Consider the following 144,179-nt stretch of genomic DNA (forward strand, 5'->3'; position numbering starts at 1 on the left):
ATATCACAATATTCTAAAGTTTCTTTCTTATTACCAGTGCATACTCATAATGTCAGGAAAGAGAGGGGGAGAGAGAGGGGAAGAGAGAGAGAGGGAGGTGGACTTCAAGTGTCATGTATTTAAGGCAAAGTGGAGTACAGATTATTTTGTTATCTAATTAGATGGCAAAGCATTGTGTTTAACATGCAGTAATACTGTAGCTGTTCTGAAAAAATACTACATATACATTGGAATTACTAAACGAAGTACTCATCACAATATTCTCAATTCATAGAATGCAATGGCCAGAGAAATCAGAAAATTTAAAGCAAGGAATCTCATCACAGCAGAATTTCTCTACAAAACTAAAGAATGAAAATAAAGCTACAGCAAGTAAGTTTCTGAGTGGCTCATTTGTTAGCCAAGCAAAGAAAGCCTTTTTACCAATGGTGAGTTAATTAAATTGTTTTTGATTCATCAGTTGAAGAAACATGTCCAAAGTAAATTTGCTTAAGACTATTAAATTAGCCTTCTGGCAATAACAGTTGCTGGAAAGAATTGAGAACACTGGCAACATAGTCAATAATAAAAAAGAGGCAAATGATTCTCAGTGGTTTTCCTTGGCTCTTGATGAATCAACAGATGTCACTGATACTGCCTAGTTATTGTTGTTTATTTGATAAGTCAATGCCAAGGTTGAAGTATCTGAAAAGTTAGTTTCTATGAATAGTCTGTGTGGAACAATTAGGGCAAGAATATTTCCTAAGAAGTTAAGAAAACATGAATTCAGTACAACCTGAAGTAGAATCTGCTAAGATGTGTTACAACTGGTGGTGGTAAAAGTATGTGTGGAGCAAAACAAAAAGATTTAGTTGGTCAAATATACAAAGCTTGTAAAAATGTACTTTTTAAAACCTGTGGTTGTTTACTGTATTATTCATCAGCAAGTTATCTGTGGAATATATTTGACTCAATGTAGCAGTGTCAATGGTGAACTTTATTTTACCATCGTCCGTTGTTATGTTTTGTCAAATATAGAAGTGGAATATTCACATTTGTCTTACCACACAGCAGTTTATTGTACATTTGTTGTACGTTTTTGAGCTCAGAACTGATACTGAATTTTTTCTGAATGAGAAGAAATACCCTCAACTACTATTATGAAACACTGAGAGGCTTTGGAATTTAGCTTTTGTTGACAAACTTGGTAATACTCTGTAATAAATTCAACCAAAAATTGAAACAGTGCAAAACAGTGAGAACAGTTATTCATCCTGTGGGGTTCACCAGGATTTAGGAAAAGGTTTCAGACTCAAGGAGAGTTCTAGAGCAGTGCTTTTCAAAGGGTAGCCTTCAAACCAGCAGCATCAGCATCACCTGACCACTTACTAGAAATGCAAATTCTACTGAATCACAAACTCTGGAGGTGGAGCGATACAGTGTTTATGTACGAAACATACTAACATAATTTTGATCATAATTAACATTATTTGAATCACAAATATTAAGTTGCTTTATATACTTCCTGTGCTATCAAAAGGTAAGACAATAAGTAAAATCTCTATTCTCATACGAATTTGCAACAGATATATTTTTCAAGCTCTAAGCTCAGACTATAGGTCCAACACAATTTTTGGACCCTGATGCAAGTATAAAGGAAATTTCCATTTTCCAAAATCCATTCAGTTGTGCGATTGAGGAGCCTCCACATAATCTTCAGTTGGAAGTGATTAATCTGCAATGTAATACGTGCTAAAAGTAAATCATCAAGAAAGAATCTATAGAATTCTATCAATGCCTTCCAAGTGATAAATATGCTCAATGAAAACCATATTCTTCTCATTGATTAATATATGTATTTGGCAATACCTGTCTGCATGAAAAGATTTTCAAAAACAAAATATAAGATCATACTAGAGATCAACATTAAAGATGAATATTTGCAATCAATTTTGATGGCAGGAAATAGTAATTTTGAACCCCAATTGTGAAATATTATCCTCCTCAAGAGTATTTCATTCTTCTCATTAGTAGAACCATATTACAAAAAATTGTTCTCAATTATTGCTATTTTTTGAATTCTATCAACAAAAACATGGTGGAAAGTTTTTCTCTCTATTTATATAAAAGTTCCTACATACCACGTTTCCCCAAAAATAAGACCTAGCTGGACCATCAGCTCCAATGTGTCTTTTGGAGCAAAAATTAATATAAGACCTGGTCTTATTTTACTATAAGACCGGGTATAATATCATATAGTAACATAATATAATTAATATAATATATACTGGGTCTTATATAAAACCAGACCTTATATAAGACCCGGTCTTATATTAATTTTTATTTCAAAAGATGCATTAGAGCTGATGGTCCGGCTAGTTCTTATTTTCTGGGGAACACGGTAATAATCTCAGTTTTGCCTCTAAGCTCCAAATCCTCAAATATTTACTATCTGGCCCTTCACAGATAACATTTGCTGACCTCTGCTCTAGGACCAGAAGCAACCCCAGACACTTAAAGCATAGGTTGAAAGCACTGCCTGTAAAGCTGGATGTCCTGGATGTGTATGTTGGCTCTGCCACTAGCAGCTATGTGATCATAAGTTCTTTGATCTTTCTTTGCCTCAGTTTCCTTGTCTGTAGTAAATGGGAGTAAGTAATGGTATCTATATTACAGTGCTGTTTCTGAGGATTAAGTGAGTTAGTAAACGCAAAGCACATGAGAAAGAGTAAGCATTAGTACTACTTCATCCAGTTGGTAGTCAAAGTATAAATCTCATCATCCTAAAAGGTCCACCAAATACAATTTATAAAATGTTTACATATATTCGTGAGTAAAAAGAACATTTAAGTACATGAAGATAACAACGGAGGATAACCAAGCTCTTTTCCAACTGCTCCTTGCTTCTACCATATACTGCCAGGACAGGAATTCTCATAGAGATGGTTTCTTATATGTAGGAGATTGTATTAATATTTTAATACTTTAAATGTCATAATATTACATTCTTTATAGTCTATAAAATAAGCATAGTACTAGTAATTTATAACATTTAGATTTTAAAAATTTGACATTATATGGCTTAACTCGATATAGAATTATCCATTCAATAAATATTTACTGAATGCCTGTTGACTGCCATATGTGTAAATTTGCTAACTTAAGAACTTTGGGGGAACAATGCTTTCACATATGTAATGAGGAGTACCCTCAAAAATTGCCTAGAGATATATATTAATTATGCTAATTTTTTAACCAAATGTGCTTTTTCTTAAATGACTACATTTATAACACAAATTCTAGAGTAATGCTGTCCAATAGAACGCCCAGCCTCAGGTGACTACTGCACACTTGAGATGTGGCTAGTACATTGAGAAATGGAATTTTTAATTACATTTAAGTGAATGAAAATTAAATAAAATAGCCACATATGGATGTGGCTGCCGTACTGGACAGCAGCAGTTCTACAGGATCACTCTAGGATGTGCAGGTGTTGGAATTTAACATTTTGCCCTATGTAGGAAAATAAATTTTGTTACACTATACACTTAATATTAGTTTGCTATTCACAACAGCCCTTGTTTGTCATGCCACAAAGTATTTTTTGTTTACTTTCTTAGCAGCAGAAGTAATTCAATTCACTATTTAACCAAACAATGTTGGTTTGTTTTTTCCTCCACTATAGGTGATTTGTAATAACTTAAGGTGCTGGGGCACAGAAAAAAATAAATACAAATAAAAGCCACATAAAATTCAGAAGTTTCAAACCTTTCCCTCTGGCAAATTTTTAAGGTATCTGCTTAATAGTCGGAAAGCTGTTTTGTTTAGTAGTTTACCTCTTGCTCTTGGTTATGCCCATAATTTTATATTGATACTATCCAGTAGTAAAGTAGATAAATATATCAAAAGACAAGTATAAAAACAAAAAACTTGCAAGTTGATGAGTTAATGTATCAGCTTAAAAAAATAATTTTAACAAATGAAAAAAATAAGACTCTCCAACTAACTATTTTGTATATACCAAACAAAATACAATCCAGGTCATAAGGCTTATTAATAAGGCATCCTTACATGGAAATGTGAAAAATTAATTATATTTTTTCACAGATATCATGATAATTTATTGCTCAAAATGTTCCTTTAAAAATAAGTTAAAATGGTTCCATGTTATTCTTTTATTAAACATGTAATTATTGACAAAGGAAAATATCACCACTTAACATAAGGTAAAAATAATATCAGCCACTCACATATTCTTGAAGAAAAGTGCTTACAATATTTTGTGAAAAGGTTTGTTTACATTTATACTTGATTTAGTGGACAATTTCATATTTGTCTTTAAAAATCTACATTAAGATATTTCCACCAACATGAAAACTACACAAAACAAAAACACAAAACCTGCCCTAAAATAAAACTCTACAAAAGCACATTAATTTTATTATAGAACATATATGAAGTCACTGAGTAAAGCTCTTTTTTATGAACACTTTTGGAAAGCTTACATTGAGTTCTAGCACAGCTCTATTATCAATCTGGGAACAGAAGGACACATCAAGCAAGGAAAGATCTTTACAAGATTCCAGGAGTTTTCTTAAGGATGCTGGACTTACCATTCTTGTTCCTGTTTAAAAAAACAAAGCCACATAAAACACCTTAAATATAACATTTATATACTATTCCGATAAAGGGTCCCTTTATTATGTATTGTTTAAAATAACAAAGTAAATTGTATTTTAAAAATTAAAAACATTTCTTAAAACAAAAGACTTCATATTGAAATAGTCCGGTAAAAAAATACGAACTGAATTTTCCCAGCCAATTTGGCATCTTGTCACTATTCTACCCACTATTTTCATTCCTACCTCCTACCTCTTCCAGTCAGCTCCTCCAGGCTTTCCTATTTCTGTCACCCAGTTCAAAACGGTTTGCACATCTCATTTTCTGTAACCCAGGCGTCAGATCAGGCACCAATGATTCCATGCAATAAATTACTGAGCAACTAACTACCCTATAGAAACGTCTGTTTCAGGCATTAGAAATACAAAGATACATAAGACAGATTTGTCATAAGGAACTCACTGACCAGAGTTGAAAGCAAATAACTACAACACAATTTGATCAGTTTTACAGTAACTGGTTGGTATAAAATGACATTACTGGAAGACAGATGATGGATGATGAGTACTAGTTAGCTCATGTTAAAATTGAAGAGATTACGGGACATTCAGACGGAGGCTAAATTATCACTAGCTCTAAGATGTCACCTGTTGTAAAACATACCTTGCTTTAACTACAGCTTTTCTAGGGAGGAAAACAAAAAGTCACAGTTGTATTACACATACACATCTACTGGGACGGGGATTCAAGTTTCTGAAATGTTAGCCTATACCTTTTTCTCTGAGAGCTTCTTTCTACTCCCCTCCCTGCCATGGGTTCCGGAAGCTGTAACTATAGTGCTATTCAGGTGGCGACTGGCCCTGCACCTAACACAGATTTCACTGAAAATTTAGAATTGGCATTCAGTAAAGCCATCCCTTGAACAAAAGACATGGAAAACTGGGTTGGGTCTGCTGTATTTGGCTATGTGTACCCAATAAGGCAGAGATGTCCAGTATGACAAGAAAAGAACAAGGCAAAACCAAAGGGAGCAGCAAACATCAAAGTCTTTGTGAGTGTATAGCTGCAGAGGGTAGGCGTAGGGGACAGGTGCCTGATCATGTGAGACAGAAAAAGAGAAAATAGCTTCCTTGCCTCCTGATGGTTTTCCAATCCCTCTTGATTATCTGACAATAGCTAGCTCCTAACCATGGGATCTGAGACACCTGTATCTTCAGAATAATTTTCTTTTTCTTATGTTTAAGTTATCTTGAGTGGGTTTCTGTTATATAAGATCAGAGACCCTCAGCTAAGACCCTGACTATTTTTTTTTGTTTATACCTAGGATTGTGATTATTTTCTATTTGCCAGTCTTGGTCATTAGAATCTGAGTTTCCTGATAAATCAGGAGTTCCTAAGAAAATGTCAGGGAAGGAAGTCGGAGGCTGAAAATTTTCCTAGGCTAGGGTGTCTCGTCCTCGGTTTCCAGAGCACTTTGTGCTTATGCTTTGTTACTCACTTAAGACGTAATTATGTTTTCAGTCGGCTTGCACCTTCAGGGCAGCAGCCATGTATCTACCTTGTTCACTGACATATTTCCAGGGTTTAAACGGTACCTGACATGGTATTTGCCAGTAAGTGTGTAATAACGGAAGCGATGAAGGGATGGTAGTTCTTTCCCAACACCATCACCGGGTTCGGATCCTCATCAGATCTATGACTTAGATCTCTTCCTTCTCCGATTCACCTACACTTGTTTCCAGAGTAATATTCCCGAAATGTGTCTCTCACACCCCTAATTAAAACCCAATGATAGTTCTTCCTTGTTTAATTTCGTGTAGATTCCTCATTCTGGTGTGTTCAAAATTCTCCATTTATTTATAATTTATTTATACTAACACTGTCAGTCAAATTAGATTGCCTGTTCTCTGAAGATACTCTGTATTTTTAACTCTTTTACGTTTGTTTCACGCTAGTCAATCTTCCTAAAACGACCCCCCATTCCTATTTCCTATTTATTTTTCAAGGATATTTTTCAAATACCTATTAACTTTTTTAATTAAGCCTTTTCTCATTTCTAAAATCATATATACTCTCTTTTCTTTGAGCCCCATGAAAATGGACTTGCTTCAAGCTTGCCTTATAGTTATGTATATACTTGTTTTACTCCTCCTTGCTAGATTATAAACTCTCTGAAAGTCAGGACTGTATCTTACTCAGCTTTGTACTGATCAGTAAGTATTTTCAGTATGAAGAAAGTATGCCACTTAACATTCACATGTGCTGACCACAAAATGACAAAATAATAATTATTAGCTTGGTTCAATTAAGAATCCTTTTAAAAATATCGATTCTAACACTTAAGGATGAAAGGAGACAAACACGAAACCAATAAAAATAAAGAAAATATCGCATAGTATCAGGTTGGTGCAAAAGTAATTGCGGTTTAAAAGGTTAAAAACAATTGCAAAATCCGCAATTACTTTTGCACCAACCTAATAGTAAGGCAGACTCTGGTTCAACACCAGATTCCTTACTAGGCATGAGACCCGGGCAGACAGATCACTAACCTGTTTCATTCTGTTTCCTCATTTGTGGCTAATATTAATACCTGCCTCACAAAATTGTTGTGAGGATTAAATCAGTTAATGTATGCTCAGAACAGTATAAAGTAGGTAATAACATTGCTGTTAACATTATTAACTATTATTGATATTATTTTTACTGTGCTCTTCGTATTTGAAATAAGATGTTCCAATATATTTGCATGATGGCTGTCTTCCATCTATAATTAGTTTGGGCATAATAGATAATTATACTTCCTTGCTCTTATGCTCATAAAAGTTATAAATGCTTTCACGAAGAAGTCATTATGCTTCTTACCCATTTTTCTTTTATGTCTCTGTCAAGTAATTAATACATTTATAAGCCAAAGTTAAGTCACCTGACACTCAACCCCACTGTTTGTCACAACTGTGCTTTTGTTTTAGGATCAGTGTTACCAACTTCTCTGTGCTTCTGTAGCATCTCTTTCAGATACTGGCTACTCTTTATCTGTAGTGCATGAGATTTTTTTGGTTTTTATTTTTTGTTTTGTTTTCTTTGTTCTTTGTTTTGAGGGGGAGGATTGTAAACAGATTTTAACCAACAATAGCACCACCCTCTGAAGTGAAGTGTGACTCCATCAGCAAATTCCTTTTAAAAGGCTCTGGCCACTTTTTCTCATTCTCCCTGTGAATTCATGACTTTTTCTTGAACTTTTCAAAATATTTCTCTTATAAAAGGTCTGGACTAATTCAAGGGAGAAAGTGGGTAGTAAGGAAAAGAAGCAAGCAAGGTAAGTGGGTGTGGTGTTATGAAAAAATGATACTATGTGGCCACAGACCTTGGATTTGAACCCTGCTCTGCCACATGTTAACTGCCCTCACCAATGAAAAAACAATGACATCCAACTCGCTCAGCTATGAAGGAAACTATAACAGATGAAATATGTATCTAGCTCAAAGTGTACATATAATAGGCAAAAATTTCTCTCTAGTTTTTAGGCAAGAATTTCTGCCTAAAAGAAGCTTGATTAAGTAACATGCAACTATATAAGCAACATCTACCAATGTTATCATAAACCTGGACTGTGGAAAGATTTTAACTAAAACCACCAATACAGATTTTCCTTTTGTTGAATGTTTAATAAAAAGAAAAGGATATAATTAGCACTTCGTGTACTAATCTGCTGGTACTAATAAATTACCAGAGAACAAAGAACAAGTGCTATGTGGGCTCACAAAGTACCAACCATGTGGGCATTTATAACTGTGACACTGCTAGCACTCTGGCTAAAGTAAGAAGTAACAAAATCTCACAGGGTTCCTTGCTGAGAAACTGTAGTAAGGACATAAAGAGTCCCAGAACTGGAAAGGATTTTCATTGGCTCAGCCTTGAAAACTGGAATTATCAAGGATGGAGATCTTATAAAATTCTTTAATCAATAGTTCAACATAAAGAATATATACACATATATACACACACATATATATGTACATATATATATATAAATACATATATATTTATACATGTATAAGTATAAATATACATATATATGTATATTTATATTTGAACTCCTTATACAAATGGATTAATTTTTTACCTGTCCTTAATAAAAACGGGTAACACAGATCATATAAATTCTCACTCTTCTTACTCGACCAAGAATTAATGATTATTTGGAGCTTTCTGATGGGTTCAACTATAAAATTTTGTTATTGTCCTCACTCTTTTACTTAAGCACAGATATAATTACTCTTCATATTAATTGACTTATCTTGTACTTCCTTTCAAGCCAAGCAGTGTTATCAAGACAAAATTTTTATTTCATCCAAGAAGTTCTGTTTTTTCTTGCAAAAAGTCTGAGATTAGCTTTAATGTCAAGGCTTTAAAATAAATTTATATATTGTATCCTTACCTAGTATGTCCAGTTGCCGTAATCTGGTACAATTACATGCCAGTTCTTCAATGTCTGTGTCACACACAGACCTGTTAGCTGTAAGAAAGAGTTTTTGCAAGTTTGGGAGCTGGCGTGCCAGTCTGGCGAAGCACCCAGTACTGCTCTGCAGAGTGGGGCACCAGCCGAGATCAAGTTCCTCCAGAAGCGGACATCCAGAAGCCAGTTCTGCTATCCCATTCTCCGTAATATTCTTACATCTCCACAAATCCAGAGTGCGCAGTTTTTTACACTTGGCTCCTATCATGCTAGCGATCACATCATAGTCTTCAATCTGGAAATCAAATAATTCCAATCTTTTACATATGATGCTCAGAAAAACAAACTGTTTAGAGCAAGTAAAACATTCGTACTCATTCATGTTGTTTGCTTCCATGTAAACATACGCACATTCTCATTAATATAGACCTGCCCACCCATCTCAATCTGCCACTGTTTCATAAAACAGCAAGAGGAATCACTTACTTAAAAATCCATTTATCAGAACTCCAGATAGAGGACGTTAATGAATTAAATCCTGAAGCAGGCTGAAATCCTCCGTCCCTCATGAAGAATTTGAGGGTTACGTGTTGGTCCTGCCTGCCTCTCATTTTGACCTCGATGCTGCTACTTGCTGAGAAGGCATGGCTTCTTCTATTTTATATATAATTAATCAACTTTGGTAGATAAATGAGATCTCCCTGATAAAGGTGTGCACTTTGTTAGGCTCTAAAATAGCACGTGAATATTCTGATAGGACTAATAAGGATACTAGTTTGGGGTTAAGTGAGGCATTTGGGGACTGAAGATACAACACGAAGATAATTTCGATTGTGTTGTTAATCATTGTCAGTTACAGGAGGTGTCCAGTGATTTACCTCAAGACCACAGGATAAGCCTCTACCAACCAAGGATTAAACATTTTAAGTTCACGGGCTTTATATGCTTTAGTAATGGTTCTTTAAACAGGTTCTTTTAAGAGATTCATTTGATTTGGTTGTAATCAGGTGTCAAAATTATCACCAGTAGTCAAAAGGGAACAAAATAGCAAACAATTTCCAATGATTATTTCCTTTTATTTATTGTTTATTCATAATTTCAACTACTATGTGCCAGCACCACTCTAGATGCTAAGAATAACAGTGAACCAAAAGACAGGACTTTGTTCACATTTTTGGGAAAGACATACAGACAAATAAAAGAGCAAAATAAATTTCGAGAGCGATCAGTGTGGAAATAACAAAACAGGGTGATGCGAGCACGATCAGAGGGAGGCAGTGGTGGCTGCTGGGACCTCCGGGAATGAGCTTGGTGCCTCAGATCGGTATGGCCTTGGGTAGTGATGGAGAGGACAGGCCATGAGAGGACAGAGCGAATGCTGGGGTCAGGCCATCAGGCCACAAAGGAATTTGATTTTTATTTTAAGTAGTAAGGAAATCAATGGAGGGTCTGATACAAACGATTTACATTAAACCAAAAACAAAAATCCCTCTTGCGTCTATCAGATGGTCTATGGTAGGTAAGAATGGAGGCGGCGGCCCAGTGAAGAGGCCTGTATTAGCTTAGAAGAGACGACAAGGGCTTGGAGTAAGACAGCAGCAGTGGAAGTGGAGAAATGGACAGATGCAGGGCTATACGTTCAGTAGAAACAAAGGTTTATGGACTAGACATAGAGATGATGATTTCTAAGGTTCTGGTCTTCAGGAATTGTGAATGGTAAAATCATGCAGAAAACCACGAGAAGCAGATTGTGGGGAATATAACTATTTAACTTAAGTGACTGTACTTGAACAACACAAAAGCGTAGCTTTAATCATTAGTGCAGCCAATTTGCTTCTTTAGAAAGAAACAATTTAAAAATGTTCTGAAACCCATGATTCTGATTGGTATTATTTTAATAGTCAAATATAAAATAGGAAATGAATCATCCTGCTTTTGGTCAATTGACAGAAAAAAACTGAGATGAACATGGTGTGAAAGTACCGCTCTACAGTTGTCTATGTCAGTGTCCTCGTAAACTCTGGACCTGCTGCGCTGTTCCTGCTGTGAAGAATGGTGTTTCCACAACAAGCATGAAATGTTTCAATCATGACAGTAGTAGCAAAATCAGAAATATTAGTATTCCTGAATTTAAAGTCAAATTTTTAAAATTTCATTTCCTGGCAAACAATATCAATGATAATATATTTTACTGGTAACTACATACTTTAATTTAAAAAGTTTATGTATCTAAAGAAGCATTTTCCATAGTACCTTACATATTAATAGTTGTAACATGGGAAATTGTGTTCAAGGCAGGTAAAGTTGAAAAATACTGATTTAAGCAAAGGCAAACACTTGTCACAGAAACTGCCAATCAAATGTCACTGGGCCCATCTAGAAGAGCCACTAGAGGGACCAACAGAAGCTTATGTATGAAATGACTTAGGTAAGAATTTGGCCAAAAGTAAGGAAAACCTACTGCTAAATTAGTGGGCTCCCAAGATTGTTTCCACACACCAGGATGGGCCTGAGTTCATACTTGGGGTTTAATCAGGCCTAACCACCAGGATTAAAAACTACGGGGACATGGAGATAAATATGTCCTTATAATTGGCCTCTCCAGCCTACAATGCCAAACTTTGGGGCATCTCTGAAGCCTTTGCTGAGCTCCAAAAGATGTTCAAATGGGATCTGTTTCAGGTCAGTGACTGTGCCTGTTGATTCCAAGCCTAGGACACCAGGAGAACTTCTCTGGACTCTTACAACTATCCTGCTCATTCTGGTATTCCTCATACGTGGATGCAAAATTGAAATGGCTGTGGATCTTCTAAATCTGCTTGGGATGGGTAAGGAAGTGAAGAGAAATGGATTGCTCATAGTCAGTTATATTGGGAGATGCATTTCCTGTGAATGTGCATACGGGCACGCACACGCATACACATGTGCACACAAACACCAAGAGCTGTACAGTCCCTTGAGTGTCCGTATTATTTATAAACCATACAATTTAGATGAAAAAGACTTAACTCATCCCATGAGCTCTTTCAATGGCACATAAAATCATAACTTTAAATCTGGAAGGACTTTAAAGACTATCTAATCCAACAGTCCCTAGGCTTTTGATTTCATGAACCAGTAAAATTCAAAAATGAGTTCCAATACAGAATATCCACCTTTTTAATTTTTTAAAATTTTTTTATTAGTTTCAGGTGCACAAGACAAAGTAATACTTAGACGTTTATCATTTATATCCCTCCCACTGTGTGAACCCCCTCCCCCCATCCACCATCCCCGACATTGCACACAGCCATTACGTTTCCACTGTCTCTATTCCTAATGCTGTACTCCGCTTCTTGTAAGTATATACATACATATATATGTGTGTGTGTGTGTGTGTGTGTATATATATATATATATATAAAATTATAGTTGACATTCATTATTGTTCAGCTTCAGCTTCAGGTGTACAGTGCAGTGATCAGGCATCTACACCGTCCCTGAGGTGGTCTCCCTAATGGGACAAGTATCCATCAGACACCCTACAAAATCTTTACAACATTATTGATTATGTTCCCCAAATTAATTTTCAAAACCCCGCGGCCATCTTGTGGTTACCGACTGTTTTCTAATCCCCTCACCTTCCCCCTTATCCCCAACCCCTGCCCATCTAGCAACCCTGAGTTTTTCCTCTACGTCTCCAAATATCCACCTTTTTATCTCACCCAGTAAGGCCAGAAAAACAAACATAAAAACAAACAAAGTAAATCTTTCTACTATCATCAACATTTGCAGGAAATATTCTCCAACTTAAAATCTAAAATTAGCTTTGTGAAAAACTTACTGAACTACTGGCATTTAGGTATGATGGATAACTTATTTTATAAAGAAATCCAGAGGTAAATAACTTGTCAGAGATAACATCTGACGTGAGGCAGAACCAAACTCTTTCCACTACACTATACTTCTCTTCTTGCTCTTACGGATAATGTCAGTGTTTCAAAGACATACTCTCCAATTTAAGAAAAATGTTTGAAAGTGGGATACAATAGTTAACCGTAAATCAGAAAAACTGTGGGTGGGTGTGGGGAGGGGTGAGTCAGAATAAAATTCACCTGTGGGAAGAAAAAGAGAATAAGCAATTGAGTGTAAAGAATTTTCAAATACTTACCATTACACAACTACCCAAACTGAGGTGCTGAAGCTCTGAACAGAAGTTCAAAATGCTGAGCAGCGCTGTTTGCTGCCATCAGGGACCACATCAGAGGCAAATATGGAAAGTGAAAGAAAGTGAAACAAAGAGAAGAGGTCAATTAGACATTAAAGGCTGTCACTGCTTTTCCTGAAATAGAGCTCAAAACCAGGGTGACAGACACCACAAATGCAATTTAATGAGTCCCCAGATGCTCCCACCATTGATTGGCTTGGAGTCAAGGTAATCATTACTAGTCTCTATGTCAGTCGTTATTCTGTATATGGTTTGCATGCCCTAAAGATACCTATATTCCTTATGACCCCTGAGTTCATTTCCCAAAGGTAAGCAATTTGAAAGTCTGGTTAAGACTGAACAAGACAAGCTAAACAACCCCTCCCTCAAAAAAAAAAAAAAAAAACCCACAGAGGACTGGTGACACTCTGAAGCAAAGCGGCAGCTCTGACATTCACTGATCAGCTGCAGCCTGATGGAACTGCCAATAGAGTCACCTGAAATCAGGATCGAGCTGGTGACTTTAATGTCAAAGGATTCTCTTTGCTGACAAGGATCCCTACAACCATTGAGCACTTGTCACTAGCAGCATGCTGACTGAAACATATATAATGTGTACTTTCTAATCATGTTCTGGCCACTTAAGCCCATCTATCCTGTGCAATGAAAACAGTCTCACCACTAAAGAAACCCAGAGGTATGCCTGTGACATAATCATGGTACCTAAAAATATCTCCAAATACCTATAATTTCATTTGAGGGCATGCTTGAAATAAAAATTTGTGAAAAACAACACAAAACATTCAAATTTCTAAATTTTACTTCATAAATTACAAAAAAAGACTCCAATTTATGTGGCAAAATTTGTTTCTAAATAGTTGAACTACATCATATTTAACAAAATTAAGAGAATATCACACAACCTTTGTTTATAAATGTTCAGAAACTGAAAAATATCAGCTGAGGAGGAGATGACAAATATGTCAATGACAATACAAAACATTTGTTCCTTTGTTGAGCCCTTCCCAAAACTGGGCCTGCAGGCACAGGAGGCTGCCACATCTGAGTCTCCATCAACCCAGCTAACACCATTTTCCCTGCCCTGATGATTCCCTGAAACCCTGCCGCACCCAACTTATGGGCCTACCCAAGCTACTTTGAGTGGCTTTTCCATACAAACAGCCTGTTTTGACTCATACTGTGTTCTTTCCTAATATTGCTAAAGATTTCACAAACCCCAAACAAGCAGCATCTAGCTTCAGCATGCCCCATACCTCTTGCCAAGCAGCCTCAAGCCCGGCACTAGTGCAGTTGGCCTCAGTTCGCAGCTTAGCCTCTCCCAGGCACATCCAAATAGCCCCACTGCAGCACAAGTGGCAACCATATGCAGATCACTTTGTAGTTTCATACCAAGTAGCCCCAGGCATGTCACAGGCAGTGGCTGACCTGGGTGTGCCCTGGAGCCCCTCCCAAGAGGCCCTAAAAACAACACATCCAGAAGCCAGCTTCAGACCACAACACAGCACTACCCAACCACTTCCACACTGATACACTCAAACGGCAGACTTGGCAGGCACCAGAGTCCCACTAAAGCAAATCCTCCTCCATAGGGTCAGCCCCTTCATAACAGCTCTTCCACTGGAGTCACCGCCAGTCCTCATAACCAATCAGTCTGAGGGTCAATCCCTCCCAATGATGTGCCAACAGCAACCAAGGCTCAAGTATAACAGGAGGGAATATGCAACATGGGGCTCAGGAGACCAGCAAGACTGCGTCACTTGGCACCACAAGACACCTATTATATAAGGCCACTCTACCAAGATCAGGAGACATGGCAGCTCTACTTAATACATAGAAACAAACACAGGGAGGCAGCCTAAATGAGGAGATAAAAAACATGTCCCAAATGAAAGAACAGAACGATGATCCAGAAAAATAACTAAACAAAATGGACACAAGTAATCTATCAGATGTAGAGTTCCACACACTGGTTATAGAATGCTCAATGATCTGAGGGAGAATATCAACAAAGAGACAGACAGGAAACCTAAAATTGGAGCTGGAAAACACAAAAAAGAACCAGTCCGAAATAAGAATATAACAACTGAAAAGAAGAATACATTAGAAGGAATCAACAATAGATTAGATGAAGCAGAGGACTGAATCAGCAATTGGAAGACAAGGATTGTATCAGAGGAAGCAGAGGATTGTATCAGCAAGCAGAACACACCCAATCAGAACAGCAAAAAGAATCCAAAAAAATGAGGCTAGTTTAAGGAGCGTCTGGAACAACGTCAAGGGTACCAACATTCATATCATAGGGGTACCAGAAGGAAAAGACAGAGAGCGAGGAATTGAGAACTTATTTGAATAATGACAGAAAACTTCCCTAACCTGTGAAGGAAATATATATGCGGTCTGACAATTAAGTTTGTGAACTTGCTAACCTTTTTTGATATCAGAGGGATTATTCACTATGAATTTGTACCAACTGAACAGTTAACCAAGTTTACTGTTGAGAAGTGCTGAAAAGCCTGAATGAAAAAGTTAGAAGACCTGAAAGTTTTGCCAACAATTCATTGCTCTTGCATCACGACAATATACCAGCTCACACGGCACTGTCTGTGAGGGAGTTTTCCGCCAGTAAACAAATAACTGTATTGGAACACTCTCCCTACTCACCTGATCTGGCCCCCAAGGACTTCTTTCTTTACCCAAAGATAAAGAAAATATTGAAAGGAAGACATTTTGATGACATTCAGGACTTCAAGGGTAATACGACGACAGCTCTGATGGCCTTCCCAGAAAACTGCTTTGAAGGGTGGATTAGGTGCTTGCATTGATGCATAGCTTCCCAAGGGGAGTACTTTGAAGGTGACCATAGTGATATTCATCAATGAGGTATGTAGCAGTTTTTCTCGGATGAGTTCGCAAACTTAGTTGTCCAACCTTGTACAGCCCAGGAAGCAGAGTACCAAACAAGATGCACCCAAAGAGGTCCCCACCAAGACTCATCATAATTAAAATGCTAAAACTTCAAGACAAGGAGAGAATCTTACAAGCAGCAAAAAAAAAAAAAAAAGCAGTCAGTTACCCACAAGGGAGCTCCCATAACACAGTCAGCTGATTTCTCAACAGAAACTTTGCAGGCCAGAAGGGATTGGCAGGGAACATTCAACGTGATGAAAAGCAAAGACCTACAACCAAGATTACTCCACCCAGCAAAGTATCATTTAGAATTGAGGGACAGATAAAGAGCTTCCCAGACAAGCATATGCTAAAGGAGTTCATCACCACCAAACCAATATTACAAGAAATGTTAAAGGGACTTCTTTAAGAAGAAAAAAAAAATACGAATGATAAAATTGCAATAACTACGTACCTATCAACAATTACTTTAAATGTAAATGGATCAAATGCTCCAATCAAAAGACATAGGGTGGCTGAACATATAAGAAAACATATAAGAAAACAAAACCCTTACATATGTTGTCCACAAGAGACTCACTTCAGATTGAAAGACACACACACAGACTGAAAGTAAAGGGACAGAAAAAGATATTTCATGAAAATGGAAACGAACAAACAACAAAGAAGCTGGGGTAGCAATATTTATATCAGACAAAACAGACTTTAAAACAAAGGCTATAACAAGACACAAGAACCTAGTAATCCCACTTCTGGGTATTTATCTGAAGAAATCCAATGGATAAAGAGGAGGTGGTGCATATACACAACGGAATACGGCCCTGGGGCCATGGAAGGCAATGGGTTCTTGCCAGCTGTAACAACATGGGTGGACCTAGCGGGTATTATGCTAAATAAAATAAATCAGAGAATGGCGAATACAATATGATTTCACTTAAATGTGGAGTTTAATAAACAAAATCAACAAACAAACAAACTTAAAGGTACAGAGAACATTTTAATGGTTATCAGACGGGAGGGGGCTTGGTGGGCAGGGTGAAAAAGGTGAAGGGATTAAGAAGTATAAATTGGCAGTTACAAAATAGTCACTGGGATGTAAAGTGTAGTATAGTCAATAATATTGTAATAACTATGGTGTCAGATGGGTACTAGATTTACCGGGGTGATCACCCCTTAAGCTATATAAATGTCTAATCACTATGTTGTACACCTAAAACTAATTTAATATTGTATGTCAACTGTAATTGACAAATAAAAAGTCATTTAAAAAATAGCCACATATCAAAGTTGGAACTTCTCAAGAAAAAAAATTTTGTTCAAACTCCAGATAAGATTTCATTGAGAAAATAAAGTATTTCAGATAAAATAAACTTAGTTAATTCAGAAATAAAATAATATTTGTAACAGGCCCTAGAGTAATAACAGACTTTAGAGTAATTGTCTCACTGTTGGGCATTTCTTTACATTTAAGCAAAAAAAAAAAAAAAAAGTTTATACGAATCTTATGCTTAAGTTTCAACACAACTTATAAGATATCCAAGGCAATCTCATGTAGCTCTCAGAATGTTGACATTAGAAGAGATACATGAAGATAAGTTAATTTTCAGATTCTCCATAATACTTAGCTATTTTAACTTATACTAACAGATATCAAAATGATATGAGGTTTGTTTTTATTAAAGTACCAGATCTTTATAAGAAGGTTGTTTTATACGATTTTCCCATGAGCAAGATCCAGAACATATTAGAGAATTTTTAGAGGATCCCACATATTCTTGTGGCTAAGAAATTTTAAATTCACACACACACACAGACACACACACACACACAGACACACACACACACACACACACACTTCACTCATGTAACTTGTTTGGTGCTTTATTTTTAAATTATTTACAATGAAGGACCACAAATATACAGACAAGTATAGTCCAGTATAACAAACTTCCATATAAGCCACCACTCAGATCGATCAAACCTTACCATTCTGCCCTCTTTGTTTATACTTGGCTATTTGCGTAACCCCTCCATCCATTCGCATACTTCCTCAGAGGTAACCTTTATCATGCTTCATTGTTTGAAAACATGTCTCATGATTATATAATTTTACTCCATATTTAGCACATACTGTTCCACATGGTTTTTATATAAATTGTGTTAGAATATGCATATACAAGTGCACCTTCCTCAACAGTGTTTGTGAGGGGTTTGTCCATGTTGATACTCACAGCTTTGGTTTGCTGACTTTTTAACGGTTTTATACTATTACCAAATGCAACACATTCTCATTTGATGAATAGTTTGTTTACAAGTTTCAGCATAACAAAGAATGTCAGAATAAACTTTCTTATAGTGCTTCCTTGTGCATTTATAGAAGAGTATTTCTCTAGAGCACAAACCAGAAGAAGAATTTCCAGGTGTTTATGTATGCTCTGACCTTATAGATTTTGCAAAACACCTCTCCTGGGTAATGTATCAATTGGTGCTCCCACCAGCAGTGTAAGAGTGTGGGGGTCTCCACATCTTTGCCAACATATAGTCTTTTCATCCTTTTTAACATCCGCTTATCTCATGAGTATGGAATGGTACAATTTGCATTTAGTATAACTCCTGGTGAGATTGAAGATCTTCTCCTATATTTATGGGTCACTCTTATTTCCTGCTCTGTAAATTGCTAATCATATCCTTTGCTGATTTTTCCATTAGATTGTTTTCTTCCTTCTTGATGTATAAGAATTCTTTTTTTATGCTGAATACCAATCTTTGTCAGTTATATCCATTACAAATCTCTTCTTTAATCTGGGACTTGCCTTTTTGTTTTGTTTATAAAATATTCTGAGACACGAAATTTTGTATTTTAATATAGTCACATCAATCTTTACGTGTGTATTCTGTTCTTTCCTAAAAAGTCTTTCTCTGCCCAAGGAAGAATATTCTTTTATTATTTTTTTTTTTGGTGACAGTTTTAAAGATTTTTCTTTTTTGCACTTAGGTTTTCAACCCAACTTTAATTGATTCTTATACATAGTAGGATATCAAATTTCATTTTTTCCCCTTAAGAATAACCACTTGTCCCAGTTCAATTTATTGAAGATTCTACCTTATCTACTAATTTGTGATGCTTTCTGTCATATATCAAGTTCTCTTATATGTGTGAGTCTGTTTCTGGGTCATTTTGTTTCACTGGTCTATTTGCCTTTCCCGGCACTAACACTTCAGTCTTAATTTTTATAGTTTTTATAAGTTTATCAATCTAGTAAGGAAAATACCCTTTCCTTGGTCTTCAGAACTCTTTTAGCTGTTTTTATTTAGCCTTTGGCTCTTTCATATGAATTTTAGAATCACCTTAAAGATTTTAATTCACCTTTTCAAAAATAATACAGAAAGATTAGTTTCTCTTTCTTTCTTCCCCCATGATAATTATTTAATTTATTGCCACTTTATTAATTTCTCTGTCCTAACTGTTTATTATATGACACCTTCTACCTGAAGTTTTCTTCTTGTTGAAAAATATTTTTAATAGTTCTTTTAATAAGCCTCCATGAGTGGTAAAATCTTAACAGCAAACATTTATTGAGTAGTATTAACATGTCAGACAGTGCTGTAAATTCTTTCCATATATATTAATTATTAAAACAACCCTATTGTTTGTATGTTTAATCCTCACAACACCCTATTCACTTATTTACTCATCTAATAAATACATTTTTATTGAATGTCTACCATGTGTTAGACACTGTTTAAGCACTTGGGATATATCAGTAAACAGAGCAGATAAATAAACTAAGGTAGATATCATTATTCTCATTTACAGGTAAGAAATCTGAGTCACAGAAAGTTAAATAATATATTTAGTCTGCATTCATCTCCTCAATATTGAATCAAAGTTTAGCCTTGCTTAAAATTTTAGGATGACCGTTATCTTCTTTCATCATTTTGAAAGCATTACCCTATTACCTATCAGCCTTTGTTATTTTAATAAGAAGTCTATTGTGAGAATAATTGTCTTCCTCTGTAAATCATATGTCTTTTCCTTCTGATAGCTCTTGTCCCATTATCTTTTATATTCTGCAATTCCATCACAATCAATCTAAATAAAGATTTATTTTCATTTATTCTGTTTGCCATCCTGAGTGAACATTTGGATTTGCAGACTTACATCTTTTTTCATGAAAGATGAAGATTCTTAACAATTCTATCTTCAAATATTGCTTCCCCGTCATTGCTTCCACTCTTTTTGTCTGGAACTCCTATTAAATGAACATTGGAGTATCCCAGTACCAGTGCCTACAGTAGTTTAAAAAGTTAAGTCCACAAATTATTCTATACTCGTCCCAGAGGTGGAATTTAACTCCTCTCCTTTTGAGTGTGAGCTGGACTTAGTGACTTACTTCTAAGAAACAGAACATAGCAGAAGTGATGGTATGTAAGGTTATTGTGATGGTTAATATTATGTCACAGACTGCCTAGATATTTGGTCCAATATTATGCTGAGTGTTTCTGTAAGGGTGTTTGGGATGAGGTTAATATTTAAATCAGTACACTGAGTAAAGCAGATTATTCTCTAATGTGGATGGACCTCATCCAATCAGTCGAAGACCTGAATACAGCAAAAGGCTGACTCTCTCCCAAGTAAGAGAGGATTCTTCCTGCCCGATGGCCTTCGAAATAGGACATCAACTTTAGACTCACACGGAAACCTAAGTTCTTCCTGGGTCTCCAGTCTGCTGGTCTTTGGACTGGAACTACACCATTGGCTCTCCTGGGTCTCCAGCTTCCAGACTCACGGTGTAGGACTTGGGAATGTCAGCCTCCCTTATCATGAGCCAATTCCTCATAATAAAGTTATACACACACCCACACGTTACCGTTTTATTTCTGTGTCTGTGAAGAATCCTGATGATGCAATTATAAAAGGGCTGTGGCTCCTCTTGGGTTCCTCCCTCCCCCACTGCTCACTAGGGAAAAGCCACCTGTCATCTCATGAGGACACTCAGGCAGGAGAGGCCTATGTAGAGAGAAACAGTGGCCTCTGGCCAACAGCTACAGGGGAATCCTGCCAGTAGCCACATGTGTGAACTTGGAAGCTGATCCTCCAGCTGCAGTCCAGCCCTGAGATGACTGCAGCCTCAGCAATAATTTGGCTGCAACCGTGTTAGAAAATTTGAGCCAAAACTACGCAGCCAAACTGCTCCCAGATTCCTGACCTACAGAAACTGTGTGAGATCATAAATGGTTTTTTTTTAAGCCACTAAGTTTTGGGGTAATTGATATACAACAATAGATAAATAATACAGTGACTGGCACACAGTAGGCACAATATATATTTACTAAATGAATAAATAGGGTTGCTATCAGAGTTAAGTGAGTTTGTATTATATATAATAAACTACGTACAGCAGTACCTGACACGCAAAGATTTTACAAATTTAAGTACATTCCTCAGACTTCGCTTCTAATTTAGCAATTCTGTTTAATTTAGAATTCATCGATTTTTAAAAATTACAATGACTGTCATTTATTACCTAGATTTTTAATCAGTTCTTTTCCAGAACGGATTGGTGTTTTAGTCTCTTTATGGTCCATAATTTCTTGTTCTATTTAAAAATATGCTTTCATTTATGTCTTTGAACTCCAATCCCCTGCCCTCACTCTGTTTATTCTTCCCTGTGTAGGGTCTTGCAGACTGCCCCCATCCAGAACCGGACTTCCACTGCTCTGCAATGCGACAGGGGGGATGCAGAGCCAGAAGGAGGCGTGCCTCAGTTCTGACCTTGAGGCGCAGCCAATGCCAGGTCACTATATACTTTTTGGTATGGCTGTCCTGGCCCAAATTCCCTCCTCTTGCTAACATTTACATCCAACCGCTGGGGTGGCTTGGACAGCCACCTAACACAGTTACCTAGCTCTAACTGACTACCAGGCTGGGACAGCAAGAGTCTCTCTTCAAATAAGTTTGTGATTTTTGAAACAAAGGCCAACCTTATTTAAATCACTGTGTAAAGAAATATAGTTTGGGATGAATTCCCTACTGAATTGGTTCGTCTAATGAAAAATAAGAGTAAGATAAAATAAGAGTAAGATCTATCTGGACTGTTTCTTAGAGGAGCCTTATCTACTGCTTATTGTCTACCTTAACGGTTGTAACTTTAAAGCACCAACAACTCATTGTTAAGATTCAAATAATCACATGTTTAGAAAATATCTTGTGTAAGAGTAGATGCACTCTGGAGGAATTTCAAGTCGTAGAAGAGGAATTCATGGCATACTATACTTACTCAGGCAAATATTTTACAATAACTTAAACAGTCTGCACATTAAATTGGAAATTTTAAAAAATCATTTAATAGAGAGAACAATCATTTTTCTTCCCCCCCCCTTAAAAAAGAACTAACAGAACAAACGAGATTCATGTTGAATAATATCATACATCTTTGCTAAATTAAGAGATGTGAGATCAAATGCTGAGACTAAGATATTAGGGGGGTGCAGGTATCAGCTAAAGAAGAAAACAAGGATCCCCTTGGAAGAGATGCCGTGAGGTATGTAACAAGGAGTCAAACAGAGATGAACCAAAGGCTGGACAGGTAGCACTGAGGTGAGCCAGCACACGTCAACACTTTCAGGACTTCCTATGGCAGAGCTCACGAGAAGCCAGAGACTGCGGGGGTACCCCCAGGTGCAAAAAACACATCCATAGATCAGTCTGAAATTTCTCTAAATCCAGTTAACCAGTTCCCTTCTAAAATATCTTTAGCATATTCTTTCTCTATGCTGTTAGTATTCAGAATTAAAGTACTGCTACTGATGCTACAGCAAAGAGGACAAACGAATTCTTCATTTCCAGATATAAAAGAACCTGATTTTGGAGGGACCACAGACTCAAAGGTTTGAAGCAGGAGATAGCAAACTACTGCCCAGGGACCAAACCCAGCCACTAACTGTTTTGTAAATAACATTTGATTGGAACACAGGCACACCCATTCATTTATTTATTGCCTATGGCTGTTTTCACACTGCAACAGCAGGGTTGAGTAGTTGTGACAGAGACCATATGTCCTACAAAGCCTAAAATATTTGCTGTTTGGCCTTTCACAGAAAAAGTTAGCCAACCCCTGCTTAGAGAACAATTCTACTGTAATGAGTACTTCCCGCACTTTTCTACATATCGAGAACCCACAAATGGATGGATTAAAGCCCCATTAAGTGTACTATGAAAAGGCATTCAGAAATAAAAAGGGAAAAAAATTTATGAACCTCTTATTTAAGACTTCAGATATCTTTTAGGTACCCAAGTCCACAGATTCTGCTGTGGCTAGTTCTCTAAAATTCATTCAACAGAAGCATAAGACTAACTCTATAAAACTAAAATATAATTAAAGAGTTAGTAGCTTTTATAATGCAAGGCAGCAGATTCATTTTCACATGAGTTTGTAATTTTGAAACAAAGGCCCACCTTATTTAAGTCACCGTGGAAAGAAATTCACTAAGGAATGACTGGTCATGTTAAATTCTTCTACAGAATTATCAAAGCATACCCTAGGTGAATGCTGACACCTGGTAGTAGAATATATGTTCATAAAGAAAGAATCCTTTGGCATTCCACCTAAAATCAACCTAGTAACCCAATTCAGCAGCTTCAAAATCCAATGGATAACAATGAATTATAGAGAATTATTATTAATGCCTCTACTTGTTTCAAGGCAATTTATTAACAGGTAAAACAAGGCAGAAATTCAAATTTTCATTGACAGCCTTTTAAGAGATGCTACCTACAAACTGCATAACCTCCCATCCTCCAGACTTCTAAGTGCTAAGCAAAAATAGTTAATAAAATGATAGCTAATGTTTATTATACTCACATATAACTTTTACATATTCCAGATTTATGGCTTAGTAGAGTTATATTTATGCATACCATATATATTTTATAATGTAGTGAGATCATGTAAAATCAATGTATGCAGTACTATGTTAACTATTTTACAATATAGGCTTATAGTTATGACTAGTTCACAATGTTTTTTGCTTAGTTAAAAATTGTTGCTTATCTTAAATAAAGAATGAAACTCTTAATTATAACATTCTTAATATAGGAGGGTAGAATTCTGCAATCTAATACCGTGTTTTCCCAAAAATAAGATCTAGCCAGACCATCAGCTCTAATGCATCTTTTGGAGTAAAAATTAACTTAAGACCCGGTCTTATTTTACTACAATATAAGACCAGGTCTTATCTAACATAATGTAAGACCGGCTCATATTAATTTTTGCTCCAAAGGACACATTAGAGCTGATGGTCCAGCTAGGTCTTCTTTTTGGGGAAACACGGTATGATTCCTAGAAAGTATATTAAAGAAACATATAACAAGTTTTATGTATTACAGACATACACAAGCTAAAATATAGATTAGTGACATCACCTGATCACAAACAAATGTACTTTCAACTGATCATGATGCATTTCAAACACATCAGCAATATTTATAAGTAATGAGATTTTATAAAAGTATATACATTAAATGAAAATTCATAAATTTGTGTAACAAATACCACCAAGGAATCCCAATAACATAATCACACAGTTGTTGGAATTTAAAATACACATATATGTGTGAATCTCTTTCTCTAATTTTTTTGCCTCTGTGATCCAATCTCAATAAATTTGAGAAGGAAAATACAGAATAAAAGTTCAAGCATTTTCAGAACTACTTAAAGTACTTGAAACTGGGCTGGCATGGTGGCTCAGGCGGTTGGAGCTCCGTGCTCCTAACTCCGAAGGCTGCCGGTTTGAGTCCCACATGGGCCAGTGGGCTCTCAACCGCAAGGTTGCCGGTTCGACTCCCGCAAGGGATGGTGGGCTGCGCCCCCTGCAACTAGCAACGGCAACTGGACCTGGAGCTGAGCTGCGCCCTCCTCAACTAAGATTGAAAAGACAACAACTTGACTTGGAAAAAAGTCCTGGAAGTACACACTGTTTCCCCAATAAAGTCCTGTCCCCCTTACACACTGTTCCCCAATAAAGTCCTTTAAAAAAAAAAATTACTTGAAACTAACTATAGGTAGAAATAAACATCATCATTTCAGAATAATTAAATTCAATTACGTTATATAGATTTGCTTTGAACCATCTACTACAAATTATCTTTTATACAGTTTAGATATACAATATGGTATAGTTATGTACTTATACATGATTACAACTTGAAAATAATACGGTCTTTTACAGGTTAAACTTTAAGATCAACATTGTGGTTGAAAAGTTAGGCTTCTGACTGATCTCTAAAAAGAAGAAGGTTAAAGACCATAAACGGCATAAATTAATAAAGCTCTTAACATATAACTTTGAGAAAAAAAGGGAAAGTTCTTTAAACTTAACTTAGATGGTTAAAGCTACGCTAGATCACACACTCAGAAATTTGACTCTATAGTACGAGTTTTAGTTAAGGTTCAAATTATTTGCTAAATTCTAAAAATGCATGTGTGTGACAGAATAAAATCTAAGATTAAATCACACACATCTGCCTTGCTCTGTACTCTCATTTCAGAACCTGTTTTTACCATTGTAGTGGATCTCTCCCATAATAATACAGTGGAATACATCTTTGGTCACAGATAGCTAAACTGAATTTCCCTATCTACCCAGAAGGGATGATGGCAGATATGCAGTCAGAAAGTCATGGCAATTTGCACACCCGCTGGACTTGACAATAACCTTATTGAATATATAAAGAAAGAATATTTCTTTCTGGACCATGAGCTCAGAGTAAGGGTTGGACTGTCAAGGAAGCACATAAGAGGTGCCTGAGGCATATGTTTGTTGACACTGTCCATCTAAATGATGCCCAGCTGAGAAAAGGCACTGGTCCAAAGACTTTATCTATCTTCCTCCAAAAGTACTTCTTTCTTCCTATTAAGATGAAGGTGTCAACCTGTTAAGCATTTAAGTCACATAATTCTCAGCGTTCTCTTTCTAAACTCACCAAATAAGTCTTATAAGTACAATTTGGTTTTCCTTCTGACATACCAGCAGTGAAAGAATGTGGCAATCAGCTACCTCTAATGAATGGTGTCCTCTCTTGGTAGATTTATCATAGCTGGTTTACAGATCACTGTCATGAATGCAGACGCTAATGAGTCTGACCCCCAACAAATGAACCTCCCAATTCACTACACTGACAAGTGAGGCTTTTTGACCCTGACGGAACCACAGCCCTCTTGCTCAGGTCACACAAACCCAACCTCCCCAAAAGTCTCATATTCTCATTAGAACTTCTACAAGGATAAAGAGAACTATAGATAAATTCTTGCTTGGAGACGTATGTCAAAGACTTAAAAAGTTTGTTAGTTTTAGTATGTGATAGTTAATAAGTTAAATATGAGTTATTAAAACCTTAACTCTTGATTCTGTTTAAGAATCAAGTAACATCCTTATGTATACATTATCTAGCTAAATGTATCTGTTAGAAACATACTGCATTTTCGGTGACAATGAGCTAACGACAGCCCGTATTAGTCAATTTAGGTGACCAAAGTAGGTTCTTCCTATTTCAGTTTCTCCTCCCCTTCTTGATGAGTTATCAGCACTGGCTCTGTTAAGTGAACACCCCTTTCATTTGCCATCCAGTCTGCTCTTGTAGTCTGAGTTTGTTAGCTGCATAGACTCTATTAAGAGAAAGGCCATCCCTGCTTCTACTTACCAATATATAATAACGTGTCCTTTAAATCAAATAATGCAGTTAAGAAGACCACCATTGTGTATGTATCAGAGAGCAAATTCATGGCACTAGCTCAAATCATACTCTCCTCAAAAGACAGTTTATGTATCTTTTGCAGGAAAGCCCAGGTGCTTTTCATCAACAGACAGGGTGGTAAGAATTTTTACTTACATATCCACTCTGCCAAATAAACTGGCACAGAAAAAAAAGAAAATAGAAAGAGAGTGTTGATATCCAACAGAAGTAAAGATCAACTAGTTTCGTTGTCTTCTGCTTCATGAAGATGAAGACAGCGGGGGTCCTTGAAACGGTGGTCCCAGCCTAGTAAACAGTTGCTGAACCATGCTTAGGGATTACGGTCATATACTAGTCTCCCACAATACCTATAATCAGTTTTTTCACTTCTTCAGATTCTTTCAATTTATGCTCTATCATTCTTGAAGTGAGGCAATCAAAATTGAATGCAGGTGTTCCATTTATAACTCCAACTTAAGAAAAACAACATTCTTGGCTTTCTTGTCTGCTGCTAGGCAACAGAATGACATTCTTACTGGGCTACCTGTCATGTCCCACTCCATATATATATATATACACACACACACACACACACACACACACACACACATATTTTTCCCCAAAGAAAAGGTAAACAAGACCAAACTTCTAATACTAACCCAGATTGTTTTAGTAAATGTACAGGACTTCCCTTAAAGACACTTTTTGTGCAATATGTTAAAAAGTTTCTCTTATGCCACTGTTTACAAGTACATTGTAGATATATATATGCCCCTTTGGGGGTAAAGGAGAATTATATCTTCTACTTATTTTCAAATGGTTCAGGAAAAACAATTATGCATACAGTAGGAGAATCGACTTTTTATGCAATTTTTTTGCATAGAACATTTTTAATGAAATTATTTCAAAATAAAAGGTTTTTTCCTTTTTAGGGTTTAAAAGTCTATTTCATGAGTTAAATTTTTACAGCTTTCCTCTCATACAAATGCATTGACATATAGGCTAAATTATACTTGCAATCAATGCTCATCATACATATTAAGAATCTGTGAACAGAGAAGAACCAAAGGTATTGAAACAAAAGTCCTTCCAATCATGAAATATCTAACTCTACTATACTTACTTCTTTGTCACAGATACTAGAAGAATCTAAGTGCAACTAAAGTTTCTTTCCTATCCTAAGTTCCCATCTTTACCTAAAGTGTTGTCTATGTAACCTTAAAAGATCCACTAAATTCAGTAAAAAGGAAATTACTCTATTTACCAACCCATTTCACTAGTTATTTTGGGATCCCAGAGTAAATAGGGCCTAAATCTCAGCTTGAGGATCCTGTCTTCTAAAAAGATCTCCCAACACAGACCATTCTCCAACCAAGCACAGACGTGACATTGTTAGCATGCACCGGGCCTCTTCTATAGCAGGCCACTCTGTCTCTCTCTAATGTAGTAGTATCTTGTTCTTTATTAGGCAAATAATTACTGCTCTGTTTCTACTGAAATTCTGTAAATGTATACCACTAACTCTGCAAATAGCTTATTTAGTGATTTTTTGGTTTTGTTTTGGTTGATGTTATAAAAAGACACTTATCATTTCTCTGATACAGCGATCTTTTGTTTCAATCCTAAACACATCTAAAGAAAAGAAAAAAGAAAGAAAAACATCTGATGAAGTAAATTAACAAAACAAATTGGACTATATTTCACTATCTTTTAGGGCTAAAGATTCTGAACAAATATTTTCTTACAAGTTTTTCCAGTTGCAGATCCTCCCATCCATCTGCTTAGCAGATGTGATTATTCTGTAGAAAGACAAACTTAGCTTATGCTTGCTAACTTATCTAATAATGAAAAAATGAATTAATAAGACAGAGATACTGCTCATTCACTCACTACAAGTTTACTGAATATCTCCTACGTATACTCACTATTCTGAAGACCAGACACTGTTCTATGCAACAGTTCTCAAGAAATAAATAGTCAAACATGGTCCCTCCCATTATGGCGCTTACAATTTAGGAATGAACATTCCCTTTACCAAAAACAAGTCCTAACGGTGACAGAGATAATTCAGCTAAATCTCTCTTAGCACACAACAGAAAAAAATACTCTAGGATGACCTATAAGAATATTTTGCAAAGGTGGAAATAATTGTGTAGGACTATACTAAGTAAATCTATACTATTATTTTCAGAAGTCCATCTAATTTATAAAGTGTGGTTTTGTTTTGTTTTCCACATGTATGACCTAATTTGGTCTTTTTAATAGCCTACACGATAGGGTAAGTTTTCTTTTTATAATAAATAAACTTTTAGCTTAGCATAAGTAACTTACCCAAGCACACAAATATTTTAAGTGGGAAAGCCAAGGTAAGGACTGAGTTTTATGACTTGGGTCTATGATACAGAGTAAATAACAAATATCCTCCCAGTTTTTAAATTATCAAATAGATTAGGAAAAAAAGCTATGTCTAGAAAAAGGTATCTACACTGATCTACCAATAAAAAAAGCTATACGCCGAGATGGTTTTATAAGTAAATTCTATTTAACAGACAATTCCCATTTATTCAAGTTATTCCAGATCAAAGAAAAACATGGGAGTTTCCCCAATAATTTTGCTATGCTGTCATAATCCTAGACCCATACCTAATAAAATACCATGAAACAGAGAACCACAGCTCAACCTCACTTAGGAAAGCAGATGTAAAAAGTATTTACCCTTAAAGAATATTTACTATGAACCATGCACTGTTGTAGTCACTTTATGTATATTAAATCATTTAATCCTCACAACAACTCTTTGAGATGCATACTATTATTATCTCCACATTATAGAAAGGAAAGCTGAAGGACACGGTATCAAAAAACTTCTGCAATGAAACACAATTAGTAAGTGATAAAACCAGATCCCAAACCCAAGCAATTTGGCTCCAAAGTATCAGGAAATTAGCCTAGCTAAGTATTACATTAAAAACATATAGGGATTACTCTAAAATGCAAGGACTGTTTAAAGTAAGGCATTATATTAATAAATAAAAGAAGAAAAAAGACAAGTGTGTTAACGAAGACTTAAAAAACTTAAAATATACATTTTTGATAAAATATTCTCAAACAAGAATGACAAAGACTACTTATCAAAAGCAACATCAAACAACATAGAAAATTAATAAGCTGCATGAGGAATTGTCTGTTTAGTTCATTAGTTAAGTTCCAGTGCCTAAATAGTGTCTGGCACATAATATGTACTAAAATATTTTTTGTAGAAATATGACAAACATAAAACATTAAAGACAGTTCCACTATTTTAGAAATAACACTGGTATACCTGTTGTGACGCTATTTTTCCTTATTATTTATGAAGTTCTACCTATTGTAGCAATACTTTAACTATTGGAAAAGAAAGGAAAAGTATATTTACTTCCAGATTACATAACTGTATCATTAGAAAATTCAAAGGACATAAGTAAAAAGTTAACAGAATATTTTAAGCATTCAGTACCGTGAGCAGCTGCAGGATAAATATACAAAAACCAAGTTTTTGTTTATATTAACAATAATCAATTAAAATTAAACATAAGGGAAAATAATATCTGAGACTATAAAATGCCAGAGATAAATTTAACCAGGAAGATATAAAAGCTAAGTGAAAAAAACTATAACATGCTCTTGGATGTAAAATAAAACCTATATGAACAGATGAAAAGCTTACTAAAGAATAAAATGAAATAAAATGAATGCACTCCTAATAAAATCCTTGCTGGGAGACACATCTTGAAGAATAATACAAGGATTTACAAAAAAAAAAAAAAAAAAATCAAAAGAATAGAGATGAGGACCCCCCCACACCACCACCACCCAGCAAAACATACAGCAAAACTGCCATGATGATATTACTACTACTACTGTTATTAGCTAATATTGAGATTTTTCTGTGCTCTAGGTACCCTCTAAGCACTTTACATGTTACTTACTTCTCACCATGACCATATGAGATCTGTTATTTTTATTATCTCCATTTCAGAATACCTTGACTAAGGTAACATTCAAGAGAGGCAAAGGTCCACTGCAGTGGGAAAGCAACTGGTGTATTATTTTGGAAAAGTCATTTGGCTATCTTATTCATTCATTTATTAAATATTTGGCGAATGGGCAATCTTTACCAAGTCTATTCTAGATGCTAGAAACATGGCAATGAAAAAAACAGGCAAGGATCCTACCTTCATGAAACTTATCTCCTGGGGTAAGGAGACAGATAATAGCAAGAAAACAAGTAATTTCAGAGTGATAAAGATGCTAAAAAAGGAAATAAAACTAGCGGACATGAAAGAAACACACTAGAAGGGGGGCTACCTTTTATCAATGTCCAAGAAGCCATCTCTGAAAAGAAATTGAAATTGAACATCAAGTTGACGAGACGGCAGTCATGTAATAAGCCAGAAGAATATTCCAGACAGGCAGACGAGAAAGAGACATGAACTGGGACCAGTTCAGAATGTTCAAGGAATAGAAAGAAGGCCAACATAACTGGATTAGAGGGAACAAGCACAGGAAAAGTCAAGTGGTACATGTAATGATCTGGAAAGATGCCCAAGAGATATTACGTGAAAAAAGCCAGTAGATCAATATATATATTACATGATTCCATTTTACTTCAATGAAGACTCGTAAGTTACTGCATCTGGAATTCTAACTCCGAAGTCTGATCTTGGATAAATTCCACTTTGCTTCCTCCTGCTCCAAGCAAAAGTCCTATCCTGAATCCTATCCTGTTACTCCTTTCTTTAATTTGTTCCCTGTCAGCATTTCAGCTCACCTCAGCCCATTATTTTTTTCTTTACCTAGAAACAGTATTACAAAAATTTTTAGAGTGCAGAGAACATTTGCTTATTATTATATTTAAAAAAACCCACAATAGACTCTAAATAATTTTTAAATGATTGAAAAAGTACTAAAGATTGTGTAATAGTCAGGTAGCATAAACTTATTTAAAAATCAGGAGGTTATGGTCTTTTCTAGCCTGACCTCACGCAGCTCAAACATGCCAAATAAATTCTAACAGACCAATTTTGGTCTCCTGCAACTCGTTCCTTCCGCAATGCCTAAGAATTTGGTGGTCCAGACGGGGAGCCGCCTTCATCTACCCTTCGGCAGATGATTTAGGTTAAGTCTTCCCTATTTCACCCTCTGACTCAGTCAGATTTGACCCCGTAGGACCTGAAGAAACTGACAGTGGGACACCCTGCCATTTTCCCTTGTCCTCCGGGTGATTAAGAGGGTCCAGACTTCACCTTCTTTTGCCCCCCTACTATTACTATGGGCTCTGGCTACTCCTCTTACCCCAGGGACTCCCCTTTGGAGATCTTTTTGGACCTCATTAAGAGAAGGCTTTACCCCGTTTTAGAAGCTAAGCACCTCATTTCCTTTTCAACTGCAGCCTGGCCACAATATAAACGCTTGACAATGGCGAACGCTGGCCGCCTACTGGAACTCTTGACCTTGATATTCTCCGAGATTTAGACAACTGCCTCCGCCGGCAGGGTAAATGGAGTGAGGTCCTCTACCTCCTGGTTTTCTTTGAGCTGCGATGGGACTTGTCCCATTTCCCACCTAAGGGCGAATCACGCCTCTTAGGTTTAGCTTCAACCTCTTCTTCTCCCTCTGCTCCGACCCCCAATTTCCCTCTCCTCCCCGACCTCCGCTAGTTCAAATCCCCCCACCATATCAACCCGCTGCGCCGTGTCGCCACCCGATACTTCCTCCACCACTGCCCCGCCTGCTCCCCTTTCTTCCGCTTCTCATACCGGATCCTGCACCGCTGCCACCCAGATGCCTCTCAGGGAAGTGGCAGGCGCTGAAGGCCCTGTTAGGGTCCATGTCCCTTTCTCGATGACGGACGTGAGTCAGACTGAATCTACTCCTTTTCTCCTGGTCACTTCCGCTTTACTACAGAGTTCGAATACCTCATCCTTGGCTATGAACTTATTTGGCGGTGGATCTATATTATTCTCTCCACGTGTACTAACTCTGATGAAAGGGATCAAATCAGTCGGAAAGCTAGGGAAATAGCAGACTACATGCAGCACCAAAATAATAGCACCTATTCCCCTGGGGAGACAACCGTTCCTACCCAGGATCTTAACCGGAATTATCAGATTCACCCCCAGCCCAATCCCGACTGCCTAAAGAGACCATATGGTTAATTGTCTCCTTCAGGGCATGAAGGCAGCCATTCAGGTAGCTATCAATTACGAAAAAGTTAGGGGAAGTCTACCAGGACCGCCATGAGAACCCAGCTGTTTTTCTCTCCCGCCTTTCAGAGGCCCTACAAACCTACACTAACATTAATCCCTACTATCAGGACGGCAGAGCTGTCTTAGCCACGCATTTCATCTCCCAGTCGGCTCCTGATATTTGCAAGGAGCTTCAGAAACTAGAGAAGGGTCCTCACACTCCCCAAAACAGATCTTTTACAACTGGCCTTTAAGGTCTTCAATAATAAAAAAACAAAAACAAAAACAAAAAACAAAACAAAAAACCAGAAATCACATTATTATGAGCAATTGTAAGGAACTAAATATTCAGTTGGCTATTACACTAGCAAAGATGTCCATGAGGAGTTAGTCTTACCTCTACTTTTGTTCGATAGAGAACAAGTCGTTTAAGGCCACATAACTTGGCAATGTGGTTGAAAGCTTGAGGTGGTAGTTTATCACAGGATGAGAGATTTAAACCCTGCAGATTTGGACACATCTCAGAAATAATCTCCAAGCAAGTTTCATTAAGGAAGTGGCTGCAAGATAATTCAAGGCGCACTAATTCGGATCCACAGACCTTCAGAAACCTGTAAAAATAACGTTCCGTGTGAATTTTGTAAAACTAAAAAATATTTTTGCAAGTACTTTGGAATTATATTAACTCTAAGCAAACACCTTCAGAAGAATGGATTTTCCATTATGGAAATTGTAAAACTTGTTTCACTTAAATCCTCACTTCCTGCATACTGAAATAGGTGTGGTTAGGCTAAAATAAATCAACCTGAGAAGATAAAATGGACTCACATCATATAAAAAGTCAGCTAATGCTAAGTGGAAAATTAAGAAAGTGGAAGGTGTGTACATGTAATTGACATCTAAGTTAATAGAGCTAAAAACCAAAACGTAAGAAAACTCTAAATTCTTGGAATATTTCCCCCTAAACAGTAGTACCCCTCCACTACTAGATAATTTATTCTGTACGCGGCACACAGAGTGACAACTTTAAATGACTTCAAAACAAATCAGACTTAGCCTACTCTCAACACAGAAAATTTCTGGGTTGGTTTAACTGTACTGTTCTGATATATTCCTTGTAACTGTTACTATTTAGCAGTTAGACTGATGTTGAAATTATTACAAGATGCTCGATTGCAGCTTCACATAAAATATACAGAAATAATTCAATGCGGAAGAAACAAAATTCCTTAGTAGAGTAGGAATAACAATATTATCTTAATTACATTACAAATGAGGGAGAAACTGTCCTGTCCATAATCATCATCTGAAAATGGTCTAAAAGTAAATATGAGTTTCAGAGTATTTGAATCCATGAAACTATCACCTGAGCAAACTGACCCCTTAAACAAATGAGCCAATCATCCCTGACGTTTTCTTGCCTATCTCAGTGTCACATCAGTAATATACTCTTAGTTTATTTATGCCACGTTTCCTAAATGATTTAATTAGCTTACAAATACACATACAAAATTAAATTGACTAAATCAATCACTTAATTAAATAAAGGAAGTAACACTAGACTTCTAAGTCAAAAGATGGATTTTTTACCCCCTGTTCCACTACTTTCTAGAGTGTGACCTTGGAAAAGGTGATTACCCAAGACTCAGCATTTCCTCAGTCGTCAAAGGCAGACTAGAATTATGTAACAGCACTCACCACACTGCCTCCTGGTTTTGGACATCAAACAATATGAGAAAACAGTTTGTAAAGGTCAAAGCATCTCACAAATATTAAAATAAAGTTAAAGCATAGCCAATTCACATTCAAACAATAATAAAAAAATTCAATTGCTATAAATTTTAAATATTGCAAATTACTCTGTAGCCCACACATCTTATTTATACCTGAATAACTATTTAGTCTTAATCTGTTGCAATGTGTTCTGCTCTCCCTAAATTCACCCTTTCCTTTTAAATAGCAAATTTAACGGCCTTTCTCTTCAGTCCTGTATTACTTACTGTAATATAAGGCATTTCACAAAACTGCCCACCCCTTCCTTAAAATTCTCTAACACTCTTCAATCTACTCTCTCCTGGATTTCCTTCCACCTTCCGACTAGTTACCTTTATTAGTTATATTAGCAAAACTGCAGTTTGCATCAAACACATTCATTCATTCATGCATTCATTCATTCAAAAAATATTTACTGAGATCCTACTATGACCCGGGCATTACTCTAGGCACTGGAGAGTTCGCAGTGGACAAAACAAAGTCTCTACTCTCATGTAGCTTACGTACTTTTTGGTAAGAGAGACAGACTATAAACAAATAAATGAGTAAAATAAATAGTGTATTAGAGAGTGAAAAATGCCAAGGAGGAAATGAAAGCAAGGAAGGGCAATAGGAAATATCAAGGGTAATTGATATTTCAGGTAAGGGGCAGTTCATAGAGTGTGTGTCCTATTAAGACTGGCTTTTCTTTTGAGGGAGATGGGATTCCCCATCATCAAAGCGTTTTGAGCAGAGGAGTGATACAACCTGCTTGCCTTTTAATATGATCACTGGTTTCTGTGAGGAGGCCAGACTGAAAGAAATAGGGGTAAAACAAGGGGACCATCAGGACAGCGCTGCAGTAAACAGGGAACAGAGGACGGCGCGCGGGATCCAGGTGGCAGCACCGATTAGGGAGCTCAGCACTCAGGGTCTGGACCTATCTCAAAGGCAGGCGATGTGTGTGCATACTGCGTCAGGACACGCCTCCTCCACACTAAGCTGAACGCACGCTCCTCTACTTCTCAACCACTATTTGTTTTTCTCTTACCCACAGTTTCCTTACTAATTTGTTTCTATAGAGTTTTATAAGCAGCCTCAAATCCTTTGGCAATTGGAACAGATTCTTGATATACCCAGTACTTAGCAAAATGTCAGGTAGGTTAAAAAAAAAAATTTGATGAATTTTTTTTTTTTAATGAATCTTCCAATTATGAAAATTCACTTGAAGAATTTAAGTTACCTCTATTCTGGAGCAAAGTTCTATGGATTCAGGGTATTTTTCCCTTTATGGGTCAAACTATTCCTGAGACATATGACAAAAGTAACATTTTTACATTACTTTGGGTGCAATAGTAGTTATGCGTACTTCTTCATTATTTATAAGCTAGCAATCTAGAAATGGATATAAAACTTCAAAGAACTAAAGAGTATCCTATTTTGATTTGATACTTCTAAAATTATTTTCAGATCATAGAAATTAAATGAGCATATTAACTCTCTTAAACTTAAAATGTTTAGGCCTCTTATCTCTTGAAAGTCTTCATTACTTGGCAAAGTCGTTTGTTCTACAATTCTTTTTCATATTGGAGTTGCGATACTTTGACATCCCTTTTCTTCTTACTCTCATTCTTGACCTTATCCCCCTAAAGAATTTATCCAGTGATATCAAGCCAATCACCAGAAAGCCAACTGTTAACAGACTAGAAAAATCCCCAAAGAGATTTAATGAATGATAGAATTTGAAAGCACAATAAAAGTATTGATCATGCCTATAGCACATTTCTGACTCTCTATTTCTATATTGCATATTTGTATTTTGAGCAGATTATTTGGTCGATATCCCCATATTCCCTCTTCTTAAATTTATAAGACCTATACTACATAATTTTTCATAAAATCTCCATTCCAAGAAAGCAGAAGTAGCAGCAAACTCAGTCTATTCGCTGAAAACAACTTGTTTCTTTCCTTAATGCTCCTCATGTAAGTTTTATTTTAATGCATAATCACATATATGTTTTTGTCTTGATCATCTATTTTTTTCATCTCAATTGTGATATGAGTCACCTGAAAGCAGAACTGTAGCTTCTTTGTTTCCCTACAGCCTATTCATTTGATGCTAATAGATTCTCACAAAGTACTTCTTAATATTGAGGGTATTATGAGAAGACCTAAGCTCAGATAAACAATCCGAAACTAGGTCTCCTGCTATGAGAAAAGGAGTCTCTGGAGAGAGAAATAAATTGCTTATCCTTATGAGGTGAATTAATTTGTCCAGAGTAATGTAAGTACATAAGAAGTAATTTACTAAGTGGTAACTTGCACCCTAAAATAATTAAGATCACATGAATAAATGATTTAATCGGAATTTACTCATCACAGAATAAAAGGCACTAATCCTCAGAAGCCGCCTGATGTATAAAGGTAAGGGGAGAATTACACTTAAATATCCATTGCTTCTGATTCCTAATCTTTGTTTTGTTAGCTGACCCTCACTGAGTTTTATAAAACAGCATATTTAAGATAATTTTTAATTCTAAATAACTTGGAACATTATTTGTTATATCTGATTCAAAATAATGCCAAACGTCCTGCTTAACTGTGTATGATACTATCCAGCAATACTAGAAGGAAGGGGAAAGAAAGCCTTAAAATTGTCTCTAATCTCTAGGTACTGACGATCTAAAAGAAACAACTGTACAAAATACAGGCAAGCAATTGAATAAACTAATATGTGAATAGGCAATAAGCTCTTTATCCCATAAAACTGTAGCTCTGTGTCTAAACATCTAGTTATGAAGTTCTTGAATCTAGAGTTTTCAAGAATGTTTTCTGAAGAAAACAAGTAAGAGGGTTTAGGGGTAAAAATCTCTACGTAACTGAGGTGGAGGTCATGGTGTTTAGTTTGGGCAACTATCTGAAGAAAAAATGGTAGAGGAAAAATAAACCTAAGGGTTTTTGAACATCAGACTAAGCCTCAAAGCACAAACAGGAAGGGAGGTAAAAGAATATCTGAGACTTTAGGGAACTGTATTATACAAGAAAAGTAGAATTATAATAGATGTGATTTTTAATAAGTGATGTTATACATGAGCAGTAAAGTTGCAACACAAACCTGTAGATAGAATAGGATTTTAATAACTCATTAAAACTCTTCAATTTTCGTTATTCCAATCTAACCTATTTCCCTGCTATTTTGAATAACATAAATTCCTAAAAACTTCTTTAAAATTCAGTTATACAGTTCTAACTCATGAGGATAAGGTTTTTTAGGCAACAAAAATAAAGTGTATCAAACTCTTCCCAAAGAGTTGCTCAAACAGCAGCTCATCACCATTGGTCTCTAAAAATGTACTTTTTTTCTTTAAAGTATTATAAATAAGTCTTCGCGGTAATGAGCACAAATAGACCATATTTATTCATAGATTATTCATTAATAATCACAGCATGAATATTTATTGTTTATTCTGGGAATGCTGCCTACAAGCCATAATGATTATCAATTCAGCAGTCAGGTCAGGGGGCCAACAGTAGTCAGGAGGTGACATTCCAGTATTTCCCATCCCAAAAAGGTTCTCTCCCTGTTATTTAAACTTCCCCTTTTTCTAATGGGAACAATGACTACGCTTAAAGGAATGCTATCAAGATTTAAGATTTTACTGGCTGAAAACTAGAGTAAAATATGGAAAACTTAAATTTATGTATGTACTTTTGTGATTATTCAAACAGCCCCACAGCAACTAACATGGCTGAATTGAAAATGAAAGAGAAATTGCTAGTGAGAAAGTGGATTAGCGCTTTAACCTTGCAAAAGATCTTTATTCCTGATGAGTCTAAAATTTAAAAAATAGTAGCATTGCTAAGTTTTCTTCTCAGAGCTTATGTTTCTGCTCATGCACAAGAATGAACTATATACAGTTTTTAAAAACTGACTTAATAGTTCCTTTACATTTTACTCATTTTATCATTATTATAGGCCACTTTTCACCAAAGAAGCTGGACTTCAGCAATCACTACCAAAGTTCCCTTTAATGTCTATACTCACTAATTGCCCGTTACTTAATTTATAAAAATGTAGGAATGATATGTTTATATGTTTACCGTCTTTATTATAGCCTGACGGTAGGAACTATATTATACATCTCTTTACTTGGTCAACAACACTTACAGTAATGCCTTTACACATAAAGGGCTGAAAACAAACAATAAATTCCTATTAATGGGAAACATTAAGGAAAGAGCTATGAGGGTAATTAAAATACCGGAAAGGTCCTTATAATGTAAAATAATGCTTACTGACACCAATTGTTCTATCTGCTCTCAGTTTGTCTTGGTTTATAATCCACAGTGTATGCTCTAAATACCCCCCCCCCCCCCCCCGTCGTCATTAGCTTCAGTTCTTCTTGATCTTATTAGCAGAGAGGAAAATTTGAGAATAAAGTGTATGTGTTTGAGCAAGGGGAAGTAGGAAAGACTAAACTGTGTTCCACTAAACAGCTGTCAAATGTCTGGCAATTTTTAAAATGTGAATTCTATAAAAATTCACTAAAATCATAATCACATTGCTAAAAAGAAATGCCTTATTTTTCTACTATAGATATCCCCTCTGATGCAAACTTACATAATGAAAAAGAATTCTGTATACATAGCATGTTATAAAATCTTTAGATTCTCTGACCCACAAGACCATAATGTTTCACCTAAGAACCCTTCCTCTGGCTGTTTCTGGCAGACAAGAAAGACACTCAGTGCATTCATGGTTTCAACATATGCCATAAGCCATTACCTGCTTGTGCATATTTTTTACTTTGATGCATAAACTATCAATATTTGCATTTTTGAACACATTTTACTATTCCAAACATTATTTCATCGAAATCTAATGGTATCAAATATTTATTTCATTTTCTAGAATTGCACTTTGATTTTTATAAGGTAAGTCAAGGGGGAACAAGGCTCAATATACACATTTTTGATTCATAAACTACTGTTCAACAGTGTATCCACTGGGGATGTGTATAGGGAGAGCTGAAGTTCATTTTCAACTTCTGAAAACAGGATAGAAGATTATTCATTAATCAAAAATAACAGGTAATTTCCCCAAAGTTTCTACTCCTTCATTATTTAACCCAATGAAACGATGAGATTATACTTTTACATACAATGAGAATAACCATCATCAAGGTTAAGAGAAAAACACCTGTTTGTATCATAATAAAAATTACTATGGCATTACTAAATGAATATGCACTTGTGCAAGCTTTCAAATGTTTAACAGGTGACATTTAATAGTAAGGAAACTAAATGCTTAAATAGAAAGGAGCAGAAACACCTGGGCAGGTCTGCAAGTGTGGTCGCCTATTTAGCATGCAATTGCATTTTCAATATAATTAGTTTAAATGAGCTTCTAAATTTGGGTGATGTATTGCACATGTAATTAAGATTTAATTAAAAATGTTCTATAATAAATTGTTTTCCATTTCTGACAAATCACATTAGAGAGGTAGATTTTGATTTGGAAATAGTTTTTTAAACGTGTTAATCATCTGTGCTGAAAATATGAGAAAGAAAAAAAAGGAGCTCTGTTGAAAGTTACTAGGGATTTCAAAACTACGAGGTAAAAGGCACAGTTTTCATTCATATTATTATGAAGTTTAGCTGAAGAGGATGGTGAAACTCATTCACTGTTATAAGCAGAAGCATTCTGAACATGATGATGCACAAAATGTATTTTTTTATTTCTTTAAAGTACATGGTATATACTTTCAAACTGTTATGGAAACTGCTACATAGTAAGTACAGCCTGCTGGTGAGATAACCTCAGTAAGGTTTGGCACTAACCTGCTAAATCCTGCAACGGAGATGAAGCCCCTATTGCCAGTCCAAGACAAATTAAGCCATTGGACGAGAGTGCAGCGAGCCAGTAGAAACTCCAAGGAGGTGTCGTTTAGTTTTGCCCAGTATGGCTGCAGATTGAGGTGGATGTACTGGAGAGGGTCACAGCAATGCTGGTTCAGCAGCTTGCAAGTCTGTGCTAACCTACACAGGTCTGGTAGTGTAAGATGATTCAGAATCAGCTGAATGAGCTACGTTAAAGCAGAGAAACCAAGATCATCAACATTGAAAAGAACAGTATCACTTTATTAAGTACATAGCACAGTCTAATGAAGAACAACGGTATCATATTTTATACCAATATTTTCACACGCTAAAAAAAAAATCAACATTCAATCCAATTATCCAGAGCAGAAGAAACCACACAGACATAAGACTATATTACATTTCAAAACTGTTCAAAGTATATTCAGTCATGTTGACTACTTTTTTTAAAAAGAGCAAAGATGTATTTCGGCAATCTGCTGAATAATACAATTTTTCATAGACCCAACATTTACCAGACATCTACATATCAAATACTGTGATAAAGAGAAAAGGGGTTCCCACTTTCAGAGTTTTCAGAGTCCAGTGGGAACTGGTAAGAACAATGGCACGTTTTAATAGCTCTGACAGAGAGAAACAGACTGCCACTAGAGCCGAACACAAGACACAGGCCTACTACCCTCAGTGAAAGCAGACTTGTACCAGGTAGGCTCAGCTTTAAAGGGTGAGAGGCCAACTAGGTGAAAGGACAGAGGGAAGGATTGGGTTACAAAAAGCCTCACAGAGGAGCTGGGATTATTCTGAAAGCAATAATGAGGAGTCTTGAAGGGACTGAAACTACAGTGACACAGTCTGATGTGTATTTTCGAAGATTATTGCAGAGGGTACTACTGGAGGCAGGGAGGCAGGAAAGGAAAGCAGTCAGGGAGAGGGCGATTGCAGAATTCCAGGAAAGAGAAAACGGGCCAGCTTCAGGCAGCTGGGAGTGATGATGGAGTGGCAGACGGGTACAAAAAAGCACTCAAAAGAAGGAATTAAAAGGATTTTTATTGCTAATTATAATAATTTCCTTGAACTAGCTAAGATTTTTTTTTTCTTAATGGTGAACAATTAGGGGTTTCTAAACTAATATACAAAGAACTACTGCTTGAATAGTATATTCTGAACCAAGAAACAAAGAAAAAAAGATCAAATATTTGCTAAATGGTAAAAATCCTTAGATGAGAGGTTGAGTTTTTACTCAATGCAGTGAATGTATTTACCTAGCTACACTTTTCTGTTTTGCAAATGTGCCCTTTAACGTAAATGTTCTTCTTCAATTTATTTGACTAGGTAGGCCCAGTATTAATTTTAGGTTAGAATTTCACTGTTTTAGGCCAAAATATTACAAAATAAAGAGTCACAACAACATGATATTTAAAATAAGTTTAAAGAGTATAAAGCATGAACATTTCTGACTAATAACGTTTATTGAGTATGATAAGACTTGGGTGTTGTTGCTATCTGAACTGGGCTTTTAAAAAAATAACATCAATGTGTGTGTGTGTGTGTGTGTGTGTGTGTGTGTGATAAAAATAGGGAAATACAAGGAAACTAAAAATTAGTCTAAAATCTCATCATCCAGATAACACTGAACTGTTGATACGCAAAATGTTACACAAACAATGAAAGAAAATTCAGGTAAAACATTAGAAACCCAAATACTGAAGAAAGTTAGGAAAGAAGTTTCTATTTCTCTCCCCTCAAATCTAACAATCCCTCTCCCTATTGGTAAGCACAGTTCATATGTATGAAATGCTTTTCTTGGATTTGCACTAAAATAATAGTAATATGTAACACTGTTCGGCACCTTGCTTTTCTCATTTAATGATATATCTTGTAGATATTTCTATAGCTGCACATACAAATCCACCCCATTCCATTTTATAGATGTGACATACTAATTCAATTAATTTCTCATTGATATAGTTCCTGTTTTTTTCCCCTATTGCAAATAACACTGCAGTATCATTGTGCATATGTATATCTTGGCAAAGTTTACAAATATACCTTAGTTTGGTAAATTTCATGCATTTAAAAGTTTGACATAAACACACAATTGACCCTCAGAATGTCCGCATCAATTTACTTCAGTGTATAAAAGTACCCACTATATCCTAGACAGCACTGGTATCAATACTTTAAATTTTGTCATTCTGAAAGGCAGAAAAAGGGAAAAAAGACGAAAACCGTATGGCACTGTCGTTTTTATTTGCAATTTTTTGTTTTTTAAACTACAGAAATGTATCCCTCTGTCAATGTTTCTTTCTTTCCTGTTGGTCTGTTTTTGGGACTCTCCTCTATTCCATTTATTTATTCATTATTTCTTCCATATCAATAGCCGTCTGGGTCAAATAAGTTCTGTTCTAAATTTTTAAAAATTTATGTGTTAGAATGCATTATATAGCTTGGCTGCAAATGAGAATTTATCTTCATTGTTGACCAACAGGTACCAGTACTACAGCTTCATATTATGCATTATTATATTTCCCCGAAAATAAGACCTAGACCAGGGGTGTCCAAACTTTTTTCAACGGTTTTCACCAAGGGCCATATGCGGTAAAATACACAAACAGCCGGGCCACTCACTCGAGGTGAAGTACGTATTGCCTCACCTGGTTTATTTAAGTAAACTCAATATATTTTTGGAATTTGCTGCGGGCCAATAAAAAATGGATCGCGGGCTGCAGTTGGCCCGCGGGCCGCAGTTTGAACACCCCTGACCTAGACGAACCATCAGCTCTAATGCGTCTTTTGGAGCAAAAATTAATATAAGACCCGGTCTTATAATATGAGACAGGGTATAATATAATAAATATAATATTATATAATATAATACCGGGTCTTATATTAATTTTTGCTCCAAAAGACGCATTAGAGCTGATGGTCCAGCTAGGTCTTATTTTCGGAGAAACACAGTATCTGGTGGGACTAGTGCCCCCTCCATCATTCTTCTTTTCCAGAATTTTCCTGAGAATTTCATGGTTTTTTAGGTGAACTTTTCAAATTAAAAAACAAAAAATTCTGTTTCCATTTTAATTGGGACTCCATTGAACACACCGATTACTTTAAGGAAAATTGACACTTTTACTTTACTGTGTCTTCGTACTAACAAGCATGATATGGTTTATCACTTAATGGTCTGTTATGTCTCTAGAGTTCCTAAAGTCTATTAACTTTTTGACCTGCCAACTTACTTACTGTTTCTTATAATGTATGGTCTAGTCTCCCGAGTATTCTAATACATAATCATATTGTTTGCAAATGATGATTTTACAGCCTCCTTTCAAAAATTATGGCTTTTATTTCTTACATCTTCCAGCATCAGGTAGTATGTTTCAGAACAATGTTAAGTAACGTTGACTTGTTCCTGGCTTTAATTTGGATGTGAACCACAAATATGAGGCACCTATGTTAATTTAAAATTTTTAGTAACTACATTTTTTTAAAAGGTCAAAGACTACAGTTAATAATATTGTATACCTGAAAGCTGCTGGGAGTAGATCTTAAGCATTTTCACCACACACAAAAAAGGAGTTGTGAGGTGATATACGTATTACCTTAATCTTGGTAATCATTCCACAATGTATATCAAACCATCACATTGTACACTTTAAATATGAGGTTGGTGCAAAAGTAATTGAGGTTTAAAAAGTTAAAAATAATCGTAAAAACTGCAATTACTTTTACACCAACCTAATATATTTGTCAATTATTCCTCAATGAAGTTTAAAAAATAAAGTCAAAATAAACAGGTGATATTAATTGTAATATTTAATGAGGTATATTAAAAATTATCATTGTAACATGTAATCAATATAAAAATTACTACTGAGGTATTTTCTCCTTCTTCTTGTATTAAGTCTTTAAAATCCTGTGTGTATTTTACACTTCCAGCACATCTCAAATTAGACTAGCCATGTTTCGAGTTCTAAATAGTACATATGGCTATTGGCTACCAGACTGGACAATGCATTTCTAGTGTTCGATTAATTAAATATGATGCTAGCTTTTGCTTCATGATATTTGGTAGTAGGCAATTAGTAGATAGCTTAATAAAGTTTGCTTTTTAAGACGTGGTTAAAACTTTAGATATCTGTCCAGGTGTCAGCTGTCAACCAATTTTGTACATCCACTGACATGATCACAGGATTTTTTTCCTTTTCACCCAGTACTATGTATGGTATTATTATATTCTAATCCCAAACACCCTTGAATTCCAGGAATACATCCTGAATGATTTTGTTTATCATCTTTTAAAATAAATCTATATACTATATTTTACTTGTTTGCAGAAGTAAAATTACAGTTGGCCCTCCATATCCTGAAGTTCCACATTGGCAGATCTGGCCAGCTGTGTATGAAAAATATATTTTTTAAAAATGTTACATTGTTGCTGATGTGTACTTTGTAGTTAGGCCTGCAATGGTTGTAACTGTACTGAACATGTACAGACTTTTTTTTTTTATTCCCTAAAACAATAAAGTATAACAACTATTTACATAGCATTTACAATTGCATCAAGTATTAGAAGCAACCTAGAAATGACGGAAAGTACACAGCAAGATGTGCGTAGGTTGTGCGTGTATGGAAACACTACGCCATCTTATAGAACAGCCTTCAGCATCTGAGGATTTGGTATGGGGGGGTGGGAGGGGTCTGCAACCAATCCCCAGAGGATACCGAGGGATGACTGTAGTCTGTAGTTTTCTTACATGCCATAGTGTTTGTTACATTGGCTTCGTAAAAAAGTTGACAACTTTCCTTTTTCTTTATGCTATGAAAGACTTGAAATAATATAGAATTTTTCTATTTCTTAAATGTCTGAAAGAACCTATGAGCCATCTGGGCTCAGCAACAGTAAGACCTTAAGTATTTGTAAAATGAATTAAAAATGTGTTTTAACTATAATAATAAAAGTTATTTCAGTAGAATTTTAAGTAGTCAGTACAAAGAGGCATTAAAAGTTAAATATATCCCTGTATCAGAGGATAAATAATTTACTTTTTCCAGATGATTTGTAATTTAAATAATTCCCAGCAATTTCTGGAATCATTCCAAACAGAAGTCACCAATATTAAAAGATGTATATACTGTGTGAAAACATTCTATGATAATTAATATTACATTTTAAGCAAATATCAGAACAGAAAAAGAAAAATGAAAAGTTACTGAGACTATGACACTGACATGTGAAAAAATACTTTCGGATTTTGATTAAATAAAAGATTACAGGTGTCAGGCCTACAGGACAACATCCATTAATCATTACTCACCTAGTATCTAGTGTCTGTCAAAATGTGCTTTTATATTTGGGTATGCTAGCATAAAGCAACAGTTGGTACCACAGTGAATGCAGCACGTGACGTGTTGGGAAAGACCCTCAAAACAGTTTATCTGCCCTCAAACCCACTCTATTCATAATACATTTATTTTCAACTATAAAAACATTTATCACTTGACATAATTGAATGTTTCTTCCCCTTGAAATAATTTGGGTTTCCTTTAAATCATATGGGTAATTAAATAACTTGTTTCAAAAAAACAGCTTCTCTTTTTGCTCACTGTGAGATCACTCAGTGGTTCGCAGCACTAACTCTTTATGCGTGGTACTCTGCTTTCATCGTAGCTAATTAATGTCCTCCAGGACTACTGATTCGATCTCCTGGTTTCTTCACATGCCTTTGTTGTATTAATTAAACCCCTCACAGGTTTTGGAACCTTTCTCTCTCTACTGGCTCCTTCCCTTCCACATATGAACATGCTGAAATCTCTCCCAGCCTGCGTCACAAACAGAAACCTTCCCACTCTGGCTTCCCCCACCACACCACTCACTTGTCTTGTCTCCCTTTAAAAGGTAAGTGAGAACAGATATACCTGTCACGACTCATATATGCCCTCATTTTGATATGTCCTTTTGTGAGTGTGTCACAAAGCGGGTGCAGTGTTAGGATGCCAAGTATTATCCATTTCTGATGGATAGTCTTCCCCGTGTCACAGCCCATGATTAGAGTACATTAACAGAATTACTTTTTCACTCGGGGAGTAAAACACTTTTTGTCTCTGCTTCTCCCCCCATCTGCTTCATGCCTTAACCAAATATGGCAAGGTTTTCTCATCCCTCAACTTACGGTTATGGTGCCACTGAACTTGTAATGGCAAAGGATTATCAAAGACTCCCCAATGACCGAAACAAGTGGACACCTGTAACTTACTCTCTGCAGCAGTGTGGCTGACGACACCCTTTTTGTTTTCTATACTTTAGCTTCCTATCACTTTGCTTTTAAGACTGTCTCATATTTGTCCCAAGTGCCTTTTCTGATTTGTCTTCCTCTAAGAGATTCTTAGATGTTGGTATGCCCAGAATTCTATTCCTGGCCCTTTACTTGCAGAGTTTCTCTACAGAGCTTCACTGGTCAATTTCATCTACCGTCGTGCACCTCCCCTCTCTCCAGCAGACTCACGCAAACGTAAACTCAGACCTCCCTCCTGAGTTACAAACTCAAATAGCAACTGCCTCCTGTCCTCTCAACCCAACAAGTCTGCTTCGATGAATCACAGGCACCTCAAAGTCAATATGCCCTTCCTACCTGCACCCACTGTTTTATGATTAATGGCATGTCCATACATTTAGTCATTTCTACCAGAAACCTAGAAGTCCTTCTGATGTTCTGCTTTATCTCCACGTTCACTAGTTACCTGTGATTCCCACCTTCTGCACCTCTATTTCTCCCACTCGTCTCCTTTCCAAACCTTCCAGTATCTAGGATGCCATCACTTCTTGCCCAAATTACTGCAGCAGCTTCCTAACTGATGCCCGTCTCCCACCCTGACCTCCTTTTGGTCAGTTCTTCATTTACCAACAGAGAAATCTAAGACAGAAATCTCATTCTGTTATTTTCCTACTTAAGATAAATAAAATAAAACCTTCAGTGTTTCCCTACTGACTATAGAAGAGGTTCAATCTTTTTAATACCACAAAGTTTACATGATGCCAAACACCTGAGCAATTATTCTAATTGTGGGCTGAAGTATGTGCAAAAATGCCTGCATATTATGGATAATTCCTGGAACATTAGCAATTATTCCACACTTTCTCTCCCACTCCAAAAAAGCATATGAAGGATACAAGAGAACAAAAGAGAGTGAGTGTGAAATTATTATAGGTATAATCTTGGATCTGCTCTCACTTTTTACCAAAAGTAAATGATTTATATGGTCTGAAGTATGTGTGACTCCCCCAGCTGACTTTGCCGTGTACTGGAGAAACAGAGCACCTTGAGGCCCACTGGATAAAAAGCAAATCTCTTGGTAAAACTCAGAGTCCCCTGTATGCAGCAATGCAGGCTGTGCCTGGCCAATGCTAGGATGTCCCAATCACTGTCATCTATGCACGCTGTCCTGTGGAGTTCTTCACTGAGGCAGCCCTGAGCCTCCATCTAATTTCATCTCTTGCAGCTTCTGCTATCAAAGCCTGTTCCAGCTGTATGGAAATGCTGGAGCTCCCACACAGTTTCACTTCTCCACACCTTTGTACATTCTCTTCCCTCTGCCTAAAGTTCCCCTCAGTTATTCATCTGAATGCTAAGTGTCAACTATTTTATCAGGCCTGGATAAAATTCAGTAAGTGTTTAACATGTATTTGCTGAATTTAAATTTCTATGTTGTAGTTCTAGGAAATGGGTAAGAACCCAAGCAGTGATTTAGTTTCCTCCAGATGAAGTGCTCCCACTGCTGTTAGGACAGAGCCTCCTGCAGCCCTGGGGAACACCACTGTAACTATCCCATGTTCTTCTCTTTCCCCAACTCCACTCTTCATCTTTCCTCCCTCCTCCCACTAAGGGCCAGAGGGTCTTGTTCAATCTGTGAAGCTTCCTTTCCATATCACAAGACTTGCCCTAGAAGTCCTGGGTTGCATCATGGTCCCCAGGGCGTACTGACTGAATTACCTTGGATTCTTACATTCATTTATGTGGCAACTTCAGCTATTTCACAAGATGTACCATAGCATTTTAACTGTAAAATGTTATACAGACATTATAGTTACTGATAGATATTCAAGAAGCTATCATATCCTTCCATGCAATTTAAACTACTTGTGTTATTAGAATGAAACCTGAAATACCCACCGATTTGGAAGGGGCACAGTCCGAATTGCTTACAATTTGAGGTTTTAAATTTTTCTTTAAAAAATTGAATTATATTATTTTTAACTACACACAGCAGTTCTCAGCAAGGGACAGAAATGCCTCATCCTCCCCCACCTCGGGGGTGGTGCTACTGGCATTTGATGCCCAGGAGCCAGGGATGCTAAATATACTGCAGAAATGCCCCTGTGGAGACACACTGAACACAAGACTGACTGTAGGTAACGGCACTCCGTACCTGCTTAGACCAAAAATTATAGCTACTTAGAAGAATATAGAATACAGCTGGAACAGAAGAATGACACTTGGAGAAACTGTGACCTACTACATTGTATAAGCATCCCTCTCACAATTTTATTATTCCCCTTATTTTTAATAGGAAATGATCTTTAACTTAACTAATATAAAGTTAAGCACATATTGCCCATATTTACATTGTATAATTATGACTTAAAGTGGAGAATAATTTATTATTGATTCATGTATTTTGGTTATTGTTAATCAGTGATACAATAACATAAATTTAAGTTTATCCGAAATCACTAAAGTTAATCTAAAACAAAAGTGATGAAATTACTTAACATAATTTTGTCTAGTTTTTCCAAAATCAAAGTATATAAACACGCCAGGTTATGTACGCCTTACCAGTGCTTCTATTTCTCTGATAGTAAGTATTAATACCTAAACTTGAAAGAACTACAGTGTCATACCCAATATTACTACTGAATATTTTTGGCTTACCTCATAAGGTAGTTTATCAAAATATCCATTATTTGGCCCTTCCCTGAGGGCAGTGCTGCTAAGCTTTTTGTTAAGATTGTCCATTCCACAACCATCCTTTTCTTCATAGTCATCTTCTTCCAGATCGTTCATATCAATAAGTGAAGTCTTGAGAGAAAGCAGTGGCTTGTCCTTCGTACCATGTAATACAACTGCATCTAATTCAGTGTAATAATCCAGAAGAGAGCTATTTACTTCCAGCCGTATGAGATTTGTGGGAAAATGTATCTGCTTAATACAAGGTTTAAACTGGCGAGCCTGGGAACCATTCACCTTCGTAGGTCTCTCTGACCAAAGAATCTCCCATCTGCCAAAGAAAGAAACTTCCCTATAATACAGTTTAGAATGAGATTTACTGTTACCGTAAGGCTATGGCTCCATGCCCAATACATTACAGTGTGAAGCAAAGGCATTAAATAAGGTGTATAGAACCAAACACAAGTATTGTTTCCAGAACATGAAAAAATTTTAAGAACTAAATGCCAAAGACCTAATTACTTAAATTATTTTTACTACATAAATTGTTTTTACAACTCCCTAGAAAGTCCTTTTTGGCAGATTTCATGTTGGTCAGTTAAAAACTGGAATGGGTAGAGGTAGAGGTACATGGAGAACAACATTCCGTTTTAAAAGAGAAAGTAAACCCAAAGTAAGAAGAAAGCACATGTGGTAAAGCACTCTCGTGTGCATGTCTTAAAGCAACTGTGTAACCTAACTTATCATCTTCCTCACAAAGGGCTCCTTTTCTACTTCTGTTACTATCATCATATACAATCAAAATTTTTATTATCTTTGATTTTCTTTTATCCAGTTATTAAGTTTTGTCAAAATTTTCATGAAATTGTCTCTTACATACGCCCTTCTCCTAAATTTCCATTATTGTCATCTTTCAGTTTTCCGTGTATCCTCAGTACCTAGCAAGTATCTAACACCTAACAGGTGAATAACATTTTTTCCTATTCCTCCAAAATGAACTCCTCCTTTCCAGTCAGAGTAATCATTACTTTTCAAATAATAAACTTATTTCCACCTTTGTGTCTTTGCTCATGTTGTCTCCCCCCAACGAAATACCTAGCCCACGATTATCTGCCCATCTACTCCTCAAGGCCCAACTCTTATTCCATCTCTTCATATGTCTTCTCATAAAACTATTTTCCAAAATTACTTAAAGATTCTTCGTAACATAGCATCATTAGATATATATAATATTCTCACATATATGTCATAAGCAAATATTTCTCTAATATTGTTTCCTAATATAGCAGAGAAAATTAAAAACACAGACTGGAAATACTTCAATAAATATTTTTATGCTATTCCTAATTATTTATTTTAGTTAGCAGAATTTTTTAATAAAGATTTTATGTCAAAGACTAAGAATATTTTTAAATCTCTCAATATATACAACAAGCTGCTTTCAAAGAAGTTTATGCCAATAGTATAGAAGAATCACCATTGAGAGCATTAGTTATTTTTAAAAATTACTAATTTCATAGTGAGCTCTATCTCCATATGACATAATTTACAATTCACTGATAACTAATAACACTTAAAATATTTTATACACTTATTAATTATATGAGGATTTTTTCCCCCTGATATATCAGTTCACATCCTAGGCCCAATGACCTACTGAGATCTAAATAAAAACTGGTTATGGCCAGGTATTTAGGAAACTGAAATAGACAAAAGAAGTGTGAAACTCTGGGAAGAAATCTGAGCCAAAACTATAGAAGTCATCAATATACAGGTGTCCTAAGGGTCTTTAGACCAAGACAGGAGCAAGAAGGGCATATAGCACCAATCTTGGGAGAATGGAAACGGGAAACATGGTAATGTCTACCTTTAGAAATAAAAGCATAAGGCAGAAGCTCAATGGGGATTCTAGTAAACATATCACCAATCATAATAGTAGCAACTTTTGCACTTTCTAGAAAGTTTGCAATCATTCTATATTCGCCAGTTTTGTTGATTCTTTCCTGAAAATTAGGAATAAAATCCATCAGACATAAAGAACCTGTGAGTAACTGTATTCAGAGAAAACATGAAAGTAGGACTAGAGAGATTGGTCCCACTCTATAACCAATCTTGGGAGACACAGGAAGAGTTCTAAGGAATAGAGCAGGTTGTGGCAGGTTTGAAGAGGAAAGGAAAGCAGGCTGAGCATCTTCTTCCTGTGACACTGCAGAAAAGTAAACTTGGAATGCCAGCCTACACCTAAGAAGGGTTCCTAGAGCTTAACCGCAAATATCTTGAGGGTTCTTAACATTAGAATTGACTTGAACACTCTAATGGAAATCTATGCAGTTAAATAGAGCTAGCCATACAGGTACAGGGGAACAGACATATTAAACATTTCAAACCATGTTGGAGGGAAAATGCACTCCTAATTTTGGACAGTATATTTCCAAGAATCATGGAGTAAATGGTGGAATGCACGAGAAAATTCAAGCTTTGGTTTTACTCATCCTTTTGTTGCCACTGCAAAATGGTATCAGAAGATGTTGGAGGAACGTCTCATGCCCAAGAAACAAGGGCCACTCAGGACGCTGTGAAGTAACTGTCTGTGCTGGTTCACACTATGTATGTGCTAAAACCAGCCTACTTTTTAAGCTTCAATGGGGAGTTTTTATGAGGCTTAACAGAAACACTAAAAATGTAATATAGAAATCACCTCTGCCAGGTCCTTTGCGATAAATACACAAACAAGACATGTTCTTTGTATATAGCTTGATTTGTAGTATAATGTAAATTACATTATAAAATCACAAATATAATCTTAAAGAAAAGCACTGACTGGAGCAGAACTACACTATTTTAATAATGTATCGTCTACTAATGTCCTCAGTACCTTGCAGTACAGACAAGGTTAATGTGATGCTTTAAATTGACTTCCTTAACCTTTCTTGCTGTTTAAACATATCAGGGTTAATGCTATTTTAGCACCATTCTTGCTTCTGACTTCTATATACCATGGGCATTATATATTTAGTTATACATGTATCATAATTTCTACATATATCGTAAGACAGCATACTTAAAAAGTAGAATAATATCGGTATGTAGAAAGATTTAAAACTATATCTAAATATAAAAATACTTTCAAGTTATCATTCCCTTATTTATATTTTATTTTGACTTTTCTTGATAACCTACAAAGTAAAGAGAAATAACAATAAGATGGGAAAGTTATTTTATAGGTCTGTGGCCATTTGACTCACATTAACATTCACTATGAGACTAATAATACAAATTAATTTTGAGGTATCTTTATTAAAGTGAATTTTTATTGAAAATTCCCTACTTGAACTAGAATATATTATTTCAAAGTTAGAAAGAGAAAGGTATTTATTTTACCAAACAAGAGACTATGACAATATCTTTTTATTCTAGAAAACTAAAGCCAGAATCTTAAAAACTAGTTAGTGAAAACAAGCAAGCAAATACAGGCACATGTACATGTACACACACACACACACACACACACTTCACTTCTGTGAGACAGTCCAAAATCTTAGTCCTCTAGGCCCAGGGCAGTGCTGATGTGATTAAGCTGCTTTAACTCATGGCCTTTGTAGTCTGTACATTTATGTGTTTACTATATAAGCTCACACACTGTGTTTATCTACTGCACACATCTGACAACCTCCAATGTTCTATGTGAGTATTTTAAATCTACAGTATCAGATGTGCAAAATTCAGCTTGGAATCCCCTTCAGGCTGTGCTTCAGTCTGTATTCAGACTACTTAATTCTGGGATAGTAACCAAGGACATTCTTTCCATCAGCCCACTTACTTCTCTTTCTGTTGAGTGTACTGAACACTATGAGTCCAGTGCTTGGAAACAAAGAAACAAACCACTCTGTGTGACTGCTGAGCGGTTGTTAGCCCACTGAGAAACTCTCTCTAGGGATCCCCGGAAGCAGCATGTAGATAAGAGAGGAAGAGAGTTCATCAATGGAAACATGAAAAAGCAAGTTTTCTAACTATTCAGATTGGAAGCCAGGCACATGGATGCAAAAAGCTTCCCGAAATCAAAATTTCTCCTGGCTAGCACACATATCTAGTAGCCAACACAAAGAAGTTCTCTTGCCAACTTTCTTCCATTTCACCAGTTGAAAGTGAAGGGACAGAACTGGAAAACAACAACCATAAAAGAAAAGTATGCTGGCGGGTGTACCTATACACTTCCTGCCTCCCAGCCCATCTCTAATTAGAGCTAACAAACTGGAATCTGCTTTAAAAAGGATCAACCAATACAAGGTCTGGTCAATTCTGACTTTAATGTCAAAATCATGCTTCTTGACCCACAAAGTCAAGAAGGCCAGACCACACCAATTTGTGAAATCGTTGCATAAGCAATTCCCTTTGGCAGCAAATTCTCTGTCAAGTTACTTCCTTTCTCCTTGCTTTCTTAACTTCAATATCATATAGTGAAAATGCTTTTAACACTCAAAAAACAAAAACAAAAACAAACCAGAAGAGATCCACACCACTAAATTTTATCCCCAAATAACCATTCCAATCAGTTTCTTTAATACGGCCTCAATTTGTCATTTTCTTCCTCATCTTTTCCGTCTCTCTCTTCCAATGTGTAACCCTGGGCTAGCCTAGTTTCTGACTCTTACACAAGCATCCATTAAGATCTTATCCACAAGAATAGGACACTCTCCACCACCGTTTTTCTTTTTTCTTAACAGGGCACTAGGTAAGAAGTCAGAAGACTCTGAGATCTTGTAGAACAACCTATAATTTTCTACTTCATTCATTGAATAAAGAAATGCAACCGGACAAAATGGGGAAAGACTGCTTTTAAATTCTGAATGTTCTGGGACTACAGGTCCATTTCCCACAAACAAATTCCTGAGCTACTCCAACACACTCTCTCATATGCTAATTCCTAAGGTGGGCATAAAACCAGGTGCTTACTTAAAATAATAAGCAGTATAGTCCAGTGGTTCCCAAACGACAGTGTGTGACGGAGCTTTCCATCACTAGATGTTAAAAAAAAAAGGACTATATTGGTATATATAAAAATATGCATACATACATGTGTATATTTGCCAACCATTCTTTATTTGAGATTCTTATCATGCTAATTTCTCAGGATAAACTAAGCTTACTTTTTATGAAATGATGGTGACAATAAATGATGTTGGTGTTTCATTTGTTTGCCTTTTTAATGTGTGCCTACTTAACAAAGTACATAACCTGACAACCCTATATCAGTTCTCTAATTTTTATTATCATTCTTATGCTCACTGGTTTATTGTAACTGACGTTCCCTCCTTAGCGCTCCTGGTCAGGCCTGTATGCCCCATCTGCTTGCTGCACTCCGAAGGGCTTCCACCTGCAACCTTCTTTAGAGAACTACCTGGGTTCCTGGGGCCTCTTCACTCAGAGGGTGGCATGTATGTGCCTTTGTTCCAATCATTTTCTTTAATACGATCTCAATCTCTTCCTCCTCATGTCCATTCCCCTTCCCACTCCGCCAGCCCACAGCCCAGGAGAGATGGTGCAGTAGCCTAAGAACCCATCCTCCCAGCAATTCTGCTTCCAGGCAGACTGGAACTTCACAGGTGAAATCCGTGCCTGGCTACTTCCCTTCCCCATGGCACTTTCCCCAATCCCTTACTGGTTTCCCCAGGAGCACTTCCTTAACAAATCATTTGGACAGGAAGAGGCCTCTCAAGGTCTCTTTCTGGGGCACTGGATTTAAGAGCTCTGTGAAAGCCCAAAGTCTGGAAATCACTGGTCTAGATCTTAAGAATCGCACTCCCATGCATATGGCCCTTCAACAGCTTGTTTTCTACACTCTTGTTGGACTTTCACTTCTTCAAACACCCAGGTCTCATCTCCTGATCCCACCTTTCATGTGCTGTTCTCTCCACCTTTCTTATTGAAACTAAAGCCTCCCTTAAACCTCAGGTCTCAAAGTCAGGTCCTCAGGGAAGACTTCTCTGGGCCCCATAGATTATTTTGTTTTGTTTTGTTTTGTTTTTCCCTCTGCACATGTGGTCCCTACAATCTCACGGTCTTCTTCTAGGTGGGCACGTACACTCAAAGAACATCCGTATTCATCTGGCTCTCTAGCAGAGATGGTGCTCAATCAATATTTTTGACTGTTTAAATGAAATTCACCAAAATGTTAAGTTACTGAATCTGGGCAGAAAAACTGTGGGTTGTTTTTTATTTTCTTGCATATTTTCTCTTTTGGTATTTTCTAACAAGTTTTTTAAACAGCGAAAAAGCTATTGACTCCATAATCAGTAAAATTTAAGAGGCCCTTTTTTTACTCTCCAATAATACATATTGGTTAGATTCTTTCTTTTCCAAAATGTAATGGTATTTTCAGTAAGATAAAGCTAAAAATCAGTTAAGCACATTAGAGATACATTGTAAATGAAGTTGTCACTTAGCTTTCAGCTAAGAACCCAAGAGCATAATTTATACTCAAAATCACGCAGACATTAATTTTCAGATTAGAGAAAAGACATTACATGTTTCATAGATTTTATCCCCAAATTTGTTCAGCTTTTTAAGAAAAAAGTGGATGACTTTGTAGGTAAAAGGCAAAGAATGACTGAGTCTAATAAATCAATTCTCACCTATGAAAGGATCCTGCCTAAAGTACTTTTTTTCCTCAGGGGGAAAAAAAAATCTGTGTATTAAAAGATGCTGGCTTTCTGTGTTTCATAAGTTTTTGATGCATTAATAATTGTTCACAATGAATTAGCAAAGTAATTCTGAAAAGAACAAATAACGATTATATAATACCAGCAGTCTCCAGCTTGAGTTAAGCTGTGCTCTGCATTTGGTTCCTAGCGTGCTGAAAGGTGTTCCCTTAGAGTTCAGGAAACAGGGACTTTAAGGAAGCAGTGTGTCAAGTGGCAGCTGATCCCTGCCCCCACTCTTCCTCCACTGGCAGCTGGGGTCCTACAGTTTAACTGCTAGGGGCTAGAATAAGCTCCTAAGGGCAGGGAATTTTATCTGTTTTGTTCACTGTTTACTGATGTAGCCTCAATACCCAGAAAAATGCTTAGCACGCGGTATACAGGCAAATATTTAATGAATGAATTTATAAACTGATACAAAGATCTAAAAACTGATCATATTAACAAGTAATAGTAAAATGGGCAAATAATATGATGAGATAGCTCAAGGAGATGGAAATATCAATGGCTCTTAAACATGAAAAGATATTCAACCTCAGAGATAATAAAATAATTTTAACTTAAAATTAACATGAGATAACTGTTTTTTATCTACCAATCTGACAATGATATTAAAATATATTAACACAGTCTATAGGTGAGGCTTTGGTAAAACATGTATACAGTATGCACATACATTGCTAGTGGGAATAAAAACTGGTAGAGCCTCTTTGGAGGAAAATTTGGCACTATATATTCAAATTACAAATGCATAGACCCTTGGCTCAGCAATCTTTCTGGGAACTTACCCACAGATAAACTTGCACATATGTAAAGTGACAAGGTTATTCACTGCATTAATGTTTACAAGTATGGAAATAACTAAGTATGCATCAGAAGGGGAGTGGTTAATAAAGTGGGGTACACATATACTATTCTGTAGATTACTTGCAAGTGTAGAAAAGAATGCAGAAGCTCCCTGCACTCATATGTAAAGATCCAATACATACTACTAAATGACACAAGGTACAGAAAAATATGAACAGTGTGCTTATTTTTGTGTACAAAGAAAATAAAAATATATTTGTATTTGCTGATATCTGCATAAAACTATGGAAAAATACCAAAAAAAGTAGATAAGAGTGGTTTCTTTGAAGGAGGGGTATGTCCTGGGCACCTGGAGAACAGAGCACATGCAAGACTGTGTTATGCACTTTCTAATTACTGAAACGTGAATATACCACTGGTCAAATAATTATATTTTAAAAAATAAGGAGGCTAAACTACAAGAGCAAGAGATAGGGGCACTGCTATGCAAATTAATGGTGTAAATAAATAGGCTTTTAGAGAGAATGAATGAATTACTTAAAGCAACATTTATTTTTAAATGAATATGCTTGTTAGAGAAACATTCACCTAACATTAAAGCTAATCCTCTATGGACCGCCTCTCAGAATTTAAAAGCAGTAACATGATGCCTGTTTGAAAATACGTTAGAAGTCATATTTCCTCCTAACTTCTCAGAGTGGCCTGTGTTCCACTTAGTTCAAATCACGCTTTTCGTTTACAGAAAATTCTGTGACATGCAAATTTCAGAATCTATGAATATCATGGTGTGAGGTGTTACAGGTATGAAGAATGCATTAAATCTTCACATGCGTGATCTTTCCCTATCACAAAACTAAGGAAAATTTTAAAAATCAAATTTGCTTAAATGGCTTTAGAGAATGATTCCAATAAAAATTCCCTCCAATGTTAAAACAACCAAACCTTCCAGCCATCGAGCTCGATTGTTAAAAAATGAGTCTTACCTTACTTCAGCTGGTGGACTTGGGGAATAGGGGTTTGCAGAACAAGCTAGAATTCTAATGACGGCTCCAGGATGATAGGTTTCCAGAACATGCACAGCTGTGGGATACACCTGTTGTTCAAAAGTAAGTTCCACATAGTCTTGGCTCTGAAAGTTAGGCGGTGTCCTCTTGAACGGCAAGGAAGCACTAGGACACTGATCCCACCATGTTCCATAAGTTCGAAACACAGCCGTCTGAGTGAAGTCACCAGAACTTGGGAATACATTTGGTACGCCTGCCAAATTCCACATGGTATAGGACATACTATTCTCACTTCCATAATGAGAGCTGAAGTCCACCACTTCTTTGGCATACTGGACCACCTCTGCATTCAAAGGGGAAGTTCTGCTGTTGGATTCTACAGTTCTATGGCTGTTCATTACTTCTCCTCTTGCAGCTGTCCTGGCTCGGCGCCGAAGGCATAAATAATAAAACATAGTCAGAACTGTTAACATGGGGAAGACTGTTGACATCTAGATGTGAATTATGAAGTTCAAAAGGCCAGATGTCCTCAGTAAGACGCATGAACTCTTTGAAGGATGTTCTAAAAAAAAAAAATGAATGGCTTGGTGAAGTAAAATAATTTAAATAAGCATGAATAAGGTAATAAACAGGCTTTTAACTCAAGGTAATTTCCTAGAATGAAACTGAAAAGCCAAAATTTACAGTAAACGTGAATCTCTGGTATAATCTATCTAATGTGTTTTTAAGAAACCTAAGTATTAAAAACATATACACTTTTATGCTATATGAGAAGCGAAACTAATATTATAAGGCAATGGAAGATGAATGATCCAAACCCCCCTATTTTATGCAAAATTATAGCTATCATTCAAGAAACACTAAGTCCTTCAACTTCTAAAATTAAAGTTATTTAAAATATATGGTGAACCACTAAAATACTGCTGTAAATGCAAAAGAATCTTTGGCATTTTACAATTTCACTTTTTTAACAAATGATTCCCTATTATTAATTATTACTCATGCCTAAACATGCTAAGTACGGATTTCACATTATGGGAATATAGTTTTCTGGAGTTGACAGTTAATTCAGACAAACTAAATTAACTGCCTTACACATCACAGATCACCAGACAGTGTTTAATTTATAACTCTTAGCATTATTTGTTAGAGCAGTCCACAGCTGGCTGGCATCTGGTTTGTTGCCAGCCGCTCTTAGAAATCACTCACCCCAGATAGAATGGTCACAGGATACACACAGGAAATGCAAAAGTTGGCACTCATCCATGTGGCCTGCAAATTGCATGCTGATTTCAGTTATAAATGTTGAAATGTGACATTCTTTTACCTGTAAGACGAGAGTTTTAGAAAATATTTCTATTTCCAACTTAGGAAGTCATATATCCCAAAAAGATTTATCATAGATGAACAGTTACTTATTAGACAAAGAACTTTCAAATTGAACAGGTCACATTTTTCTGAATTTGTGAACAATTAAAGAATAACTAATATATATATTTTTAATTTTATGAATGTATAAAATAAATACAATAATGAACCCTTTCTATATAGAGATTGTAAACCCACAGCTTATGAGTCAAACTATGCCAGCAGACATATTTTATTGGGACCAAATAGTGGTTTTTGAAATTTTGACTAATTTGCAACTTTTAACAATCAAGAGGACCCCAGTTAGAAGAGGCCGCAGCTCTCTGGGTGACTGCCATTGTTCCCAGCCAGCTCTACCAGTTTACAACCCAGGGCTGACCTGTCTGCATCAAGTAACCTCTTGTCTACACAAACAAGGAAATCAAACATAATTATTTTTTTTACCTGTAAAGTCTTAAGTTTAACTTCTAAGTAAAAGAAGGGGAATGTACCAACTTTTCTTTAGTAGAGCAATGTGGTAGCCTTTCAAAATTTTAGCACTTAGATTGCAAAACATTGTAATTTATAAAACACATAAATAAGCTTATTCCCTGCTATTACCTTTATATCAGATATATATCCTAGCTCCACAAGGGTCTACATTAGGACTAAGTTTCTTGAAGGAGGGAATCTAGCCAAAGACCTTTGTTTCTCAAAGTACTCAGCACATACTACCGTGTTTCCCCGAATATAAGACCCAGCCAGACCATCAGGTCTAATGCATCTTTTAGAGCAAAAATTAATATAAGACCCGGTCTTATTTTACTATAATACCAGGTATAATATAATATAATATAATATCGGGTATAATACCGGGTCTTATATTAATTTTTGATTAGAGCTGACGGTCCGGCTACATGAAACATGTAGCACAATGTCCAGGAAACATGGTAAGCACAAAATATCTACATGTTGACAGAAAGCTGATAAGCAAACAAAAAAATTATAAAACTCTAAAATAATTTAAAATTACATAATAACATGTTTCTGTCTCTCAATCCCAGCCAGATCCAAACTCACTAAAATGCTGGACAAAACGTAACAAGTAAAACAGTAAACAAACAGCTGAGCTTGAAACAAGTGAGGAAAATCCACAGTTGTAAGAAACAGAGAAAAGTCAAAGAGCAGAGAGCAGGAATTGAAGCTAACATGACTCATGGAACCAGGTACAGGCCTTAATGGTTGTAAGGAGATTTTTTTTTTAACATCCATGCAGAAAGGTTATTTCAAGCCACAGGTCACATTAGGAAGTATGTTCATAAAGCCAAAGCTAAGGAAAAAGATCACCCTATCCATGAAACCAGGAGTATGGAAACTTAGCTCACTGGCCAGGAAAAGCCCAAGTAGACCTGAAGGAAATCCACTTAGGCAATGGGGAAAGTCACCAGAGTGAAATCAGAACCCCGTTAGCATGTACCATGCACAGACTGTGGGCCTAAATTCATACTATCTTTATGGTTTAGAATCCACACTAACCCCCAAACCAAAACATTTAAAAAGAAAAAGTCCTGAACTGGTAACACTTTAGGACCTGTTAGGGGCAGATGGGAAACCTCTTTGCAGGGATGCTTCCACAGCACAGGACAAATTAAACTCCTTCTAAGATGTATCACATTCAAAACCTACAGCCCATAAGAGAAAATGAACCACGGTGAGGGACAGTCCAGCAGGTAGACAAACTGGAAGAACTGGCACCCCAAGAACAAGCAATAATAGCACAATCTGAACAAGACTTTTTCTGGAGAAGAGTAACAAAGCATGTATTAAAATAAAGAACGTGTTTCTGCAGCACATGTTCCCAGTGCTGACATATCATGAATCAACAAATCAGATTCGCCTCAGGACATGTAACACCAAGTGCTGAAGTATAGGTCATGTTACAAATGTGGGAAAAAGTAATTATCTAGGATATCATTTGCTTATTCAAACATTTCACCAGCCACAAGTATAAATCCGACAAGTAAAAAAAAAAAAATTCACAACTGCACAAACCTCTAATCTTTAACAGCAAAACTTGACATGATACAACTCTTCCTTTTACCATATATACCAAAGTAGGCCCCCAGGTAAATTAAAAGGGAAAATTTTCCAAAGAATTACTTAGTTGCTCACTTTCTTAAAAGAAAAAGAACTAATGAAGTAAATTTAAACTATAAAAATGAAATGTGGGGAAAAAAGAGCAATGCACAAGTATCCAACTCAACTGATAGGTCAGCTGATTTGGAAGACTGGATGTTTTACTCCTGGAAATAAATCTTCAAGAGAAGGACAGAATACCACCTGCCAAGGTGGACGCGTGAATTTGGCTGTATAATCTTTGGGCATCACTGCTCACTCCATAGTCTATAAATTGCTTCCACTAAGCTCCATTCATTTTCTTTATAAAACTGAATTTATCACAAAGTAAGAGTTTTATAAAACCAAAGAAACATCTCCAAAATAAGGTATCATCATTCATGTGAACGCTCACCATCATTCTTGGCAAAAAAATTGAGACAAATTGTGAAAGCCAAATTCTATTTGACATCTCAAACCACAAACTTTATAACTGTTTCCCAGCGAGCTTTTACCACTGTGGATTATGGGATAATATCAAAAGCAACAAGACTGTCATGTGGACAATATCATTTTAAGGCTGTGTTACAGTTACATAAAATTTTGCACTGAGGCAACATATAAAAATGAGTCATAAACTGCAAACATATATGTTCAAATTTCTTTAGTATACAAGAGAAATGTAAATGGATGCTTTATTTTTTCCAACTATGAATAGCAATTTTTAGAGTTAATTTTTTGTGAGATGCAGCTAAAAATGACAAAATAAATTTCTGAAAGGAGAAAAAGCAGGGTATAGAACACTGAAAAAGCAAATATATTTATTCTTTTATCAGCAATACTATTCAGAAAAATGCAATGAAATTAAAACCTGTTTTTGAAAATAAACAAGGCATAGAAATAAAAAAGAAGAACGTGCAAACCCATTGCAAACATCCTTCACTGAGTCTAAGCTCCTTTTCAGTCAACTAAGATGACACACAAAAGTGTTTTGGGGGTGGGGAAGAACATATGGAGAAGAAAGGATAGCTCTCTCTTTTCTCTGGGAAATGAAGCTGGAAAAGGGAATAGAGCTATAGTCTCAGGATGCATGTGGGCAGCTACAACCAATACAAAGTCCAAACTGTCCATGCTCATCTGGAGTTTTGCCAAGGCATGGAGGCAATTTGTGATAACCAATAAACATCCCAATGGTCAATAAACCCAATGAAGAAGATACCATAACTCTATTTTGTGAGGGGAATGGGATTCAAAGACAAAATGCTTTTTCCCACTTTGTGCAAATAAATAATTATTAGTCTCGTACACTAAATTTGTCCAAAAGGGTGATCATAAAATATACCTTTTGGGAGACATTTTCTTTTCCAGTTCATTCAAAATGCTGCTTTAATTTTAAAGACTCTCACAACATATATAAATATTATTTTCCATTTAACAAAAAGTCTAAATTAGAAATAGGGTGATCTTCATTTCATTAATTGTTTAATCCAAACACTGATCAACAATGATTGAGGTGAGAAATTCTCTGTAACACACTGAACTTTTTTACTAGCATCATCAAGGAACACAAAATAATAGCCATTTTAACTTGTATCATGAGACTCCCATATTCCTTGGGAAACAACTTGCTTTATAGGACATGATTTTATTACAACTTTATTGTCAACTACATCTTTCATATTATAAAATGCTTAACAAAGTTAAATAATACAATTACAGAGAAAGCACTAACAGTGGAAAAGAGAAATTAAGAGGAATAGACAAGGGAGAACATATGCTTACTACTGAGATTTGAAGTGAGACAGGGAGTCGATGAGGCGGAGAGACGCAGGATGGCAGGAACGGCAGGGAAGACGGCTTGTGCTTCCGCACAGGAAAACGAAGGAAGGAAACGGACTTTTCATGAAATAAACAAAAGGAGGCGATGGGAATGAATTTGAGCCAGGACCACCCAAAGGCTAGGTTCGTAGTGTGATGAAAGAACCTGGAAAACACGATGAGAACTCAAAAGAGGATTCTTAACTTAAAGTGAAAAGACATAGGAAAAGATGAAATGGACAGACAATAAAGGCATAGTCATATGTTGAAGGCAAGTCCCAACACAAATCTTACTTGCAAAATATCCCACAGAGACATGTCAACGAAATGACAGGGGGGAAAAAGAGCATTTAGGCAGCTTTGCAGCGTAATACTAAAATGAAACAGTGCATAATGTGGTAACAAATCAAGAAAAAAGGGGGAACCTTAAATGTTGTTATATTTCTGTATCCTGCTGAAACTGATCAAGAGACACTATTTTGAGGAAACGACTTTTCTGGTTGAATCTAGAAATCACGACATGGAGGAATGGAGGAAATTATCAATCGAGAAGAGTGGAAGTATATCTGAATTTGGTGCACAGCTAACACTCATAACCAGCCCTCTGTCCTGGCCTGCCCGTCTAGGTTTCTGTGGCACCACATGCTCTTGTATCTCCTTCCGCCTCTCAGATAACTGCTTCTCAGTCCTCTCTGAGTTGCCTTCTTCCTCATTCTCAAATGTATAGAGGTACCATTAAAGGACGGCTGTCTTTCTGATAAAATGATACACAAGAACGTTCTACCTCCCGTGGCACTAGTCTTCTCCCTCTCCCCTCTACTTCCACACACCCACTCACGTGCGGCACACCCAGCAGAATTACACCTCTGCTTTCCCACCTGAGCGTCTCCAAGCCTGCCACCCAGGCTGGGTTCTCTGGAATGCCCTTGCTCTTCCTCAGCTTGGCACCTTTTCCTCATCCTTTAAGGTCAGGTGCAGACCTTATCCACCACCCACTTTTTGTTAGCTCATTCATGTTATCTGTCATTTCCTATATGCTGAGATAATTTTCTACTCAGGCTATGAATTCTTCAAGTTCAGAGAACGCGTCTTAATTATAACTACCCCTATAGGACCTAGCACAGGCCAATACATTCTCAATAAACATTTGTTATGTTTTTTGAATACTGGCCGAGAAGAGGGCAGGAGAGAATGAACATAAACACAGAAACAAAACCAGTGATTCTTCAAGATAAAGTACATGTAGACCAAACAAATGAAAAAAAGTTCCTTACCTTGATATAGAGAAAAAGAGGGGGAAAATGGATCATAAAAACCAAAACACAATAGGTAAGAATCAAATGTATGCCCTTCTTTGAAGCCATTTAATAAGGAATAGTGTACATATTGCAATTTTACTGTTCAAAGAGAATGTAAAAAAGTAGTAACTTCTGTTAGTACAAAAGCAGCCGCTGAGTACGGAAAAGACTTGACCTTGCCCACAAAGAAACTCTGATTGAAATTAAAGAAAAATTCATGAAAGAGATGATTGCAGAGGTAAAGAAAGCTATTTTCTCAAATACAGTGATTTTTTTTTTTAACACTCTAAACCTGTGTTAAGGCCATAAGGTGATTATGGGAAACTGGAAAAACTGGATGAAAAAGTTCTTTAAAAAGGGGATAACTTAAGAGCAAGATGGAACAGACAGTTCATATAAGGCAATAAGAGCAAGGGTAAAAAGACAGGTTGATAATTGTTCTGGTATTAGATATGCTGGGGAGGAGCGAAGGCTGAGTATTAGCAAAAGCATCCTTTTTCTTCATCATAATTATTTACATTCCAATGTACTACACTGAAAAAAATGTAACATTGTCAGGAGACTACTGGGGTAGAATATTATGACTTCATGTGCCTCTCTTTTCCTCTAAGTAAATTCTCCTCCAATGAAAACATTTTTTATTATGATTCCAATTTTTAATCAAGTTCTCAATATAGAATAAATAGGTAGAGTTCTTAACTAAACCAGGTGGATGAACAGGGAGAATACAACCTTCTATCCAGCTTCAAAGCTTCCTGGAAATCCCCGCAAATAAAGCAGAAGTCCAGGGCACCAACAAGAACGAAAAACCTAAAGGTGGAGGGAAAATCAAAGAGGCAAACAGTACCTCTCTCTCTCCAGGAATCAAAGCAGGCCTTAAAAATACAAAAAGTATTGGGACATACATGGCTCTTCAAAACTTCTAGAGTTAATGAACAAATGGCGAGGACTTACCAAGAGGTGCTAAGAAGTCAAACTAGGAATGAGCTTGTCAGACAACAAGGGACCAAATTTAGAATTTAAACTAGAATTTGATAATGGTCAATTCTGCAAAATCTTTTCTCATTCTTTCCTAAACAAGCATATCTAAACCTAAGAAATATTCCAGGGGCATTTTCAGAACTGGCAGGGGTGTTAGTAATCTTCAGCCACAAGGAATAGGAATTAAGGAGTCAATTTGTTGTTTCTTTTGTTTTGTTTTAAAGCCGAGCTGTAGGAGACGTGAATTGTGATTTTCTGATACTATCGATCTGGAAACCCTCTTCCTGCCCAAGGTACAATGTCACCGAGTGACAAAGGACATGCTTCTAATTATACAGGTATGAGAATATAACACACCTTAGATAATGTATTATCTATAGCTCACCTTTTCCTAATTCTTTAATGATGGGTAAGAATACATCATCTGGATGGGAAGAACTATATAATTAGAATAACCCTAAATCTTTAGCGGACACACGATGTATATTTAACTAAAACCTAGAATATAACTAAAAAAATTAGGGATTTCTGGTTGAGGATAATTTTAATGGAATCACTGTAGATAGAAAAAAAAATCTCTTTCTAGCTATGAAAACTACAAAGTAGATGTGAATGTACTTTAGCCAAATACTAGCTCTACATTTTCGTACATTAAATAAACAGCATTTTACCTAGTGAAAACATACTGAATTTAGTTAGCCTTCCTCACAAAAATCCAAGTACAGATCATAGGTAGTATGTCACCACTCGCCATTCAAATTAAAAAAGCAATTAACTAAAACAGTGTAATACTGTTAAATTAACTTTGGGGCATAATTTACACTCCAAAAAAATGTACTCTATTTTAAGTATACAATTCAATGAGCTCTGACACAGACATACATTGTGTTTCCCCGAAAATAAGACCGGGTCTTATATTAAGTTGTGCTCCAAAAGACACATTAGGTTTTATGTTCAGGGGATGTCATCCTGAAGAATCATGCTCGGGCTTATTTTCCAGTTAGGTCTTAATTTCAGAGAAAAACATTACCAATGTAACCACCGCCAAACCAAGATACAGAATATCTCTATTAGCCCAAAAGACCCCCTGGTGTCGCCTCTCAACCACCAAATCCACTCTCTATGCCAAGTAAAACCTGATCTGCTTCGTGTCACTATAAATCAGATTGTCCTCTACTCTAGAGTTAGATATTAGTGAAATATATATGTATTCTTTTGTCTGTTTTGCTCAGCATATCTGTGAAATTTACCCCCCGTTACATGTATCAGGCATTTGTTCCTTTTTATTGCCAGATCATACCTATTATATGGACATATCCATTCACCTGTTGATAGACATTTGGGTTGTTTCTAATGCCAAAATATTTCCAAAAAGGCTGTAGCATTTTCCATTCCTACCAGTGATATATGAGAGTTCTAGCTGCTTCACATCCCCACCAACAGTTAATGTTGTCAGTCTGTAGCCATTCCAGTACAGGGACGATAATATCTTGTGATTTTAATTTCCATTTCTCAATTGACTAGTAATGATGTGGAGCATCTTTTCAGGTTCTTCTTTACCATTTGTATTTTCTGTAGTGGAATGTCTATTTTGCCGGTTTTTTAAATCAGTTTTTTTCGTTTTCTTACTATTGACTTGTAAGAGTTCTTTACACATTCTAAATACAATCTTTATCAGATATGTGGTTTGCAGATATTTCTCTCAGTCTGTGCTTGCCTTTTCATCTATTTGATAATATCTTTTTAAAAGTTTTCAATTTTTATTGTTTACCTTTTTTTCTTTTATGGCCTATTTTTATATGTCCTAGCAAACATTCTTTATAGTAGTATTAAGGATAGTGTCAAAAGGGCAAACCCTGGGACAAAGAGTATTTAGTATTTTACATGTGGGAACAGTTAACTACAGATTAATCAAATTTTAAGATGATATCAAATTGGATGCTGCAAACGCTTCCTGTGGGAATGCCAAATAAAACCACTTTGGAAAAGTATAGCAGTTCATTATAAAGTTCAACATACCTTATCAAACCATCTAGCAATCCCATTCCTAGGTATTTACCCAACTGTACAGAAAATGTATATTTAAAACAAAAACCTGTACACAAATGTTTATAGCAGATTTATTCATAATCACTCCAACCTGGAAACATCTAAGACTGTCTCAACAGATGAACGGATAAACAGTGGTACACCCATACAATGAAATACTACTCAACAATAGCAAGGAATGAACACTGATTCAGGCAAGAACATAAATGCATCTTAAAAGGTATTTTGTAAGTGAAAGAAGCCACACCCAAGGGCTACCTATTGTTTAATTTCATTTATATGATACTCTGGAAAAGGCTGAGCTACGGGGAAGGCAAACAGATCAGTGGTTGCCATGAAGTCAGGGGAGAAGACGGGGTTGAGCACAATAACTGAAAAAGGGCCTCACAAAGGAATTCTTAAGGCAATGGGACTGTTCCGTATGCTTTTGTTTTCTGTGTTTCTTTTGGACCCAAACAAGTCAAGTTGGAGATTTGATACCCTAGGATCAGCTTGTTTATGGGTGTCCTATTAGTCAGTTCTTGACCAACACACCCTGAAAGATATCCACTACGAAGTTGCTGTGTCCTGCCCCTTTATTCTGGGATTCAGCCTGATCCAAGAACCCCAACCACTCCCCTGGCCTTAGGGTACTACCTGTCCAGAAGAGAATACTGACTTTCAGGACTTTAGAAACTAGACTCCCAACCAGAAAGAAACCCATCAGTATGTATCTGCATTTATATATATGAGTAGAATTCACCACCTCAAACACCGGGGAAACAAGTTCAACAATTAGAGCAAATGGTCTCCACTAAAAGTTAATGCAGGGGCAGCCAGTTAGCTCAGTTGGTTGGAGCGCGGTGCTCTTAACAACGAGGTTGCCGGTTGGATCCCCACATGGGCCACTGTGAGCTGCGCCCTCCACGACTAGATTGATTTTAACTTTTAACTTAAACAGATAAAAGTCAAAAAAAAAAAAAGTTAATGCAAAAAAATAGGCAAATAGTTTTAAAATAATAACTATTGCCTTTAGTGTGAATTCATAGGGTATAGGATCCATAAAATAAGGGCAAGCTAATTAAAGAAAAAATTTTTAAAAGTTCTCAGAAATTGAAAACATTGTGGCAAACGTAAATTGAAAATGAAAATGAAAAAAATGATAATTGACCTAGAACCGGGAAGCAAGAAACCTAATATTCATATAAAATAAATTCAAGAGATTGAAGCTCACAAAAACTCAAGGAAATGCTAGATCATGTAATATTTTAGAAATTCTAAAGAAAAAAATACTAATTCAAACTCTTATTCACACGAAAACAAACAAAATGAAAAATATTTATGAACATGCAGGTGTGTGTCCCAAAACTCTTCTTAAAAACATGACTTAAGAAAATGTTCTAGTCAAAAAAACAAAGTAAATAATTTTAAAAAGGGGAAGACATAATTATCAAGTAATCAGTGACCTTGCAGTTAAATCTAAATCATTACAGATACAGTACTGGTAAAGTTGAAAGGAATGTTAGAGAAAAAAAACAGAAGTAATGTAAAAAGGAAATAAATTCAATTGACCCAAGAATGGGGGGAAGGCAAGGAGTCAATGTCTCACTTTATTAAATGGAGGTACGAGGGTAACAGAAAGTCAATTATAGATGGTTCTAGAATTTTCAAATTTGCAGGGGATAGGGAAAAAAAGTAAATATGACTAGGTTAAATTTTCCTATTAAAAGATAAACTGTTTTTCACAAAGGATCTTTGTAATAGAATGGTATTTTGACTATGGTGGTTGTCACAAGATCTACATAAAATTGCAGAGAACTAAACACACACACACACACACACACACACAGGTGCATGTAAAACTGATGAAATCTCAGTATGATCTGTAGCTTGTATCAATGTCAATTTCCTGTGCTATAGTTATACAAGAAGTTATCATAGGAGGAAAAAGAATGAAGTATACACAGGAACTCTCTGTATTGTTTCTTATAATTGCATGTGAATCTATAATTATCTTTTTAAAAAATAATTTTTTAACAATGCAAAAAAATAAAGACAAACTTTCAAATTGGAAGCAGTGAAGACTGAAAGGAGAATAAAAGTCCAGCTATATGCTGTTTGATGTTTTTAAGGGAAGCAAGTAAAGCAAAATGATATAGAGACTGAAAATAAACATATGGGCAATAAAGATCTATCTGGTATACATAAACCTGACAGAGATGGCAATAGTAATATCAGACAATGAAGACTCCAAGGCAAAAATCATTACACAGGACAAAAAAAGATATTTTATATTTTGTAAGATTAAAGTCCACTAAACAAACAACTACACATAGTAATCTATAAGGATGAATTCAACCAAATTCATAGTCACAGTAGGAAACTAACATATTTTGCTTACTGATGTGTCAGTTTCGAGAAAACAATACATAAAGATACAGTATGTCATAATAGATGTGTCAAATCAAAACAACAGGGAAAGGACAGCCTGGCAAAAATGGTTTGGAAAATGTCCAGACATTTAGAAAAGTAAATTTAGAATATTATCATAGCAACCATTTTTAAAAATCTAAATATATAATACAAAATATCCAATAAGAGAATACATATAAAGAGTATTTTAATAACCTTGGGGTGGAAACTCAGTCTATAGATGAAGAAAACAGCAGAACTGACAACTTATATATTAAAGATTTCCTTTAACAAAAGCTCCCAGAAACAGCATTAAAAAAATAGACTACGTAAAAACACTAGCAGATGATGGACCACTACATTAATAGCCATTAATAGCCACTACACATAAAGAGCTATTACAGATCAATAAGAAAAAGAGGAACACTTCAGCAGAAAACTACGCAAAGAGAACATAAACAGGTAAGTAACAAAAGAACATAAATGGCTAATAAACATTTACATATATTCAACTCCATTAATAAAGCAAAGAAATGCAGAGTTAAAACAGTAATAAAATAGCATTTTTCATCCATAAAGTTACTAAAATGTAAAAAATGATTGTATCATTTTAGCAGCCATTGTTTTTGAGACAATTCTTCACAGGTGTCTCACATTTCTGCATGTCTGATAAGCAGGTACACTGTCTTTGTTCCAGACTACCTTTTCAAGGATATATACGTATCTCAAACAGCTTGGCAGATAGAGAGAGGTCTATTTCTGGAGCAGAGGGTAGGTTTGTTTACTCTCCAGCATAATAAAGGTAATGTCTCTCACTAGGGCAAAGATTAGGCAAGTTTACTTGCAGCCTATTGTGAAAAATTTGGGTTCCCTAAGCTCCGGACTCCTTTCATGTAATGCAATCTACTGTGTGTGTTAGAATCATCTGACCCTCGTCACATCACCGTGTGGAAATTAGGGGTCAAGGAAGCAGCACAAGAAAATGATAATCGTCTGGCTACTGTTACCACTGTGCTTTGTCTTTGACCCAGGAGTCTCATGTCTTCTGCCAGCATCTGAGACTTAGCTTGCAAGTAGGGTAAAATCTCAGCCTTGACAATTCCTATCAATGATATGGCAGCAACAGCATTCTCAAACATTGTATAAAGTTATTCTTACAACAATCTTTTGAAGAGCAATATGGAACAATTTGTCGTAATTTAAAACGTATGTAGCCTTTGACCAAGCACTTTTGGGTTATTCCTACAATGAAATACCAAAAACACTGTAAATAGATAATGTTATATGCACTGACATAGAAAGATTTTCATTAGTTATTACTAACTGGAAGTTATAAATATATAGAGTAAACTGCCATTTATGAAACAAATGTAGACTTATACACATGTATTTTTAATGTCTTGAAAGAGAGAGAACAAATGATTAAACAGTGATCTCTGTGGAACTGGGTTACTGGGCAGGTAGGCACACAACACTTTTACTTTCTCCTATGGCTACTCTGTATGTATTACTTGATTTTTTTTTAAGAATGTATACATTTATTTTATGATCTAATCATGTTTCTAAGTATCTATTATATCGCAACACTTGAAAATACATTGTATTTAAGATGTCCAGTTGGGATGGTAAAATACAAATAGACATGGGTCTCAGGGATCACTTCTATATGCATTTACCCCTTAGAGCTGCTGGAATCAGGTACATAACATACTGAGTCAGAGCTGATGAGGAGAACAATACACTTACTAATATACAATGCAAATCAGAGATTTTGAATTGAGCTGCTTCTCCATGTACAACTCCGAGGAGCAACTCTACATGGAGAGTTCGGAATTAGCAAGAGAAAGGATTTAGTCACAGTTAATAATGACCATGAGAAAAGCAAGCTAAAAAACAATTTCAAGAATAAGCAAGAAACTTTAAAGGGAGGGGTAAAAAAAGGAAATAAACATACCCCACTAAATGTGTTCACTCCAAAAATATTTAGCGATGCCTACAAGATGCCAGGCATTGTTTGAATCCCTAGACATTAAAACACATCATAAAGCCCGAGTAATAAGAGCAGCATGGTATCAGCAAAGGAAGCCAGTCCACTGAACAACAGTTCAGAAGTCCCAAGCATATACCAGAATTAGGGGCTAAGATAAACATAGTATATATCAGTAGGGAAAAACAGAATTCAACAAATGATGATGGGGTCATTTGCTAACAATTTGGGGAGCAGGGGGAGTTAGAGCCTTACTTCCTTTCTTACATTAAAATATAATTGAGGTAAGTTAAAAATGTAAATATGAAGAATAAGACCATTAAAAAGTACTAGAAGAAAACAGAGCAGGATATTTATACACAATTCATGCAAAAGGTCTAAGAGGATACACCAGAGTTAGAACCATGAAGTTAAAACACATTATGCTAATTACAGGAAAATTAAGAGGATGAGGCCATGCATGAGGCAAACACAGTAAAGAAGAGGCTGTTTTTGTTAACTGACCATTATTTCAAAGTAAAAGATAAGCAGTTAGCATTGTACAGAGGACTAAAATTACATTACTGGATCATGGTGTTAGTGGAAAGAAATTAACCATCTCACAGTGAGCTGACGCTTCTGATTTTCAAGTCGTAGCAAAAGGGAAGAGCATGAAAGTACAGGGTTCAGAAAAGCCAAAATTTAGGAAAGCAGTTTAAAAAAAAAAGTAGGTACTCAGAAAGGAAGTGTGTGGCACAAGGAATCCAATTCTAATGAACAATTAAAGAATGCCTCCTATGGGGTGATGCACTACCACTGGAAATACACTGTTCTTTCCCCCCCAAGAACTTACTACTGTCTAATAAAGGACTATAGGAGTGTTGACCTATAAGGAACATTTCCCTCTACTCAACCAACAGGTACACTATGTAATACAGGACAAAAGCAGCATGAAGTGAGATTTAAGGGGGAAAAAAATGTGCCTATATTCTGAACTGAAGAACGGAGGTGTACACACCAGGAAGCAGTAAAGGCAGCTTGTGTCATCGAACAGACAAGCGAGACCCCGCACCTAGTGTTGGCCCTACAGAGCATAAAGCCAGACACAGTACGCTGCCAACGCAACTACCTGACTACAGGTTTCTATCATGACTTTCTAATTATTTGTATATTTCAATTAGTGGCTGCCTCCCGACTTCGTGGCCATGAGCATTTGGGAAACCATCAAGGAAGCCTAAAACCACTCCCCTTGCCAACATGCTGACAGGGAGGTCACTTTTGGCTGTTCATCATCACACCGCACTCTAAGGACACCCCTGGACGGAAACAAAGCTGCTGCCGGATTTCTCCTGGCAGTTCTGAATTAAACACAGGGGCCTGCTTAGGGATGGGATGCCAAAAGGAAATCAAGGCAGCAGGCACAGGAGCAACAAGTACACAGACGGGCGACTGGCCAACGCAGGGCTGCAGGGTCACCACCTCCCGCAGACACCGGCGTAAACAACCCTGCGCCGCCCGCACTCCGGGGCGGCGCCTCGGGCACTGCAGACTGGTGCGGAGAAGCAGCGCCCGAGGGACGTAAGCCGTTTTCGGGGTCCCCAGGAAGCCCCCGCAAGCGCGGCGTGGGCGGCGGGGGAGGAGATCGGTGGCGATCTCTGCCGCGCGCCCAGGCGCCCCAAAGCGCGGCGCTGCGCCCCGGCCTGGCCCATCCCCAGCGCCGAACGAGGGAGACGGAGACCCGCTGGAGGGAGAAGTAAAAGAAGGGCCGTACCCTGCAGGGTCCGGAAGAGCGCGCGCCGTGGGCTCCACCAGCGACTAGGCGCCATGGGGAGGCCCCGGGCGCGGGGCGGCTCCCAAACTCCCGCGCTCCGGCGTGACCGCAGCGAGCCCTGCCCAGCGCGACCCGGAAGGAAGACGCGGAGGCCGCGGGGAGGGGCGGAGCCGGGGAGGGGGGACGGGGCGGGGAGGCGGGGCGGGACGGGGCGGGACGAGAGGGGAGGCGGGGCGCTGCTCCCGCGGGAAGCTCTTCGTGGTGTCTGGACCGCCCTCTCCTAGGCCGAGGGGAGGAGCTTCCCGGCCCCAGGCGTGCCCTATAAATTGCTCCGTTACTGCGAAGCGGGCTGGTTGCCAATCTGCTTCGGGGAAAAAATTCCTCCGTTGCAGCAGTTTGCCATTGTAGTGTAGTCTTCTAGGGCTTCTTCAGTCCAGAGTTTGTGGGTCAGGTGACGCATAGGGATTACGGCTGGTCAAGTCATCAGAGGGAAAGTGCAACAAAGTTATACGCTTTCTAAAGGTATAATTCACCAAATTTGCAAACTTCTTATGCCCCAGATACAAATCCTTCCTGCAGGCTCACTTCCCTCCCAACATTCAGAAACCCGTGGTCGTTACCTCTGATGAACAAGACGCTCTCACGGTCTCCCTTAGTCATTTTTTAATTTTCAGTATATATAATATCACCCTTATGTTTAGTTTGCATCATATTTATCTTTTTACAAAGTTTCCAATAAGATAGAAAAACATTTAATAATGAAGAGATGTTGAACTACATATTACTTGCTATCTGATTGCTCCTAAGGAAGCAAAATAATGACATTTATTTATAAATTAACATATATGTGAACTGAGCTGATATATGATGTGCAGTATAAATTGTACACAAACAGGAAATTTTAGAAAGGAATTGAAGCTTAATCCCCAAATTCCTTGAGTATGGGCAGCACTTAGTGACTTGCTTCCAAAGAATATGGAAAGGAGGAGAAAGTAACTTTATTGTGGAGAAACCTGGTAAACACTACCTTGACCAGGTGAAAGTTAACACCATCAGCGTTAAACCAAGTTGATAGCATTCACCCTGATGATGAGAAGGGCATTTCATTGCTATGATATGCTTCCTCAAAACCCACAAGCCCAGTCTAAACTTGGGACAACATAAGAAAACTCAAAATTCCTGAAAAAACTGTCAACTTAATGGGGACGAAAAAAAGGAAAAACAGAAATTATCGCAGACCAGAGGAGGACTTCGAAGATAGGACGAGTAAATGTAATACGGCATTTTGAATGGGTTTCTGGAACATGAAAAGGACAGTAGTAGGAAAACTAGTGAAATTGGAATAAAGAGTGGATTTAGTTAATAGTAATGACGCACCAATGTTGGTTTCTTAAGGGGAAAAGGCACGAGTGGTATACGGGAACCCTCTGTAACCTTGTTACAACTTTTCTGTAAATCTCAGTCTAAAATCTAAAGTGGATTACAAATAATGAATTAATTTATTAATAAGTAAATAGCTCTTTTGTGGTTGCGGGTGAGAATTGAGTTGATGCCTTCAAGGCACTCAGATCCAGTCTAACTAGTTTCTCATTTCTAACATAATTTCCAAATAAACTTTTCATTGAAGTATAAAATATATTCAGTAAAGGACACAAAATGTGAGTGTAAAGTTTGATGAAAAGTGATGTACCCTTGTATTCACCACTCAGATAAAAAATAGATAATTACCAGCACTCAGAAGCACCCCCACCCCTCCATGTGCTCTCCTAAAAGTCTACCCTTTACTCATCTCCAAAGGTATCCGTTGTCCGGGCTTTTAATACCAGAGATTAATTTTGCCAAGTTTTTGCCTGTATATACATGGACTCATACATTATACACTCTTTTAAGTCTGGCTTCTTTCAACATTAGGTTTGTGACTATTATTCATGTTGTTGAGTTTCTACTGTATAAATATACCATAATTTATTTATCTATTTTACTCCTGATGGACACTGAGCTGTTCTTAGTTTTGATTATTCCAAACAATGCTGCTATGAACATTCCTATGCATATCTTTTGGTATGTATCTGGCCCTCCATACATTTTCATCTCATTGGTATTTAAGAGATGGAGTAGTTGGTGCTGTTAGTTATTTTGTTTTTAAAGGCACTTAAAGTGCTGCTTGGAAAGTATGCAAGTTTATGTTTAAGGAAAGGAAAAGGCGAGGGCAAAGCTCCATTTCTGTGTTAGATGGAATTTTGGTCATCATTGCTCAATCTACCCTCCCTCCAATCTTCTTGTCTCAAGGGCCATGCCATTGCCATGCTTTGTTTGCTGGGCAGAAGTGCCAAGTGAGGCCAAAGAAACGGGTGATACTTATCAGTTAGTGATGGCGCTGATTTAATGGGTGAACTAATGCCTACTTATTAAATGGAATGTTGTTTGGAGCTGAATAGCATCCCACGCTGTAACAGCCCTATCACAAATAAAGAAAGTCCCGACAAAGCTTAATTGTGCATAAAGTCACCAGCTCAGCAAGCTGGTTGTGATCCATTCTCTGTTAGCTTCAAAAGTTACAATGTTCTACTCAGACGGGGAGGCGGGCAAAGAAGGAGCAGGTTCAAAACTCTTCTTTGTCTCTAACTCTTGAAACACTCATCATCATACCCTCCACTATTTTCAAGTGATTTTTCTTTATTTAAATACAAAATATCTACCAATTATAAACTTTCGGGGCAAGCAGTATACATGACAATAAGATACTGTATCAGAGAAGTAGAGATATCATTCAGCATATTGCAGCGAGGGCCAAAAATGTCTTCACAATGAGCTGCCTTAGGTTTTCTATCATTGGTTCTCAAGTAAGGTCTTCTGTCAAGTCAAGACCTCTCAGAAAATGCAACTCCATGCATTTTCTAAATAACTCAGCTAAAATAATGTACCTCTCTGTGAAAGCTTAAGTTACCTAGATTGTTGGAAAGTGGCATTCAGTCAATAATATTAGTACAAGATTTTTAATATGCTGATGGCTAAAAGGCATATAAGTAAATAATAACCAGTAGGAGTGATCTCTTAGTTTACCTTTTTTAATCTCTTACAGTCAACAAAAATGTTTCATTTTAATATTAATCTAGAATTAGTCACAGCCATGAAGAGGAAAATAAAAAATTTAAGCAAGAAATAAGCCCAAATGTTATGTAGTCCAAACCCTCTTTCTAAGAGATGTGGAAAATGAGGCTTGGAGAGATTAAGTGACTTCCCAAATGAGTGTTAGACTGTCAATGAAACTTGGTTCTCTGACTAAGCCTAGTAGGTTTTTTTAATGATACAACATTACTTTATGATTTAACAAAAACTTAACTCATCATACTTCCATATTATCATGAGTTTGAATACAGTAGAAAGAAAATTGAACCTGGGAGTAGGAAGACCTGTCTATCCAGCTCTGCCATGTATATAACTCTGTGATCTTGGATAAGTTACAACTTCTTTGAGTTTGTTCTCACCTCTATAAAATGTGTCCAACTGACTGGCACTGGAGAGATTTAAAAGAGATCATCTATTTGAAAGCATTTTGTAAGCTTATAAAATAGTATGAAAATGTATGAACATTATTAATATTACGTGTTGAAGATCAGAAATTGAGTCTTTCTAGTACAAAATGTCAGCATAGGACTTTCAAGTTCATTCTAGTCTAATTCCTTCAGTTGTTCCCAGAGGAGAGAAAAGCCTAGAAAGACTGGATAATTTACCCAAAAACTTATGGCAAGTTGCTGGTAAAGCCAAGACTTGAATGTTTGTCTCCTAACTTGCAGCTTCCAATGAACAACTTCTAATCTCTTTGGTAAGTGAATACTAACTAGAAACTAGTTCTATGTTTTAAAATAATCTGACAACACTTTAGACTGAATTTACACAGGCCTCAAAAGGATATCTTGAAATATTTTAAAAATATGTTTTTTAAAATAAACAGTTATCTAACTTATTACTGTTTGTACTGTTCTGACCTGTATTATTTTCTGTAGCTTGGGTCATTTACTTTAAAACTTAGCATTAATAAATGATTCTCAGTGGTCACGAATAATGTAGGAAGAAATACCACCTGCAGACAGTGGACAGAATAGATCTCTTCCTGAGGTCATTTCATGCCTATGGTTCTTCGATGGATGGAACACAAAGCCATGAAAATAAAGCTTGTGACCAGTGCCCCAGGTAATCCCTTTCCTTCCTTTTTCCTTTTTTTAGTGGACATGCTTTTGAAGAAGTTCCTGTGTATCTGTATTAGGCAGATTCCTATGGTCTAGTCACAGAGGGACATGGTAATCAATAGAAAAAAAGCAAAGATTTTCTGCCCATACAGGTAAAGCAGAAGTAATATATATGTGATTATCTGAGTGTTTGAGTATTAGTGTTCCATATAGTTTGAAGTCTTCAATTCTTCACAATTATTTTGTCCTCAGTGGAAGATTTGAGGGGACTCGATTATTCAGATAAAACACACAGTATTTCACCAATTTATTTGTGCCCTTGCACAACTATGAATGTCTCTTCCTCATTGTGACATAATCTATGTATTTAAAACAATTTTTATTAAATTTATTGGGGTGACATTGGTTAAATTATATAGGTTTCAAGTGTATAATTCTATAATGTATCATCTATATAGTGCATTGTGCGTTCATCACCCAGAGTCAGTTCTTCCATCACCATATATTTAACCCCTTTACCCTCTTCTACCACACCCCTCCTCCCTTACCCTCTGGTAACCACTTAATTGTTGTCTATGTCTACGAGTGGTTTTTTTTTTTTCCGCATCTAGTTAATATAAGTAATAAGACATATAGAGTAAATATAAATGACTCAAGAATAACTTATTAAGTATTTAAAATGAAATCCTTATAATGATTGATGAACCTTTATTATAAGGCTTCTCCCAAACCCAGTCCCTTTGATAAGGTATTTCCTTCATCCAGCAGTTCTGTATCTCTCACGGATAGTGTGTAAAAGGACAAAGGCAATCTGGCAGAAGCTCCCTAAAAGTGCATCTGTAAATACCATCCTTCGTGATGTAATACTACAACTGGGGTTTCTTGGTTAGAGTCCTGAGTCCTTTGTTGGGGAAAAAAATCTTCTATTTCAAAGTCATTTAAAACGAAATATAGAAAACAAATTTAAAACTAGACTTTTTTTTTTCCTGGTTATGAATTGATAGAAAGTTTCCAGAATTTTGAGGAGAAATTGACTTTCCTCTTTAATGGGTTTCTCCAAATGTTACCAAAGATAAAGCTCCCTATTATATACTATTCTCTTGCTTTTTTCTCCTTGCTTATCATTTCAGCCTTTAATGGGGAGAGATTTGATTGCTTTAGAGTAGGGGTCTTTTCCTCCAAATCAAATGACTCACAAAGAAAGTCACTAAGAGAAGAGGGTGAGAAGCCAGGATGGGCGGCTGGCAGCGTTCCCCCTTCCGCCCGCCTCCTGGCCTCCTGCCCCCCTGAGAACGCCTGCAGCTGCCAGGACAGCACAAACAAGTTGGAGATGGGCCAGACAAGATTTAACAGTGGTCAGTTGGGATCAATCTGTTATGGAACTGGGCACTTTATTTACTATTTACTAAATAGATTGCTATTCCTATGGTGTTGGACTATTTTATAGGATGAGAGGTCTTGAGCCAATTTCATATTTATATGTTCTATTTCCCTAATAATGAATATTATTCCATAGCCTTTAGTGCAGCTAGAGAGCAAGCTTAATGCGATCACTCAAAAGTATCTCTTTAGGAAACCAACACAAGTATTTGAAATTCAGAAGAGTGGGTGTTTGAGCTACTTTCTTTGAAGGTCATATTTTGAGGATGGGAGGGGCCATTTTTTTTGTAAGGACAATATCAGTATTTTATTCTCCCACTGATAAGAATTTATGTTCATTTAGACTGAGACTTGGACCTCACATACTTGTGTTTGATGGTTTTTTCTATTCCAATTTTGTTTGTGCCTCCAACTACAGACGGAAATCATACTTGTGTTTGGTGGCTTTTTCTATTCCAATTTTGTTTGTGCCTCCAAGTACAGATGGAAATCTAAGAAGGCATTCTTTTACATGGAATGCCTGACAAATACCACTTAGAGTAGAAACAGTAGAAGTCCTATAAGCCAATACTTCTCAAACTTTAATGTGCAATGGAATATTATTCAGCCATGAGAAAGAAAGATATCCTCCCATTTGTGACAAATGGATGGACCTTAAGCACGTTATACTAAGTGAGATAAGTCAGATAGAGAAAAAGAAGAGCTGTATGATATCACTTATATATGGAATCTAAAAAAGTTAAATCTGTAAAAAACAGAGTAAAATGGTAGTTGCCAGGGTATGTGGGTGCCGGGAGAAGAGTGATGTTGTTTAAGAGTACAAACTTGTAACGTGCAGTAAATAAGCCATAGAGATCTAATACACAGTATAATGAATATAGACAATACTATTGTACTATAATCATATAGTGTGATAAATATCACTACATCTGCAAATGTATCAAAGTAGCACATTGTATACCTTAAATGTATACAATGTTACATGTCAAATTTATTCAATTAAAAAAACAACTTTAATGTGCTATGAATCTCCTGGGAATGATGTTAAAATACAGATTATGATTCTGGGTTGGAGCCTGAGTTCTGAATTTATAGCAAGATCCCAGATGATCTGGATGCTATTGAACCCTGAACTCTATATACTTTGAGGAGAAAGCTTTAGGCCATGTCACTTGCAGAATATTGTGTATGCACTACGCAGATTTACCATGAACAGGTACTAATATTACAAAGCAATATTTCAACTTTTTAACTGTGGACTTGAACAAAGTAAATGGATAGAATCTTGTTAAACATATATGTTGATTCCTTTAGATAGTTTTGATTTCCTTGGGAACAGGGAAAGGTAATCCATATTCTATTTTCATTTTACTGAAAAGGCAGGTACAAGAGAAAAATCTATGAGGTGATGGCACAAGTGGTCATCCGGTTAGTCTCAGAAGACTCCGGCTGGCCCATCTTTCAAGTGAAGCCAGCAGACAATATTAGAAGAGTTATGTGGATAGAATTCCAGCATGTACCAAGTCCACATGAGCTTGACCAATTTAACTTTCTATAGGTCGAAGTTCTCAACCAATGTATCATGTCTCCAGCTATTGTTCTGCTCTGACCTGCCTTTGTTTTCACCAAGTGCAAGTGCAGCACAGAAAGGTGAGCGTAAGAAAAACATCGGATTTGTTATTCACAGCAACAACGCCAAGCCCAGACAGCTCCAAAGTAAATCTGAGCAAGGTCTTGCTGTGACTTTGTAACCAAAGACTTAATGTCCTCATACCATTAGTGGGCTCTGGCACTTTATCAAACCTGTGATATTGACTAACTACCAGTAATTGCTGATTTATGGGCAAAATTTGCTCGGCCTTGTTTTCTTCAGGAATCTAATATCCCTTCACCTCTGGATATGTGTTGAATCAGTCTGTTCACGTTCTCTGTGAGCTTTGTTGTTGAAATATCTACATAGAGGACATCTTGCTCTGTTACCTGTTGCTGTTAAGATCACCTTGTAGTACTTTACTGGCCTTAAGTTATCTCTTTAAAAAAACAACCACACTTCTCTGTGTTCAGGGAGAGCAGTTAACAGAATATAGCATGTGGGGAATACATTTTATCATTCTATAATTTTTAAGAGCTGTTTACTTAAGCAGAGTAAGATAATGATATAACTAGAAGGATTTCTAAAGAGCATCTAGTCCAAGATGACAAATGGATTTCACTTCCAGTGTTGAAGGACAGAGGAATGAGGGCATATGTGCCTTTTATTTTCCAAATCTAGCTTCAACCCTAACTTCTAGTCCACGCTTCTCATTTCTTTCTATCATTTTTACTTCTCCCCCGCCCCCATTATCTAGCACCAGCTATGTAGATACAAGTACTAATGAGGCCTCAAAATTAAATCTGAGGAAGGATTAGGGTCATATCAAGAGCCTAGAACAGCTCTACCAATTTCACCTCACCTTCAAACTCCCTCTACCCCTCTTTCATCATTGACCAGCACCTGGGACTCCCTAGAACCACATCCATGGCAATCTTTGCCCTCTAGTATTTCCATATTACAACTGGGTTCTTTGTGCCTGATTCCATGGTCACAAATGATGTTATAACAACACTTGAAACCATACCATAGAATGTTTATGACCAAGTCACAGCTCAAAATTGTTGGACACATAGATGTGCCTCTGGTTTCCATTTATATCCTTTTCCAGAATCAGGGCCTCAAAACTCCTGAGAGGTACCTCCTCCATCTCTTTTATACTTCCTTATTCATTGCCTACACCATTGGGAGGGAGGCAGAGGTTGGTGACAGCATCATTTGAGACCATATAATATCTTGGAAGTGTCCAAGTATAGAAATCTATTTTGTCCTGTTTATTTCTGGATTTAGGAGAGTGTTAATTGCAGCCTAAACATCTAGAGCTGATTTAGATTTCTCTCTGGTGGTGTGACCTTGGTTGAGCTGCTTCACCTTTTCGGTATTTTGTAAAGAATGGATAATGGCATCTGCTCTTCAGTGTGGTTAATCAAAGAAGATATGCAAAAGAACCTCACTCTCTCCACAGGAAAGCTTCTAGTCTGTATAAGCACAAGGGATTATTAAAATACTGATATTTTCAGGCTGAGTTAAGTGTGATTGAATTTTACACCATTAAATGTGTATGTTCAGTGATTTTGTTATTGGTGGGCTGATTCTTGGTATGTTAATGAAGACCTATGTATAGTTTTCTTGATTAACTCATGGCTCAGGACTTGTTACTTCAAGCGCCAAACAATATTCAGTTTTTTGAGGCACTGAATCCAATATCTCAATTATTCATTTTAGGAATTAGTGTAAAATTAGCACAGATCCCTGTTCATATGGAAATAGGTGGGTATGTTAATTGGAATGCTGTAGCTGGAAACTATCTTGCATAATGAAAGGACTGATATTAATACCTCTGAATGGAAGATGTACATCATATAGGTAATAAGAAATAATCAATTCATGTATACGTATTCTAAACAATTATTTTATGTAGTTTATCTCACTTCCAAAGTAGAAGCTATTCACTATACCTAGCAAGAATTTTGAAGCAAAAATACGCTAAGACGCTTTTCAATTTAAAGTAAAAGCTATGTTAAAACATTGAAATTTCTTTCTTGCTCTTTCTTATCATATTTTTTTATCACTTTTCATGTTCAAATTTTCACATTCAGCTGCTGTAAGGATTTATTGATTCTCAATCAGAATGGAATAATTAGAGTCCATTTCCATTAACTACCCAGATTAAACACTTAGGTGTGTATGACAACTTGACATCATTAAAATTCCTTGGTTCTCCCCAGGTAGGTCCGTTAGAGCCTTTTCTGAGTTTATATACCAAGTTAAGCCTAAATAGTGGCAACAATAATTTATCAAAATGCTGAAGGAAATGAGATACCACATCACACATAAATATATATGTATACTTATGTATATATGTACACACGTACACACACATCCTAAATGCAAGTTGAAGCCTCTAATCAGTTTTAAATTTCTGAAACTTATATATTAACTTTATTATAACATTATATATAACCTTATAATATTTCACTATTCCTTTTCATTTAGAAATTTAACTCAGAAATTTAGCTCAACAAACGTTTATTGAGCATATGTTATGGGAACGGCATTCTGCTAAATGTACTGAAGGAAATAAAGACTAACAAGGACCTCATTATCTGTGTGTACAAACATCCATGTGTACCAAATATCTTATTCATAAGAAGAGGGTTTCAAAGCATTATAAAACAAAATGCTGTGTGAGCATCAAGATGGACAAGATTGTCACTAAGCATGGAGACTTAAAGAAGTAGGCATGTTAAACTGAGCTAAAAAGATAGGTATAATTCCAGGGATTTTCAGGCAAAGGCAACAGCATGAAGAAAAGCCTATAGGGGGAAAAAAGGGCAGGAAATGTTTGGGGATTGGTAATGAGAGTTGCAAAGAGTAGCAAAGTATCTCCTACCCCTTTTCTACCCACAGTATTTTGTGATAATTTTACCTCCTTTTCATCAATGCTGTGAAAATATTGTTTTTAAATACAAATTCACTGGTGAAGAAATTCTAAAGCCAAAAGTGATTTTCTAGGGAGAACATGCACAATAATTTTACTGCTTTAAATTGCCCAAGACAACTGAGGATGGCATTAACTAACATTGTAAACATTCACCAGGGGCCTAAGGAGTACCCCACAGGAAAAAAAAGAGTCATCTGGTAATATGAGATGTGATCAAAATATATAGTGAATATTTACATTAAAAAAATTATTATAGTAAAAGACACATTGCCATTAATTCCCCTCAAAATACTCCCCCCTCCCTTCGAACACACTTATCCCATCGTTATTGCTACTTTGTGAAACAGTTCTGAAAGTCCTCTTTTGTTAGTATCTTTACTTCATCCTGTATCATGACAATGCTCTTTGTCAAATATTGCTTCTGGTATGGCATTGTTTCTGTGTGTGTCCTCATACACCTTATTCACTGGATCTGGCACCATGCAACTTCTGGCTCTTCCCCAAAGTCAAAATGACCATGAAAGCTAAACATTTTTAATCGATTCAGGACAGGGAGGCAGCCATGACAGCACAACTAAAGATACTCACAAAAGAGAACTTCCAGAACTGCTTCAGAAAATGGCAAGAATGATGGGATAAGTGTGTTTGAAGTGAGGGGGGGTATTTTGAGGGGGATTGATAGCAATGAATCTTTTACTGTAATAATTTTTTTTTATTCAAATATTCACTGTATTTGTTGATCACACCTCGTACAATATTGGCAACCATCTGACAAGCCCAGTGCACAGAGAAGATGGCTGACAAGGCATAAGACACCACTGGGGTGAGAGTCTGTCAGCAGAGACTGCTAGTCTAGACACCAAGAATCACTTCATACTCCAGCTGAAGCCCCATGGAGAAGGGGAATGGGAGTTTGGAATTGAGTACAAACATTGAGTAAGTAATCCTAAAATGGAAGGGCTTCTCCAACAATTTCTAACTCAAAATTCTGGGAAGTGGACCCCTAACGACACAATTTATCTATTTTCCCAAAGGGCTTGTTCCATTTACTATGACTGCATAACATATTACTCCAAAACTTAGTGTAGGAAAACAACCATGTATTATGCTCACAAATTCTGTGAATCAGGTTTTTACACAGCATAGTAGGGTCGTGCCCCTGCTCTATACTCTCTGGGCCTCAGATGGAATTCTGGAAAGCTGAGAACTGGAGTCATCTGAGGGTTCATCTTGCAGTCAACTCTAGCTTGGTCCGCTGGGGGCCAGAGTGCCTCTCTACTTGGGTTTCTCCAGATGGTCTCTCCAAAAAGGTTTGTTGGACTTCATCATAATATGGTGGCAGAGTTCAAAGGGCAAGCATCCTAGGGGAGAGAGTCAAATGTAGCCTAGCAGTATCCTTTCTGTACCCTAGCTTTGGAACTCATAGCATTACTTCTGTCCTATTTTACTTGTGGAAGTAGTTGTAAGCTCCTGCCCAAATTCAAGGTGAGAAAACAGAGACTCCACCTCTTGGGAGGAGGAACAGCAAGGTTCTGAAGAACATGTCAAACTAGAAATACTGCCATAATTTTATTTTTTTATCAGAAATGCATTTTTATTTTTATTTGAAAACAACTTAAATTTTTAGACAAAGCGTTTTAGTTTATAAACTTGATTTTTTTTTAATACATAATAAAAAGATTACTCTCACTGATCTTCCATGTAAAGGGTATTACAAGCCTGAAGGGAGATTCTTTCTGCACGTAAGTGTGTATCTTCCACGTCGGGTGCTGGAAACCAGTGGGGTAGTGCTCCTACACATAAATTAGGTCAAGTGGCAGCACGTATTACAAAGGGGAAAAGAGAAATACTCTAGTTATTCAGGTTCGAGAAGCAACCATGACACAAAAACTGTGCAGATAAGACCAAGTCAGTAATTTTAGTTAGGACACTGCAGATTATACTGGTAACAGGTTTGGGAGGTTATCGTGTGTACCACATTAAAACAGAAAGGAAGAGCTTGAATGAGGGATTTGGGGGATTTGGAAAATACAGTCTGCCACAGGGTCCTAGAGAGCTCACAGAACAAATACTGTATGGCTCTCTGTTTCTGTCCTTCTCCTTCCCTTTCCTATGTCCTTTGTTGCTATTGCAGTTTCTTGAATAAAGAGAGAGGCAGAGGACTTAACAAGAAGCCCAAACTTTGCTTACGGGAATTATTAATAAGGTTTATTATGTCTTTTTCAAAATTCAAACTCAAAATAGAATAATATATTCCTGGAGCATGGAAAAGATAAATACATTTGGAGAGATGGATTGGGATAAATCCTTGAGGACTTTAAATGCCATCCTGAGAATTTAGGTTTCATGCTGGACTCAGGATTTTGTTCTGCGGCCATGGAGAAATGGCTGCATGTTTTTGATCAGGTGAGTGACATTTAGGAAAATGACTTCCTTTGAAAGCCCTGGGCAGGGTGGCAAGAAATTGGAAACTGAGAGAAAACAGAAATTCTCTCTTAACCAACCTCCTCATTAGTTTTTGCTCTCAGTGTTGTCTCTAAAATCCATGGACTGATTTGCAGGGTACTCTGGACACTGAGATCAGTAAAACACACTCCAACACTCCCTTGTATTCCTACTTTTCCAGGTGAGTTGCTTGTTTACCAAGAGTCAGAATGTTTGTTTCCAAATCTGTTTATGAACTTTACTTGCAATTACATCATTTAATTAAATATTTTTAAACAAAATTAATTATGAGTGCAAAGGGAAAGAGGGTGGTTGTTTCTGTGAAAACCAAACTGACCTCTTCGAGAAAGACTAAATAAGGGTTTTTGTAATTGCTGCAGGAATAAGGGTAGGTGAGACAAGGGTAAAAGACTGGGGGAAAATAAAACTCTAGAGGGATTCCAAAGTCAGGTTACTCTGTAATAGTGTTGTACTTTCAGAGTAGATGTTAGGGTGTATGTAGCACAGTGGTTAAGAGCCGACAGAGCCAAGCTGAATGAATCCAATTCCAATTCTACCATTTGTGATCTATGTGACTTTGAGTAATTTACTTAGCTTTTATGTGCCTCAGTTTCCTTATCTGTTACCTAGAGTTACTAATTGTACCTACCTCCTAGTTTATGGTGAGGAATAACAGAGTTTAAAATTTTAAAGTGCCTAAAAGAGTATCTGCTATATAGAAAGTGTTAAAGAAAAGCTAGCTATTATTATTATTATTATTATTATTATTATTATTAATCATCATCATTATTATGCACTATGGATATGTCTTTTAAAAGAGGGACAGTGCAAACACCAATAAATGGATCAATAGCCAGGAAAATGCTATGGCTACATCAAAAGATAAGTGAGTGAATGTACACTTATACTTTCATAAGGTATATGTGTATCATAATTTTTATAATGCCCTGCTTAAACACTTAAAAATAATATAGACACGCCATTGGTCCCAATGATCTTAGATAAAAGAAACTTCTATTTCTGGAGGGTTCTTGCCTGATGGGTGATGCTGGGTCTAGGGCAGAGAGAGGCAGGGATAACGGAGAGTAAGAGGCAGAGATGAGAGACTTGATGAAAGAAGACTCAACAGGACCTGCAAATTGTGCACAAAGGAGAGCAAAGAATAAGACCCTAAGGCTTGAGCCTGAGTACTTGAGAAGATATTCATCAGAAGAGAGGACTCACTTTGGGAAGGAAATGATGAAAACTCTTTATTTAAATATAATTGTTTTTAAACTTTGGTATTTCTCAAGATTTGATCCTGAACCCTCTTCATTTCTTCCCCAAAACACTTTCTCTAGGCAAATTCATCTCATGGCTTTGGCTAGCATATTCTAATCATGCCAAAATTCATAACCCAGTTCAAACCTCTCTGCTAAACTTTATACTAATACATACAGCTGGTTTCTAAACACAACTCTTCCTGAATGTTCCATAGAACATTCATTGAACATTCAATATGTGCAAAGCAATTTATCATCTTCCTGCAAACAGCTGTTCCTTCTCCAAATCACCTTAACTGATGATGTCATCATTTACCCAATTGTTCAGGCCAGAGGTGATCTGAAAACCAATCTAAATGTCTCTCCTTACCTTACCCCTCACACTTAATTGTCTCTAAGACTTGCTATTTCACCTTTTAAATTTTATTTGAATTTGTCCCTCTGCCTCCTATCCTAACTCACTTCCTTGACTTCATAATTGGTATCTCTGCCTTCATGCTTTCTCCATTCTAATCCATGCCTCACATTGCTACCAGAGTGATATTTATGAAATGTAATATGATCATACTACAGAAATGGTTAAAACTTCAGTGGTTCCTCATTGTCTAAAGAATGTAACCCCAAATTCTACAAATGGTACACAACATACAGGACACATTGCGATCTGCTTTCTGCCTTTCTCTCCAGATTCAGCTCTACTCCTTGTACATTATAATCAGCCATATAGAATTATCACAAAAATAACCCCATCTCCCAGAATTCATCATTCAAGAACTTTATACAATAGAATTTTCAAGGAGAAGATCTTAAATGGATTAACAAAGGGCATCTCTATTTGCTTTAAGGAATCTTTCAAGAAAGAGGAAAAAAAAACAAAAACAGCTCAATCCAAACTTTCTGAATTCATTTTAGAAAGCCTACCTAGTATAATTCCACAGAGAAAAATCCTTGAAAAGAGATGTTTGCAATTTATAATTTATTCTAAATATTTGTTTTTTGAATTTATAAATATTTGTTTCTCCACAACTATATTTTGTATTTTCCTTGCATTTACTTCTGTGATTAACATTGCTATTTTTATAGTATGCACGGGATCAGAACTCTGATTTGTAACATTGTATCTGCAGGACAAAAATAATTTGTCTAATAATGAGTTAACTTCTAACAATCATACAAGAACCAATTATGCTGTCAAAAGTACCCTATACACAAAGTTAGAAATGAAAAAAAGAACAGAGAGGATATTAAAAGAACTCCAAGAAAATACTTTGCACATCTCTATAATAACAAAATCCACAAGAAATGAACAGTAGTCTAAGAAAATATAAATTACCAAAATTGGCCCTTGAAGAGGTAGAAAATCTAAATAAGACAATTTTTATGGAAAAAAATAAAATTGTTATAGAACTACTCCTCAAAAATGTGTAGGACCCAGATGGTTTTACAGATGAATTATTTCAAACTTTCCAGAAACAAATTGTTTCTATGTTATATAAACTGGTCCAGAACATAGATAAAGAAAGAAACTGTCTCTCTTACTTATATGACGTTAGCATCCATCTAACAAGGAGAACACAAACTTCAGACCAATCACCCTTAAAAGCACTGACACAAACTCCCAAGTAAAAGATAAGCTCATTTACTTAAAATATTTTTAAATGTTTAAAAGAATGACCTAGCAAAGTTAATTTCAAAAAATAGCTCAATAGTAGAAAATGGATGAATAAGTTACAAGAGGAAAACCAGATTATCATCTTGTATTGCAAAAGGGGGGGGGGTATTTATTTTGATAAGTTTGAACTAAGAAAATGTACAGATACTCCACACTTGGCATGATTACCACCTACTCTTAATATGGCTGTAAAGTAGTTAAACAATAAAACCCTGAGATGCCACAGGGTATTGTAAGCTCCGTACATTCTGTGCAGTGGAGGAGCCTGTTTTAGTCCAATTCTATCTAGTCTCTACTCCCAGAAGTGGAGAGTGAGATGGGAAGTGCTTCCCACAGCACTCCCATGAAGCAGAGTGGGTATAGACGGAGCACAGGTAGATAAGGCAGAGGGCAGAGAGCACTGCACACGTCTAAATGCCCCACCCCTAGGAAAGCAGGCAGCCATGGTAGGCGTTTGATTGAGCCTGTTTTCAGGGAGAAATACAACTGATGGAGCAAATGCTGATGCAAAGGCTACTCGTGCTCTAGAATAGACACTGACATCTCTGGTCTGAAGAGGTGATCATTTAACATAGATGATAGTGGGGGACACAGAAAAAAGTCATTGCGCCAGCTCAATATAAAAAGAGCATCCAAACTGGGGCAGGATAGAAAGCGTTACCTTAGTCACATCTGGAACCTTAGGCACACCTGGATATGCACTATAGTTGTGGCTTTTCCTTTATAGTTAAGTTCATCATACAAACTTGTAGGGTAAAGAGAGGGGGTGTACTGGTCGTGTCACACATGTCCTTGAAGACCTATGGGTCTGCAGAACTCACTGACCTTTTCTTAGAAGAGTCTCCTGAACTGCTTTGTTTCTTCTCCCTTCATAACCTGGGATGAGATGTGCCTCCAGCTTCAAGTGAAAACAGCCTGCCACTCTGGCCACTGCTGACTGGAGAAGACATTGGTATGTGAAGCAAAGGTGGCCTTATAGTGGAGCCTAAAGGCATTAAACCAATAATAGAAGATGAAAATTGTTTATAAAGCAATACATTTAAAGGTAAGTGAAAAGAGGGTGTTTGAAACCTAAGTTTCTGATTACCTTTTAAAAATATACTTTGGTGGTGTGTGTGCCAAGTAGCTAAGTCAAGAATACCAAGAACACTGTCAGGCCAAATGGTTCTCTGAGAAGACTCACAGGACTCGGGACAGCTGTTGCACTTGTGATTGTGGTTTATTACAGTGAGAAAATCCAGATGGAGATCAGCAAAGGATAAAGACGTAGAGGGCGAAGTCTAGGAAACACCAGGCACAAGCTTCCAGGTGTCCCGCCCCGCCCAGTGGAATTGCACAGGGACACCCTTAGTTCTCCCAGCAGTGATATTTGACAACACCTACAAAGTGTTGCCAAACAAGCAACTGATTTCTGGTGTCCAGGGTTTGTACTGGAGGTCAGTGCTGTAGGCTGGTAGGGATGCATGAACTATCATAGCTACTCAGAGTCCACCTACCAGCTCAGAGCAAAAATAAGCATTCCCCACAAATCACATTTTAGTTTTTACAAAATAGACCTTATTTTTTTTTTTATCAGTCTTAGGTTTATAGCAATATTGAGAAGATACAGAGATTCCCCATATACCTCCTGGTTCTACACATCCATAGCTTCCCCCATTATCAACATTCCCCACCAGATTGGTACATTTGTTATAACTGATGGAACCTACATTGACAAATTAACGTTCTTGGTGTTGTATATTCTATGGGTGTGAAAAAAATTTGCAATAACATGTATCTACCATGATAGTCTCATCCAGAGTTTCATTGCCCTAAATAATATCTGTGCCCAGCCTATTCATCCCTCTATCTCCCAACCCCTGGAAACCACTGATCTTTATACTGTCTCCATAGTTTTGCCTTTTTCAGAATATCATATAGTTGGAATCATTCAGTATGTAGCTTTTTCCAGATTGGCTTCTTTCACTCAGTAATATGCATTTAAGTTTCCTCCATGTCTTTTCATGGCTTAATAGCTCATTTCTGTTTAGTGCTAAGTAATATTCCATTGTCTGGATGGACCACAGTATATTTATCCATTTACCTATGGAAGGACATTTTGGTTATTTCTAAGTTTTGGCAATGATGTATAAAGCAGTTATAAACATTTATGTGCAGGTTTTTCAGTGGACATAAGTTTTCAACTCCTTTGGGTCAATTGACCCCTTGGTAGCACGATTGCTGGATCACATGGTAAGAGTATGTTTAACTTTGTAAGAAACTGGCAAACTGTTTTCCAAAGTGGCTGTTCCATTTTGCATTCCCACCAACTATGAATGAGAGGTCCTGTTGCTCCGCACACAAATTACATTTTTAGGGTAAACATCTGGCAAACATGTAGCATGATGACCCAAGGCCTCGGGCACACAAAACCAGTCTTTTTAGACAGAATATTCTAAGGTCTCACAGGTTATCTCCCAGGAGTTGGCCAAGGGCCAGCCCTAAAGATAGGCCTTGAATTTGATCAAGCAAAGCCTGCCGAGCTAACACTTTCCTGTCCCCACAGCCCAGGTCCTGAGAGCCCGGCTGCTCTCAGTAAGAATCTGGTCAACACCCAGTCAGCACCATAAGAGAGAGCACATGTTGGCTTACTCCCGAGCAGCCTGAACAGGAAACACCCCTTGGCTGAAATGCTGATCTGTCACTGCTCAGACAGGGTGTTTTCACCATTCCTGGGGTGACACAACTCCAATCCCCAGTTCTCACTGTAGTCGTAGCTAGCTCTGCACCTTGCCTAGAAAGACGAGAAATGAAGTCCTCTAGTGTCCTCTGGATTGGACATGCAACCTCTCTTCATCCACATGATTGAAGGGAGACGGGAAGGAAGCATTGAATTTTGCCTGGGTTTGATTTCAAGTGGGTGAGTTAGAGTTCTTGTGAAAGGAACCATTTGTTTAGAGGAAGAGAACCTGCTCTTACTTCCTCCTTTGGAACTAAGCGAAACAGTCTTCAACTAGACCACTTCAGAGACAATCCTTTTGCAAGGCTGGGATGCGACCCTAAAGAGTGAAGCATACGCTTTGGATTCTTAATGCTCCATCTCTCTCACAGCCAGAATGTTTGGGTCTAGGACGCAAAGGGTGGAGGTGAGATGGATGCCTCCAGAATGACACCTCAGTACCCACTCTCAATACTTCAGGTTAGATAAGGACAGACCACCCCCCCTCCCCCGGAAAAAAAGTGGTACATTCCATGTTAAAAGAAAAAAAGTTCGATTTATCCTAATAGGAAGCTACTGAAATAATTTACATGGGCCAGTAGACTAAGATTTATACTGAAAATACATTGCTCTGAACACAATAAGGATTGAAGGAAATAAGAATGGATGCCAAGTTAGGAGATTACTGCATTAATTAAGGCAAAAACTGATTGAACTAAGACCGTGCCTGTGGAATGAAGAGGAATTTGGATACGAGATCTTCAGAAAGTAAAACTGACATGCCAGAATGCGTCTAGCATGACACCCATGTCCTGGGTTGGATGAGAGAAGGGCAGACAATCCATTAGTCCAGGACCTCCAGCAGGGAATACAGAGGAAGGAATACCACCTAGTGTGGTGGACTGCACATAGGAGGGCTTAACATATCTTTATTAAGCTGAATGTTGGAGGAGGAATTTTAGGAAGATTATTCTGGAAGTAACAAGTCACAGGCCCTTGGACGAGAAAGAAACAAAAGCTGGAGAGACCTCAATTAGTGTGTGACAGTGAGAAGAGAAAAGGCATACGCATTAGTGAACTTTCAAAAGAAAAATCCATAAGCTCTGATGATTGATTAATAGAATACAATGTATGAAAGGAAAAAAAATGAGTTAAAGATGACTCCTGTCTTCCAACTTTTAATTCCTGGCTAAAGTACCAAAGTCACATGACTGGAGTTCCACGGATAAATAATATTATTAATTCTAATAAGAAACCTCAATTTGAATATTTATTGTATGGCTAAATTATTTTTCTCCATTTGGCACATAAGTCTCATTATACTTACAACCATTATCCCCATTGGAAAAGAAGTGTTCTTGCCCAGAATTAAGCTGATTGCCAAATTACCATTTGTGCTGACGACGTTGAAGTGCCATAGCTTTTGTTTCTTCCTTACTCTTGCTCCCTGATGAATGGTGATTTAGTTTGTGTAACTGTTTAATGCACATAGTTTTAAAGACTGATCGTAACTTTTAGTTCAAGATGTTTGACCTTTTATCCACATTTAAATATCTGAAAAACATTTGGAAACCTCAGTTAGAAGATCAAACAAAATTCTGTCACAAAAGTTCCTGACCTTTCTACATTTCTGAGAAAGGGAATTAAGACTTCAGGCTTTCTTAATACACATTTGAAACCAGGTTCATTGATTGAGAGCTTTCTGTTCTGCATTTGTCTCCTTGGCTTTACCTACTGTCAGTGTGAAATCTGCAGCGCTCCATCCATTACTTTCTCTTTTTTCCTCTAACCTTTACAACATGCAAGTGACTTTCAGTTGAGTAAACACAAGTCCAGATTCTGCTTAGCTTTGAGTATGTATTACCATCATGGTCAGAGTCTTAAACTGGGACACTGAAACAATAATCCTAACACTGGCTGGCAGAGGATTTACTTAAATTTGGAAACTCGGTCTTGTTTTCATTTTATTAAAACTGAATATTTTCTACTTCTTCATGTATTCAGTCAATGATCCTTATTGGGGCATGCCATGAGCCAGTTATTTGCGGTACAGCAGTGAATTAAGACCTTTCATTCATTAAGCTTATACTTGAGTGGGGGTATAAAACAATAAGCACAATAAATAAATAAGTCTATGCTATGTGAGTAGGTAATGTGCTCTGAGCAAAAGAAAATGTAGAGCAGGTTAGAAGATGTGGAGAAAGGAGTTCCTTTCTAAATATGAAGATCAAGGTAGATGTTATGGAAATAGTGATAGAGGAGCATAAACCTGAAGCATGTGAGGGAAAATATCAGACAGATATATGGGGAAAGAGCATTCCAGGAAGAGCAAACAGCAAAAGCAGACCTTAAGGCAGGGTGGTGCCTAGAATGTTCCAGAACCACCAAGAAGGTGGGGCTTAAGGGTGTTAGCAGAGGATGTAGGCTGTTACAAACATAGGCATATATATTCAGAAACACCTGTTGACCAACTCAAGGCCCCATCTGATATGGTCATAACTGTGCAATCTGTTTTTCATCCCCCTCGATATTTTTTCTGCTTGTTAAGCTCATTTTTTCACCATCCCTCCAAGACTTCCATCTCTATTTCTACCTCTATGTCTTTGTACATTCCTCTTGCACCACATCTTGTACCAGACTCCGGGTGGCAAATCTGCTCCTTTTGCTAGGGTTTACCTCATGGTTCATCCATCTTTGGTGATGGTTTTCCTGCCTTCATTTTCCACATTTTTCTTTTCATTTACTCAGGGCCACGCATTTCACCCCTTAAGTATTTTCTGTCTTTTGTCATTCCTTTATTACATCATGCACGTTACTCTTCTCTTATAGAGTATGTGTGTCCTGAAATCTGAGACCACATGTCGTACTTCATCTATACTTAGCCTTTGCCGAGTGTTTCTGTCACATCAGCCACTGTTATGCAGAGATGAGAAAGACCCCACCCCACTTCGATTTAAAAAAATGAAATTTTGTTCTAGCTATATTTTTGTCTTACAATTCCTATTATGTTTGTTTAAACATCAGTTGTGAAATGAAAATGTCATGTTAGAATTCTAACTCTGCCTTTCATTTATTATAGTTACTGAGTTTAGCAGTTCTAACTCATTCCATTTGTAAAATGGAGATACAAATATGAGGACATTGGTAGAATTAATTAATATTTTAAAAACATCTATGCAACTTAAAAATACAAATTAAGTGAACAAAATTTTAGTTTGCATGTATAGAAAAGAACTATAATAGAAAAATACAAAGACCATCCAACTGAGAATAAACAGAGGCTATTTATTCAGAGCTTGCTCTAGCAAGGGAGTTAGCCACCATCACTTTCACTCTGGCAGAGACGCAAAGGCAGGTAAAGGAATGGGAAAGCTTTAGAGTAGGAAAAAGGAAACGTTCAGGGATGTCCTGATTGGAGGCTGTTGGAATGGGGGAGCTGTAGAAAGGCTGACTAGTAGTGGGTTATCCTAAGTGATTGCTTAGGGGTGCATATTAGGCTTGCTCTGGTTGACCCGTAATTGGAAGCAGGGACAAACATTAGAAAAGCTGTCAGTTAGTAATCAAGTCCTGGCCATTTTGTCACAGAGGTTATTGTTTGGCTTCCTGGGTTAGTTGCTACAGATAGTGGTCTGACTTTCCACAAGTCTGACTTACAGCGGGTTGCTTTCCTAGTTGGTGACTATAGATAATGGATTGGTTTCCTGGGCTGGTTGTGGCAGATTGAGGGTCAAAGTTCTATTTTTTTATATGGCCTGGCCATTGTCTGTTTGTATATTAAGTCTCTCATTGTAGATCTATGAATAGTGGAGTTAGCAGGTCTCTATGCTTTACAGACCTCTATATGTGCTTTAATAAATTGCTATTTAAAAAAAAAGATAAATTGCTATTTTTTTAAAATTCAATTTCAGAATCATCTAGAGTAGATGTACCAATTTTTCTAAACATTAACCTCATTAAATTTGATATATTAATAATTTGAGTGTGTCCTTCTCTTGTCAAAACTTTTAGCTTTCAGCGAAATATTCCAAATGTGACCTAAAATTTCTATCATGATTCATTAGACGATATATGCACAGTAGAAAAGTCATTGTTGGATTCTACAGAGTTTGTTACCATTGTTAACTAATACTGTTACCATTATTAATAAGCCCTCTAAAAAAAGTTAGGCTGACCATATATGTGTACATGTTCTTCAAAACTTACAGGAAATAATAAATACTATAACTCGAACTCAAGGTGCTATATAGTAAACAATATAAAATTTCCACAAAACGAAATCATTTTTAAAACTTTCCATGAGAAAAATCATAGTAGCTAACACAGAAAAGATAATTCAGGTATATACTGAGAGTCATAAGACTGCTATCAACATTGTTGCTTTAGTAACTATTCTCTTGGTCACTTCATATGTAGGTCGCCAGAAAGACAGAGTCAACATTTGTTGTTTGTCTGCTTGGATAATTTTTGGTTACTGATGCACCCCTCCTCCTCTCTCAGTTCTCATTGTCAGGGGTCAGATGAGACGTGGCTTTAGGGGCTAGACGCAGGCCTAAGCCAATGTGTAAGTCAAATTTCATGGACTGCAGACATGGATTCAAAGATGGACTCATGACATAAACTGGCCCAATCAGAGTAAATGTCAGGACTTTTAATGAGAATACTGGAACAAATACTCTCATACTTTACTGGTGGGCATGAGCCAAGAAGACTATACCCCAAGGGCAGCTGACAGCCATCTTGCAACCCCAAGAAGAATGTAAGTCTGCGAATAAGGTCAACAGAGATAAAGCACAGTCCAGCAGTGTAATTAAAAAAAAAAAAAATCAGTATTCCATCTTCCTATGTAGGAAAAAACCCATTCTTCCCTACTATGAGTTTCTTCCTTGTGAGCCTCCTGTACCACTCACACAGAACACTTTACTTCTGACACTTCTGGTCACCAAATGTGTGGCGATTTCCCCTACAACAACAAGCAATTCTCTCACACCATCTAGGTGTCCCACAATTTAACTCAATTCTAATACTCTCTACCTGGAGATAGTGTCAGATCTCACAGGTTCAAATTTCGGTTCCATGAGACTGGCTCTTCCCCACTCCTTACATACACACACATTTCAGATGCCAGTTGTAAACCCAGGTTATCACCTGAGCTTCTGACCAACCAGCTATAGATCCAGGGTTCCAATGACCCTCTTCTTGGGTCATTGAATTAATTTCCTAGAGCAGCTCACAGAACTCAGGAAAACACTTACATTTGCCAGTTTATTAAAAGAGATGATAAAGGAATACAGATGAATAGCCTGATGAAGAGATACATAGGGAGAGGTCTGGGAGTGTCCTGAGAACAGAAGCTTCTGTCCCTGAGGAGTTGGAGTATGTCACCCTCCCAATGTGAATGCATTCGCAGGCCTGGAAGCTCTCCAAAACCCCTACTATCAGGATTCTTATGGAGGCTTCCTCATGTAGGCACAATCAATTATTAACTCTATCTTTAGCCCCACTCCCCTCTTTGGAGAATAGGGGGTGGGGATAGGAAATTCCAAGCTTCTAACCATGGCTAGATCTTTCAAGCAACCAGTCATCATCCAGGAGCCAGCCAGCAGCCTCCAGAGCCATGTCAATAGACCAGAAGATACTCTTATCTTATAGGCAGTAAAAGCAAGAGAAACCAGGCAGCAACTGATATCATTTTAATCTGACCATTTTCCTAATTAGAACTTCATAGTCTTTTCCAAATTATAAAATAAATATGGCAAAGCATAAGAACAACATATACATGGCTAAATAAGGAAATAATCTGCCTGCCCATAATCCTATCATCCAGAAATGACGACGCTAACATTTCAGAGGGCAGAATTTCAACTGGCAGAGTCAACTGAATGAAGCCAAGCTTGTAACTAGGAAAGGAGGGATATCTTTGGTGAGCCAACCAGACCAGCGACACATATAATACTTACCATCAGTAGCAGTAGATTGCAATCGCCATGCAAGATGGATCAATTCCTGCAGCAAAAGCCCTGTGGCAAGGATGGTTATTTCTTGCAAGAAGCGACTATGGCCACAAACCAAAAAGTCAGGTTTGACTATAGACAGCATAAAAAATATGGGTGGTATAGCCCAGGTTTGATTAGATAAATTCATTTTTGTAGTCTCAGTGTCAAAAAACTCTGCAATGTCACTAGGTGAAGACAAGGCAAAAGTCATTGCTCTGAAGGGAAGACCTGTTTAGATGTTCCTAAGGCATCCCTGCCCTCAGGAAGCTTTCCATCAAGAAATATGTGTGCTTAGTGTGATGTCAGAACTACAAGTCTTCATTTGATCAGAAAAGTGCCAACATTTTGGGATTTTTATATGCCATACTAGTTAAGCCAAAAGTTCCCACTCCCACAGATATTTCTGTGCATTAAGAGAATAAAGTCTTGGGGCCGGCCCGGTGGCTCAGGAGCTCCATGCTCCTAACTCCGAAGGCTGCCGGTTCGATTCCCACATGGGCCAGTGAGCTCTCAACCACAAGGTTGCCAGTTCAATTCCTCGAGTCCCACAAGGGATGGTGGGCTGCGCCCCCTGCAACTAGCAATGGCAACTGGACCTGGAGCTGAGCTGTGCCCTCCACAAACTAAGACTGAAAGGACAATAACTTGAAGATGAACGGGACCCTCCACAACCAAGTTTGAAAGGACAACAACTTGACTTGGAAAAAAGTCCTGGAAGTACACACTGTTCCCCAATAAAGTCCTGTTCCCCTTCCCCAATAAAATCTTTAAAAAAAAAAAAAAGAAAAGAGAACCAAGCTGGGCGGGGGGGGGGGGGGGCAGAGGGAGAAGGAGAGGCACAGGAAGAGAGGAAGGGGGAGGGGAGAAGAACAAGGAGGGAGAGGGAGAGAAAAAAAAGAGGGGGTGAAGGAGAGGGAAAAGGAGAGAGAGAACAATGCCTAGGGCATTCGTACTAAAGAGATATTTTTTACCTCTAAAAGAAACAAAATTTGACTGAGCTAGAGTTACATAAATGAGCCAGAGACAGTTGCTGTGTGTTAGCCTAAAATGCCTCCAGTGTTATTTACTTCTTCACAGCAGGTAATACCATTAGCCCTAAGCTTGTCTGCGCCAAACTCAAATTCTCACACATCTAATTGCTTTAAATAAAGTCCAAATGAACATATTTTTAGTCACTTGAAGCCTACCTACTTTACGTACCTCATAAACGGCACCGAATATCTGCCAATCATAGATAAGACAAAGCCTGTAGCTATGACACCAAACTGCTGTCACCTTTCAGAGTTCTCTGACCTAGAAATTCCCCACCTTGCTGCTGAGCAAAATCACCCAGACACAAAGCCCTTGCTCAGATGTCTACTTCTGCCCTAGGAGTTCTCTTTCTCCTTTTGGGTGATGGCCTTATGTTGCTGTCTCTGGAAGGTCTCGCTAGGATGGGCTTCCCGTCATGCCACCTAGTCCCAGCACTCCCCAGTAAAGCCTATTGTGTGTTATTGCCTCTTATGGTCCTGGCTTTTCTTTGTTCTACCCTGACATTTCTGAATTTACCAGAGCAATCGAAGTCTAGGCTTTTCTTAATGCATTTGTGCCATTATGGTCAGAAGAAATGTATTCTCAAAAATCTTATCAATGAAGCAAATTTCATTGTATATTAATATGAATATATTTCTTGTGCTCACCCAAGTTCTGAACTGTCTGAGAGATAAAGGAGTTAAGTGGAAGGCAGCCAGACAAATGCACCCAAAGTGGCAGGCAGAGAAAGGGGCTCAGACTTTTCTCGAGTGGACCAGCCAGAGAAGACATTGAGTGATGTGGAAGATACGGTCCAAGAGCTTCCTCATGGATGGCCCTCCACATAGAAGGAAGCAGAAGCATTGGGAATGAGTATTCTCCCCTGACAGCCATACTCTATTTTATGATTCCAACTTATAAAAGTGGAAATATTTCTGTGGAGAAAGTTTAGATCAAAGATGATATGATTTTAATCAAGAACCACCACTTTTACAATCATACATTTAAAGGAGGAATACTACTATTTCTTTTGATAAAATACTCAAATTATACCAATGAAAATAACTATTTTTATGTTTAGGGTAATGACACACATGCCTAAAAATATGTCAGCTTAACTGAATGAAACATAATGAATTGACTAACCCTAATTTTAATCAATGAAAATTTCATACTGTATTCTATGCTAGGCAAACATGCTATAGTTATGGGTTTGTTTAGAACCTCTTCCTGTGATTGTAGTTACTTTCTGGCTTTTCAAAAAAAATAGTTCTATCTTGGTTCTAAGAAAGAAGAGGCACTGAACTCCAGCAGTGGTGACATCCTAAAATATAGCAACAAAGAAAGGAAAGCATATGTAGGAAGACATCGTCCTAAGTATCTCCAAGACAGGTTGTCATATGATGTTTATCAAGTCACAACCTTGATTGCAAGTTCTGTAAGCTCACACATTTGCCTGGCATGCTTCTGTATTTTCAGGTAAATTTGTAAATATCAACTGGGTGCAGAAAAGAAGCCTTCAAAACTAAAGTCACAAAGAGTGGCCAGATGGCTCAGTTGGTTAGAGCACGAGCTCTGAATAACAGGGTTGCCAGTTCGATTCCCACATGGGCCAGTGAGCTGCGCCCTCCACAACCAGATTGAAGACAATGAGCTGCTGTTGAGCTTCCAGAAGGGTGGCCGGATGGCTCAGTTGGTTAGAGCGTGAACTCTCAACAACAAGGTTGCTGGTTCAATTCCCCAATGGGATGGTGGCCTGCGTCTCCTGCAACTAAAGATTGAAAACGGCTACTGGACTTGGAGCTGAGCTGCACCCTCCACAGCTAGATTGTAGGACAACTTGGAGCTGATGGGCCCTGGAGAATCACACTGTTTCCCAATGAAAAACTTAAAGTTTAAAAAACCAAAAAAACAAACTTAAGTCACTAAACAAGGAGAAAGTTTTCAGCACATGAAAATGAGAGGTTATATGAGGGTGCTGTGGCTTTAACTGTACGCCCTGCAACGCTCAGTGTGTTGTGACACTGTTGTGACATTTAAGAAGAGTTACACCAGACAATTTAGATTTCACTGTGACATATGCTGTATAAATTCTTTAATGTTTAGCTTATCTTGCACTAAACAGCAGAAGAATACTTAGTAAGTGCAAGTAGGTCAACATCACTTTAATTTGCATTATCAGTTCAGAAGAACATTTTACACTATATGTGTTGTGATAAAACACTGTGTCATTTCTGTCACCCGATGCGGAGTATTTTTAGGTCTTTGCACATTGTGTGTAGAGATATTTGGTATTGCCTTTAATGTAACTTGCCATCTGTGTTCTAGTTTCTAAGCATTGGCAGCAGTGAGCTAAAAGCATTGGCCAAACTTCAAGGGGTTAAGGTTTTTGCTAACAAATATGGACTATTTGATATGAAAACCATCATTGTTTGATATGTCAAATAAAACATTTGTCAATCAAAAGTCTTTAAGCACTGGGCTATGTGACATTTACTCTTTTATAAACCAACAAAGTCCCTGGTGGCATGCCTTTTTTCCTCTCATTTAAATAGTGGTAGGAGAACAAATCATACTTCAGGGCAAGTTGATAACTGCCAGTCACGATTCCTGCCTTGTTTACTATAATGAGGAGGGTAATAAATGCATCTGACCATTTCGGCTGGCATTTGCATAGATGAATGATTTGTCCAGTCAGTCGTTCTCCAGTGATTTGGGTCTTTTTGTCAGCACAAAGAGCATTCAGTCTCTCTGGAATTTACAGCAGCCAAGCTCTCATTAGCAAACATCCTTTACCATGAATGATTCAAATAATTACCACTGAAATAATAAACTGTTTCACAAAAACATTTTATTTGATGGCTCCAAACATCAACTTTTCTGAATTGTTGACATTCAAATAAGCCAGAGAGCTGCATTGTTAAGGAACAATAGCCCTCTTGTTAAAGGGTGGGCATTGTTTTACCTCCAATAGACCTTTAAACTTGGCCAGCTCTCAAATGCGTCCCTCAAACTGCCAGCCAACATTTTGGGTAATCAGAGGGCATGTACCAGATGGAGCTGTTAAAATTTTACATATTCAAACTCCAGGAAATATTCTTTAGATTTTCTTTTGAGGTTGCAAACCTAGGAACTCCAGATTAATTAGCAGCTGCTACTTTGTATCTTTTTTGCACCTACTGGAGCCAAATAATATGAAAAGTCCTCACTTATACGGAGCTATTCAAGTGCAAGTTCTTCACTGTAATGGTATTCTATGTGTATAATTAAGTACTATTTGATATAGTTTTGGAGTTCAAACAAATGAGCAAGCAACAATTATACCTTATTATGACCTTCTCGAGTGCATAGCCATAGGGTTGCTCTCAATGCATTACCAAATTCATAGCACTAGGCAGGCAGCAGTTCCTGTTATCAACTTTTTTCACCCTCTGCGCCATGCATAATTTAGAGAGTTTTATTAATTTTGAGCTGGCTTAATGTATGCGCATGTTCTAAAGATCGAGGTAGATTGTATGACTAAGTTTAGCTTTCATAGTGCAATTGTTTATGCATGTGAATGTCAGAAAAATATTTTCCCTCAAAGCTTAAAAAGCTATGGTTTCATTTAAATAGATTAACTTGCACATTGCACCTTCTTCCTTACCTGCAAGGGAAAATTCAGGAAGGTAACGAATGGAATGTATTTCTGTGCTTTGCAAATTTCCTCATTACTTTGCTTTCACTTTCAAATTTAGCCATGTTATATATATAGCGAGAATGGAAAACTATCAACAATACTGAAATACCTTGATGTTCACACAAAATTACAACACAATACAGGAAAATCATGATCATTGGTAAGTGACATTTTTCAATGCTAACTTTGCAAAATAGCTAAGGATATTAATAAGACCGAGCAGATTTTAAAGATCCTACATCCACGCTCTCAGAGATGAATCTCTCAAGATTACCTAATATACGTGGCCACTTAAAATGGCATACAATTCCTTAAGCTTCCATTTCTACCCCACCAGGATAGATGCAAATTAGAAACATAATTTATCATATTTGAAATAATTTATTTTCTTGGGATTTTGTGTCCAAATTCTCAAGTTTCTGCTTTGCCACTAGCTCAGAACCTTTTACTCCAAATGGTGTGGCTTTTTTGTTTCCCCTTCCTCATGCTGCCTACTCTGATTGGTAATCACGGTCAAGACTACAGAACCCATATTTCATTTTGTTATTTGGCTTGTCAAATCAAAGGTCAAGAGATGATGAAGAAACCCTAAAATAGCCCGGGACTGGTAGATTTTCCCCCAAGTTTTCTAACGGAATGTGGTACATATAAAAGTGAGGGAATAAAGGACTTGCTATAGCCATAAATCATGAGGCTGGAGCTTTCCAAGTTTTGAGCAGTTTCACTGCCTAGTGCCCAGAGGCCCAGAAAAGAAAAGCAGGCATCCTACAGTTAATAGTGCCATCCTCATGAACTTAGGGCTGGGGGCATGTGAGGACAGCTTTCTGACATCGGCTCATCATTTATGTTTGCTGATGTGGGCAAAGAAGTGCAGCCTTAACTCTTTAGCTGTGATCCCCTTCAGACACGACTTGATATATGAGGGATATAGAATCATATAATGTTAGTGCCAGGGGTGACATCAGAATCACAGTGAGCAAGCAGAACTTGTACGTGAATCCAGGTCGCTTGACAGTGCAAGCAGAGGTCCTTCTCTTAGACCATAGTGAGATGCCCCTAAGTCTTCATCTTTCTCATTACCGCCTACACAGGCACATGCCCTATACATGAAGGAACTTTCTTTTCATGTTAATAAAAAATTGATTCCACACAGTGCTACTCTTGGTTATCAGGTCTTTTAGTGATAATGTCACTCTAGATGCCAGGACAAAAATCATCTTTAGTAGTGTTGTGGGCTTTTCCCCAGTGACCCTAGAGAGAATTGCCTGGTATTGTGCTAATAGAATAAGGGGAATATGGTCTTTTTAAAATGTAGGGATTTTTGCTTGCTTGCCGTTTGTTTGTTTGTTTGTTTGTTTAAAAAAGTATTCCAGGACAGCTATTATCAAGTTGCTGAGATGTTTTTAGGTCCAGATCTTCAACTCATATAAACAAAGTATAGTTTTCCATTCCATTTGGAGGGGAGAAGAGAAAGCCCTATAGTTTTCTTTTGAGACAATTAATGCAGTCTCTTGAATTGTACCAAAATACGAAGTGTTTGACATTATGGTCTGGTTTTTAGAATTTACAGAAGTATTTTCTCTTGAACAATCAATGCTCTGATGATATTAAATTTTGCTGTGTTATGGGCTGAACTGTGCCCTCCCCCCAAATTTATATGTTAAAGCTCTAACCCTTTAGTATCTCAGAATGTAGTTGTATTTGGAAATAGAGCCTTTAAGGAGGTGATTAAGTTAAAATGAGCCTGTTCAGGTGACCCTAATCCAATCCTTATAGGAATAGAAAATTTGGAAACAAAAAGACACCAGCGCTGCGCGTGTGCAGAAAAAAGACCACTTGAAGAGGCAGCAAGAGGGCAGCCATCGGTAAGCCAAGGAGACAGGCCTCAGAGGACACCAAACCTGCTAGCACCTTGATCTTGGACTTCCAGCGTCCAGACTATGAGAAAATAAATTTCTGTTGTTTAAGCCACCCAATCTGTAGTATTTTGTTCTGATAACCCTAGCAAACTAATACAAACTCCTTGAATGTATAACTTTCTCTAATCTCTAAAATAGGCTTTTCTGAGCTCTGTACCTCAAATGTGTTTCTTCCCCATCTTTAGCCTGGTGAATTCCTACTCATCCTTCAGCTCTCAGTATAGATAACAACTCCTCCAGGACAACTTCCTTCACTGTGCAGTCCTAGTCTGGTGCCCCTTTTTGTGTTTAGTAGCACATCACAACACTTACCACATGGCACTGGGCAATCACCCTTAGGGCTAACAGGTTTGACCTTTGACCCTGCCTTGCCTAATTTTAATGGAAAAATGCATTACCCTGCAGAAGTTAATGATGCTGTCAGCTTGCTCCTCTGTAAGGAAAGCAAGAAAGTTTTAAGCTCATGTGCCCAGTACTAGCTTTGGTGACATATTTTTTTTTAGTTAGGATTCATTAAAAAATTGTATAAACCAAAGAGTTCAAGTTAGGGTGTGCAAGAAAAGTTGCAACCAAAGGGTCTTATAAAGCAAGATATGTGTTAACCCATAAGTAAGAACAATATAAATTTGAGAGAAATTTGGGGAAGTTCTGCTGTTAGAACACATATACAATGAAAAAATCACCAACTTGAGAAACAGAATAAATAGTAATATAAGAGTACGCTTGATAATGTCCTGGACTTAGGCCCTCAGACTTGCAAAATCCCGTGCCCTGCTGACTGCTTCTCTACTGGAGACACACATGTACATATGTGCATGCACATATGCACACAGGCTCACACTTATACACCTATACACGCATGTACATGCCACATATGTGGACATGCATTTGTGGAAGAGGCAAACTGGAAAATCCCACAAAAGAGCTGTCACTCAACACTTTACCTAAGAATGTGTATTTTTGCTGCTCAGACTTTATTAGCTTCGTTGAGACTACTTTTCATATCCAATCTGATGTGGAAAGTCTTCTGATTGGGCAGCATTTAACTAAAGGAAGAAACTCATGTAGCAGAACTACCTTCCTACCCTGAGAAGTTCCCTGAGAGCAGGAACTGTTTCCACTGCATTCTCAGTGACTACCTGGAACTCAGAAGGCCCCCAAGAAATATCGTACTTGAAGTGCAGTGAACCGAGTGAGGGAGAAAGAAAGAGTGAAGTCAAGAGAGAGAGAGGAAGAGGACAACAAGCTTTCTATTCTTGTTCATTCCTCAACAACTTGCCTCAAACCCAACAGCTTCCAGTATTTGCATTCATTCTTTTTGTGCTTCAGCTCTATTAGATGACCATGTTTATATTTCTTTTTCATTTTGAAAATGATGGATTTGAATCCAAGTTGTACGAGTTAGAATGACAAATTCTATTTTTCCTAGTTTACTAGATAAATATACAACCACAACCCTTCTGATAACCCGTCTCCTGTTTGACTCTAATTATCATGAAATAATTATAGACACTTTCTCCTGTTATGTGGAATAATTGCCTTTCCCACCCCTCCCCTGAACTTATTTTCTAAGCTTTAATCATCACAAAAAATGTATTTATGCAAGGAAATAGCAACTTATTCACTCAGCTCATTTTATTCACCATTGTCTTCTGATTTTTCCACACTACTTAATTTAGCACATCAAGGTGAAACGATTAGTTTATCTCACCTTGACAAGGCTATAGTCCACTGACAAAACATGTTTGTGACATTCTTGTTGGACTTCCGCTCTAGTAACAGCTATCTCCCGAATTGAGTATTGTTGGTTGGCATTTCCAAGTCAGAAAACGATGAGACCAGCACTAAATCTGGTCAATAGTAAATCAGAACAAATAAGGGCATTAAAGAAAATGCCATTTCTTAGGACCACTATACATGACAAGTAGATGTTTCAGATCAACATCTGCTTTACTGTTCTTGATGATAAGAAAAGCCCAATTAACACCCGTAGTTTAAAAAGATGCATCTTTTTATTAACTAAGACTCCACTGCTAAAAACCTTGCCAGATTTACAATTCTAAAGACAACAGCTTTTTGTAAATGTGTTTTATTTGCAGTTATAATATCTATAGTTAAATCAGTTAATTAAAAATAGAGTTGTCAACTATCTTCCAAACTGCCATATTTGTGTGTTTAAAACAAAATGATTAAATCATATTCTTACCCTGCATTTGGTGAGAACTGTGAAGTAATCTAGTATACAAAATAATGTCCTCAGCTAATCCTTTTCTAATTAAAATGGAGGTTGGTTAGGACCACGTAATTTTATGACTATATTATACATCTAGTCACTCAACTCAAGATGAAATAAGCACTGTTTCTAAGCACTTTACCATGGTAGTATTTGCTACGCTTAACTTCTAAAAAGCTGTGACCTGTTTAAGTCTCGGGGCAAATGAGCAACTACACATAATCAATGGAAAAGGTGACACTTTCTTCAGCCCAGAAACAAGCATGCGATGCACTCTAGCTGTAAAGCCTTCAGCCTGTGTGAAAGGAGGCTCTATTTTGCCTTTTGAATTTCATTATTTCTTACAGCCCTACTTGGCTTCATTCTTTTCACAAGAAAGCTAAGGGACTATTACCTTTAAGAAACGCTGGGAAGATCCTAGAGTGTCCATGAGGCTCTGCTGTGGAAAATGTCCTGTGAGTGAGAGCGCAGGAGAGGAGCTCTGGACCCAGAGCCAGAGACCTGGGTCCCAAGTGTAGCCCTGCTCTGCTAATTGTGGGATTTGCGTTTGTCTCTTAATCGCTCTCTACCTTTATGTCTTCATTGTTAAAATGGGAATACTAATAGCTGCCCTGCCTGCATAGTTGTTATGAGGATCAAATGAATTAATAAACGTGAGAGTGCTTTAGAAAAGTTAAAAGTACCACTCGAGCGTTTGTTATTCTTATTTGGCTTTCAAATTCTCCAGATATCCCATTTATAATAAGGCTCTCCTGGAGAAGTAGCTGTTTCTTGAAATCCCATGAAAGCTTTGTCTTTTGTATCATCTCTTACGGGGTCCTTTGGAAGTTCAGTACGTCTCTCTGTTCCCTGCTGTGCTGTGCATACATTGCCCAAAGCGAATCCAGGACTGGCCTCGCAACGGATGGCCTGTTCTGTGCATGGTCGGCTCCTCGGGGATTGGTGTTATGGCAATGGGATTAGAAACGCGGATTGCTCTTCACAGTGTTTTTCTGATTACAAAGTAATACATTCTTAATTGAATATTTTAAAATGACAGGAACTCGCAAAGAAAGAAAGAAATCTAAACTACTCTCAAACTTGCTACCTAAACATAAGTATTGTTAATATTTTGATGTGTATCATATACATCCTTCAAGCTTCTTCCCATGTATACATAATATAGGTTGTACGTATGGAAATATACATGTTGCTATGGACTGGATGTTTGTTTCCCTCCAACCAATTCATATGTTGAAGTCTTAATTTCCAATGTGACTGTATTTGGAAATAGGACCTTTAGGAGGTAATTAGGTTAAATGATGTTTTAAGGGTGGGGTCCTGATCCCATAGGATATAGGATTAATATCTTTATAATAAGAGGCACCAGAGTTTGCCTTCTCTCCCAGTCTCTCTCTCTCTCTCTCTCTCTCTCTCTCTCTCTCTCTCTCTCTCTCTCTCTCTCTTTCTCCTTACCATATAATGACACAGTAATAAGGCAATGGCCTCTGCAAGCCAGTTCTCATCAGGAACTGAGTTGGCTGAAACCTTAATCTTGAAATTTCCAGCCTCCAGAACGGAAGGAAATAAATTTCTGTTGTTTAAGCAACCCAGTTTATGGTATTCTGTTATGGTAGCCTGAGCAGACCAATACACGTGTATTATACATTGCTGTATCATTTGTTGTTGTTTTTTTTTCTTAACAGTATATGAAGATCCCTCTATGCATTAACTATTCTACAATGTGATTTTTAATGGCTTTAAAATATAACAAAACATAGATGCAGGCTAAATTTTTAACAATCCCCTATTGTTGGATATTTTGATGATTTTTAAAATTACGGGTTATTATACATAATGCTGTAATGAATATCCTTGGATTTATCTTTTTATGTAGCTCTCATTGCTCTCAGTAGAATTGGTAGATCAAAATGAATGAATACTTCTTAAGTTTTTGATATATGTATTAAAATGTTCTCCAAAAGACTGTATCAATTTACACTCCTATGGATGGTTATTTGAAGTTGCTTATTTTCAAGAACTCCCACTAATAAGAGGCATTATCAGTGTAAAATGATATTTGTTGATTTGAAGACAAAACGGTTATCTCATTTCTATTTTAATTTGTATTTTTAATTACTAAACTAATGAATTACATTTATCTTAGATTTATTCCTTAGGAATAGAAAAGAAAGTAATACATATTATTAATATTTTATTTAGTAATATTATTACATTATTATTATTATATATTACTATACTATACATACTACTATATTTTACTATAATAATATTATATTATTACTATTAAAATTTTATTAAAATCTTAATTTTTTACTATGTTAAACGTTTGTTTTATGACATACACTTTACCACATGTAGAATACTCAACGTAATCACCAGTCCTGCAATTTGCAACATCATTTGCATAACTTCACTGCTTCACCTTTCATGATTCTTAGAAAACACCAGAAACATGGAATCGTTATAGGTTTTATGGAAGCTGGAAAGTAAGTCTGAATTAGCCCTAAAAAAACTTCTAGGCATCCTTAATACAGAGGATTATGAACTGCTTCAAGGTAAATGATATGTTGGTAATATACTAGGACATTCAAAATAATTTAGTTGAATTTTATTACCTGGGTGTTTTTTCTATGAGCCTTAATTATCTACTCTTACTCTTCATTATGACACACAGTAGATGCAGAATAAATATTTGTTAGATGTTTGAATGGATTAATGTGGGAATCATCTACTATTTTCTTGTTTCAAATAGAAGCAAATAAAATTAATTCCATTCTAAACCATTTAAAATTAATGACTGTAATCCTATCTATTCCTTTCTCCAATGTAATCATCCTTTACATTCTCTTCTGTTATGATAAATTTTACTTTTTTTCTTTCAATGTTTCCTGAAAGTCCTAGAAATTATTGACTGGCTAAAGAAAGGTTCTAGGAGTTTGTTCTTCTAATGTTTAACTAGATGACCAAGTCTTTAGCTGAATTTCAAAGTAGAAAGGGAAAATATGGTTCACAATTTCCCAAAGTCATATGGAGAACAAATGACATGTAAAGCTCCCTATTATTCTTTTGTTTAATCGGCAATTGCTCTAGAAAACTTGCCCCAAATTGACCTTGGAAAATCCTTTTTTTTTTCAGCTCATTACCCCAGGAGGATTTTTGATCTTGTTTTCTTTGACTGAAACTAACCTTGATCTACCCTCCACTTTTCTCCACTCCCAATGAAAATATCTTTTTTAAAAATTAGTGTCTATTTTATGGTCGTTTGTGAAGAGGCAATTGCTAAGAGATCTGTCATAACATTTTTGATTCAGTTAAAAAAGAGTTAAAAGAAATTTTCTTCAAAAAGACCAGTATAAAAGCACTCCTACATGTACTAGGCTTTTGGATGCCTCAAATATTTTCATGAATGAAAGCCCTTTTGGTTATTTTCATTATAGGAGAAATTCTTTTATGGAAAATTCAAACCAACAAAGGAAGCTCAGATTGCAGTTCTAACATTTTTCAGCCAAGTTGACCAAACATGAGTCCTAAATTGACGTATTAAGAATACAATAAATAAGGTTTTAAAGGCTGGCTAACACTGCAAAGCTTTTTGAAACAGACCTCTCCTTTATGTATTTATCTTTCTGGGAGTTCATGGATCATGAGAGGACATGGAATCTGAAGGCCTCTGGTTATTCTTACAATAGCCACAGCTATCGGAGAGCTGGGCAGCAAGGGTCAGTCACTTCCTATAGAATTATCTGTGGTGAATTGTCCCTGTTGCCAGCTTGGAAGTGGGGAGTTCTTACATTGCCTGACCAGGCTGAGTTATTAAAAGACTGCACTGGCATTGTGAAAGGTTAATTGCTAATGGATAAACAATTTGACTCAAACAATTTCTGTTGAATTCCTGCTTTGTACAAGGCACAAAGATGGTAGTGTTGGCAGGTATGGCCTGCACCGTGATGGAGGTGATAGAGGTGGAGGTGGTGGGGTGTGTGTGTGTGTGTGTGTGTGTGTGTGTGTGAAAGAGTTACAAAGAGGGATGACCTAGTCCCTGCCCTCAAGTGTGGGAAATGTTGTAATGAAGACACAGTTAAGGGCTATTGGACCAGCAGGAGACATCCATTCTGAAAGATGGAGAGGAGGTATGGATCACCCAGGAGGGGCCCAGTGGTTCTAGTCTCAGGGTGCAAGAGATCAAAATTAAACTCAGTAGAGTAGGTCAAGAGGACAGTTTTAAAAAGAAGGGTCTCAGAGGTGGCCAAAAGAATATAGGTTGGACAGACTAAGGATTCATCAATATGAGGGGGAAAGAGAGAGAGATTATAAAATAACCATCTGGAGTGGTTATATAATCTGGAGTGGCCCAAGGCAGTCAGTGAGACCCAACACCTTTCAGGTTCTTACCTGTAATAATCTAATAATCAATCTACATGTAGAATGTTAGCTCCTTAACCAGAGTGCAAGATCCATGGAGGCAGCCGATTTGTCTGTTTTGTTCATTGCCCCAAAAGAGTACCTGGCGCTAGTAAGCACATAAAAATATCAGCAGAAAGTATATATGAAAGTATGTGATGGATGACTAATGGAACCACAGGAGAGGCCTTTTCCCAGCTCGGGTAGAGGAACTGTCCCCCCCACTTAATATCACATGGTGGCATAAATCTGGGAATAGCAAACTGCAAGAAATGTGCAGGATATGACAAGATAGTGATTAGAAATTGTTGTAATTCCCCTGGAATTGGCATCTAGGGCCCGAGACAGACACTGAGGAACAGATTACTCCATATGATGAAGTGAGCAGAAAACAATGAGGCACAAACCGATCTTCAGAGCTTACTAAGTTGGCCACATTGGTTCTACTATTACAGTGAAGGCAGTGTCAAAGGGATCTCTGGATTCAGAGGTCATCAGCTCAGTGCGGACTGCTGCCTACAATTTCTTTTGTTTTCTTTCATCATTTCTACCAGCCCTCAACAACTCTGCCAAGTTAGGAGGAAGTCTTTAAGAGAATTCCTTGTGGAGATTCAGGTTGTCTCTAAGAAGAGACTGGCCTCTCGTTCTTTAGTTGAACACGTCCTCTGCGGCATACTTGGGGTGCCTTTTTGAGGAGAAGGAAAGGGAGGGATGGCAGAGTGAAGAGAAAGGACTAAATGATAAGTGGCCTGACTGCCACCACTTGGTGTGGTAATGATGGCTGAGTTCCCTATGGATCAAACAGATGCAACAGAAGGGAGCTGAGCTGAAGTCCAGAGTGAAAAGACACCAAAAGCAAGAGGCAGTAGGGTCTAGTCCTAGACCCTGCTACCTTTGGTGGAGGGGTTGGAAGAGATTGAACCGAGTGGACCTCCCAGGTCAGGGCACTGTGCAGTAGGGAGGTATGGCCTCCCTGAGGAGCTAGAACCCCCATGTAGAAGACCTGGTCACCTTTGTCCCAGAGAGACAGCATGTGGCACCTGCCACCCAGAGGACCTCATGGCCAGTCAACCTTGGCTAGGAAGTAGAGATAGCCATGAGAGAACCAGAGCCATGCCCAGGCAAATAAGAGATTCTTGTCCTTTTCCACTGTCTTCCCTGTGCTAACCTATGGGAGAAGAATGAGACCCAGTGGAAGAGCAGCCAAATCCCTCTAGCAAAGCCAGGCCATTTCTGGGGATGAAAGAATGGATACATACTAAATTGAATGTGAAACTAAAGATTTCAATTAGAATGGACTTTTTCCTTTTAACTGAGGCTGTTGAAGATGTTGTTATGGAATAATGAAAGAAGAGGATTTGGCAGAATGTAGTTAAAGGCTGTGATTTGGGGGAAAAATTATTTTTCCACTCTGTCAACACCAGATAGTTCACCAATTGGTTATAGGTACAGTCACGGTCTTTTGTCACTGAGAAAGTCAGTGAGACTTTCAGCTTGGAGGGGGTAGGTTGGTGCTGCTATTCTAATGCTGGCCAGAGCCTTAAATTTCATTATCCTGATTCTGTGTCGTGTGTTTAAGATGTCAATGACTCATTTAACAAATATTTATTACACATATGACACTATGAACTAGGTCCTGTACTGGGCACCAGGTATACAAAGGAACAAGACAGCCACAGTCTGCTTTGAGTCACAGATTCACAGTAGGACATGGTAGGCTGCTCGTGTCCTTGAATAGATTAGACACTAGTTGCACTGAGTTGGTCCTCTCAAAGTCTGTAAGGGTTCAAAATCCAGGTTTTAAAACACAAAGACTTTCTGTCTTATGTAATGTAAACATTAGGGCATATTTATTGTTTTCTAAATTCCTTTTGCAACTACATACCATATTTTGCCATGTGTAATGCACACTTTTTTTGCCCAAATATGTGAGGAAAAAATAAGGATACACATTATACATGGGTAGCACTAATTCCATATCTAATAAATGTTTTTAATTCTTTTATTTATGCTTATGAGTTAAAAGTGTAATTCTAGAAATCAATAACGATATCCATATGGAAAATAGTACCTGGAATATGATAATTGGTTTTGCTGAACTTACGATGAACTTGCAATGACGAAGAGTTCTTGGCCTTCTATGAAGAGTAATTATAGTAAATTTTTTACCGGTATGTAAAATTTCTTGTACTTTGTATCTGTTCTTATGATTTGTAATTATTTATTACATAAAATTTCTTGTACTATAATACAAGTTCTGACAATTAAGTTCACAAATTTATCCTAGAAAAAGTGCTACATATCTCATTGCTGAATATCACTATGGTCACCTTCGAAGTACCCCCCTTGGGAAGTTATGCACTGACGCCAGTGCCTAGACCACCCTTCAAAGCAATTTTGGAACTCTTTTTCTGGAATGGCCATCAGAGCTGTTGTCTTATTACCCTTGATGTCCTGAATGTCATCAAAATGTCTTCCTTTTAATATTTCCTTTATCTTTGGGTAAAGAAAGAAGTCATTAGGGGCCAGATCAGGTGAGTAGGGAGGGTGTTCCAATGCAGTTATTTGTTTACTAGCTAAAAACTCCCTCACAGACAGTGTCATGTGAGCTGGTGCATTGTAGTGATGCAAGAATCATGAATTGTTGGCAAACTGTTCAGGTTGTCTAACTTTTTCATGCAGTCTTTTCAGCACTTCCAAATAGTAAACTTGTTTAACTGTTTGTCCGTTTCATACAAATTCATAATGAATAATCCCTCTGATATCAAAAAAGTTAGAAACATTGTTGCAACAAGTTGGTAAACTTAATTGTCTGACCTCACATATTAAAAAATAAATACTAAAATTCCTTTATAATACAAAAAACAAGTACCTAAATGTAAACAAATAAACATTTGAATAAAAAATTAAAATGAAAGATTTTTCTTCCCTGAAACTTTGAGCCAAAAACATGGGTGCACATTACACACAGCAAAATATGGTAGTTTCCGCCATTATGATAAGCTAGAGCAGAACCAGGCAAACTTTTTCTGTAAAGGGCTAGATAGTAAATGCTTTAGGACTTGTGGACCATACTGTCACAACTATTCAGTTCTGCCTGTGTAACATGAAAACAGTCAGAGACAATACATAAATAGGTATGGCTGTGTTACACTAAAATTGTGGACACTGAAAAATAAATTTTAGTTGATTTTCATGTGTCATCAAATATTGTTCCCCTTCACATTTATTTGCAACCATTGAAAAATGTGCAAACCATTTTTAGTTTGTGGGCTGTAAAAGAATAGGTAGATGGTTGGATTTGGCCGACAAACCATAATCCACTGATCCCTGGGCTAAGAGGCATAATTTCATTTGCAAATGTCTCCTACAAAATGACCGTTTCTGTTAGATGTTGAGTTTCTCTTGTCCATGAATGTCTGGAGTACCCAAGATGAGAGGGGAATTATAACTCTCTTGGGTTTAGGTTTTACATATTTTCTGAGTTGAACATGATTTATAACACTTTTCTTCCCTTATTCAGTTCTTCTTCTGTGGACTACCTCCCCATATCATCTGGTTGTCTGTCACTTGGGTAAAAAGTGTTCTCTTCTCTTGCCTTGATGTTCTGCTATTTCAAGCTAATATAACAACCCCTAGTGTTGCCATGCAGCAGCCTAACCGTCTGTCTCCTTGTACCAGCCCCTAAAGAAAGGAGAGTCTGTGAGACGGATCCTTTCAGGGACTTTGCTTCACCTTTGTGCTCGCACCTTATGTCTCCCTGTTTAGCCCCAGAAAGATGGCTGGTCAGCCAATGATGAGTAAGATTCCTCATGGTGGGGGGACGGACAACTCAAGCCAGGCGCAGTCGCGTGGGGACCAACAGGAGAATCCACAGGGTTCATAGAGGGTGGCACAGCCCCCCACCGTCCCCCGGCTAAGGAAAGCCTCTGCCTCGGTGGCTGCATTCCTTCCCACAACCTTCAGGGGAAGAGATTCAATGATGTGCTCTCCATCTATTCATATGCATAAAGTTTTGTCCCTTGGGGAAGTACACACATCCTGAGACTTACGGTTCAGCTGCCTGCAGCAAGGGTGATTGGCTTGAATCAGTTTCCCATTATGATGTATGGGATTCACAGATCTTGAGATTGACAAGCTTTATCTCTTTTACTTACCCACCTAACTAATAAAAGCTAATGCGTAGGCCCGATTGGGGCGCTCCGTCCTTGAGGCTGCAGGTCCCTCGGCCCCACTTGCACTCTATTCACAGCTACTGTCTTTTCTTAACCCTGCGCTGCCCTCCTTGCTCCCCACAACTCTCATCGTGCAGGATGCGACACCCTAGAATGAACTGTTTTCCTTCTTACTTTGCTCATGCCATTTTTTTCTGGCCCTGAATGCTCTCCCAGTGACTGCCAAATTTCTCTCACCAGGCTAACTCCACTGGCTCTTCAATCAATTCAAATGTCAATTCCTTAGAAAAGCACCAGACCATACTTATTTTTGTAATGCTTTGATTAGTGGCTGGCTTCCCAAGGCAAGGGACCCTGACTCTTCAGCTCACTGTTGTTTCCCAGTGCCTGGCATGGAGTTGTAGCCTCGTGGTCAGTAGGGCCAGTTCTGGGGTCAGGCTGCTTGTTAGGACACTGGTGTCAGCATCTTCTACCTGCAGCACCTCCCTAAGTCTCAGTCTCATCTGTAAAATGGGTTAAAAGTATATTAACTCTATAGGGTTATTATGAAGATTAAATGAAATAATACATGTAAAATGTGTGGCTTAGTGCCTGACACACAGTTATTATCCACAAAATGGTCAGCAATTATTGTTATGATTGGCATTCAGTAAATATTTGCTGAATTGAATTAAAAAGGGAGCCAATAGTATTGGGTATTCACTATGTGCCAAGTACTGCTGCTTTATATTTATTATTTCATCTTTCAATTCCCCCTAAGAAGAGGGTACTACTATCAACCCTATTTTATCAATGAAAGAGAGGAAGTACAAAGAGGCTAAGTAACTTGCTCAGAGTCACACTGTGGTTGAAGTAGTGGAAACAAGTTAAGGAGCTTCCCAGACCATGATTTATATCGTTGGTTACCAAAGGGTTTGTTGTAAATGCTTATCTTTAGCACCCTATTTTATAGCTCAAACAAGAATTGTTAGCAAACAATGCCACCGTATATGAAAACACTTATTTTATACCAATACTGAAAATAGATAATTTTTAAAAGCATAATCAAATAATTGAGGGAAGCTGTTCGGTGGTGACATATATTATTTCTCACAATTAATAAAATATGTCATTTACATCAAGGTCATTTTGTTATTTGCTTTTACTATACACAACCAAATTTAGAAGATTCCTTAAAATCTGCAAACTTTGAAGTACATAAATATCACCACATTGATGTAAATATAAATCACTTAAAATATTTCAAAGTAGGAATTCTACAAAATGTTTGAGGGAAAAAAAGCATACACATCTATATTTGGCTATATTCACATATACCTATGTAAATAAGTAACTATCTACTCACTCATAAATACTTATTTCAGCAATATTTTAAATTTGTATTCTTACCTTTGAATGGAGCCTATACATTGCTCACTGACTAAATTAACTTAAATTTTTTTTTTTTTAGGATGAGTTCTGGTTAAGATGGCTGAGTAGGTAAATGCTGTGCTTACCTCCTCTTATGACCACATCAAAATTACAACTAAACTACAGAACAACCATCATTGAGAATCACCTGAAGACTAGCTGAACAAAAGTTCTATAACTAAGGACATACAAAAGAAGCCACACGGAGACTGGTAGGAGAGGCAGAGATCCAGAATCGGTTGTTCCACACACATGTGTGGTGGTTAAAAGTCGGGAGGGATATCTTGGCTGCGGAGGTCCCCCCTGAGGAGCGAGGAGTCCCACACCAGACTCCCCAGCCCAGGGTTCCAGTGCCAGGAAGAGAAGTCCCCACAACTTCTGGCTGTGAAAACCAGCAGAGATTGTAACTGAGTGAGATGGGGTGCTGCTGGAATCCCAGGGGCTCCTCTTAAAGGGCTCATACATCGACTTACTCACTGATAGGGTCACTCACTCTGAGCTCCAGTGCTGGGGCAGCAGCTTGAGGGGATCTAGCGACATCCAAGAAAGAACTGAATTGTCTGGCTCAAGGGTGAGAGCTGGAGGGGCAGCACTCTCCCAGACAGAAGTGCTGGCAAAAGCCATAGTTTCTTTGTTGAGCTCTCCCCACACCCAGCATACAGATGTTGAAGCCTACCATAGCTATCTCCAGCAACCTGGTTAACACTGTCTGCACTGCTCTGGTAATCCCTGAGACCCTGCCCTGCCCCACTTATGAGCCCACCCAAACCACTTACAGTGGCTTTTCCATATAAACGGCCTCCCTTGTCTCATACTATGGACTTTCCTAAAACCTCTCAAAGGTTCACAAACCCCAAATAAGCAGCTTCTGGCCCCAATTGCCCTGTCTTCTTGCTAGGCAGCCCCAAACCTGGCACTAGAGGCAGCTGGCCTCGGTTTGCAGTTTAGCCTCTCCCAGGTATCTCCAAGCCCAGCATAAGTGGCAACCGTCTGCAGATCACTTTGTAGCTCATACCAAATGGACCTGAGCAGGGCACAGGCAGTAGCTGACTTTGGCCTGCACCATAGTCCCTATCAAGAGGCCGCAGAACCAACACACCCAGTGGCCAGCTTCAGACCATACCAGAGTACCACTCTACCACCTCCACAAATGACACACCCAAAGGGCAGACTGGGCAAGCACAGAGCCCTGATAGAGCAAATCTTGCTCCATACAGTCAGCCCCTGCACAACATCTCCTCTACTATGGTCACAGCCAGTCCTCACAACCTATTAGCACGAGGGTCAATCCCTCTCACTGATTTTACTATAGTAATCAAGACTCAATTGCAACAAGAGAGCACACACAACCCACACAGGAGATACAGCTGGAGTACCCCATTCAGGAGACCAGGGAGATTGCATCATTTGGCCCCAAAGGACACCTACTAAATAAGGCCACTCTACTGAGACCAAGAGACATAGCAGCTCTATCTAATACATAGAAACAAACACAGGGATGCTGCCAAATTAAGGAGAAAAGTAAACTTATCCCAAATGAAAGAACGGAACAAAGCTCCAGAAAAAAGAATGAAACAAAATGAAGACAAGCAATCTACCAGATGCAGAATTCAAAACACTGGTTATAAGGACGCTCAATGATCTCAGTAACAATTTCAACAAAGAGATAGGAAACATAAAAATGGAGATAGAAAACATAAATAAGAACAAGTCAAAAATAAAGAATACAATAACTGAAATAAAGCTACATTAGAGGGAATTAATAGTAGATTAGAAGCAGAGGACTGAATCAGAGATTTGGAAGACAAGGTAGCAGAACACACCCAAACAAAGTAACGAAAATAAAAAATAATCCAAAGAAATGAGGATAGTTTAAGGGCTCTCTTGGACAACATCAAACATACCAACATTCACATCATAGAGGAATCAGAAAATGAAGAGATAAAACTAAGAATAGAATTACAATATGACCCAGCAATCCCTCTCCTGGGTATCTACCCAAAAAATCTGAAAACATTTATCTGTAAAGATACATGTGCTCCGATGTTCACTGCAGGTTTATTTACATGGCCAAGACATGGAAACAACTACAGTGTCTTTTGATAGATGACTGGATAAAGAAGCTGCGGTAAATGTACAATGAAACACTACTCTCCCATAAAACAAGATGACATAGTGTGATTGGCGACAATGTGGATGGATCATGAGATTATTATGCTAAGTGAAATAAGTCAGACAGAAAAAGTTGAGAATCATATGACTTTACTCATATGTTGGATATAAAACTGAAGGCAACGAAGGAACAAGACAGGCAAATAAAGAAGCAACTCATAGATACAGACAACAGTTTAGTCGTTATCAGAGGGTGAGAGGTGAGGGAGGATGGTAGAAGAGGGTAAAGGGGGTCAAATATATGGTGATGGAAGAACTGACTCTGAACACATAATGCAATATACAGATGACGTATTATAGAATTGTACGCTTGAAACATATAGTTTTGTTGACTATTGTCACCCCACTAAATTTTAATTTAAAAAAAAGGTGAAGAGAAAAAGCAGGAAATTGAAAACTTATTTGTAGAAATAATGACAGAAAACTTCCCTAACTTGGTGAAAGAAATAGATATACAAGCCCAGGAAGTGCAGAAAATCCTAAACAATGAAATCAAAGAGGTCCATGCCAAGACACATCATAATCAAAATGCCAAAGGTTGAAGACAAAGAGAGAATCTTAAAAGCAGCAAGAGAAATGCAGTTAGTTACCTACAAGGGAGTGATCATAAGACACTCAGCTGATTTCTCAGTGGAAACTTTGCAGGCCAAAAGGGATTGGCAGGAAATATGCAAAGTGACGAAAAGCAAGGACCTACAACCAAGATTACTCCACAGCAAAGCTATCATTTAGAATTGAAGGACAGATAAAGAACTTCCCAGATAAGAAAAAGCTAAAGAAATTCACCACCAAACCAATATTATAAGAAATGTTAAGGGGTCTTCTTTAAGAAGAAGAAAAAAAGATAAAAAACATGAATAATAAAATGGCAATAACTATATATCTATCAACAATTACTTTAAACGTATATGGATTAAATGCTCCAATCAAAAGACACAGGGTGGCTGAATATATAAGAAAACAAGACCCTTACATATGCTTCCTACAAGAGAGTCAGTTCAGATCAAAACAAACACACAGACTGAAAGTAAAGGGATGAAAAAAGATATTTCATGAAAATGGAAACAAACAAACAAAAAACTGGCATAGCAATACTTATACCAGATAAAATAGACTTTAAAACAAAGGCTATAACAAGAGACAAAGAAGGATCCAGTAATCCCACTGGGTATTACCTGAAGAAACCCAAAACACTACTCTGAAGGGACATGTGAATCCATATGTTCATTGCAGCATTATTTACATTAGCCAAGACATGGAGGAAATCTAAGTGTTCATTAATAGATGAATGGATAAAGAAGAAATCGTACATATATACAATGAAATATTACACACCATAAAAAAGAATGAAATCTTGCCATCTGTAACAACATGGATGGACCTAGAGGGTATTATACTAAGTGAATTAAGTCAGATAGAGAATGTCACATACCATATGATTTCACTTATACGTAGAATCAAAAAAACAAAATCAATAAACAAAACAGAAACAAACTCATAGATATAGAGAGCATTTTGATAATTGCCAGATGGGAGAGGGTTGGGGGGATGGGTGAAAAAGGTGAAGGGATTAAGAAGTACTAATTGGTAGTTACAAACTAGTCACTGGGATGTAAAGTATAGCATAAGGAATAGTCAATAATATTGTAATAACTATGTATGGTGACAGATGAGCACTAGATTTATCAGGTTCAGCACTTCATAAGTTACATAAATGTCTAATTACTATGTTGTACACCTGAAACTAATATACTATTGTATGTTAACTGTAATTGAAAAATAAATATATGTATATATATATATATATATATATATATGCACACATATATATCTATCTTTAGGCAAGTAATCTACTTATAGCATTTTACTCAGAAAGCTAATAATTTTTACCAGTTGTTTAAACAATGCATTGCACAGCATTTGACAATATTTCCTTCTAAGCCTCATCTTTATTAAAGAGAGATTAATAAAGAGAGATTCAGCAGGCTGAGCAGATCGGAGCTCAAGCTCTTGAGTTACTATAATGACCTGGACTCAAATGTTGACATGACTTAGTCAAGATATTTAAGCTGCCTAACCCTCAGTGTCTCTATCTGTAAAATGGGATAATACTTCTCTCCAAGGACTGTTGTAATCATTAAATAAGGTAATAGTTGGAAGCATTCAACAGGTTAATGACTACAACTATTAATCTACATTAAGAAAAATAACTTTCCCCCATGTTTATTAGTGGCTCTCAAATAATTCTTCCAAATTACCATTGTTGAACTGAATTCAAATTCAGAAGGGAAACTTTAGAGTGAAACAACATAGTCTTTATACAAGTTTCTATTTAGTCTTTCCCCAACACATGCAAAGACTGGTTGCATAAGACTCACTCTGAAAGCTTTTGAAAATTTAGGATTCTGATACTCTCAAAATTCTGAGTCAGTCAGAAGGTCTGGCATTAGGCCATGAATGCGTATTTTTTAAAAGTCTTCACAGAGATTCTGATAGATGGCTGGATTTGGGAACTTTCTGTTCAGTAAAAAATTTCCCTGGTAATTCTATTGGCCAGAGGAGCCCCCAGTAGATGGAACCCAGATCCCACAAGTTCTCTGGATAAAGAATGTCCATATCACAGTATCTGCACCCTCATTCCAGAAACGACCTTTCCAATTCTCTAAAGGTTTGGCCAAAGCGAGGAGGTCCCAGAACGGCACAAGAGAAACCTTAGGGAAGAGTACTGGACTCTGAGAATTTTCCAAGGTATCAGTGCCGCCAACCCAGGGGTCAGTAACTCCACCCAATCACAGCGTTGGAACAAGTGTCATGGAGTTAAAACAAAACTCTCCCATAGCCGCACTGGATTTCTGTTCTTTTATATCGCTCTGTGCCATTGTATACAAAGGTAGTCAATAAATATTCACTAATTATTGTAGATTTAGAAAGAGTCAGCCTCCCCTTACGTCAGCCTTTAATTCCTATTACCTGTGGGATGGGAATTTACCCAATGAAGTTGATTTTATTAACATGTCTCCTCATTGAATCCTATGGAAAACTGCATACATTTTATTTTCTCCCACCAGTCACGTCTCCTCTGTTTCCAGCCATGTGTTTTGATCCCCTCTCACATGTTCTCCTACTCGTCTTTCCTGCTCTCCAGCACCTTCAGGCATGCCGTGGCGTCACATGTTACGGGATAAAAATAACTGGAAGACATTCATCTCTGTGGTAGCAGAGAAGCTGCTGCCACTTTTCCTCTTCACCCTGGAAACCTGCCTTTGGTGTGACAGTATACTACAGGAGTTTGAAACATTTACACAAAACATTTCTGAGTGAAGCTGGGAAAGGATACGGGGAAGTTAAGATACTGCTGTGGCCTTCACACATCAGTTTACAACTTGCCTAAATATTTATTTGTCATCATGTCAACAGGGCTTAAACATGAACCAATAATCATTTCAATCCAGATCTGTATTCTCTGAAGTGCTCTTCTTGAGAAAAAGTTGCTCTGTGCTTCTAAATTTTCATTCCTTTATCACTGGGAAAATATCTATTATTTACTTATTTAGGGTTTTCTTTTAGGAAACTAACAACGATGTAAATTCCAAGAGCAGGCAGTGTGTCTGTTTTTGCCCACCATTAAGTCCCTGTAGTTAGCACAACGATTGGCAAGAGTAGGTGATTAAAAATACGTATATTTTTAAATCAGTGAAGACGCACTTTATCAAAAAAGAGTTGGAGAACTCACAGTGATACAGAGGCCTCTGGAAAACTATTTTTGGGGAAAGAGCATCCCAGTTGTTCAGATGGAAATTTTTTTCTCTACCAGTACATGCACACACACAGAGAGACAGAGACAGAAGTATAATGAGATGAAAAGGACAATATGATACTTGTCAAGGAAAGGAATTATGTCCCTCTTCCCCTTCCTTGCCCATGATAACAACGGAGAGAATAGAAAATATATATAAGCTTCAAATTGAAGTTCCTGGAAGGCTCCCTATTGCTCTAAGAATGAAGCGTCAACCTAGTATGGTTTATAAGGCCCCACAGGAGTAGCCCCTGTCCAGCGTTTAGCTTCAATGTCCTCGCCACCACTGCCTCACAACTGCAGCCAGAGTGAATTTCCTTCACATTCTTTTGCCTGTGGGGCCTTGGCATATGCTATACCATCTGTCAGGAGCACATTTCACCTCACTGGCCAATTCCCTTTCATCCTTTAGGTGTTTGTTGTGTCATTTCCTCCAGGAAGTGTCCTCAGGCCTTTGGGTGGGGTTCCCCTCCTGTGTTTCCCCATTATGGCATCTCCCATATTGCACTGTAGTTGCATGTAGTTGCTTTTGCCAAGACTGTAGTCTCCAGGGGTCCGTGACCAAGGCTGTAGCGTTCATTGTTGTTTCTTCAGCATTGAGCGCAACCCAACACATAGTCAATAAATATTTACTGAGTGAATGAAGAAAAGAAGAGGGGAAGGGAAGAAATCTGTAGCCTGAGAAAATAGCAAGGGACCACGCGGGTGGAGAGATGGTGGGTACACTGAGTCAGTGGTGTCTTGGTTTTCCTGGCTCCTGCAAGATTCACTCTGGGGAGTCCCACAAGATGTAGAAAGCTGAACTCTGAGGCAACTGAGCCCAAAATTATTTTGGAGAAAGGAAAGAAAAAAAGAGTAAATGATTGCTGATGGGGTGAATAGGTTTTGGAAATCAAAGGCTATCTGCAGTTAATACGCTCATTATTAGCTATATATGTTATGAAATTGGTCTTATTAAATAAAATTGACACTTACCATCGGATACATGTGTCCCACTCTTTAATTTTGTCCAACTTATAAGGAATAATGACTATGACAAACAACATAACTTTAAGCAAATATTTCCTAGGAAATTCATAAAACAAATAACTTGATTTAGGTGTATAGAAACCTAAAAAATAGTTTTTAATTAATTTCAAGATTCATGTTTTGAACGTGGAGTTCATTTAAGCTGAGAACTGTTACGTTTGGCCCCTGCCATTTATAAATGTTCAGGACAGTGTTCCAACAAAAATCATTTGTTATTCTGATTTAAAAAGAGGAGGCAAAAACTCAAGTCAGAGTTATGATGGTGGCCCAAGCCACCATGCATTTCCCGACAGGCTTAATTCTTTCACAACAGTACGATGTGGTATTGAGGTGTGGCTCTCCTGCAAACAGGCTTTCAGGTCCGCCATGTGAGTGTAGTGGGCTACGGGCCATAAAAGTGGCAGTGAGAGATCTGACAAGGATCCTGGATGCCCCAAGCATTTGGGGCTCCTGTCTGACTTGGATACTCCCCTGCTACCTGACTAGAGTTATTTATTTGAATTTTGGTTCCCTCTTTTCCCATCTATAATGGGAAATTTTCTTATAATTAATTTTATACATCATATATAATTTTCTCACAATCAACCTAGTTTATTTAAAACTCTTATGTAACGTGACTATTTGATATCATAACCATTTTGTATTTTTCTACCACATACCTGGTCAAGGGCTTTGCAAATAAAACTGATTATTTAGAGATTCAAGAAAAAGAGAAACCTGGCAAGAAGTATTAATGAGGAAACCTATTTTTCAACAATTGTCTATTTCATATCTTCAACTGCTCATCACAGGGAAAAAATACATCCAATGCATCTTTTGAATACCACCAAGATGCCTAGCACATAGATATCCAACTAATAGTCATTGACACATTATTCTAGGCACGCTAAGCACTAACGAAATATCCCTGATCAGCCTATGATAATTTTTAGCTGTGGGAGAAGATGTTGGCCTGTCCTGCAGAAATCACAAAGTTAAACCTTAAAGAAAAAAATGGAGTTTTAAGAAATTGAAGAATAGAATAAAAACGGCATTTAAAAAATGCACTAGTAATGCACTAAAAGTCATATCTTTGAAATTACCTTGTTTCTTAATTAGAATTCTTCAAGCATATCAATTGAAGTTGTGCTCACTGAGAACCACACCCCAGGCAAATTCAAAGCATGGATGGGAATTATTTTCTAGTTAATGGAGCATGTAAGTTTATTTTAATATTCAAGGTTATGATGGGTGAAATGTAAACTGAAAAGTTTTCCTTTTTATCATGGGTCATGGTATAATAACAGTACTTACTTTATGAAATAAATGTCCAATTACCATAAAACAAATGGAAGGTCATAATATCTTACTGAGCTTTTGTATGCAGTCTGTGAAATGTGTTTCCTTACAAATTGGCATGCTGTAATAACTTGGTATTTGTAGTTAATCCAGGGAACCCCGTCTTATCTTTTCCATATTGCAAAATGCATGGAGCTCCATTCCAGCAGTGATAACTTAGTTTTTCTCATCTATGAACCTTTGCGTAAAGCATTCTCTCTGCTTAAAATGACTTCTTCCTTTCCTCCATCAATCCCCAAAACTTTCTCCTTCAAGACATTTCAGAAACTCACCTCTCCAACATATGCCTTCCGTATCATTTTTTATAATCATCATAATTATACATATGTGAAGGCTGGATCAGTTATCTTAATTGGCTACATACCCAAGTAACAAATGAGGCACTTATCTTGGCCTACTATGTGTTTGTTTATTGGGAGAGGGGTGGTAGGGATGGAAGGGAACGACGAGTTAGGGCTGTTCCAAGGTGTGTGGCTCACCCTTGGAACAGAGTTTGCATTAGATGCCAATATTACCCTTTTACTTTAGTTGTTCATTGTACTCATATGCTTATTTCATTTGTATTTGCCTGCCTCCACCATTAAATTCTGTTTATTCCTTCCATTTATGGTGAGTCGTTGAGAACCAATAATGTTATAACTAGCATGCGCTTCTATGAGGAGGAGTGAGAATGATGCTGCCATGGTCACAATCTCAGTTGCCGTCAGAGCCCAGGCAAGTAACATACACGTGCCAGCACAGTGTTAGGCTGGGAGCAGCAGTGAGGTAAACAGGAGGGGACATGTCCAGCCTCGGGGCATTCAAGTGCAAAGACTTCACTGAGCTCCTGCCAGTCCAAGGGGTCTTCCATTCACTAGTTTGCAACCCCTGCTGCCCTTATTTCTTCCTCTGAGTCTGTGGGATATATTGATGACCATTGGGTGATTAGCTACATTTTATTGGTGAAGGAATTGAAACACAGAACAGTAACTTTACAAAAGTCACACCAAAAAACCAGCTTCATGCACGTCTTGTTCAAAGGGAATAGACTGCCAACAGGTAAAATACAAAGCATGTCCTAAAACCAGGATGTGAATAAGCAAGACTGATTTCCTTAAAGAAAAGTATTTTCTAAAATTTGGAAGCAGTCTTTTGGTATAACACATTCAGTAAGTTTTAAAAGCATAATTAAATCAGTCAGTCCCTTTAGGGTGATTTGTACACACACACACACACACACACACACACACACATACACACACAAATGCATACACTTATTTTTATGATTAAATTATCATTTCCTTGGGAAACTTGCTACCTCGTCCTTCTTAAGAGATGTTAACTAACTACCTTGATTTACAGAAAACCTAATTTTAAGGGGAGAATTGTTCCTTTCCTAGATATCCTAGGGTTTTGTGTTTTTTTGCCCAATATTATGCTTTACTGTCATTACTTTTAGCTTTGAGGGGAGAAGACGATTGGGTAACGTTCCTAGAATTCACTATTTAATGTGAATGCTTTGAAATTTTTATTCACTTCTACTACAAGCTGAGAAGTAGGCAACGCATCTTCTGCAAATTAAGGCCGTTAAAATTCCACTGCAGACTGTGGACTTGACTGACTGACTGCAAGTGGAGCTGTCAGCTCCTACAGGCGTCACTGTCAAAGGGCCATGTCATCTGTCAGTGTTGGTTCCAGCTCACTGTTCCACATAGAGGGAATGCACTGTTGCCTCCCAATTGATAACACGCTGCCAGAAGCATGTTACTTTCTCATCCGTCTTCTTGTAGCTGTCAAAAATGGAATCCATTAATTAGTTTGTTCTCGTGAATTTCAGTTGTTCTAAAGACATGTAAATTTCAAAGCAAGACAAATAAAAATCCCAACCCAAACCATAATGCCAGTAAGGGCTCAAAAGCCCAAAGTGGCAGCCTTTGCTGACAGTGGTGAGAACTGACCAGCTAAACTCTGCCGTAAGTGAATGTAATGAGGTGGCTAGTTTTAATGAGAGCAAGCTTCCCAAGGCAGCAGAGGGAAAGGAGAGAGTTAGAGAAAAAGGCGGAGACGCCTTGAACATGGCTCTAACTAGTCAGGCAGCTTGACACAACTTAGGGAGTGTGGTTGTAGCTGCTACTGCATGATTGCCTTTTTGTATCTTACTCCTCTCCAGTGACTTTCAAAAAAAGGTTGATAGGCTTTATTTCCCTCATTTTGGGGGTCCCACAAAGCCCAGGCAATTCTATAAATTCTATATATTTGAGACAGGGTGTCTCATGTGTAATTCACTTCAGCACTCCAATATACAGTGTATCTATGAATTGTAAGAATATTCTAGAAGATACTTGAAACAAATTTATTGAACAATATTTATGTCTGATATGGTATATTGCAAAGAGGAATATGGCTCAGCTTAAACCAATTTTTCCCCTCTCCGACTTTTCAAGTCAGTGATAAAGGATTACACTGATGCTATATTATTTTATTCTATTCAATTCAATAAGCATTTATTAAGTGACTACTCTGTGTAACTCACTGTGCTAGCTACTCTGGGAAATACAAAAATGATTAAAATACAACTTTAGTCCTCCAGAAGCTCATGCTTTAGAGGAAGAGGCAAATGTACATGCAAGAGCCCTAATTCAAGATAGACTGCATGAAGTACTGAATAATGAGTGTGGAGGAGAGGAAAGAGAGATAAGCCCCATCCCAGGGGCTCTGAGAGGCATTCCTGGAGCAGGAAATGTTTGAGCAAGGCTTTGAAGGAAGGGTGGCCCTTACATAGCTATAACCGTCAGTTTTAAAGGATATGCCTATATATGGAGGAAAACATATGTACCAAAAGAGTGAGTCTGCAAATGACCGAGAAGATTGAGCTTGCACAAGTGGAGATATGTGGGGAAGAGCTCTCTATACAGAGGTGCCAGCATGAAGTCTGACCCAGTGCAGTGCACGAAGGATATTCAGTGCATGGGGTAGAGATACTCTTTTAAGCACAATGCATTTTACCAAAACCAACAAATTAGGTGCACCTTTTTTGGAAAAACGTATCGGGAAGTCATTTATTAGGATGACATCTAATGTTTTGTATAATAAATAAATGAATATAACCAGAAGTTGCTTTCTGAGATTTTTTTTCTCTTCTTTTCAGGTTTGCTCATCTCCAGTCAGGATATAATATACGATAGAAAAGTATAGTCACTAGAATGAATGAAAAATAAGATAAAAAAATAACTTAGCATCTTTTTTAAATCCTCAAAATGTTTGGGGACTTCGTGATTCCCTGTAAACAGCACAGTAGTATAGGATTGTTCTAAGGCCCACAAGTGAAGGGATTTTGTTTTGCTCATTTCTGAATCCCTACAACTCAAAAGAGTACATGGATCATAATAGGAACTCTATTAGCATTTGGTGAATGCACTTGTCGCAAAACCTAACAACTGGAGCTCGGGCGAGTCTCACAAGTGGAACAAACACCACTCAGCTTCATGCTGTCCGTACACAGAAGGGATAACTTCAGTCTGAGATGAAACGTTACCAGGACAAAGGCTTTTTACTAGGGGTTTAATGTGAACATTTGTCAATTTATTTGGTCACCATTCCTTCTTATGATTTGAGTAAAACTGATTTAAAAGGGAAGAAAACTTAAATTGATGGTTTAGAAAAACAAACTATCGACAAAGGAAGTTTGCTAATGCTGAGAATGTTTGAAATGCTCGTATTTCTTGCTATAAAATGCTAGCAACAAAGTTATACCTAGAGCAAAGTGAGAATGTCAACTACTAGGTTAATTTAAATAACCACATTAAATCATTCAGTCAGCAAAGTATACTTTATACGAAGAGAACTAGTTTGACTGCCTTCACATCTAAATAAGCCAAGTCACAGTAATTTCTAAGTTCACTTTGGGTTATATAGGCCCAGTCTTGGTGCATATAGTTCAAGATGTTAACCAACTGCTTCATTGACAGCTGCAGGTAACTTACTTATATGTTTCCCTGTGAACAGAAGTCAGTGAGGTGACCTCTCTAAACTGAAACGATGACAGGGACACACATCACAAGCATTAGTAACTGCTGAGAGCATAGCACAGGTGCAGCCAGGAGCAATATTCACACTGTTCCGCGCCAACCCCTGAGAATGGGCACTTTCGCAGGGGTGCTTCAAATCCTGGAAGTCCCCTTCGGGCCAGGCCTTTAGCTGCTGGATAGTGAGGAAGAGGCCAGGGCAGCAAAGGTGGGGAGCGCTGGGTATTGGGCCAGGGGTGCTTGTGGCAGCAGCCATTACCACAGGTACAAAACATTTTGATCTCTTAACAGTCAGTAGAGCCAAACCAGTGCCCACCAATTGAAAATTATTCCTGAATATGACATCTGATAATTAAGTTCCCAAACTTGCTGCAACAATGTTGCTAACCTTTTTTGGTATCAGAAGAATTATTCATTATGAATTTGTACCAAATGGACAAACAGTTAAACAAGTTTACTATTTGGAAGTGCTAAAAAGGCTGCATGAAAAAGTTAGATGACCTGAACAGTTTGCCAACAATTCATGGCTCTTGCGTCACTACAATGCACCAGCTCACACGACACTGTCTGTGAAGGAGTTTTTAGCCAGTAAACAAATAACTGCATTGGAACACCCTCCCTACTCACCTGATCTGGCCCCCAATGACTTCTTTCTTTACCCAAAGATAAAGGAAATATTGAAAGGAAGACATTTTGATGACATTCAGGTCATCAAGGGTAATATGATGACAGCTCTGATGGCCATTCCAGAAAAAGAGTTCCAAAATTGCTTTGAAGTGTGGATTAGGCACTGTTGTCGGAGTATAGCTTCCCAAGGGGAGTACTTTGAAGGTGACCATAGTGATATTCAGCAATGAGGTATATAGCACTTTTTCTAGGATGAGTTCACGAACTTAATTGTCCTACCTCGTATAGGCATAAAATTTGGTTTCTACCCATGAACTGAACATTGGACCAACCAACCAACCAGAGGGGACTGTCCAGATAATTGACTGTGCCCTGTATATGTCAGTTAATAGATCCAGTTAAGAATTTAGATCCTGCCTAAAATGCTAACCTCTGCCTGGCTTAGGTAGGGACAAGTGGTGCCTGTTGGGGGCTGTTGACACATATCTCAGAGAGGGATCAACAGGCTCCCTTTAAACAGTCGAGGTGCCATACTTCTGTACGGTCCTTCACACACCTCTGACATAATGTCACTCTTCACATCAAAATCCAGCTCTTCAAATCCAGGTCTAGAACTTCACTCAAGTTCTACACACATACAACAGAACTGAAACTGACTCAGTTATTTGGCCATTCTAATTTCATGCAGTCAGTAACAATATCTTGCTTCCCTCCCATCGACTTTCCTCCCTCCCTCTTTTCCTTCAGCTCCCTCCAACCCAATCTTCTCTCCATAAATGTTTATTAAAACCTAGTATGTGCTAGGTACAGGAAATAACTTCAACCAGGAGATCTTTTTAACACATAATTTCACTCCAGTAATTCACCTAAGGTCTACCTGGAGATTCCCCCACCCATAGCCAACTACTTTCACTTTGTGTGTGAGGGGCTGACAGCACAACAGGGGTAGATGCTCTGGGAGGAGGTACTGCAGGAACAGTGAATCTTAGAGGAACATTTTTTTCCAACAAGGAAAAGTCATCCCTCATCCAGTGGGTGAAAAGCTTGGCAAGTGGCACTGAAACCTTCTCTTTAGACATGTTTCAGTGGCCCTGATAAGAATGGGAGTCTGGTGTTGTCTTATCCATGCAAGTGCCATCTGACAAGTTGGGTTCAGGTGCTTCCATAAGTCAGAAGGTCAAACCAGTAACTTGATTTTGATCCCATCAGAGTTAAGTATCAGTCAAAAGTAGGCTGCATTTATCTACCAAGAACCCTTTATAAAAGTGACGCACTTGTGGATGTTGGAAGCTCATCTATGCCTTTTCCATTAGAGGAATCCCTTAAAAATACCTGACTGCTCATTTAACTTTCTTTTTTCTAATGAGCGTATTTATCCTTGACCATGAACTTGCCATAAAATAAGATAAAAATTTGGTTAGTTTTCTATAAATAATATAGCAAGATCTATTAACCTAATTTCTATATATACATTTTCTCCTTCTAATTGAATGCTTTCCTCTTCCTTTCATTAAAGTCAGCTTTCTGTGACCTTTAAATTCAGTTTAAAAAGTTAATCCTCTGGTTAATCTGGACCAATTGGTTTCTGAAACACCACTCAGCGACAAACCATTATTTCTAGTTCAGCTTTTAATTGGTTAGAATGTTATTGCTGTGAGATCCAGTAGCTGTCAGATTTGCCTGCTAGCCAGTCTGAGCTTTCTGGATATATTCCAAGTCATTAAAGCAAAATCTCCTGTTCAAGCCAGGGATATTTATCCTGAACTCAAGCCCAATGCTCTCCCCTGCTCTTATTTAATTAAAGCCTAAGGAATGTTGGAAGGAGGTACAGATAGGGGAAAAGTACACTTTTGGGGGGAAAAAAGTCGGAGGTTCAGCTTTTTTATGTTAAAATGCTATTTTTGAATTATTAGGTGAAATTGCCATACAAATCACAACTTAGCACTGATAGTAAATACATGTCTTCTCAGGTGTTTTATGACTTTTGCCTCAGCTGTGAGTTTCCCCTTGTACTACAGAGCCCAAAAGAACCCAATTATGTCATAGAGTTAGAGTAACAGTAATGTAATATCAAACACACAGATAACTTATTATAATTATTTCACTCTTATAAAGAATAGAAGACCTTGTGGTTTATTTTTATTTGTGCTGTTAGCATCTGAGGAGCCATAACTAATCACAGATGATCATTTTGGTCATCCTTCTTTTAAATAATTACTGAATCAAGAGATTATGCACATATATTTTTCCAACTATGTACCCAGAGAGAGTGCTGCATAGGGGCCTGCATCCAAATCCTGGATTTAGGTCTAAGCTTCCTTTTGACTAGCTGAGTCATCTTGGTAAAGTTACTTAAGTTCTCCAGATTGCAGTGGCCTCTTCTATATGATAGCAGTAAAATACTATTTATCTTATAGTTTTCAAAATGGTGAGTATTAATCAAAAATGTATAGGAAACTCTCATAGTGAAAACATTTAGAGTCACTATTAAAGGTAGCTCTTGGAGTGAAAGGCAGAGTCAGGTTTATTCACTTAGATAGGAGAATCTTATTCCTCTTGAGATCTTTCTTCTCTTCATTCCACTCCCACTTGCCCTCTCCTGGTTTCTAGTGCCCCAGATTTCCTGCTCCAGCTTCTCGTCTTCTCATCACAGTCTGTGCCCTCAATTTGCCTGATTTCATTAACAGGTGAATGATAAGGAGGATGCTTCTTCCCCACTTCTGATGTTTCCTTCCATGTGGAAATGTCCTCACAAGTGAAACTCTCCTTCCTGGTCCCTTTCCCTTTTCTCACTTACTGGACCCTTTGGTAGGTCAAGTCAACTAATAAACTGGTAAATTTGGAAAGAATGAGCCGGATATGTGTGGCTCAACACTTCCCTCGTTGTCTCAGCACTATGTCGTTGCTCACGAGCACGTGATAAACTCCATAAGGAAGGCCCTGACCTAGTAAGCATGATCCCTGGTAGTTTACCATCACTGGGGAGGTAATGCTGTCTAATTCTGGTGCTCAGTGTTACAAAATCTACTTGTCCGAACATATTCTCCACTGTGAGTTTAATCAGTTTGGTCTTCTTTCTCCCTTTCTCTTTTATTTCTTGTTTAAGAACTCAGGTGAAGAAGAGGGTATTTATTATTTATTGGACCCCCTCAAACTCTCCAAACTTACAAACCTATATTTTAATCCTTTATTTCCCACCAAACTCCAGGTCCATATACCAATTGCCTTTTAAACAAGTCTATCTGTATGTTCCATTAGTACATAAAATACATGCAAAAAATTCTAAACTATACTATTAAATTAAATGAATCTCTTTATCTTTCACCTATCACATTAGATTGCATTCATGTATTTGCATGTCTCAGTAGAGTACCCTGGGGCACGGATCTGACATAACTCCAACACTTGCATAATACATGGAGCATGATGGGGGTTCAAGAAGGTTCACTGAGTGAATAAACGAGTGAGATGGGACAGGAGTGCAATGAGTCAACCCCCTTTTGTGTCCTGGCCCACTCAGCTACCCGAGCTCCAGACTGACCCAAAGATCCTGGTCAAGGCAACCAGCATTGCTACACAAAGACTTCTGAGCACACAAAAGATGAGAAGTCAACTTCATGGGCCCTCAGCTCTGAACTGAGTATTTGCTCAGCATTCCTGACACTTTCTTATTCTAACTGAAACCTGACAATACCCTGAAGGCACTGCCCTCCTGGAAGGTTAACGAGTGGAAGCTATTTTTCTTACACTCTACCTACAAATGGACCCAGAGCTGAGGTAGCTTCCTTAATCCTCATTTCATTACAGATCACTGACCCCCCCTCCTGCCTTTAAGCTCTCAGCTCCGGGTCTTACCTACCAGAATTCCTACTTGTTGCTGTCATCTGCCAACTCTAGTCATCACATTCATTCATCAAAGATGTTAGTACCAGACTCACTGTCACCTCTTCACACACTTCAGTCTTAATTCTTGGTGATTTTTATATCCATGGAGATGATACCTGATAATCTGGCCTCTCTCACCAATGACAATGTCCTCTACCTATCTCAGCCATTCATTCTCGTGAGCATACATACTTGTCATTAACAATATCTGCAACTCCTCCATTATCTCAATTATAAATCTCTTATTCATCTATCTTTCCTGCTTATCCCTCTGATAAGCTGATTTCAATAATATTTCAGCTGGGACTCCCAATTCCTCAACTTTACCACCCTTTCATTGTTCATTATTCTCTTCATGTCTTTTCTTTCTTAATCCAGTGTCATTTTGACAAATATATAACGGAAATGTGAAAGTAGAAACAGTAGAAGAAAAAGGAGAAATGAGGGAAGTATATGTTTAAATTCAAAATAATGTTAGCAGACACATTGAAAAATCCCAAACATTTCCTCAGAACTTGGGGATTTATTTCCCTTTTACTGCTGAACGAGGAAATCAACTTTCAAGACAAGTTCAGTCAAGGTCCCAGGGCTATTCTTTCATTAGTCTTTATACACAAGCAGATCATTTAGAAGCCCCTCACACAGCAACATAAATTGTCAAGGCCACAAAATATAAGTCGTGTCGATGCTATAGAACAATTCTACAAAAATTTCTTATTCCAAGGGTCCCTGTAATATAATGATTCTATGAAAAGTTATAGTCAAATGCACTTCTGCAACCAATTCTACTGCTGGGCAGACAAACTCAACCTTAACTTTATCTTTCTTTTGAAGTATCCGATGAAATGACTGATAACTTCATTAGAACAGGAAGATGTAGCTTTATATATTATCATTGGGAGAAAGATGTACTTAACAGTGCTGAGATGAAAGAGGCACTAACTTAGGATTGTTCTGTGTAAAAACAAGTCATTTGACAGTAATATACCTTGTAATAGTTTGGAACTTCATTTAAAATAATTCACATTCAACTACAGATGAAAAATAACATGTGAAACAGGGGAGTAAAAGCTTGCCTTAAAAATCATTTCCTATATTGGTTACTTCTACTGGGAGAAAGAAAAGATGTCATCAAATACAGAGGGGAAAAAATTAGAGTGGAAATACCAATTAGATAGCAAATCTATACAATAATAGATTAAAATGAGAAAAATTTAGGGATCTTTGGAGATTAAGATATATATATTAAGAAATAATGTTGTGTGTTTTTTTCTGTATCTTTTAAGTTTTACCACTCATGGAATGAATTACATTGGAATCAAGACAGAGAGGCTAGATCCTTATTAACTCTTTGCCTAGAGAGGAAGAATTTCTAAGTATGACCTATCTGCCATTTAAACTCCATTAAGTACCAAGAGAGTCATAAACTGGCCCAGGGCTGGACTCTACTGTAAAACTTCCTGGAAAATTGGAACAAAGAAAAGATGTTAATTTCTCGCAGTAGAGGGAAACATTCTTTTAATTGGATCAGATTATTTTTTATTTCCTGGATTTTAAAGACTGACAAGAACAATAAGTACCTCCAATAAATTCTAACCCAATCAATGTGACTCAAAGATAGAGAACTCTGCCATTCTTTTACCTGACAAGTAGCAAAGATCAGTGAACTAACGGAGGGCTGGTGTCAGCAGTACTGAAAAATGTTTATGAGGCAGTACCTACTGGGAAACCTCGGAAAAATTACAGAATTTCTCTGGGCCTCCATTTTCTGTTTTAGGAATTAATACTCTGTATAGAGACAGAAATTTTATGATGACTTTAACATGTTTACAACACACACATAAACATACACATATATGTATACTGTGTGTGTGTGTGTGTGTGTGTGTGTGTGTGTGTGTATTCTCACCTTGGGTTCTAATTTCATTAGAAGATTGATAACACATAACACAAAAGAATAAGTTTATTTTATCAAATGTCTCCTTCTTTTTTCCCAACATGAATTGGCCAGTAAAGCTGACTGCCAGTCTTCACAATGTATCACTGAAGAAATAATGGCTGAGTTTAATCATAACGTGGTACCCTGGTTTAGTTTTGTGTCATTTAAAGAAATATTTCATTCTTTACAGATTTAGAAAGTAATATATGCCCATTGTAGAAAAATTGGAAAGAAAAAAATTATCCATGATCTTACCACACAAAGGCACACAATTATGATTTTAGCAGATGTCTTCCAATATTTTCCGACACGTTATTTTTTTACCTAAATAAGATTTTACTGCAAAAGCAATTTTATATCTACGTTTAAAAATTAACTTTATAAGATTTTTCCCCATTAAAAATTTTTGTAAACATGGGGGGGGGGTCAAAATAATTAGATTTCCTTTTTTGCAAGATTGTCCTAAAGAGACTGCACTGGTGGCAGTGAAGTTGGAGACATGGGAAAAAATAAGGAATCTGCTGCAATAATCCACGAGGGCGATGATGATGTTGGTACCAGGGGAGGAGGAAGGGACAGAGTAGATGCATATTGAAGGGATAGAATCTATTGCTTCAATTTCTCTGGTCGGCTTCGAGCCAGTTGGTGGTACTACTGCAGCTGTTTCCCACGACACACGGTTCTGTTTTCTCTTTCTCCCGTTTCCTTTCCTTTCGACTTCTCACTTACCTTATTCTCTATTCTTTTCCCCAGTATTCTTTTTTCTACCGTGTTTCCCCCAAAATAAGACCTAGCCAGACCATCAACTCTAATACGTCTTTTGGAGCAAAAATTAATATAAGACCCGGTCTTATTTTAATATAATATAGGACCAGGTGTTACATAATATAAAATAAGACTAGGTCTTATATAATTTTGGCGCCAAAAGACGCATTAGAGCTGATAGTCTTGCTGTGTACGACCACAGGAAAGTCTCTCTTATTGGAAGGCAGCAGAAAGCAGTGATCAGAACAAATTGTCGTCAACTCAATACCATCCCTGTTCCTTCCACCCTCTCCCCTGCAGAGGAGAAGCCTGGGAACTATATTTTCCAGAATTCTTTGCTTTCAGGGTTGCAGATTAAACTCTGTCAGTGAGAGGCACTCCCAAGAAATTGAGAGAGTAAAAGAGAAGAAAAAACATTATTTTCTGCAGTGGCGAGTGCACCAGCATGAACAGGCAGCACGCATGGAGTTTTGCCAGCAGCTTCCAGACATCTTCCTAAGAATCAAAACCGTCTTGTTCTGCAGGAAGTGGAAATCACCAGCGGTGACCCGCCTGCAATTCCAGCCCATCTAGATTTTCTGAAAATCAGGAGTGGCCTTTCTGACCTTTGCTTTCCAAGTCCTTCCCATAATTGTGTAAGCCTCTAATTCCCCTTTCTGCTTTGCTGAGTGAACTGAGACTGGTAGAGAGAGTACAAGGCTTGGGTACAGAAAGGATGGGATGAATTAGATCCACCACATGCTACCTGAGGATACTTGTACAAGTGCCTTCACACTGAAAAACATTTGCCTTATTTATAAAAGTAGGGATAATAAAATGACATCTGTCTTTCTTATAGGGCTCCCTCTAAATCCTCATCAAAGATTAAATGAGTTCAAGCATGTAATAAAAGCACTTAGCACAGTGCCTAGGGAAAATAAGCTTCCAAAAACAATGTTAGCTGTTCATTTTATATAGAATGAGTCATAGTAATACTAGCAATAATGTGCTCGACAAATAGCTCTTTCTCTCCTGTCCTTGTGGCTGGTGCATGCTCTCCGTAGAATAGGGCACAGCAAAAGCCACAACTCAGAATGCGCCAATGGGCAGGGATAATAAAGGTAGGATTTCTGCAATCCCAATTTGAAAAGAATGATCAAGAACTCTGGAACGGCCATGGCCCATGGCATGGCCAGTGCTGGATTTTGTTACAACTGTATCTGCTCAACAAAAATCCTCTGGTTGGATGATGAAATAGAGGGCTGAGTAGATGCTGCTTAGACTAAAAGTTGGAAACCCCCATTCCTCCAATTATTGTTCTGTGTCCTGGACTCTGCTTCTTGGGAACTTCCTGCTTCTCTAGTTTTCTGTGGGGTGGGCAGTAAATATTCCAGAGAAAGATGGAAGTTGCGAGACCCGTTGAGTCTCCCAACTTCCATCTTTGAAGATGATTTATTCAAAGAGAAGCAACACCAGATTAATACAACTAAGGAAAAAAGACCTTAATTGTGAACTCACTAGAAGCTTCTCTGTGACGTTACTTCAAAGCAGTTACAAAACTGAAGATGACTGTTTTGACGTTATGACGGCAACCTTAAATACTTAAGAGCATTGTGTATTACAGAGAAGCTTGGCAAAGTGGTCTGTTAGCATGTACACAGTGACTTATTTGACTTCCCATGGGAACCCACAGGGAAGGCAGTGAAGATGGCTGCAGTAATGGTTCTACCCAGGAAGAGGCTGCTAGTATTACTTTCGGCTCACTTGCTTCTGCTTACCCAGAATTTGAGCAAAGTTATATTTCGTAATTCTTCACTGCAAGCAACATCTCCGAGTTACTAGCTCCATAAGGAAGGGCAACAGTGTAAATTACTCCCCAGAGTAAAGCTTACTATGGTTCAGGAAAGGTGAGAGGTGGCTCTCTGGGAATGTGCTGGGATGATGTGCCATCCTTCAATTCTCATGGGGGTTTCCTTGCAGAGTCCAAAAGCTTCCCCTGGTACCCGTATCATCCAGGATTCCTAAAGGTCCACCTTTCTCTTTTTTCTTTCTTTTCATGGAAACTTCAACTTATTTTCATTTTCCATTTTCTTTTCCAGTGGAGTTAAAAACTAATTTCAATTAGCCAACTTAGAGAGAGCAGCTATCTTTTATTTCTCCTTTTATTCAGATTAGTTGATTATAGAACATAGGTAAGATTCTCCCAATCTTCAAAGTTGAGCTCCAAAGATAATATTTAGCTAACAAGTGTGATGCTCCCCCCCACCCCCATCCTAGTCACGAAGACGGTAACAGGAATGAAGACACACCAGGCATTTCTGGCCAATTGTCTCCACATAGAAATCCCTGGCACAGGAAAAGCATCCTGTGGTGTACAGGGAAGGTGTGTAGTTTATTTACACAGGTGCTTTATAGGCTCAGAACCCTGCTGGGGTGAGAGGGAGAGATTTTTAAGTCCTCACCTACAGAAATCCCAGCCCTGAATGGAATAAGAGACTGAAATCCCAGGACACAGTGTCCCCAGCCCTGGGGGTGGCCCTTGCTATAAAATTCTCTAATTGAGGATGTATCTGTTGTTTTCTTGAATGATACCCAGTGTCTCTCTCAGGCAAAGGCTTATGTTCTGGCTTCTTTGTTCGGCCTACAGAGGCCCTCAGCAGGCTTAGTGTGAGAAATGGGGTGGCTCAGTGAAAATTCTCCAGAACCGAAATCTACACTCTCCAAAATGAGACCCCACAACCAAGGTCAACAGAAGGAAAAACAGAAGCAAAAAATCACAAGCATTACATGATGAAGTGTCAGTCTAGTAAAAAGCCATGTTGAGGTAACTTCATGTATTTTTTAAAAAGCAGTCTTCTTATTTATCACTTTTTCTTTTTTTGTTAAAGGAGAGATTTAAAAATTCAACCTTAGGGTCAATTTTTTTAAAAAAACTAAATATTCAAATACAAGAAAGAGTAATACTTAGGGTTTTAAAATATATAGTATTCCTGTCTATTGCTATATCTAGAGAAAGAAACCTATTTGAATCTGTTTGATTGGGGCATTGACAGTTCACTTGCTGTATGCTAGTTATTGGCCTAAGCCCTTCATATGAATTATTTCAGTTAATCTTCACACACAAAAAAAAACTTAGGACTATTATCACCACTTTACAGATGAGAAAACTAAATCTTAGTGGTATTTAATAACTTGCTCAAGGTTATACCACCAGAACTTAATAGGATCAGGATAAGAATCTAAGCAATTGGATTCTAGAACCTGCACTCTTAACCATGCACACTGCCTCCAAGAATAAAGAATGTTTTCTGTGGCACAAACTTCTCGGCTCCTATAAAAGTGGTGGCCAAGCCTGTTAGCTATGAGACAGCAGTTCCTCTTCCCCAACCGAAGGAGACTTTGCTGTTGGCAGGACCGCCCTCCAACCTCCCACCATGGAGGCTCTGTTTTACCTCCCGGCCACAGGTCCTGCTCCTTCTTCACCCAGCCTTGATCAGAGTACACATCCAGGTCTCACCAATGGCCCCTGAGGTAAGACAGGTGGGACCAAATCGTAACACTTGTCAGGAAGGGAATGGTGAGCCTTACGGAGAAGTATATCTCCCCAAATGTCTTTGAACTGCATAGATTACTTCGTAAATTACCATGTCATCAGACTCAGATATTGCGATAATAATCACAATAATTTATTTGGTCTTCAGCATTAGTTAGTGAGGACCATATCCCCTTTCTACTTCCACCGGAGCAACGTGCTGTCAGTCTACACTTGGAAAAAATGCTATCTTCCAATTATGAGGAGATTTCAAGATTATAAAGTGTTTCCATACCTATTTTTAACTAAATTTTCACAAAAACGGTGCGCTTATCCCCTCTGTCCCCATTTACAGATGAGTACCTTGCAGTTCAAAGAGACGAAGTGCCTTGGCTCAAGGTCATAGGTTTGGATTTGACATCTAAAACCCAAGTTTCCCATCTCCAAATCTAGTGCACTGCTATTATGATGCTACTTAAGGTAGAATTTCACCTTCATTTATCTTCATTCCTGGCGGTAAATGTTCATAATGGTGCACATCCCACGCACTTTCTCACATCCCTGTCTGGCTTTTCAGTAGGTAATAACCACCTAATCAACTTTGACGACTTGAGTCGTATAATCCCTTCTGTCTACAGGAGGCCTCTGTCATCACCTAATAACTTTGAGATTATTTCTGACATTTATAATCAGGATTCAGCAAATCTATATTAATAGATAACTTTTAAGAAATTGAATAACAGCTAGTGTAATGTTATTGTAGAGACAGTATTGAATTAAGAGGGTGGAAATTCAATAGTGCACATTTGGGCAAGTCACTGCCCTTCCCTGAGTTCAGTTTTCACATTTGAAATCCAAGGGCATTCATTGGATTAGCATTAAATCATCTCCAAACTCTCACATTTTATGAGTGTATTTATTCCAGCTGAGATCTAAAGGAAAGCTGTGAATGTGGAGGCAACAGGAGGCCAGCAAGAATAAAGCTGGCTCCTGTAATACCTCTGAACCACCACCACGAGGTTCCAAGTCACAGGAGGGTAAATGCCGGGAAGAACTTGATGGAGCTATTGTCAGAGACGTGACTGCAGGGTCTCACCTAAGCCCTGCAGGCAGAGCACTCGCTGTGTGGACTTCCAGAGAGGGAGGTGTCAATATCCTTCTCAGAAATGGCTATCTACTACCAATAAGTTTTTGCTTGTATATCTGCTCAACCACCCACATCATCTATGCCTTTTTTCTTTTCTTGCGGTTTCTGTGGTTAAAAAATGTTTCTTGACCACCTGTGGTTATAACACCCAAACACAGAGAAGCTATTTGGCCAAGAACAGGACTCAAACTTTAAAGATGGTCCAGGGAATCATTCCTTTAGAAAGTGGAGGAAATTATGGTCAGGTCCCAGCATCCACCCTTCCTTTTCCAGCTGTATAACAACACTTGTGGTTCGGGGCTTAGCCCCTTAACCTTAGGGCAGGTGCTGAGACCCATGAGCCAAGGGAGGGAGTGTGGCATTCTTCTGATCGCACTTACCAGTAACTGGTTTAGAAATCCAGGCTTGGGTCGATCAGCACAAAGCTTCAGTCAGATGGCAGGGAAGGATTTGTTCAGGATTAACTCTTCCATGTAATCTCTAGGACCTCCTGTCTACTACATAACCCTTGTTCATTCATGTCCAGCCTACTGGCCACCTTGTTGTTTCTTGAACATGCCCTGGGGATCTTTGTCTGAGCTGTCCCCTCTACCTGGAGTGATTGTCCCCATACACTCTAATGCTAACTCCCTCATCTCCTTCAAGACTTGGCTCAAATGTCACCCTCTCACTGAGACCTACTCTGAACATCCTATTTGAAATTGCAACCAACTCCTTCATCACTCTGCATTTCTTTTCCTGTTTTTCCTTCCCCCAACCCCAGCCCCACAATAGTTTCCAACCGTTCTATATAATGTAAGTGTTTATTACATTTACCATCGTATGTTTCCTCTTCCTTCCATGTAAGCACCAAGAGATGTTTGTTATATTCGCTGCCTCGCCCTCAGTGCTTACCACAGTGCCTGTCTGGCTGACGGCTGGCACTCAATACCTTCTTTTTATTGCACATTCTTATAATCAGTCACAATCTTGAATCCATTTTACCTGGGTAGATTTTACCTGCCTAAAATTTTATGAAGTTCCAGGGAGCAAGGGTGAGGGACTAGGGAGCAGAACAAGGAAGGAGGGAGGACAAATGTTCTCGAGCTGCCTCCTGCTCCGCGTGCCTGGTTGCTGGAACCTGGGCCCAGGCTAAGCAGTCACAGGCAACGTCTCAGAAGCAGCTGTGCAGAGAAGAAAGAGGGCAGCACTCGTTCCTCGGCCTACTTAATGATTCACCCACAAGGCATTTCTAGGTTTTGCACACACATGTGCTGAGTGGGTTCCTATGGGGTCCCCACTAAACGTCTCCTAAGAAGCAGCAGGCCTGTGGCACAGATCTGATGTGCAAACCACTAAGTAGAGGAAGAGGTCAGTGCATGAGTGACTGGACTAAGAGACACATAAGGCCAGGAGAGTAGAAGTGGTGAATAAATAAGTGGAGCCCAACACAGTACTTTATTTTACACTTTGAAGTAGGGGGACTGCATAACCCCATCCAGAAGAAAGTTCAAAGGGCCAAGAAGACAAGGAGCCTGCCCCATTCAGTAACTAGAACTCCTATCCACAGGCTGTTATTTAATTTGATTGATCTTTCGATTTCTTCATACCTTCTACCAATTCTTAAAAACAAAAACTTTCTTAAATCCATGTGTAGTCACCGTGTGTGGTACGTGGGGAATCATTCTGCTTTAAAGAGTTTCTTTCTTTTGATGGTTTCTTTCTCCCCATGGATTACATGGCTTTCCATTGGAGGCAACAGCATAAAACAAATCTCTCTATGTCTGTGATACTGTATCTTTTTTGGCATTGCAGTCTCTCCATCTCCCTTTCTATAGTCCACGCTCCCCTTCTCCTGCCTCCTTCCAGGCTACACATGATGAAGAGATGCAGCTTTGGTAGTCATAAAGGGTTAGGGCATGCAACACCGGGGCAAAGGCAATGATGACGTTTTTCCTAAGGGGAAAAATGGATCCCAGGTCTCCCACAGCATTTGGATTCTCAAGCTTTCAAAAATACATCAGCATAGGCTAGAAACAATACAGAATATCTCTATTTGGTCTAAACATAAAATAAATTTTTAAAAATTCATTGTGATAAAATTAAAATATGGAGTCCAAGGGCATTCTAAAGTGCTCCCTGGAGGTTTGCTATGGAAATTCGATGAGATATTGTTCCTGAGCTTTAGTATTTTCATAAAAACAGTGAGTCCTTGCACATGGCTGCTTTTTCCTCTCTGAAAGGGCTGTCGAAGGTCATAGGTGGAATTTAGATGTATAGTTTGGGAAAACAAAGTTTTAGAGAAGTGCCTGGATTTAGGGGTGTACACAAATTCTACAAAGATTTGTTGACGGACCATCTGCATTTATGTGAACTTGGGTGCCCACTGGGAAGACCAGAACCTCAATGTGGCCAAAGAAGGCTCACTGGGTCAAATGGTAAGTGGCTGAGACCAGTTCCAGGCAGGTGTAGACATCTTGTGTGGTGATCTCAGGTCTCTCCCAGGCTGACTAAGTGAGGGAGACAGCAAGACTCCCACCACCACCTGACACTGTAGCCCAGTCAGAATATATCTACACCTTTCCTGGCAAAATCCCATGAGCTTATACCCTTAGACAAGTCTAGACCAATTTAAGCAGGAAAAAAAATGTATTCACCATGATAACACATTCCACCCTACCCCAACCCTGAAGATCTGAAGTGATAATATTTGAAACAGTACACTAAGAGAAATAATTAGGAAATATTTTACAAAGAAGAAGAAGCAATAATTTCAAAATTTGAAAATATAATTTAGGAGGTAGTATCTCTAATTTCAGAGAAAAAAAAATCCCTTTTACTCAGCAGACTCCAGAAACTTATTATCTGCATTTCTCACAGAGCTATCCTTTGAACATTCTCAAGAATGAAGACCTATCTTGCAAACTCAACCAGCAATTATTAGAACTGCTCTCTTTCCTAATGGAACACAATTCAAAGGAAGACATAAAAATATTCTGCTTTTGTTTTTATTTGTCTCTTTCATTCTATA

General features: G+C 37.7%; 1 protein-coding gene across 2 annotated transcripts; it reads right to left on the bottom strand.

Annotated features, from left to right (window-relative positions):
* Window positions 1-4,081: 4,081 nt before the first annotated feature.
* FBXL4 (F-box and leucine rich repeat protein 4) lies at window positions 4,082-74,147 on the bottom strand. 2 transcript variants are annotated; one of them, XM_033103390.1, is made up of 9 exons: window positions 73,951-74,147; window positions 59,424-59,541; window positions 58,194-58,776; window positions 49,691-50,036; window positions 40,725-40,969; window positions 33,529-33,742; window positions 13,206-13,277; window positions 9,038-9,350; window positions 4,082-4,603 (listed from the first exon to the last, which is right to left on the bottom strand). In XM_033103390.1, the coding sequence occupies exons 3-9, from the start codon at window positions 58,703-58,705 to the stop codon at window positions 4,440-4,442; spliced, it is 1,866 nt and encodes a 621-aa protein (XP_032959281.1). In that variant the 5' UTR covers window positions 58,706-58,776; window positions 59,424-59,541; window positions 73,951-74,147; the 3' UTR covers window positions 4,082-4,439. The 2 variants fall into 2 exon arrangements, with proteins under 2 accessions (XP_032959281.1, XP_032959282.1); XM_033103391.1 differs by lacking the exon at window positions 73,951-74,147 and adding an exon at window positions 63,459-63,655.
* Window positions 74,148-144,179: the final 70,032 nt, after the last annotated feature.

The sequence above is a fragment of the Rhinolophus ferrumequinum genome, chromosome 3, assembly GCF_004115265.2.
Source record: "Rhinolophus ferrumequinum isolate MPI-CBG mRhiFer1 chromosome 3, mRhiFer1_v1.p, whole genome shotgun sequence".
Taxonomy (NCBI): Eukaryota; Metazoa; Chordata; class Mammalia; order Chiroptera; family Rhinolophidae; genus Rhinolophus; species Rhinolophus ferrumequinum.

What these genes read in the sequence shown, in the direction of transcription:
- FBXL4 (XM_033103390.1), bottom strand. Translation starts at nt 58,705, where the DNA reads ATGTCAACAGTCTTCCCCATGTTAACAGTTCTGACTATGTTTTATTAT. An exon ending in TCCGTTGCAGGATTTAGCAG is followed by an intron (nt 33,743 to 40,724) that starts GTTAGTGCCAAA and finishes TTATTTTTACAG; the next exon opens with GTTTCTGAAGGTCTGTGGAT. An exon ending in TCTATCGAACAAAAGTAGAG is followed by an intron (nt 13,278 to 33,528) that starts GTAAGACTAACT and finishes CCCTGATGGCAG; the next exon opens with CAAACAGCGCTGCTCAGCAT.